The following is a 144,179-nucleotide window of genomic DNA, read 5'->3' as shown; positions in this document are numbered from 1 at the left end:
CTTCTTGATATGTCATTCTATCTTGATAGTTTGAGGAGTGGTAATTCAAACCAATGCATTACAAGATATGGTCAGATTCATTTCTTCTTTATATAGGGTTTTTTCCTGGGGTATATCCTCTTCTTTTGACATTTCTTGTTCCTTTTCTTCCTCCTCTTCAAAATCTATGTAGAATAATTTCTTCTCATCACACTTATGACCTTTAGTGTATTTTCTATAAAAACTGTAGCAAAGCCCTTTTGCTCTTTTTTCTTCCAATTGTTGTGGTGTCAACCTTGTAGTTTGTGGAAGGCTATGGGCAACAACACTTCCATATTTATAGTTGTGAGTGGTAGGCTTCCTCGTTGCCATAATTTTTCTTTCCATTTTTCTTGTTAACCTGAATGCCTCCTCTAGTGAATCAGGTTTCCAAAGGCAAACCTCATGTTAGATATTATCCTTTAAAGTCCCTATTAACACATCAATCCTATGCTCCTCTGAAATATCTTTTACCCTTACGTTCAATTTTTGGAAGTCCTCAATGTGCTCCATCATTGTACCCTTTTGTTTGAGATTTATCAATTGGCTAAAAAAGGTGTTGCTTTTCGTATCCTCATAATGTGCTATCATTTCTTCCATAAAAATTGCCAGAGTGACAATTTGTTTACGAGAGCAAGGCCATTGATACCATACAAACTGATTTGATTCCAAATATAAAGTTTCAATACATACCTTTAGTGTGTTTTTTACATTACGGAGATCGAAAAATTGCTCTATCTGTAGTATCCATGTTCCGGGATCCTTGCCATCAAAATTCCTCATATCAATTTTTGGAACATGGTGGGTCTTCAATCCAATATTAGAGTCTATGAAATCATGATTAAAATTTCCTTTGTTCTCATCATGAGATTCCTTTACTACCCTTTCACCATTAGTGACCATTTCTTGTAGCAACTTATTCAAATTCATCCTCAATTCTTCCATCTTATCCTCCATGCCATTCATCTTAGCTTCTACGCCTTTCTTTAAACCATCCTTCTTAGCTTCCACGCCATCTATCTCAACTTGCATGTCATTCATATTAGCTTCCACGCCATTCATCTTAGCTTCATTTAACTTTAGTGAGAGTGAAATTTGTTGTACTTGATCTTGTAATTTTGATATATCATGTTGCATTTCTTCCTCTTCTTCACGAGTCATGCTAGAGCTTTTAGGCTGCTTACTAGGTGTTTCCATTTTCTTTCTCTGAGGCATTAATTAATGCTAATAATTCTTCATTATTCCCTTTAAATTCCTTCAAACTATTTTTTCAAACCAATCTTATGCAAAATTAAAAAAAAATACACACCTTGTTTTTCACTTTGTAAGAGCTCGATATTGAATCTGTTGTATATCTGTAACTACAGATCTTGAATATCTAAAATATTGTCTTACAGTAGCCCTTTGAGTCCTCTTTCTAACCCTGCAAGTCTGATCATGATTGGATTCTCCAATGAAAATTTATGCCAAATCTCCCACGGTGGCCTCATTATACAATAGTTCAATAGAGCGAACTTGTACGATGTGCCACGTGTCACTGTTTCGACCTTAGTACCTCAAACTGATGCAAAAAATCCTACAAGCCATCTTCTTTCTGAAATTTTTCATGAAATTTCAATCTAATGCTCAAAACAAAAGTTATGACAATTTTCCTCAAGTCACCTGTTTGGAATGTAATTCGGGAGTCTGCAAAAATGCCAACTTCCTCAAATCATATCTCCGCAAATATAGCGAGACAAGCTCTTAAATTAGGACACCAAGTTCAGAACAATTTCGGCCCAAATGGGTTTTTTTTAGCCTTCTGAAACGTCGTAGAAAAAATTTTATAGTGAAAATGCGACGATGACCTGTTTGGAGCAGCGAAACCCTAGAATCCAAAGCTTTGACACCAAATGTTAGGAAACCAGCTCATAAAAAGATAGAAAAGATAGATCAACACCTTAGAATTCAGCCTCTTCGATGGGCAAACCTCCTATACATTACACAAATGAACAATTCATTGATGATATAAATGACTAAACCTCCCTTCTATATATGAGAGTCTAAGGGGTCACAATGTAATCAAGCCGACATAACAATAATGACATAAGGGCACAAAAATAACAATAATGGATTTCTATGGGGCATACTAATAACAATATGGGGACAATAGGGGCACAATAATTACAATAAGGGATACGATGACAATAGTAATGGGGGAATGACTAGTATTATAGGGGCCTAAGAAATGGTCCTTTGCTAATTTTCCATCCTCCTTTTCCAAAGCATGTGGAATAGCATGCATCAGCCAGTCGTCCCATAGAGATCAAACCCATGCGCATTTCTGGTACATTCCTGACCTGTTTTAACAATATATCTTATCCATCCTTCATATTGATCTAGACATCTCCCACTCCAACAATACTGCAAAAATGATTATCCCTAAATGCACTCTACCATAATCAGCAAGATTATATGCAACAAAACTATCTTTGCATGGGGTTACATGGCGAGATGCACTAGAGTCAAGGAACCAATAAAAGGTACTACTAGATGTATATACACATGCATCCTCTACTGAAATAGTAAACAAGATATCACCATATGTGGCTACAGTAGTAGTCTCACCTTAATTTGTGTCAGTTGACTTGTGATTTGTACTCGCGGGTCTCTGATCCTTTTGTCCTTTCTTCTAGAATCGACATTCTCTGTTCATGTGCTCAGGTTTTCCACAATGAAAGTAGATGATCCTGGCTCTCCTCAATTTTGATCGCCCTTGCCGGCCTTGACCCATTCTCCTACCACAATCAGTTGTAGCTAGAGCTCCCCCTCACTAGTTTTCCCCATTTGACTTCCATCGCAACTCCTCATTCATTAAATTATTGTTGACATCATCAAACTTTAGGGTCCCTATAGTTTCTGAAGTGCTCATAGCTACAAATAAATTTTCCCAGCTATCTAGCATAGAACACATTAGCAAAATGGCTCTAATGTCATCATCTAAAACGATTTTAACAGAGGCAAACTGATTAGTAATAATATTAAATGCATTTAAGTTCTCAGCGACTGAAGCACCCTCCTTCGTCTTGAGGTTATAAAGCTTCTTCAATAACGCTTTGTTTGATGCCGTGTTCTTCTCATATAGATCATGGAGCTTCTTCCATAATCCTTCTGTTGTCTTATCTCTGGAGACAATTGAAATACACATTCTTTGCTAGATATTGGTGGATTGTTACAATCGCCTTTCTATCTAGCTTATTCTACTCTTCATTTATCATCGATGAGGGTTTATTTTTCATTCCCTCAATCGACGAATACCAATCCTTTAAAATCAGTATATCCTCCATGAACTCCACGTAAAACACTTACGATATGCATGTTTCAACTCCAGTGACACGTTTCAACATAGGTCCACGACCTTGCTTTTCTTGCAGCAACTGTGTTTTAGTTTCCACATTCCTAGAGGTGGATCATCGCTCCCTTCTTTTTAGAAAACAATATTTCTGATGGTTTCTATAGTATCCAATTTTGTGCTCTCCTGCATCAAGGCTTTCCACAACCACTCTGCTACTCTTTCTCCACAAAAAAAAATCATAGGCTTCATACAACATCGTTTTTTCAAGAGAGCTCACAACGAACTTTCCTCATGCAACAGCGTTTCTCCAGAGAGTTACAGGACTGTGAATTTATTGCAGAGTTTGGGGTATGGATAACCAAAGAGTTGTTTTCTCATTGGCTCTAATACCCATTGTTAGATCAGAGCATACAGAGCACACAACAGATTTATACTCGAAGTAGAGAATAATTCACAGACAAAAAAATGGAGAAAAAACATAGATATATTAAATGGAGAATGAAATCACTTCACTTTACAACCAAATACTCTAAGATGACTTACTACAGGCTTGAAGCCAAACAATGCTTCAAAAGGAGTTTTATAATCAATACTTTTAGTGGGACTCCTATTCTTCAAATATATTGTAGTATTGACAGCGTCTACCCAAAAACCATTAGTTAGATTCTTACCTTTCAAAATACTGCGACCACACTCCACCAGTATTCTATTTTTCCTCTTAGCTACACCATTCTGCTGAGGAGTGTAAGGTGTTGTAAACTACTCTTGTATCCCATGCTCTTTGCAGTATTTGATGAAATCCCCTTTCTTGAATTCTCCTTGATCTGATCGTAGAAGCCTGATGAAATTTCCTGTCTACTTTTCGATCATGTTCCTGAACTGCTTGAAATAATCAAAGGCGTGACTCTTCTGTCTAAGGAAATACACCCATGTGAATCTTGTACAATCTTCAACAAATATTAGAAAGTAGTAGGCCCCACCTAACGATCTTGTCTGTGCAGGCCCACATAAATTAGTGTGTACAAGTTCGACTGTATCGCTTTATTTCCTATGTTTAATAGTAGGAAATTCATCTCTATGTTGTTTATTGAATGCACATGCTTCACAATCAATATGCAACTTTTTCAGAACATCAAGAACATCTACCATACCTTTTCTCTGCAACAGAAGAAGGTCACTGAAATTGATGTTCCCAAGTCAATGATACCACAAATTTTTAGCAGACTTATCCGATGACATCAATGCTTGCTATGATGTACACTTCACATCCAATTTGTAGAGTCCTCCAATACGAAAACTTGTAGCAATAGGCTTCATCTGGTCCAACAAGTCTTTAGTAATACAATAAGATTTAAAGAATTCTACCTTGAGATCCTGATCTGTAATTTTTGATACAGAAATTAGGTTCTTCTTACTACCATGTACATACCACACATCAGATATATTCTTGATCTTTCCATCACGTAGAGTCACAAGGATATGTCCATGTCCCTTGATCTCGTACCCTCTATTATCTTCAAGGTATACTTTTACTCCAGTGTTGGATTCTCTAAAATTTATGAACCATTTCTTTTTATGTGTCATATGTGGTGAGGCTCCAGAATCTATGAACAAAATATCTGATTCATCCTCCTCAGTGGCTAGTGCAGTCTCAGCCATAAATAATCTAGCATCTTGATTCTGATTTTCATCATCCAGATGACCTAGTTGTCTTTATTTCTTGTACCTCTCCCCATCTATCTTTTTATTATGTCAAAATTTAGCAATATGGCCTATCTCTCCAGAATAAAAACATTTAGGAGTACAGTCATGTTTATGCGAGGTCATATCTTGTGCTGTCCTTTCTCGTGATACGTTGCCCTCCCTGTGATCAACCACTTGGTCATCAATGCAAGCTCTGGATTTTGAGGTTTGAGAGACAACCTCCTTTCCTCTTCTTGTAGCAAGATCCCCGTAAGCTCTTCAAAGCCTGGAGGCTTTTCTGTTGCATTCAATGTTGTTATAAACATCTGATAATCATACGTCATGTCGTTCATGGTAATTTTCATGAGATCATCATTCACCACAGTCTTACTGATGTTAGTTATTTTATCTTTAACCTCCTTTATCTGAGATATGAATGAAGAAATAGACTCATTCTCCTCCATATTGATGGAGAGAATATTATTCCTGAGGTACAAAGTTTGACTGGTGTTCTTGATCTCATACATTTATTTGAGAATCGTCCATATATCATTTGTTGTCTTGCACTCCTGAATGTGAGGGATGATGCAATATTCGACTCATAACTTTAGGATAACCTTTGACTTAATCTCCCTTTTCTCTCAGTCTTGAATTTTTGTATTCGATCCACCAGTTGCAGTAGTCAGCTTGACCTCATCACCGATGGCAATGCCATAGGCATTCTATCCCTCAAACAGAGTCTGGAGCTTAAAATTCCAATTAGTGTAATTGGAACCATCAATTTTATTACTCTCATTGAGATAAGCTTCAACAATTTGATTATTCATCTTGAATGAATAAAACCTTCAATAATTAAAATAAACCCCAGATCTTTTTTTAAAAAAAATGCTGACCCCAAACTACCTTTTTTTTTTAAACACCCCCTTAATATCAAATAAAAATCCTTCAAATAATAAGAGCCCTTCAATTAAAATAACTCAAAAATTTTTAATTAAAGCTTTGAAAATAAAACTTCAATTAAAAAGAAACTTAATTACTTGAGCGATAATTATTCAAACTTTTCTTTTTTTCCTTCCTAGCAGATTCATCCTGTCTCTCAATCAAGCACTACTGGATTGATTTCAAGCTGAAATTGAAGTCCTTTTTCACAACCCCAATGGGGCCAAGTTGTAACAGATTCTTGTGGGTGTATGTCTTCGTCCATGTCCTTGACGCCGTCTTTGCTCGATAATCAAAGTTCTGTGCGAACACTTCACCCCTCAACTCCTCTAGTAACAACTCCATGTCTTGCTTTAGGACCTCCTCGAGGGTTGAACCCACACGTGAGAGTTGATCTCCTGCACGTGAATTTCTTCTTGGTGGTCAACCTTACCACAGCTTAAGCATATCACAGATTTTTTTCAAGGCTGCAACAAGAACGCTCAAGATCAACCTTCAATCATCGATTTCAACTCAGTCGCACGCTTTCAAGAGCAAGGATATTTTCGCCTTCAACGCAGTGTTCTACAGACATCGATTCACGCAATCATTTGGTGCCAGACTCCTCCACGTGGCCTCCGTGGCAGTCCTCACCAGCATATGCACACAACCACATGCAGCTAGCTTCTTCCGCGATCTTGGCCTCCTCACCTCCTCAGCGGTTCTATTTGGTGACCTAGACGTCCTTCATGTCACCTCGGCATCCAATAGCCACAACACCACCGACTCCTCCTCGCCGACACGCATATGCAACTGACCATAAAATATATACACAGCTATAGGGTCGCACAACCACCACGCAACTACCATGCAGCCGACTTTCTCTTCTAATTCATGGTAATCCCTAGGTGATCCGGCCTCCATGCAACCCCTCTATTGTTTACACCGTCAGCACTTTTATACACCATGGTCTCACGAAGATCTTCGCAGCTATGCAAAGCTTTGTCGCAAAGGTCTACGCACCACTCGCTCCGAGTTTTTAAAATCAAGACTGTGTGAAGGGTCACAGTGCGATCATCACACTTTTCCACCCAAACCTCGCGATGAATTCACTTCAGTCGTGCTCTTCACTCAACATATAGGATTAACAGTCCTACAGCTCTGATACCATGTCAAGAGTAGCACAGGCAAGACATAAAATGACAAACCAATACAATAGGAGCTCAGAGGTCCAGATCACCATGAGATACCTCAAGAAAAATGTCGCACGGGCTTCACATTAATCTCCAATATTAAATAGATACAATTTGTTAGGGACAACAAATCATATCCCTGAAGAATAGGAACTGAATAACTATGAAAAGGAAAATCACAACTACGTAACAATAAGAGCCTATTCTCCATTAATTCTAAGATTTGCTACACCTCTTTGCACTCTTTCTCATCCCAGTCGTAGATTTCAGTTATTACAAGAAGAATATTCACTAAACAATCGATCCTTACCCTCGATAAAATTCTTCAATTCCTCATCCACCAGAAACTGAAATATATATGCATATCCGAAACATATTTTGGATTTTGTTTCAATAATATCTTTGAACATAAAAATTTTAAAAAATGAATATTATTAAGTTATTTTTGTTAGTTCAGAGCATATAAAGCACACAACAGATTTATACTTAGAGTAGAGAATAATTCAATCGACAAATGGAGAAACAGAAGCATAACACAGATATATTAAATGGAGAATGAAATCACTTCACATTACATAGAGGCCTTGGCTTTTGGCTTGCCTTCCTTGGCCAGAGAAATTACAAATTTATAGAGGCTGAAGGAGGATCTAGAATCCTACAGGTGATTCAAATGGAGATCTAGAAACTAATGTCGATGTGGTAGGCTCAGCGTAGGTGTGGTGGTGACGGCTAGGACAACAGAGTGTCAGGGAGTCAACTCCATTCGCACAGTGTGTGTCAGTTTGGCTTCACACTTTAAAATTCTCCCACTTGAAGGCAAATAAGAGTCATGAATCAAGTAACACCGAGTCCTACCATGCCTCTACATAACTCATGTTTATTTCTTGGTAGAATCTTCGTGAGAATATCAGCAGGGTTCCTATATGTATGGATCTTTTCCAAGGATAATTGTTCTTCCTCCAACACGTGCGGGATGCAATGGTACCTTAAGTCAATGTGCTTGGTTTTTGAATGAAATTTTGGGTTTTTTGCCAAATGGATGGCACTCTGACTGTCACAATATAGCACATACTTGTTCTACTTTATTCCTATCCCTCATAGGAATTGCTGCATCAACAACATCTCTCTACAAGCTTCTGTTGCAACTATGTACTTTACTTCTGTTGTAGAGAGAGCTACTATTCTTTGAAGCCTTGACACCCAAGATATTATTGCACTTGCAAATATATACATGTAATCTGTAGTGGATTTTCTAGTGTCCATATCTCCATCCATATCTGCATCTATAAATCCTTCAAGTAGAGTCTCATTATGACAAAAAAATAAACAATAATTACTAGTACCCTTGAGATACCTCAAAATCCATTTTACTTCTTTCCAATATTGTTTTCCTGGATTGACAAGGAACCTGCCCACTACTCCCACTGAATATGCAATGTCTTTTCATGCGCATACCATAGCATACATCAAGCTTCCAGCTATTGAAGCATAAGGAATCTTTCTCATCTCTTCCTTCTCCTAGTCTTCAGTACTCAGCTTCAACTGGTCTGCAAGGGGTGTACCAACTGGCTTGGAATCCTTCATATTAAACCTGTCAAGCACCTTCTTGATACATTTTCCTTGTGACAGCCACAAACTTTTGTTTTTCCCATCACGCATAATCCTCATGCCCAATATCTGTTGTTCTTGTCCCAAATCCTTCATTGCAAATTTACTGCCCAAATCTTTCTTCAACCTATTGATATTTTTCTTATCATTCCCAACAATCAACATGTCATCCCCATATAAAAATAATATGATATATTATCCTTGATCATACCTCTTGATATAGACACAATGGTTATCTTTCAACCTGTGAAAACCATGTTCCAACATGAATGAATTAAATTTCTCGTACCATTGTCGAGTTGCCTCTTTTAACCCATAGAGACTCTTCTTCAACCTCCAAACAAGGTCTTCTTTGCCTCTTTCTATGAAGCATTCTGGTTGCTCCATATAAATTTCTTCCTCCAATTCACCATGAAGGAAAACAATTTTTACATCTAATTGTTCACATGCTAGGTCTAAAGAAGAAACTAGACCAAGAATGACTCCAATGGATGACATTTTAACAACAGGTGAGAAAATTTCAGTTAAGTCAATACCTTCTTTTTGGGCAAACCCTTTCACCACCAGCCTTGCTTTATACCTCTCATTCTTTTCGTCACCTTCATGCTTAATCATGTACACCCATTTGTTTTGTAGAGCCTTTCTTTCTTTTGGGAGGTTTACCAACTCCAAAATTTTATTTTCCTGCAAAGAGTTCATTTCTTCTTCCATTGCATTCTTCCATTCTTTATTGTGCTCTACTTTACAAGCTTCTTGAAAATAATTAGCCTCACCTTCATCAATCAACAAAATATAGTTTGAAGGAGGACACCTTTGTGGAGGCTTATGAGGCCTAGAAGATTTGCGAATCAGTTGTGGTGGTGCATTATCAAGTTGAATCTCCTATAAGGGTTCCTGCAAGATTCCTTCTTCATCGTGTTCTTCCTTTTCCACTTGTTGTTCTTCCTGCTCCTGAATTTGATGTTCATTTTCTTGCATTGGTGGGATGTTTTCATGTTGCTCTTCAAACCTGTCAGTAACTTTCTTGACCTCCAAATCACCTACAGCCCTCTTGAACATTTCTGACTCATTAAATATAACATCCCTACTTCTAATAATTTTATGTTTGACTGGATCCCATAGACGATAACCAAATTCTTCATCCGCATATCCCAAAAAAATGCATTTCATAGATTTATCATCTAGCTTGGTTCCATTTTCTTTGGGAATATGTACAAATGTTTCACATCCAAATATTTTCAAGTGAGAATAATTTAACTTCTTCAGGGATACCACCATCCAAGGCCATAGTTGGAGATTGATTTATGAGGTAGTAAGTAATCCTGACTACTTCAGCGAAAAACTTCTTCTACAAACCAAAATTGGACAACATACTTCGCACCTTTTCCATAATGGTGCGATTCATCCTTTTTGCAACACTATTCTGTTGAGGAGTACCACGCACAATTTTCTCATGCTTTATGCCAAACCTATTACAATATTCCTTGAATGCATTTGAGCAATATTCTCCATCATTATCTATTCTTAAACACATGAGCATTTTTCTAGTCTCTCTTTCAACAACAACATGAAAATTTTGAAATATTCAAAATACTTCATTTTTACCTTTCATAGGATATGCCCAAACCTTCCTAGATGCATCATCTATAAATGTTACAAAATATGATGTTCCTCCTAATTATTTGATGTTAATAGGCCCAAACACATCCGAGTGTGCTAATTCTAACACTTTTTTCTTTCTTTCACGGCCACCCCTAAGGAATGAAACCCTTCTTTGTCTACCATATATACAATGCTCGCACAAATCAATATTGTAGGATTTCAAACCCGGCAATAAATTTTTACCAACAAGGATTTTTAAGCTCTTCTTGCTCATGCTACCTAAGCGCTTATGCCACAGATTTAGTGAATTTCCTTCTTTTGTGACAATAGCCAAATCTAATTTTCCTATCAGTCCCTTTAGTGTGTACAATGTTCTTGCCTTGGGTCCTTTGGCCACGACCAATGTTATTAGGAAACAACTCACAAAATGATAGAAAATATAGATCAATGCCTTAGAATTTAGCCTCTTGAAGAGGCAACCTCCTTTACATTACACAAATGAACAATTCGTGGATGGTACAAATGACTTAACCTCCCTTCTATATATAGGAGTCTAAGGGGTCACAATGTAATCAAGACGACTTAACAGTAATAACATAAGGGCACAAAAATAACAATAGTGTGTTTCTATGGGGCACACTAATAACAATATGGGGACAATAGGGGCACAATAATAATAATAAGGGATACAATGACAATAGTAACGGCGGAATGAATAGTATTATAGAGGCCCAACATGCCCCTCTCCTTCCAAAAAGCATTGTCCTCAACGCTTGAGTAGTTCTGGATGCTTCTGTATAAAATTCTCATCCTCCCATGTGGAATCTTCAGCAGAGTAGTTCTTCCACTTGTTGAGATACTCTGAAATTGATCGATTTCGTGTTGTTGAGTTCTTGTTTATGTGACCTCTTCGAGTTCTAATATGGTTTTTCCTTCCTTGTCAAGTTATGGAAATATTGTTTGAACTAGGAGCTTGTCACCTATAACCTTCTTTAAACATGAAACATGGAAAACTGGGTGCACTCAGGAAGCTGCAGGCAGCTCCAATTTGTATGCCATAGTACCAATCTTTTGCAACACCTTGTACGGACCATAATACTTTGGTGATAATTTGTTATTCTTCTCAGCTTGCTTGAGGGACATTTGTTTATATGGTTGTAGCCATAGGAATACCCGAACACCTACATCAAAACTTCTTTCGTTGCAATGTTGATCTGCCTGTTGTTTCATTCTATTCTGCACCAACGTGAGGTTATCCTTTAAGAGTTGCACAACTTGTTCTTCATGCTCGATGTGATGCTCCACTGCTTGAACCTTAGAATTTTCTCTTAAATATGATGCGATCGATGGTGGATGATATCCATAAAGCGCCATAAATGGGGTCATTTTTGGTGCAGCATGGAAGGAAGTTTTATACCACCATTCAGCTAGAGACAACCATTTGACCCATCATATATGTTTATCAAATACAAAGCAACGAAGATATCCTTCCAAACATTTGTTTACTATATCAGTTTGCCCATTAGATTGATGATGATAAGATGAGCTATGAGCTAACTGAGTACCGAGACAAGAAAATAATTCTATCCAAAAATTTCCAGTGAAAATGGGATCTCTGTCACTTACAATAACCTTTGGGTTTCCTTGTACCTTTCGAATTGTTTCCATAAATGCAGTAGAAAATGTATTGGCTTTAAATGGATGTGATAATGCACAAAAATGTGCATACTTGGTAAGTCTGTCAACTACCACCATGATGACACTCTTTCCTTCGGACTTGTGTAAACCTATATAAAATCCATTGAAACCTCCTCCCAACATTGGCTTGGAATGGATAAAGGTTGTAATAGACCCGTGGTCTTATTTGTTTCAACTTTATTTTGTTGGAAAACCAAACATTCCACTACAAACTTTTGAATATCTAATTTAAGGCCATCCCAAAAAATTCCTTCTTAACCCTATGGTAAGTTTTTAAAAATCCTAAGTGCTCTCCCAAGGGAGAAGTGTGCAATTCCATAAGAATCTTTTGTTTGAGTTGGGAATTCTTACATAGGTATAAGCGATTTTTGTACCATAACGAATCATTTTTCCAGCTAAATGTATCAGATGTACTGTGATCTTGTTATAACTTTCAAATGAGTGCTCACACTTCTTCATCATTCTTCCATTCCTTCCTTTCTTCATTTATCCAATCTATTTGGATAATAGAAATTTTGCACAACAATGCCTCCACATCCTCATCCTTTCTTGAGAGTGCATCTGCCACAACATTTTGCTTCCCCTTTTTATAGATGATTTCAAAGTCATAACACAACATCTTTGTGACCCATTTTTTTGGCTCTTGAGAGGATAATCTTTGTTCTAAAAAGTATTTAAGACTATCATGATCCATTTTTACCTTGAAGTGTCTTCCCATTAGGTAGGGTCGCCATTTTTTAAGTGCATGTAGTATTGCCAACATTTCATTCTCATAAATCACTTTGTGTAAATACATTCCCTTGATTGAACGAATTTCGAAAGCAATGGGTCTTTCCTCTTGCATTAAAATATCACCAATTCCATTTCCTGAAGCATCACACTCCACAATAAAGGTTTTTGTGAAGATCGACGTAGCTAAGACTGGTGCTTGGCACATTGTCTCTTTAAGATCTTCAAAGGCCTTTGTTGCTTCTGGAGTTCATGAAAATGCATCTTTCTTCAGTAATGTTGTTAGAGGTGTTGCTATTCTCCCATAATTCTCAACAAACTTGCAATAATACCATGTCAACCTGAGAAATCCTCGCAGATGCTTTATGGATGTGGATATTTTCCATTCCTTAATGGCTTTAATTTTGCTACGGTCTACCTTAACACCTTCATGAGATACAATATGACCCAGATATTCCACCTCTTATACTCTAAAGAAACATTTGAAACTTTTTGCATATAATTGTTTCTCCTTCAATAGTTTAAGCACCCTGTCAACATGTTCAACATGATCCTTCCAAGACTTGTTGTAGATTAGTATATCATCAAAAAATACTAACACAAATTTTCTAAGGGTTTGAAAATGGAATTCATCAAGCCTTGAAATGTAGAAGGTGCGTTGGTAAGGCCAAAAGGCATGACCAAAAATTCATAATGACCCTCATGAGTTCTAAAATTTTTTTTGGAATGTCTTCAATGTCCATTCTGATTTGATGATATCTTGAATGAAGATCCAACTTGGTGAAGTACATTGATCCATGCAGTTCATCCAATAATTCATCAATGACATGAATGGGAAATTTATTTTTAATGGTGAGCTTGTTGATCTCCCTATAATTTGGACACATGCACCATGATCCATCCTTCTTGTCCACCAATACTACTGGAGTAGAGAAAGAATTTTGACTAGGTTGAATTATACCGGCCTCTAGCATTTCTGCAACCATACGTTCAATTTCACTCTTTTGGGAATAGGGATATCTGTATGGCCTGATGTTTGGAGGAACACTTCTTGGAATCAAATGAATAGCATGATCATGATCACGAATAGGTGGGAGACCTTTGAGAGTCTCAAATACCTTGGAATGATTGTCCAAGACTTTTTGGATATCTGGATAAATAGATGATTTCGATGTGGGAACCTCTAGCAAACACAATTGTGCAATTACACCTCGTTGTTCCTTCTTTAGAAGCTTTGTCATATCGTTAGAGATGATTATCTTTCCGGTTTCCTTGCAATACCCCTTAATTCAACTTGCTTTCCTTCTCGACAAAATTTCATGAAAAGTTCTTGAAAATTAAAATCTATAATACCCAAGGATTGTAGCCATTAGACTCCTAGTACAACATCAACACAACCCATTGGAATGGAAAACATTGGGCTATTCAATACATATTATCCCATGGACAGCTTAATATTATGGTACTTTTCAGAGAAATTTATGATTCCTCCACTTGCAACCATCACTTGACACTATGGTGTTGGATATAGGAAACAATTCAATTCGTTTGCCATCTTATAATGAATAAAATTATTGGTACTCCCTGAATCAATCAACACTATTACCTTTTTCTTCTTAATATGTCAATCAACACTATTATCTTATAATTATCATTTCTTCTATTGAAACAAACGAAATATTTAGTTGACATATCATTGAATGTTTTGGCGATTTCTAATGAGACTTCGAAGCAAATCTTTTTTCTTGGAGTCTCATAATTAATTTTAATGTGTGACCTAAAATTATAATATTAGAAATCAAACGTAGCAGTCAGTAAATCAAATGAATATCCAATCAAAGCTGAGCCCCGACTTACGGGGACCAATGAAACCGAACGACTTAAAACCTAGGAGCACAATTTGGTAGTTAAATGAAATGATGCAAGACGTTTCCAAATCGAGTTTATTTTGACGACGTCATTGCTGCTTGTAACCTAGCCTGTAGAAAATATTGTCCAGACTGCACAACGTGAAATAGTTGGAGGATTTCCAAAATTGTGGCTCTGTAAGCCTTCTAATTTTCCAAGCAAAACAATAGTGTTAAGAAAAAGTTAGAGTAAAGTATACTCTCACTGCATTTTTTAAATTTACAGTACGCCATTTATCTAGACTAGCACACGTTTTGAACAAAGGAGTCGGAATATATCAAAATCGTTTCTCATAACTAAAAGACCTCGAAACACATCCTGAATACATTTATCAAGCCCAACGCTTATATGGATTTTTTCCTACCTAATTATTTGCTGTAAAAGCCGTTGGGTTTATTAAGCTAGTATCCGTTCACTGCCTAATTGAAGAAGATAACTCATCTAGCGGAACAGTCACAAGTTGGTGCCACCTGTTTACAGACCATGCTATCCTTAATAATACCGATGGAATTTTATTTACAATCCATTACTCATATGGTGTTGACCATCGGGGCCCCCAGGAATCGTTCGTTTGGATTCGAATTCATCCTCAGCATTTGTATTACCAGAGGACATTATCGATTCTTCATTTTCACTTTCGGTTTCATCTACCTTCACTTGCTGCACAGTACAATGGTGGTAACTACTCTCAGTCGGCGTCGTAATTTTCATGTAATAACTTGGCTGGACAAGACGAACCACGAACTGAGAATCATAATCATAATAGTTCGTTCAAATACCTCATGTGGAATTTGGTTGTGAGTCGAGTATTTAAGAAAAGCTCCATCTTGCCGGTCATGTTTTGCAGCTACCAATTCCTGCTCTCTGATTCCTGTTTCCATACCTCATTGTGCTCAACATTTAGAAATTTTGGATGCAAATGTATTAGAATTTAGAACTGACTACGTAAAATCTAAAAATTTTGAATTGAATTGTGCTATCTATGTTGCCCAATATTGATCTGGAAAGCCTTACCTTTTCTATAGATGGGCATGAAGCTCCTACAACGGCCAGGTAGCATTGGGAGCTGAATGAATATGAGACCGACAATTGCAACCCATCTCAAGCTGTTCACCATATCTGATGTTGTAATAAAAAATTCTGTTGTTTAGCTAAAGGAGAAAGAATGTAGCCGGAGTGGAAAGAATGTAGATACGCTGATTCGATTTGATGAATTTGATAAACTAAGTTTCGAAACGCTAAATCATAGCAAAAGCAGCAAGCCTGCCACTTTAAATAACAAATTTGGAATTCAGATCGTCAAAAACGGCACGGAAATCAATGATTTTAAGCTATGTACAGAAATCAGCGAAAACAAAAAAAGATCGCGCCTTCACCCGTGCAAATAAACAAATCAAAATATTTTAGTATCTATTGATTCTTATCCGGTTTTTTTAATGCATAAATTGGCGTTTTTTTAAAGTCTATGTAACCGTCTTCAACTGTCAGCAGTAAATACGAAGTGGCGTCAAGCTAATCTTATTTAACATTATTCAAATATCTGGGTGAATCATGAGGATATGAAAAGGCAGAAGCAGTAAATGTCAGCGCACGCTGACCACCGGCCATATAATGTATTCCATGAAATTGGTATAAAATAGAACCAATCTCAGGAAGCGCAGTGCCATAATCAACAAAATAACAGAGCTAAATCGAGATATGTATATTGTTTTGCTTGTCAAATTTCAATATTTTTTCCTTCGAATTAGCTGTGATGGCGTCTGTCCAAAAACTCCCGTCGTCATCTTCGAGGATATCTATCCTCCTATTTGCCATCAGTCCCTGTAGAATTTATTGGTTGTCATTAATGGATATCCAGGGCGCCATGCCACTAATTACCGTGATTCAGCCCACGGCAGGAGGCAGGCCACTCCGGATCACCCCACTAATAATGTCCACCTCCCATTTTGAAGGCTTCACGGCTCCTCAAATGCCATTTTTCCTGCAAGTTTTCCATGCCTTAGATGTGCCGGGCAGCATAAAGAAAACGGTGGAATTGTCCAATACAAACCCATAGAGTATAATAAATTAACTTCAACACATTAAGCACCGTCGTTTAATTATTTACAGCTTTGCGTGCACCAACGTTCCTTCTTAATGGTTAAATGCCTTTAAACTAAATGTTGAACCAGGTAAATGAAGCATCAGTTGTTTTTTAAAGCCGAGAAGCCTTATAGCGTATAACGAAACGTTATAGTGCCATATCGATTCATGTACACGGTTTTGAATATTGTAAGTGTCTTTGTCACTCGATGTTGATCAAATGAGAAATTAGTACGTGTATAAAAATGAAATTAATGGTTTTCTCATGGATGTGATTAAGTTCTTTTTATTTAAATATTTTTAATTAATCCAAATAAGTTGATGCATTACTGGATGTGATGCACATTCGCATTCATTAAAAATTGCACTTGTGACCCAGTTAACATGTTCGCGTCGGTCTTTAACGAAATTGTTTTTATTATTACTTCCAATTAATACTATACAATATGTTAACTTGTATTTTACAATTTTATAGTGATAAACCTTTTAAATAAAAAATAACGTCTATTCTTAGTGGTGTATTTTTATTAATCCTCAAAAGCCTCCAACAGTTCAAAAAAAATCAATGTTAGAAAGAGTTAAAAAGGTAAAAATCAATGTTAGAAAGGGAAAATTCTTAGTGCTGTATTGTTATTAATCCTGAAAAACGTCTAACAGTTAAAAAATAAATAAAAATCAATGTTAGAAAGAGTTTAAAAAGGTAAAAAATCAATGTTAAAAAAGAAAAAAAAAAGGGCGAAAGACTAATAGAAAAATAAAGAAGTCGAATAAACCTAACTAAGAAAAGGAAAAACATTATGTGAATAACTAAATTCAATTTTAGGGGGTTGTATTTTGCTTCATTCCCAAAAGAGTCTAGTAGTTACAAAATAAATGTTAGAAAGGAAATATAATAGAAAAGAAGAAATAAGTGAAATACTCGTGGAAATCTAAGGAGATTAAAGAAACATACCTTAAAACACAAAGATGATATACTATTGATTTAAGACACAAAATTTTATTTTTTTTTATCGGTGCTTCATAACATAGAATCCCTTTCATGTTTTGTACATATAAGTAATTTGTCAAGTTGATACAAATTATACTTGAAGAAGTAGAACTATCATATAAGTAAATGAAAAATGTCATGGTATATAGATTAAGTGGACCCTTACTATTTGGTGTGTTGCTTATAATAGAAGTGTTGGTAATTCTCTTTGGAGTGGGATTAATAGATCAACGAGAAATTGTAAAGAAAAAATGTATGTTTCAATTTGCCAACATCACAAAAGGAAGAATCCAAGCTAAAGGCATAGAAACATACTGAGGTTAAGTTTCATGAATTAGAGAGTTGGTGCAAATTATATTGCTCACGTGTCTGAGAGAAAGGAACACACGAACTCATAGAAACTAAGTAGAACAAGTAGAGTTTCTGTGATATTTTAGAATTAATTTTGAACCAATTAATAAACTTTGACAAAGAGATAAATATGGCTATTTATAACTGAAGAAACCACATAAACATATTGGGCGTATGCAAAGAAAAATAATTATTGAGGAAAATACGTTCCCTCATGTTGCTATCTTTTTCATTTGAGTTTGCTCTTTTATTCTCCGAACCCAATCCATTATTTTTTTTAACTATAAAGGGGATTTAAAGAGTTCACTCGTCCATATGAGATAGATGCATATGTGGTTCATGAAAACTACAGATGGATTATTATTGAAAACTACAGATGGCTTATTATTGATAGATAAACAAGTAATATTGGTTATTCTGCTTGTTAATCGTCATGTGTTCCTATATATAATATGAAGACAGTGAATACAGTGAGAAACTTGCAAATACATCTTTTACTAGGTAATTAGATCAAATTAATTGTGCATGTCAATGTCGATCTAAAGTAAGTAATCTATGTCTAACTAAGAAACCCGAAAAATGATACACCGGATTAAAGAGTAGTTTAGCAAAAGAGATAACGGTGTCATTTCTTTGGAAGTAGAAATCAATTGGAAAAACAAAATCACATGCGTAGGTGCATATAGACCAAACCAAGTGTGCACTTCAATGTCAATCTATGGTACTAATACAATATACAAACAAAGAACCCCAAAAAGTATACAAAAGACCAAGTAACTGTTTAAGAAAACAAATCAAAGGGAATCTCCAAAGCACTTAAAAAAATAATAGAAAACACATCCACATGCCTAACCCTAACTACGGGACTTGGCCAAAGATAAATATGTATCCAAGTAATTAATCATGAGTTGATGCAAATCTTCAAGGTTAAATTTGGGCATTGAGTGTAAAAATTCACTAGGTGAGAAATACATGCGTATTTCTACTATAATAGAAGGTGTTTTTGATGAGAAAGATAATATTAAAGTGTGGAAAAAACTAAGATAAAAACAAAAACAAACGTGAAACAAATTATATAATATTAACTTTGACCAGTTTTATTGTGATAAATATTTTAAATAAAAATCGAAATTATCATAAAAATTTAAATACAAAAAGCTATATCTATATTAATATTTATATTTTCAACCTAAAAGTTTATTTTAGATTTCCTTTTTATAGATATTTAAAGTTTGAAAATAGTTTATTATTTGAAGTAACGTTTTGATGAAAAATTTTGTATAAAGATTGGGTTGAGTGGTTTCAATGGGATGATATTATTTTTTGTTTGGTTTGAGTAGTTTTAATCGGATGTTATTATTATGTTTTTTTTTAGGGTTTAGTGGTTTCTATGGGATTTTATTAACATTTTTATATATTTTTAGAAATTTTTTTATATATTTTTGGAAATTTTTATCGGGATTATTATAATTGGAAGTAGCCTAACTATAACTATAAGTTGAAACAAAGGAAATGGATTTACACTTTATTTGTAAAATAAAGTGAGTTCACTTTAATTTTTAGTTATTAAAATTTTAGTTCTAAAAAATATATTTAAGTTTTGGCTAATTTTAGGGGTAAATTTTTTATGCAGGAGCATTCAACCCAAGAAAAGTTATTGTATTTTAGTAGACATAGGGGGGTCATGTGTTTTATGGAAGTTGGTTTCCTAAGTCTCAAATTAATGTAATATTTAGGCTTTTTAGTAATTAGAATAGGAATTAACTAGATGTGTGAGGATGTTTGTAAATGTTCTCGAATAAAGGAGAACATGAGTAGTTAATAATGGCAAGAGAGTTAGAAGTCAATTATAACTCTAAAGGTAGTTTCATGATTCGAGGAACTAGAAAGAGTTATTACGAATTAATTGAAGTTAGAAGTGGATATAGAGGACATTTAGGAGTCAATTCAGTAGATCTAGGATTTGCACCAGAATTAGTTCAACATAAACTTTCTGGTATAAATGTAAGCCTACGGGCAGAGTAAAAGAAAAAGTGGCCACTGATACTGAAGATCAGGCTTGAGAGATAGAGAGTCTCGAATATGTAATCAATTGTTCATATTTATATATACAAAGGTATATTCCATAACTTTGTAAGTGTGTGGAACGTATATTGAATGATTGAATTATATGTGAATTCGTAGATTCTGTAATAGGGGTTGCAAGCAGAATTATGAAGGACACGCAGAGGAGCAAAATGATTCAGAGGAATCATAAAGGGATCTTTGAATCCAGTTGAAGATCGGAGTGGAGATCTGAGGAAGTATCGAAGTGAGAATTGGCAAAGGTTAAGCTCAAATAAAAGGTTGAGAAATGGAAAGGCGGAAGCCAAAACCTTGAAGGAAAACCCAAAACCACAAGGGAAAACAATGAATGACGAATTAAAGTTAAAGAAAAGGAACAAGTAGGATAAGTGAAGAGGTAGTGCATAGGAATCGTTAGATCTCAAAGATCAATGGTCATCACATGAAAGAGTGCGCGGAAGATAACTCGCGAAGAAGCGGTTTTTATATAGGAAAGTGGATTTTAGATGGAAGAATGACCGTAAGTAATATTCTTCCATTTGCCTCCGATTCCGTTCATAACGCGACATGTAGTAGAGTAGTCGAGAGCGGAAAGTGCTTTATTGGGCGGTTAACCCCCATGCTTGTTATCTACCCGAAAGCGGGGTGAACCGTCAAATCTATTAAGGATAGATCAATGACGGAGCATATAACGCAAGTTGTTTGATCACTAATCAGAGTTTGAATGGAGAGCGCAATGGAAAGGCGATGGATGAGTGTAGACTTGACGTCAATTATGAACGCGAGTTTATAATGTTTTAAGTCTGGCCTATGTGTTTCAATCGGGTTATTCCTTTGTATTCCAATATAATTGTAGTCGCAGGTTTAAAGGTAAGTTTATACAATAAATGCTATGTAACCAATGTTTAAAGAGGGAAGGTTATATATATGTGGTTAAAGGGTTAATGAAAGCTTAAACTAATGTTTATGGGAGTGAGTGAGTCCCGATAGAAGGGTTTAATGAAAGGCTTTGATAAAGTCATAAATGAAGGATAGAGGGTTGATTAAAATCCCTATAAGTGGTTATTGCCTAAGGGTTGGGCCATGTTTGCTTTAAATAAATTATTCTGCAAAGTTTAAGAAAGGGGTCCTTAACCATTCATGGTTGAGATTTTGTATCATCAGAGAGTTAAAATTCCTCGGACAAATGTATTTATGCATTGTAGATGCATAATGTGGGTGTAAGCGGGGGTAACCCTGACATCATTTGGTATCAGAGCTTAATTGTAATTGAAACAATTGGTGTTAAAACAGAACACATAAATTCTATGTGAAATAATTGAGAACAAAGTTATGTGTCAAAGATGTTTATGTAGGCAAGGAAGGATCAGATTCTAATCTGATAGAAAGTAGGCACACAGAGGTGATGTGTAGCAGAACTTGCAAATGCAAGAAATAGAGGACAATCCATTCAAGGTATAGGTGGAATGGTGGAACAAGATCATGCAGAGATATTGAAGGTGAGATGATATGTTCTATTTTGATTACATTGGAGAATGTGTGTTTGTACATTCATGCACATATAACAACAAAATAAGGTGAGAAGGTTGCAACATCTAGAGCAAAGAGTGCTTGAATTGGTTCCAGAGGAAAGAACCAGATAAATGCTAAGAGACTGAGCTTAGAGGAGAGAAGCTTAGTGAGGCATATGTAGAAAGAAGGAGACTTGTTACTGCAGAGATAATGTTGCAGATCACAAAGGCAATTCCACAAAGGATGTGGATAGAATTGCAAGGTAATGAAGGAAGCTGGTAAGACTTTCTAAGGGACATAGATTCCTCAAATTGTTGAAATAAATAAGTAGGAGTAAAAAAGTAAATATACTGATTTATCAAGGTTAGCCTCCACCAAAATTTGTGCAAAATTTCTGCAAGTAAGTGCACACAATTTAGGTAGAACTATTCATGTTGTTAATTTTTCAGCAACTTTAAAATTGAAAGATGAAGATTAAAATAGATGATAACTATAAAATGCATACCCACCATTAAATTTGAAACCTCCCTTCCAATTCCAAAATCCACATACTTAATTACAATGTTTCTATCTTATGCACTGCCAAAACTATTGCCTAAACTACACACACAAAGATAGATATATATATATATATATATATATATATATATATATATATATATATTGACGAGGTAAAGCTATTTATTATTATTTTTTGAAAAATATTAAATGTTCTTTTACAATCACAATATATCATCGAAATAAGTAAAGGTCCGAACCTACTACTCAAAGGAAATGAATTTTTCATTGTTCAAATTCTTACTGTGAGAAAAAGTTGAAGCATGTGTTACACGATTTGAATGGTCAGACTTGAACTAGATAATCCATTACACCTCCTTTCTTGTGCAAATGCATGTGAGGTTTATCACTGCTTTAAAGATAAAGTAAATTTATTGATAAAGTTAGACTATGCCTATCTCATTTCATATGCTTCCGAATAGTAACCTTAATCATCTTTGAAGTGGTGTAATTATAACATCGAAAATTTTCTATTCCATCCAAACTTACCAACTAAAAATGCATTCGTTTAAACCCTGACCACATTTTTATATCCAGGTTATGGGCTTTAGAATCAAAGGCTCCAGTCATAGATAAACACTAAGCAGTGGTTCACTATAAAATATTGTATTTTGAAATAAAAAATATGGGTACACTTGCAGGACAAATCTTACGAGAGTACAAAGTATAGAAATGCAAATGCTTGTGAGAACATTGGATATTGAAGTGCAGGGAGCATGAGTCGACAGTAAGCACTTCCGACCCCATAATAGATCGGTTAAAACAATTGCAACTCTTTGCATTAGATCTGTTACAGAGAAACTTAGACAAAAACTATAAATATTGTAGATTTGTTCATTCAATATAATTTACCCAAAAAGAACTATGGCAAATAATTCCAATCCCGTGAACCAAAACAACAAACAGAATCCACCTTGAAAGCTTGGATCTTAATCTACTAATAAACATTCCAACTTTAAAACAAAGGCCATGAGGCACTGTACAATTATGAAGGGATAGAGATTCCTCAAATTGTTGAAATAAACAAGGGGTAGTTTATCTATGCATGTTTAGAAGTTTTTTTCTATCATGCCAACTCCAAGAAGACGCATAGAAAGACAAAAATATTAACATATGTAACACAATAACAAAATGTGTGTATAGCTATCACTACGGATCTTCATGATGCCTATGGCAAAAATTACATGCTCAACAAGTTGCCACAGCCGGTAACCTCGGGGAAGCGTGAGGGTTAGGTTGGAACCTTACAGGATTTTTGAAAATTCTGCACGGTTCGGACCTGTCCCTACTAATTCAGTGTTGATGATTGGCAACCTCTTGGTTGGTTGAAATGATGAAATTCCAGTTAAGAAGTATTGAAATTTCATTAACCTGATTTACCGCAAAATCCTCCCTGAAAATGATTAGAGATTAGCCTAAGCTCTGTCATTTTTCTGAAATCCGTAGATTGCACTGTGATTCACCTTCCCAACATTCCATGCAGCTCCAAATTTTTGATATCAATATTGAATTTCTCATACATTTCATAACGATGAAAGCCTAATTTTCTCATACACGTCGATTTAGTTGCATTCATAATGATGAAACCTTTGCTTCTACTCTAGAATAATACGAGATTCTGATAGGGCAGAACTTTGCTTTTGAGGTTAAAGAGATTTAAGAGGATGATTGTATGTTCTATCTTAGGTAAATGAATATAATGATGAAGGAGCAACAACACAACTTATACTTACCCATGAAAACACATTAAAAATGTGTAAGAAGAAACAAATTAAACAATGCATCTACGGGTGGCCTACCACATAGGATCTCCAGCAAAACCACTACGAAACTTTACACATCACTCTTATCAATCAACCTTTCTATGCTAAAATATCTGTTAAGCCAGGACAGAACAAAGGGTTAGATAAGAATTCTAACAGTTCCTTTAGAATCAAGAATATCGCAAAGCCAGTGTAAGTTATGTCACACCCATTATATAAACCATTTCTTGGTAAAAAAATCCTTATTATTAATTTGGGTTACTTGATCATCATGTCACATGGTATACTGAAACCATTGGGCATCAGCTATTTGTGAACCAAAGTATCATAGCTAAAAGCATCATGTCACATGGTATACTGAAACCATTGGGCATAAGCTATTTGCAAACAAAAACTATAAAATAAGGACTGAAAATAGCTTGCCTTAGGATGACATAGGAGGCCAAAAAGAGGGTACACAACGTGACCAAAGTTCCTAAACATCCACCGTAAAAATTTCTCAATGCGTCTCTATAAGCACCGTTGAATACATAGCCCATCTCAGCAACCACGATAGATGCAACACCGGCTTAGCTGTAAGCAGACCAAATCCCGCCCTGAATATCAAGAATTTATACAACCATTAGTAGTCTAATAGGGTAAAAAACTTAATACCAGATTTAATCGGATTAATAAAGATTCAGGTAAAAATAATACTAGGAGAGAAGGTAAAAACATAATACAAGGATCAATAGGCTCCAATATAACCATGAAGTGAATCTTGGAGGAAGCTTGACAGAACTAATTCTAAAAATGACATAACTTGTGGGGAAATCTATACAGAACATGATTTTGGAAATGAAGTGCCTTCCTCGGTGTTGGAAGCCCTTGACTTGCAGAACAACCCGAGGACCTGCAGGGAGAACAAGAAACAAAGAATTAGGCAGATGGATAGTCAAAGTCAAGAATCAGGGAATGGTTCATTGCAACATCATGGCCAAGAGGCGAGAACTAGCCACCCAGGAGGCAACCCTAATTGAGTAAGTGTTTCGTAGTTAGATGTACCCAACTGATGCACCAGACCTAGTTGAAAGAATTGAAAGAATTGCAAATGGGACTAGGGTTATAATAGTGCAAATTTAGTTGACTTGAGAGTTAGTATCTAATGGTGTAAAAACACTTAATCATCTAACCATGGATCTGACCATCAAGATTATCATAGAAAGGCAGTTGGGAGAGTTGATTTCAGAGGGAACGCCTTACGAGTAAATATAAATTTGATGAGTTTTCCATGATATACTAAATTTCGCATAAAGATTTTATTTTTATGTAATGTTATAAAAAACGAATGCTTTTAGTTTAAAGAGGAAATTTTTAATATTTAATTTTTATTGAATAAGTTATTTTTAAGGTATATAAATATGTCAATTTATTTTCTTTGAAAATAAGTGATTACTCTTGAGATAAGAGGTGGATAATTTATTGAAAAACCAATTAAAAAAAAAAAAATGTAAAATCTATCTTACAATCATTTCATTTATTACAAATATATAATTATTAATAATATAACGGGTATTTATAAAGAAAATAAAACTTTACACTTGTTAAATATCTCTCATTTTTTAGATATTTAATTGATTTATTTACCTAAATTTTAACCCATTTGAAATTATATTCTAAAATAATTTGCAAATTCATTTATATTTGTGACCACATTCTATTTAAAATTTTATAAAATCTATTTTATTATTAACCCACTTTAAATTATATTCTAAAATGATTTGCAAATTCATTTATAGTTGGTATAACATTTTATTTAAAAATTTATAAAATTTATTCTTAATAAATAGGTGTTGTATTTTTATTTATACTTACGGTTTTAAATTAAGCAGGATTGTTAAGTGATGACAATTGAATTGGAAATAGGAAAAATATTTATAAATGTATTTTAAAAATTAAAGATTTATATTAAAAGCAGTAAATTTAAGATAAAAAGAAAAATCAAAGAAAAAAATATATTGTGATGTTCCTTGTAAATGTAAATATTTTTTATTATTGTATTTGAACAAACTAAAACACTATTAAATTTATAGAGTTAATTAATTTTTATTAAAAGTATATGGAAAGTAAAAATTTCTAGAATGATGCGAGTAAGTATTTTGATTAAAGTTACATGAAAAGTGAAATGTCACATAGAGAAGGTTTTATATATGATGGGTAGTTAGGACGGGTGGTTACCTAACCCTAACTACTTCTTTGGAGATTTAATCCCAAAAGAAGGGATCAAATGGATAGAGGTATATGAGATCAAGAAAGAATTAAAGAATGGGAAATGAGAAAGTCTGTGCTGTAAAGATAGACAAATTGAAGGAGCTAAGTTTGGTTGGGACCAAATAGATGCTTATAGACTATAAAGTCTTAAAGGAGAAATCCTGTGGAAGGATTGCTCAGGGGCAGGCTCAGGCTGGATAGCAAGGCTAGAGTAGAAATTCTCAAGGGTGGGAGGATTAAATAAGAAATATAAGTATACAAGTTCGGAAACAACGACAGTATTTAACAACAGGTAGATAAGTACTCTCTTGATTTTTAATTAGAGAGATCATTTAAAAATTTATACATTCAAATAGAATAGTTGTAATCTCTTATAAACAAATGTTTATGTAGTAAATTATGTTAAAGATTAAGGGTTATACATCTAGAAAAGTGAAATCAGTAACCTGTGATTTCTAGATACAGAGAAAGACATAAAATGTATGCATGAAATAAATCTAATTTAAAGAATCATTACTATTGTATTTCAAGAAATTACAAACCAATGGATTTATAGAATTCCTAAAACCTGCAAGTAGAAAACTGCATATACCAAAGACCTTGTAGACGAACCGAATAGAAAAACTCCAGAAAGAATAGCAAAAACCATATGAATAATATACAAAGAAAGAAACATATTTTTGTGCTCGGAAGAACTACAAGGAATAGTCGACCCTGACTATCCATTACGTGTAGAGTCTATTCATAAGACAACCTACTGAAATTACGGCATGGGAGCGATAAACCTGTTATCACTCAAGTTGTTCCCCACAAGTTGTTAGAAAACGGAATACGGCTGATGTAACCACTGACCAATCTTTTAGATGCAGGTTCTAGCCAAACTGCATCCAAAGAGGGCTCTCTATTTATAATTTATCTTTTTTTTAAAGGTATATTAGGTTAGTTATGAAGTACAGGGGTTTGTTTGATTTTTGGATGGTGAGATTCGAAAGAACAGGGATGTAAATATGAGAAGTTCAGTCCATTGGGCTAATGGAGTATATGAAGATGAACTGTTGGATATGGTTTCTTTGACAGAGGGAGGTACTACAAAGCAAGGTAATCAACCATGGAACAATTTTTAAGCTGGAATCAGGTGAGATGGAGTCAGGGGGTGAAGGGAAACTAAGAATCCTTCATCAAGCTGATAGAGGGACAGTGAATGAATATTGCTAGGGAACAGTTAAGAATTCTTCAGCTATATTCAGTATGTAAGGACCAGGGGAAACATGAGTAGTTAAGAATTCTTGCTTATGCTAATTCTGAAGAAAACATAAAAAATAACAGAGATTGAACACGGAGTATAGTTAAGCAAGATCTGGGTTATTCTTTTTCCCTGTTATTCAGATCATGAACATAGATGATATATAAAAACACAAAAACTGTAAAAATGAGTTAAAAAGACTTATTAATCCATGAAATAATTCGAGAATTCTACAACATTTTCCTCTGCCATCAATTCCATAACCAGAGAGTTCAACAACAACGCATTCCAGCAACCTTTTATTCAGAAGAGTTTTCAGACTTACAGCGTAGTTCCAGAAATGTATCACCAACCCCTAATACTTTGCTTGGGGAGGTATTTGTACAAAAATGTTTACAAAATATCTCAATGAGATAATATCTAGCAATAACTTCTTCTACCTATTCTACAGGAGAAGTAAATGATCTTCGGAACAGGAAGAAATAAATGTAGAAGTAAGTGATGCTGTGCTGGTCGCTCAGTTGGTGAGATGCATTGAATGTTTGCTCAGCGAGTCAGTAGGTGGCTGCTTCCTTTAATATTCCATGTTGCTAGCGTTGCTTTCTCAGGTGCTTTTAATTGTGCATTAATAAACCACTACCCAGCGTGATTTTTTTCCTCTCTTTTTCTGCTTCATGATATGTTATATTCTAAAAAAATCAAAATTTTGAAATCCGCCTACAAAATTTCCAGCATACTCTACCACCACTGCTCTTCTAGAAACTGATGTCTTTCCAACTTTATCAAAGTCTCGTCAACATCTGTATACTTGTAGAAGCTTGGCTGGGCTGTAAAAGGATGCTGTACTTCATGCTCAATATAAAACAGATTTTCTAAGTTGTTGTACAGAGATTGGTCAGATGGAAGGGTATTCTCTGCTGGAGTACTTGATGAGGATGCATTTTTTTGATCAGCAGCATATTTATTCAATCTGATCTGGTACTCAGCTTGTCTCAACAGGCGTTCATTGCTTCCCACCAGACTTGGCAAGCCCCTTTCCTGCAAAACTGCAAATCTTTTCTTAAAAGAGTCTACCTCCACCTGCATATCCTGGCTCTTTCTCTCCAAATTCTGCATTAGAGTTCTCATGGTCAGCACCCTTTTGATTGTTAGGATGGTGCCTATCCTATCTTTGATGTCCAATGCTGCTAGTTCTTCCTTGGTTTTATTGTTCAAAAAATGGATTAGCCTGTTGGCCTGTTCGGGCTTATGTCCGAATAAATTTCTGGCCCTTTGAATTTCTACCTCGGCTCCTGCTATTAATTCAATCTGTTCATATATAATTTGAATGGATCTCCATATATTACTGATTGATTCACTGATATTAGCCCATAAAATGCCCCTGATTTCTCCCAGGGGCTTGTCTAGAGAGAGGTCCTTTTCCAATGCTTTCACTTTGTTCTCCAATGCCTTTACCTTTCTGGTATTTTCTGCCACAATCATCTTAGATTTGTCATAACTTATTTCTAACTTTGCCAATTTTTCTTTGGCCTCTTTCAATTCTGATACTTGGAGTCTTAAATCCTCCATAGCCTTTATCAATTCTTCAGTAGTTATGGTAGTGCTGCTGCCTGCTGCTGTTGTTATTGAAGTACCTGCTGATGATGCTAGGACAGTGGGAGGGACTGCTGTTGTGGCTGTAGGAGGAGCAATTGTAACTGTTGGAGCTGTTTGAGATGGCTGGGAGGTCGACACTCCCTGCTTTTCCTGCAATGCCTTTTCCAATTCCTGCTCTGTCTCATTTAACCTTTGATTCATTTTCATTAGCAAGTCCATCATGTCTTCTTCTGCTTTTTCTTGCACAACCTCTGTAGTTTGTGGATGCATAGTAATTGGTAGCTTTAATTGCTTCTTGAGGGCAGCTATGTCATCCTCCTTTTTCTTCATTAATGCTTTTATTCCCTTGGCATCCTTGGGATCATGTCCCAGCTCAATGATAATTTCTTCCAAGGATTTTATCCTGTTGTCCTTGGCCAAAGAAGATGCCTTTTCCAAATCCAGTTGGGTAGATGTGTTGTTCAATGAGTTCTGCAATTGTTGAGCTAGCATTTCTTTGTCTGCTAATGTGGAATAGACCATCTCTCCGGTTTGCTTGTGCAACTCAATCTGGTCCATAGGGTGAATGTCTTTGGTAAGAGCCTCCAGATTTGTTCTAATATAATCAACAACTGACTGTGGCTGCTGCACTTTAGGCTTGAAGTGGCTCAATATCATCTTTCCTTCCTTAATATCATATGGAGACATTAACCTTTGTTGTTTGGCGGGGGTCATCTTGAGAAATTGGTCATAAAGCTACAGTCTTATTGGCTCATTCTGGGCCTTGATGTCCGTGAATGTTCTTTTGATGTCGGCACCCTGCTTGCTTTACAGCCTTGAGGAGGAAACTTCCACACTATGTTGTTTCTCCAATTGCTGCCTATCAGAACTGGTGGATGTTTCTACCACTGGATATGTCTGTGGGTTGGTTTCCCTCTCACCCCTTGGAATTTCTATGATTTCCTCACTGATTTCTTCTTCAGGTAGAGGATCTATTCTTTGCCTTTTCGCCCCTGGTTTTTCTGCTGGCCCACTTACAGGTTTGGTCTCTTCTCGGTCCCTTTTTTTGCCCTTTTGCTCATTTAAAGGAGTCTGCAATGCTGCTACCTCTGGTGCTTTTGTCTGGCCAGGAGGAACTTGCCCTTGGCCTTGCTTATTTGATGATGTTGGTTGGTCTGTCATTTCGCGTTGCTCTGTATGCATCACTCCTTTGCCTTTAGATGTTCCTGCAGCTGGTGTAGTGCTTTCTTGGGCAGGTTGTTGTGAAGTTGCAGCAGCTGATGTGCCCACTTCGGTTTGCTGAGGGAATTTGAAAGAGACCTGTCCAAAAGAGTCCAAGTCAAGAGTCTTTTCAAGATTTTTCATTGCTTGTTCCATTTTTTCTTCCTCAGTAAGCTGCTCTATCAATGTGCCCTCTACCCACTTATCTTGATTAGCATACTACTCTATTTCAGGGATCCTACAATGATTATAGGCTGATAGCCTATTTTTCACCTTTCTATCACAGATGAATCCATTTGGGTCGTAGGGTACCCACCAAAAACACCTTTTCAATTTGAGTTGTTCACCCAATATATTTTCAGCATCTTGCCATCCTTCCTTTTTGTTAATGACGAAGGGGCCTAATTGTTGGCATTATGTTACTGGTATGGCTATATGTTACAGATGTTGTACTTGATGGCAACTCCCGTGGCAAGGCTCTCAATTTATTGAAAATTAAGAAGTACGCAGGAAATCAGTTCAGAAGGTGCGTACCCGCAGGTACACCATGCAGGGACCGCGTCCAGATACGAAGGCCAGCCGTTCAGGAGGTGCGTCCCCCCAGCGCACACATTTCAAGGCAGAGAAAAGCACACGTGGGGTTTCTTATGTTTTACTCCTGGTATTTAGCCGACGGTATTGGGTTATTATGGTGTCGGCTCGTGGTATTGTTCCATGATTTTAGGAGGAGCTTGCCTATATAAAGCAAAGGAGATCACTTGGCTAAGCATCTTTTGCAATTGAATATCTTTAGATCTGAAATATTGGGTTATGGTCTTAAAAGATTGATCTATATAAAAGGGAAGTTGAAGGCGAATCTGTGAAGGGTGATCTCTCGAGCGCATGATCAGATCTGAGCAACTGTGCCACTCTGGTGGACTGCCTACTTTGCCCTAATCAGAAGGCCGCAGGTGTTTAACAGAAGAACTGCGTGGGTACGTAGTACAGAAACAGGAGATCTGCGTCGGTACGCAGAGAAGAAACAGGAGACCTACGTCGGTACGCAGAGCAGAAGAAGAAGACCCGCGTCGGTACGCAGAGCAGAAGAAGGATAGCTGCGCCGGTACGCAGAGCGACTAAGGTTCAGGTGTGCCCGCATAGTAAAAGTACGCGGCGCGATAGTATTCTTGGGTGCGTCCCTGCAGTAACAATACACGGCGCGATAATGTTTTTGGGTGCGTCCCTGCAGTAATAGTACGCAGTGCGGTTGAAGGAACAGTGCGTGGGCACGCAGTGCAGCAGAAGGATCTCTGCGAGTATACGCAGGGAAGCAGAAGGTGAACTACGTAGCGACGCAGGCCACAGAAGGGAAAACTGCGTATCTGTTCTGTTGATTGAATTTTTCTGTTGATAAGGTGTTCTGGGTTAGTTCTGTTATTGTTGATCTGATAACTGTAGTGGACTGTAACTTTTATGTACTTGATGATCATTTGATGCTTTATGAAAAGAAGTAGGGGGTTGTAGCTCCCTTCCAGGAGAGACTGGAAAACAAGAGAGAGAGAGAGTTGTAGCTCTCTGCAGGTTGCAGCCTGCGTACTGGTAAAGGACTGCACCAGTATAAAACCACTGTAAAAGAAGTTTCTAATTTGAAAGAAGATAGAGACATATTGCAGCAGGTGGTTTTCACCCACATTGGGTTTCCACCTTACATCTTGTGTTCTTTGGTGTGACTATCTGTTTTTCTTTGTTCATGCTCATTATTTTATGGTACTGACATGCAAAAATAATTCAAAGAACAAATAAGGAAGATTTATCAAAAGAATTAGATAATACTGATTCACCCCCCCTCTTAGTATTATTGTCAACACTAATTGGTTTCTTAATTTCATCTGGGTCTTTTTCTTGGCAACATAAAAATGAGTCAAATTTGAGCTGATAAATTCCCTGAAGTATTCAAGAGAAAAAATTATCATAGGCACATATTTTGGCAATTTATAGGGGCACAGCTCACAGCCATATATCCTGATCTCAGCGTGATTCTGGTAGAAGTACCAGTCACCTATTTTGTAGTTTTTGGAGAGCTATAAGATTTTCTGCATGTCACCAGAGAGTCTAGGAGGAGTTCTCATCAGTAGAGAGGATACTTGATGTATAAAGAGATCAATGAATTCACAGTAAGTGTAAGGAGAGTTGTGGACTTCATGGAAGACTGAGGTCCAAAATATCACAGACCTCCTTTCTCCTTTAGTATCCAATTTTCTGATAGGAAACTGAAGACTATCTGTTTGATAGAACAAAAACATATGATATATATATGATGTGTACTTGAAGACTCCTTCTCTGTCCAGCTTTATGAATTGTTCATGGATTTTATTGCTAATGAAGGTAGCAAAGTCAAATTTGACAGCAGGATAATGTCCTGGAATAAACATGGACGTCAAAGCTAAAATGGTCTCATCAATATATTCACTTGTTTTAAATTCCAAGACATAGGATATCATGTCAGTAATGAATTTTCCAGCTTCATTGAACCAGACCTAGTTAAAAGGAGGTGGCTCTCTGGGCTGGCAATCTAGTCTCATGAATAACTTGGAAATTCGGCCTATTTCTGCAGTGGATAATTTAGAGCCTTCATCCACCAAATGTCCCATGGAAAGAGGATCCAGAGGCTGACTAGGTTTGAAGTGTAGCATTTCATTGATTGAGTCAAGAGTTATATGGAAAAGGACAGTCCCAGTTGGAGACATAACTTCTCTTTGAGTAGCCTCATAATTGGCACAGCACAGGCGAATGACATCTGGAAACACATTTACTGAGGGGAGATAGTATCTAGGCAGGTTGGATTCCCATATTCCAAAGAGATCAGCTTTGTTTAGGTGACCATTTGGAGGTGGTTTTTGTCACCAATTAATTCTTCAATTTGAAAATCCCTGTCAGCTAGGGGCAACCACTCCAAGTCCTTATGAGGAGCATTAAGGGGAGCAATATTCAAGGCCACTGGAGCTTCCATTGCTCACTTCTCTGTGATTTTTCAATTGAAATTTGGGCTTTTGCAATAAAATAGGTAAAATGAAAACTGTGGGGGCCTTTTCCAGGAATTGCAGACCAAAGTGAGTTCGATTTTTAGCTTGCTGGGTGAATTTTGCAGAGAAAAAACAAAGTTTGTGGGATTTCTTGGTAAAATGGGAAAAAATAGTGGTTATGGTGCGCCTTTTTGTAGGTAATTTAATGAATTTAACTCAAATTTGGGTTCTTCGAGCACTTTTGCAGAGAAATTGAAAAAACACAGGGTTCAGGAACAAAATGTAAGTAAATACCTGTTTTAGCCAGTGGACTGTGCGATTTGCAGGCGGCAGACCGAGCTGGAAGACCGGACTGTGGAGTATTTTGGCTTGGAAGCGGACTGTGTGGTCGAATGACTGCTCTTGGACGTAAATTGGCATGCATAGGTCACACAGAGAAAACAAACAGAAATGAATGAAAATGACCTTTTCATGCCTTTCTAATAAAATATTTGATTTTGGTGAGTTTTGGCGCGTTTCGGTCGGGTGATGTTAGCATGACGCTGTATTTTGTCATGTAGCAGGGTGACGTGCCGTTGACGTAGTGCTTATGTGGTTGTGATTTCATTGAATGACGCGAAGGTGATGTCAGCGGGGAGGGAGCATGGGCGGTAAGCAGTTTGGCCCCCCACCGCTTTTGGACAGAAGTGGTATTGGAGGGGGGGCAACGAGCAGTGCAGGAGGCTGCCACCTATGCCATGGTACGGCAGCAAAAACAACATCCCCCAGGCGCTAATCATCGGACAAAGGATGGCTCGCGATATGGATTGGAGCTGTTGGATGGGTGGGCCCCGACCCAACGATTGGCAGTGAACGGGAAACAGTGGGGGCTACGGCGCGGGGACCCACCACATAAATCAATGTTTTATAATGTTCTTTGGGTATAACCTTTGGTTATCTGGGTTTGGGGTCTGGTTATTTATTTAGCCAAATGTTAAATAAATCCCATGGTATGCGGACGCAGGGTTATTAATGGCCCCGAATGGACCACTAACTCCCGTAAACATTGGTATATGGCTATATTTAGCCGAGGGTCGAGATATTAAAGTTTTGTTGGGGTTTTCATATATAAATATAGTACGGTGGGGGGAATTTTATGTAGGAACTATATCATAGAGTTAATATGTTAAAATGAGAAATATATTCAAACAAAAGCACTAAGTCAAAAAGTGAAACTTGGGCTTAAGGAAATGGAAAAGGGATCCAAGTCATGAATTTTGGAAACTTAGCATAATGGAAGAAAAACATTTTTACACAAGAAATGTGGCTTTATTATCCTAAGTAAAAATAGAGTTTTACTTAGTCTTTTTCATGAAATGAAGTGTTTAGAACACTGAGCATATCTCAATGTCTTTATGGGGAGGTTAGTAATTGTTTTTTGGAGAAATGAGGATGGAAGCGAGTCACGCTTCATCTGCTTTGTGACTGCATAGCTTCCATGATATTTATGATTTCTATGAGATGAATCATCTTCAAAAGACAAAATTGCTCACAAACCTGCTTCTACAACATCGAAACTGTCTACCCAACCTATTACACCTAACATTTTTTCTTCCTTTTTGATTGGGTGCATTTGAACTAGCAAACCCTTACTCTCTTATTTTCTTTTAGCTGCAATCCTATCTAAGTCTGCCCTTATTTCTTCCAGGGGCTCAGATTTTGTTGTTGAGCACCTTTGTTTCTCTATCTAACTACTGATCTGCCAAACTTGAACTGTTTGGACAGATTTTATTCTCTATCTCTTTAAACAAGAAATTTAAACATTGACTGGCCAAGATTGAGTTGTTTGGCTATCCATCAACTGTGACTGAAGTCACGTGAGCGCACACATTGAACTTCTTTTCAAAAATAGGATAGTACTGGCATTTTGGACTAGCACACTTTCCTGGTCTTTTCTTTGGGGTTCATTTTCTTTCTTTTTGACCAATTCATTCTTTTTGCGCTTTGATCTTTCTTTCAGGACATACCCTCTTTCCATTTTTTTTTATTTTTTTGGATTTTTTGAAAATATGGAACCTTTGCAGCATGGAAAGGATGAACATATTTGGAATTTTACCAGTCAATCATGAAATATGACACCTATTGGTATAGGAGCATAAAAAAACCCAAATAGTAATGGAAATGCGTAACCAAGAATATATATGCACTTTGCATCCAAAGTAAAACCCTCAAGGGTTCTTCGCCCTCAAAATAGTAAGAAGAATTCCAAACTCAGATGGAACCAAATAGTTCTTAAATTTTAACCATCTTAGTTCAAATAAAAAACACAGAATAATGAAGCCATAAAACCTTTGAAAAATATGGTTAAGCATATACAAGTGGACTAGTTTCTTAAAAAAAAGGAATACAAAGTTCCCGAGTAGATGACCATAAATAGAACAAAGTTGTTGTCAAACCTTTTGTAGTGTATCAAAACCAATAGACATGGGTTTAAGTAGTAAAACGCATTTTCCCTGACACTTGGAACTAGAAACTACAAAAATTACAGTAGTTGCGAGTCAATATTAACATGCAGAGATTGTTCAGCTAATCGAAAACCCTGAATACATGAATTTACAGTCCAGCTTAAATAGGAATGGAGTAAAAGTATATAAACATCTTAAACCTTGAAATTGTTCCCATAATCCTTGCATACCTAGTGAATTCCTGCCCGAAGACTGTAGAGTCTAGGAGGTAGAGCTGTAGCACCCCATCAGCGGCAAATGTTTCCAATTCTTACGGAAAGCTTTGGTTAATTCTAGTGAAACCTGTCATAGAAATAGAGGGAGGTGAGAGTGTATCAACACTTGAGATGAATAGAGTCACAATGATTCAAATTGAGACCCAAAGCCTTACCTGAGTGAGTTTTGAATGCCATCCTTGAATGCTGGAAGCAAACCACCATATGATGGGGAAATCTATACACCCAAGCGCACAAATGAGTACTGTTACAAATAATACTGGGTGTGAAGGAGCTAGGCAAGGGAGAAAAGCGAGGACAACTTACCTGAGGCATAGTTCGACAACATACCGGAACCATGACCTCTGCAATGAAGGAAAAACAAAATGACCGCTTCCAAACCCTAGAGGAGCTTAACTGGACATAGATTCACTTCTACCATCTGATTTGAAGAACAAACGAGTGTCGTCGATGGATTATGCATTCCCAAGTGTGAAGGGCCAGCTGGAAGACACCTCAAAGGCTCTAAGCACAACAGTCTAGTCCAACCAACCACCCAATAATTAATGTGCATTAAAGAAGATACAACACTTAGCAGACATGTAGGGTGAAGTTTATAGTCTCGACCACCTCCCACAGATGCTTTACTTAGCATTTAAATCATACAGTGAATTAATAAAAACACATAACATGGTGTAGGACCCGAAGGTAATGGATAATTTTAATATCCTTTCTAATTATAAGATTATATATGTGTAAAACAAATAAGAAATACATAATTTATTTATTGTACAATGATTTTTATATGCCATAGTAATTTTATATTTTTGCTATTAGAAAATAAAATAAAGTAAATTTTTATTTATTTTTTAATATGTGGGTATGTGACATATATATAATTAGTAAAAAAGTAAAAATAATATAATAAAAAAAAATAATTTTCTCTATGTATTAATATAAAATCATAAACTTTTATGGACTCTAGAATAAATGGCAATGGGATATATTGTTAAAAAAAATACAAAAATATTTTAAAATATCTTTATATTACACATTTAATCTATTTAAAATATAATTCTTAATCAATTAAAAATAATTTAAAATCATATTTTAAAATTATTTATATAAAAAATATAATTTTTCCTATGTATAAAATAATATAGAAAATATGATGATGATGATGGTTAACGTCCACTGAGACTAAACTTTGGTCTATCTTGTTGGCATTTTGGCACAGGTGTCGCGCTACAGTGCAGGTGTTGTCCTTGATGGCAACTCTCTTTGATGACAGATCTCAGTCCAGACTACAAGAATGAAGAGAAATTTCATATACGCAGGTTCATTAAGCCCAAGTTTCGTATACACGCTGGTACGCTATATACTAAGTCGCGGATACGCGAGCTCGCTATATACGAAGTCGCGTATACACGCAGTTTCATGAACAGAAAAGAGCGTACATGTCGAGAAGCTTCCCTTTGGTCCGTGGTAGTTAGTCCTCGGTACTTGAGCCTATGTTTTTTACCAAGGTATCTCGACAGACGTGTTGATCCCTAGTTTTGAAGTTGATGGTATTGTGTTACTATGGTTTTGGACCGTGGTATTGTGAAGGGCCTAAGGCTATATAAGGAGAAGAAGATCATTAGGAAATTGTACTGAAAAAGTCTTAAATATCTGAAAAAGAAAGAGATCTAGTATGCAGGTTCTGGGTTGCTTGATCTAAGCTAAGGAGAGATCACACCAGTTGATGGAAGACTAGATCTAAGGATAGATCGGGATCAAATGGTTTGAAATGAACTATCGGTATATGGTTGATTACGCATATTTTTAGATCTGCACACTGACGCAATGTTATGTTCTGAGTATGACTGATGTCTGGTACAGCTGCAAGTTATGATAAATTATTTTTAGATCTGTACGTAGGTTGTCTTTGGTAAAAGTGCGTGTATACGTGGGTTGGTTTCATTGAAGTAGCGTATATCTTTTGAAGCTTAATTTTTGGGGTTGCAGTTGGGTCTGACTGTTATTGCAGAAGTTCTGTAGTCTGCTCTGTGTTCTGGTGACTGGGTGTTGACAGGGTTTCAGTGGTTCAGTAATTCAAAGATTGATGATGCTGGTATGATCTGTTATGAAAATTGATGAATTGTGGTCTTCAGATTGTAATGTTGTGCTTCAGGAATATCCAGTCTGAAAATGTATGAAAAGTGGTTCCTGGAGGAAAGAAGATTGTAGGCCAGCACCTACGTACTAGTATCTTAGCTAGTACAAGAGCAAAGGGGGTTGGAGCTCCCTTCCAGGAGAGTCTGGAAAATGAGAGAAGGTTGTTGCCTTCTGCAGGTTGTAGCCTGCGTACTAGTATAAGGCTGCACCAGTACAAAAGATTGTAAACTGAAGTTTCTTATTAAAGAAAGATAGAGATGACTTGCAGCAGGTGGTTTTCACCCACATTGGGTTTCCACCTTATATCATGGTGTTCATGTGTGTGGCTTTTGTTTGATGATCTGTTCTGTTATACTGCACCTGTTTACTTTTAATATGGTTAATAATGTCCTTATGCATTTACTGAAGATAAACTAACTGAATCATAAGATTTATGGTTATACGTTGGTTGCTTTAGACACAGTAGCGTGTACACGCTGGTTCACTTAACTGAAGTAGCGTTTATGTTTCTGAGTATGAAATTGAAAAAGTTTTATTGATCTGATAATACTGATTCACCCCCCCCCCCCCCCCCCTCTCAGTATTATTTCCAACAATTGGTATCAGAGCAGGTCCTTCAGAGAAGCTTGATCGCTTGAAGGTAGATCATTCATCATGAGCAACTACGAGAGAGAAGCATCAATCAGGCCACTGGTTTTTGATGGGACAAACTTCAATTATTGGAAGGTAAGAGTTACTGCCTATCTTCAATCTCTTGGTACAGAAGTTTGGGACATCCTAGAGACTGGCTACACTTTTCCTTCAGCTACTCCTACAGATCCAGCCGAGAAAAAGAAATATGAAACAAATGCGAAAGCAGTCAGTACTCTATTAGGATGTATACCCCAATCGGAATTCATGAAGGTAATGCACTATAAATCCGCAAAAGAAATATGGGACAAAATTGTCACGAGCTATGAAGGAGACGAACAGGTAAAGCGTGCTAAACTTCAAACTCTCAGGATTAAGTATGAGACTCTCAGAATGTATAATGATAAAAGTGTGGCTAACTATTTCCTTAGGGTAGATGAGATTGTTAATTGCATGAGAAACTTGGGTGAAGAAATAAAAGAGGCTATTGTGGTTGAAAAGGTTCTAAGATCATTGTCCCCCAAATTTGAATCTAAAGTGTCTGCAATAGAAGAAAAGGAAAATCTACGAACTCTTACTATGTCTCAGCTTCACGGAATTCTAACTGCTTATGAAATGAGAAAAGGAGGTCCATCAGACAGGAGAGAAGCTGCTTTCAAGGCTTCAGGCAAAGAAGATTATTATGAAGCAAGTCACGTGCCAGAAGATGAAGAAGAAGAATCAAATTTTGTCAGAAATCTTCAAAGGGGTTCTGGAAGGTTCAGAGGTAAGTTACCTTTTAAATGCTTTGCTTGTGGAAGAGTAGGTCATTATGCGGCCAAATGTCCTCACAAATATAAGAATGACAAGGGAAAGGAACCTGTTAAATGGAACAAGAAACAAAATGAAAAGAAGAAAAGCTATTACACTCATGAAGATAGTGATGGTCTTTCAAATAGTGACGAAGATGAACAGGGTAATAGATATAAACTTTTAATGGCTTTTGAAGATGATGACTACATGGATGCTATATATGTAGAAGGCTTTTGTGAAGAAATGAATAATCTCAATGTTTGCTTAGAAGAGAAAAGTGCTATTATTGATTCTCTACAATGTCAACTAGCGGAAAAGGAAAAACATCTTGAAAAATTGGAATGTGAGATTGTTTGTCTTAGAAAGGAGATTGAGAAAACAAAAGCGACTAATCTTAAATTTGTTAAAGGATCTGAAACCTTGGATGAGATTATCAATGTGCAGCATTCTCCTCTGATCAAGACAGGTCTGGGATATAATGGAGAAACATCTCAAGCTTCTACCTCTAAAAGTTATCTTGATGCAGCAAGGAGGAGTGAGCAAAGACCAAATAAAAGTCATCAGGTGAATCAGGGACAGTTTACCTCAAGAACAAATAAAGACTATCAAGAAATTCGGGGACAAACTGCCTTAAGGACAAACAGAAGGTACAAGCAGCCACAGGTAAAATCTTCCAAATTTGCCCCAAGAATGGATGTCAATAGAAGCTACAATCGGTTGGATGATAGATCTGATTATCACAGAAATTTCTTTAATGGCGAATGTTTTTCTTGCCATAACTTCGGTCACAAAGTAGCTCAATGTGTTGCCTACAAGACAATCATGACTAGAGAAGCTCAAAAGCAAAGAAGTATGACTGGAACCATGAAAAGGACTTATAACAATGTTTCGGTTCTTGAAAATGAAGTTGAATGCTCTATTTGTAATAACTTTGGTCATGAAGACTCTGAATGCAGGAGCAGGTTCTGGAAGACAACTCAGAAGGAACAAACCTCAAATGTCAGAACATGGAGAATAAAGGAACCGCAACAAGAAAGATGTGGGATAGCCTTTTATGCAGAAGGTCAAGAAAGTCTATGGTACATTGACAGTGGATGTTCGAAGCATATGACAGGGGACAAAGAAAAACTTGAATCATATACCGCATTACAAAAGGGAAAGAAAGTTTCTTTTGGAAACGATATCTCTGCAGCCATAAAAGGAAAAGGCGTTGCTCCGTTGAAAGAGAAGGTCAAAGCTGGAAATGTTTTGTATGTTGATGGATTGAAGCATAATCTTCTGAGTGTTAGTCAGATGTGCGATCAAGGAACAGAGGTAATATTTAGATCAAATGGATGTTGTGTTCGTGATCTTGATACAGGTGAAACAGTAATCAAAGGAAGAAGGACTCCAAATAATCTATACATATTTGAAGAAAGACAACAACAATGCTATTTGAGCAAGGATGATGAACACTAGCTATGGCATCAGAGGTTGGGGCATCTAAGCTTTCCACAAATAAGGAAAGCATGCAAATATCAGGCAGTTCGTGATCTTCCAGATATCAAAATTCCAGACAACACCATATGCAAATCATGTCAGTTTGGAAAGCAAACCAGAACTAACTTTCCTGAGAAGGAAGGATCAGCTAGCATGCCTCTTGAGCTAGTACATACAGATCCATGTGGTCCATTCAGAAAAAGAACACCTCGAGGAGAAGAATATTTGATATTATTCATTGATGATTTCTCTAGGTTTGTCTGGTTAGGACTTATGAAGCACAAAGATGAAGCATTCGAAAAATTCAAATCCTTCAAAGCCTTGGCTGAAAATGAATCAGGGCACAAAATTAAGTGCCTCAGATCTGACAGAGGTGGGGAGTTTACCTCGAATGAATTTTTCGATTTCTGTGAAGAACATGGGATAAGAAGAGAATTCTCTACAGCTAGAACTCCTCAGCAAAATGGAGTTGTGGAAAGAATGAACAGAACAGTCCAACAAATGGCTCATGCTATGCTTGATGAATCAGGTACTCCCGCAAATTTCTGGGGTGAAGCTACACATGCTACGGTTATTATTCTCAACAAAACAAATGTCTGAGTAAACAGCACTCAAACTCCTCATGAGCTCTAGGGTGGTAAGACTCCTTCGGTGAAGCAATTCAAAATCTTTGGGAGCAAATGTTATATTAAGAATACTGATGAGCAACTTGGAAAACTTGAACCAAGAGCAGATGAAGGCATTCTTCTTGGTTATTCTCCACATAGCAAAGCATACAAGTGCTACAATAAAAGACTTGGCAGAATTGTTGACAACATTGATGTTGTGGTTGATGAGAAGGGATACATTCCTAGGCAAGTTCATCATGAAGACATTGAAGAAGATGAAGGCTACCCTCAAAGAAAGAATGATGAAGAAGAACCTCAAGAAGAACCAGAGGAGCAGACAAGAATAAAAGAGAAGACTCCATCCAGATATGTTCAGAAGAATCATCCAGAATCTCAGATTGTGGGGCAGAAAGAAGCAGGAGTACAAACAAGAAGAACAATTGCAGAAGCTTCAAGCTATTTGGCATTACTCTCTTCCACTAAACCACAAAATGTGAAAGAGGCATGCAAAGATGAATGTTGGGTCAAAGCAATGGATGAAGAACTTGAGCAGATCGAAAAGAACAACACTTGGGAATTGGTTCCTAGACCAAAAGATAAGAATGTCATAGGAACAAAATGGGTCTTCAAAAATAAATTGAATGAAAATGGACAAGTAATTAGAAACAAGGCCAGACTTGTTTGTAAAGGGTATGCGCAACAAGAAGGAATAGATTTTGAAGAGACCTTTGCTCCTGTTGCAAGACTTGAGGCCATCCGAATGTTCCTTGCTCTCTCAAGTTTTCAAAAATTCAAGCTATTTCAAATGGACGTGAAATCAGCCTTTCTGAATGGAGACTTAGAAGAAGAAGTATATATTGAGCAGCCAGATGGTTTCATTCTTGGGAATGATCCAAACCTTGTATGCAGATTGAAAAAGGCTCTTTATGGTCTCAAACAAGCTCCAAGGGATTGGTACTATCGTTTGGACAAATATCTTCACCAACAAGGTTTTTCAAAAGGATCAGCAGATAACAATCTCTATATGAAAGTTGAAAATAACAAATTGCTAATACTTGTTGTGTATGTAGATGATATTATCTTTGGCAGCAATGAAGAGGGTATGAGTCAAAACTTTGCCTTGGTTATGCAGAAAGAATTTGAAATGTCATTACTTGGAGAATTGACATACTTTCTTGGATTGCAAATCCAACAAAATGAAGGAGGTATTTTCTTGTCTCAAACCAAGTACCTCAAGAAGATCTTGAAGAAGTATGGCATGGAAGATTCAAAGCCAGTATGTACCCCCATGGTTACAGGATGCAGCCTCAGTAGAAATGATGAATCAGCAACAGTTCATCAACCAACTTATAGATCCATGATTGGGAGTTTGCTTTATTTGACAGGTACCCGACCAGACATTATGCATGCAGTAGGAATTGTTGGAAGATTTCAAGCCAACCCGAAGGAAACTCATCTTCAGGCAGTCAAGAGAATCTTCAAGTATCTTCAAGGGACTCAAAACTATGGCTTATGGTATCCTAGAGATACAGATCTCACTCTTCATGCTTACACAGATGCAAATTGGGCCGGAAGTGTGGATGACAGGAAAAGCACAAGTGGTGGTGCATTCTTCATGGGTTCTAGATTAGTATCTTGGTTCAGCAAGAAACAGAGTTCGATTGCTTTATCTACAGCTGAAGCAGAATATGTGGCTGCGGTATCTTGTTGCACACAACTTCTCTGGATGATGCAGACCTTGCAGGATTTTCAAATCACTTGCACTCCACCTGTCTCTATCTTATGTGATAATACAAGTGCAATCAGCATTTCAAAGAATCCAGTCATGCATTCAAAGACCAAGCACATACCAATCAAGTATCACTTCCTCCGAGAACAAGTGCTTGAACAAAAGGTCAAGTTGGAGTATGTTTCTTCTAAAGAACAAGTTGCTGATATTCTCACAAAACCACTGCCCAGGGAGACTTTTGAATATCTCAGACAAAAGCTGGGAGTAGTTGATGCTTCATCCTGCTGTTGAAGCTTGTCTGTTCTAAAGAAAAGTTGGTGTACGCGTGTTGTATAAGGGATATCCGCGTACATACACTGATTTTTGCAGGTGAAGTCGCGTATATGGAGTTCTGAACAACAAGGGCAGACTCTAGTTGGAGAAGGTCTGAGATGGGTATGTCAGAGTCCTTCAGGCACAGTTTCAGGGGGTGCAGCAGGCACAGTTTCAGGGGGAGCAACTTAAAGTCTAATAAAGCATTGCTGGCATTTGAATGTTTTTGGTTCTAGTTCACAACTGTTGATGGTTTCAGGAGAAGGAGCACAGAAGGAAATCTTGGTTGCTGATCAAAAAGATGATTATTAGATGCTGCTGGTGACTTTCATAAGTCTTGATCTAGATCTTTCGTCTCTATGTCATGTATCTCTTTTGTGATATCTCTTTTATGATGTCAAGGTCATGTAACGGCCTATGTTGGTTTCCCCACTATGCCTGGGATGAATGATGTAATGTAATTGGTTGTTATATGTAAATTTCTGATGTATCCCCTCTTGGTTGGGAGTATGGATGTATGTATTGAGTCTTTTGGTGATAGGAAGGTCCTTTATGATGTATAAGTCTTGGTTCTTTTGAAGAACATCTTTTGTAGATCTTGCCTACAGTCAGGGGGAGCATGTTCAGCACAGCAGAGCAGAGATATCAGCATGTTCTCAGGGGGAGCACAGCCCTTTGCCCTTGATGACAAAGGGGGAGAATGATTCTAAGGATCTTGGGGTTGCCATCAAGTCCAAAGGGGGAGATTGTTGGCATTCTGGCACAGGTGTGGCGCTACGGTGCAGGTGTTGTCCTTGATGGCAACTCTCTTTGATGACAGATTTTAGTCCAGACTACAAGAATGAAGAGAAATTTCATATACGCAGGTTCATTAAGCCCAAGTTGCGTATACACGCTGGTACGCTATATACTAAGTCGCGGATACACGCAGTTTCATGAACAGAAAAGAGCGCACTTGTCGAGAAGCTTCCCTTTGGTCTGTGGTGGTTAGTCCTCGATACTTGAGCCTATGTTTTTGACCAAGGTATCTCGACAGACGTGTTGATCCCTAGTTTTGAAGTTGATGGTATTGTGTTACTATGGTTTTGGACCGTGGTATTGTGAAGGGCCTAAGGCTATATAAGGAGAAGAAGATCATTAGGAAATTGTACTGAAAAAGTCTTAAATATCTGAAAAAGAAAGAGATCTAGTATGCAGGTTCTGGGTTGCTTGATCTAAGCTAAGGAGAGATCACACCGGTTGATGGAAGACTAGATCTAAGGATAGATCGGGATCAAATGGTTTGAAATGAAATATCGGTATATGTTTGATTACACATATTTTTAGATCTGCATATTGACGCAATGTTATGTTCTGAGTATGACTGATGTCTGGTACAACTGCAAGTTATGAGAAATTATTTTTAGATCTGTACGCAGGTTGTCTTTGGTAAAAGTGCGTGTATACGTGGGTTGGTTTCATTGAAGTAGCGTATATCTTTTGAAGCTTAATTTTTGGGGTTGCAGTTGGGTCTGACTATTATTGCAGAAGTTCTGTAGTCTGCTCTGTGTTCTGGTGACTGGGTGTTGATAGGGTTTCAGTGGTTCAGTAATTCAAAGATTGATGATGCTAGTATGATCTGTTATGAAAATTGATGAATTGTGGTCTTCAGATTGTAATGTTGTGCTTCAGGAATATCCAGTCTGAAAATGTATGAAAAGTGGTTCCTGGAGGAAAGAAGATTGTAGGCCAGCACCTACGTACTAGTATCTTAGCTAGTACAAGAGCAAAGGGGGTCGGAGCTCCCTTCCAGGAGAGTCTGGAAAACGAGAGAAGGTTGTAGCCTTCTGCAGGTTGTAGCCTACATACTGGTATAAGGCTGCACCAGTACAAAAGATTGTAAACTGAAGTTTCTTATTAAAGAAAGATAGAGACGACTTGCAGCAGGTGGTTTTCACCCACATTGGGTTTCCACCTTATATCATGGTGTTCATGTGTGTGGCTTTTGTGTGATGATCTGTTCTGTTATACTGCACCTGTTTACTTTTAATATGGTTAATAATGTCCTGATGCATTTACTGAAGATAAACTAACTGAATCATAAGATTTCTGGTTATACGCTGGTTGCTTTAGACACAGTAGCGTGTACACGCTGGTTCACTTAACTGAAGTAGCGTATATGTTTCTGAGTATGAAATTGAAAAAGTTTTATTGATCTGATAATACTGATTCACCCCCCCCTCTCAGTATTATTTCCAACATATCTAACGTAAAGAAATGAATTATTTAGTTTGATTTAGATTTTATTCCTATGCCTAAAAATCTTGGAGAGAAGCCTCCCAAGCTCACTATAATTTTGACATCGTAAAAGGCAAGGAAGGTCGGTATTGCATCAAATATTATGAAATTGAGATCTAATGTGGTTGTACACGGGGCACTCTAAGAGGAAGTGATTTTCATCCTTGATGTTCATATTCTCACAGAGATGGCAGATCCTTTCCATCCATGGTGTTTTAGGACCTCCCCAATGACCCATTTCACTGTGGAGCTCATGAGAGTTTGTTCTAATCTTGGCTATATTAATTTTCTTCTTTGAGATAGTTAAAACAGAGAGATACTTTTTGATCATCTAGGATGGGGTTGATGACCTCCTTATAATACCTTAATTTTCTTTTAGCTGCTAAATCTTTCTCACACCACATTTTTTCTTTGAACTTAGAAGTAACAATAGCTTTAATGTTATTAATGTTTCGTAATGCAACATTCTCGTCAATCTCCCAATGGTTTAACCAGGCTCTTATCTCTTTATACCAACCTCATTTGAGCCTTAGGTGATTTTGGCTAGAATTTAAAGCTAGCTTAGGAATTCTATGGTCTCCTATGTTATTGAGTTTGTGCTTGTACAACAAAAGCCTAGTCATAGCTAGGCTCTCGATAGGGGAAAGACCCACTTCTATAAGGAGAATAGGATAGGGTGTATTGTTTTTAATTTTGAGGTTATATGTTATAAAATGCTTCTGGATTTGCTCAATCTTTCTTCAGGATTCTCTAGAGATGTTGTAACCCCAAACCTCACATCCATATAAGATAATAGGAGTGACTAAAGTTTCAAAGAGTAACTTCTTTCTATCCCACATTACGAGGTTTGTTGTTTTACAATTATTTTCAAGACCAAAATAAGCTTTCCACCCCCTATTAATCTTTTTCTCAATGCTATAGTTCTAGTTGAGCTTGTGATGAATATTAATTCCTAGGTACTTGTGAGAAGACACTTCCTCCAAGTTAGAGGAGTCATACATAAAATTAGCCTAAGTGTATTTCTTGGATTTGATAATCATAACTTTTGTTTTGTTGGTGTTAATAGTCTATTGTTTTATTCAACAACCCCCCATTTGTTAATAATAGTAGTTAATGTTACATTAACTAAATGGGGACCCTTTAAAACTTTTCATTTAGAAAACGAAACTTAGCGTTTAGTCATTCTTTTATTTTTTGAATAAAGCAAAGATAACAATCAAAAACCTTTTTTGTGAACTACTAAAGACTTACCTTTTCATACATAGAATGTCTAAAACCCACTAATAGGCCTTTCTAAAAAACCTCCAAAATCAAACAAAGTGTTTAAGATAAGGGCTTCATGGTCTAAATTATCATAAAAGCCGATGAAAATGTAACTCCTTAAGATTTTCAAGCTTAATCTCGCATCGCATATCACGAACCATAAAGAGCTCTCTCTTAAATACGATATAGCAAGATTTGCGAGTTCCGAAACCGTGATGGCACTTTGACTTTTATCACATCACATTTTGGGTATTCAAGAAAACATTTTGCACATACCATAAGCCAATATTGCGAAAAGTGATTCGCACTCGGACCCACAACTTAGAGTATTAAAAGAAAATATTTCGAGTCCATCAAGTCTATTGCATAGGATGAACATGACAGTTAACCATATGTGAAACAACTAATGGATGGCTCGCATCTCGCATCTCGTAGACACACAACAAAGGTAAGAATGCTAAAAGGCACATCTTACGAAATTGTGATCTATGATATTGCCCTGCAAATCACACAATCGCTATCATCGCAGTATAATGGCTCACCACCCTAGAAGCTTTCATCCCATTTTTCGATGCAAACATTTATGAGCAATAAAGCTAATGGATAAAAAATCATTAGTTGGCATTAGTGGGAAATAACTGCATTTATGTGTTAAAAGACATTTAGCTTGATACAATATCTTGTTGCATGCATTCAAATAATGCTTCTTTTACCACTTTTACAAGGTATCTGCATTATTTCATTTTTATGTTCATCTTTGAGTGTCCGATAGATTTTGTTCTTCATTTCAGGAAAAACCAATAGAGAAAAGCATTGTGAACAATGGGGAGGAAAGGAAAGGTTGTAGCCTCTGAAAAGACAGAGATGACTCACTTGTTCACAGACAACACATGCAGCAGAGAGGGAGGAACCTCTACATGGGAGACTATGTACAACATATTGGAGGAGGAACAACCGAGGATTATGGAAACAAATGTTATAGTTGACGGGCGAGATTCCTCAGATGCTTCCATGTTAGAGATGACTTGATCTTTTTTGCACCGCATAGCCGCTCGGCTGAAGATAATCCCTTATACCGACATGGTAAAATGGGTTATCATTAAGAAGACATCTCAGCTAGGGAATTCAAGACGAGAATCCAAGGGGTCATCAGATCTTTTACCCCCGAAAATTTATGGCTTATGTACCACCTACCAAAGCCACAGGTAATCTACAACAGACAATTCGTAGAAAAGTTTGCTAAAGAGAACAACAACCCAGCGGATTGCACCCGTGCTTAGTCGAATAATGAAGAGAAAATCAAGAAAGACAAAAATGGTATGTACACTACTGCATCTATTTGTCCCCCTTATAGTTTTGTTGCGGCTATGTTGTGTAGACTATTTGGCAGACCTGATAGTACCAAGTTCTACCTGTTATCACTCAAATTTTCCTTGAAGTTGTTAGAAGAAGGAAAGGGATCCAATGTACCCATAAACCAACCTTTTAAGTACAGAGTCTAGCCAATCTATACTCAGAGAGGGCTCTCTCTTTATGATTTAGCTTTTTTTATGGTATATTAGGCTAGTTATGAAAGTTTGGCAGGGTTTTGATTTTGTTTGGTGGTGGAATTCAGGAAAATATGGATAGAACAAGGTATTTCAGGCCATTGGGCTATGGAGTCAACTAAAGATGGCTTAGCTGGATCAAGTTGATTTAACAAAGGAGGGTTCTATAGGGCAATATAGCTAAACAAAAGACAAATGATAGCTTAAAAGGGTGAATGGTCTTGAAAGGGAGGAAGGAAAACCAAGTATCCTTCAACAAAGTTCAAGATGTGCGAAAGTGGGTGCTCATTAACAAAAAGGAATTAAGAATTCCTTGTTAAATGGTCACAGTGATAAGGTATGAAAGCGTGGAGCAATTAAGAATTCCCTACCTATAATAGCTTGGAAGAAAACATTAAGAAAATAAATGATTTTAAAGAGAGAATGCGGTAAAGCTCTTTCTGAAATATACCTTTTCATTTATCATTCAGATATGAAACACATATGAATATTTAGTAAACCAGAAAAACTATAAAAACATAAGATATAGAATACTTATTTGTTTCTCATTTGACATAGGTATCCTGTAACAGTCCTTTGCTTTATTACCTTGTCCAGCCAACCATACAATAGTTATTCAACAACACTTCTATTCCAAAATAAAGTGTCTACAGAAATGTCTAAGAATCCACACACAGTACTTCGAATAAGGAAGTACTTATACAAAATTTACATCAAAATATCTCCTAACTAAGAGAGATATATTCTAGGAAAACTAAATATCTTTTACATGAATGTAGAGATAGATGGTCTCGAAAGTAGAAACTGAATGTGAACTGCTTGTATTATGTCCCTATTTTTGTTGAAGGAGCTAGAGGCAGGTCCTATGAATATGCATCTTGCTGTCTTGCTTGTAATTTTGTGCTGGCTTATTTATTTTGGATTTTTACTGATACTCTTTTACCTGTGACTGATACTCTTTACCTATTTGACCATCATTCATCCTTTTCTACCAAATTTGACTATGGTAAATACTTCAATTTACTTCACTTTTTACCATGGTAAATCATACGATGTCTATCATGTTGGTCCACCAATCATCTCTTGATATTCTTGTCCTTGTCAGTTTTTTGTAGATTTCATCTGCTCCTGTGTATTTTACAAAATTTGGTTGCACTGGAAGTAAGTGCCTCACTTCATGCTTAATGTAAAAAAGGTTCTCCAAACTTGGAAGTCCTCTACTTTGCAAGATGCCAAATTTCTCCATAAACTCATCTATGTCTTCGTGCATATTTTGACATTTGTGTTCCAGGCCTTGTATTAGACTCCTTTTGGTCAATACTTTCTTTATTTCAAGGATAGTAGTAGTCCTATCCTCAATGTTTAATTGTTCCAACTGATTCCTGATTGTACTGTTTAGAAATTTTATTAATCTGATAGCTTCTTTATGGTTCCCTCCTACTTCTTCCTTGGTTTTTTCAATCTCTTGAAGAGCAGCTTTCACTAAGTCAATCTATTCAAAAATTAGTTGAATTGATGACCAAATATCATTGATTGAATTGATTATATTGGTCCACAATATCTTTTTGATATCAGTCAAAGGCTTTTCAAATGTAAAATATTTTTCTAGTTTTTTAACCTGTTGAGTCAAGCCTTTGTTTTTTCTCACCTCTTCAGCAAAATTAAATTTTGATACATTATATTTTTGCTCTATGGTAATGAATTTCTCCTTTACTTTTTGCAGTTCAGTGACTTGGAGCTTCATTTCCTCCATGGACTTGATCAACTCTTCTATGCTACGATTTGGGGTTCCTGCTTGTGTTGTACCTATACCTGTTACTTCTATAGTTGTAGTTGTTGCCAAATGGACATATGGTGCAAAATCAGTTGCCAATGTAGAGGGGACTACTATGGAAACCACTGGCGCTACATTTTGAGGCTGGGTAGTCGACTCACTGTGCCTGTTTTGTAGTGTTTTCTATAATTCTTGCTCTATCTCTTTTACTTGTTCATTTAGCTTAAGAACCAAGTCCATAAGCTCCTCTTCATTTTTCTTCTCAATCACTTTAGCAGTCTGAGGGTGAATGAGTGGTGGCAATTTCAACTGCTTTCTCAGTGTAGCTATATCTTCATCCTTTTTCTTTATTAGGCTCTCTGCAGCCTTGATATCCTTTGGGTTGTGGCCCAATTCAATAATCAAATCCTCCAATGATTTGATTATGTTGTACTTCGCCTATGAGGAGGCCTTTTCTAGTTGCAATTGGGTAGCATACTTGTTGTTTAGTGAATTTTGCAACCTATGTGCCATCATTTCCTTTCTTGTCAGTGTAGAATAAACCATTTTCCCTGTTTGTTTATGCAGTTCTATCTGGTCCATGGCGTGGATATATTTAACTAAGACCTCAAAATCATTCTTGAGGTAGTCTGCAAGTGACATAGGCTGTTGTACTATGGGCTTTATCAAGCTCATCTGCATTTTTCCTTCTTTGATGTCATAAGTTGACATCAATCTGGTTTGACTTGTAGGGGCCATCTTCAAGTATTGAGTCTAGCCTTGGGCCTGCAACTGCTCATTCATGGCCTTTATCTCCTTGAATTTTCCTTTTATGTCTATGAATTTTTCATATGAAGATCTGAAAGATGAAACTTCGGCACTCTGTTGTCTTTCAAGCTCTTGCCTTTGTGAAGTGGAAGGTGTCCCACCTGTTGGGAATGTATGTAGACAGTCTCCACCTTCTTTCCTCAATCTCCCTATTGTTTCCTCAGAGAATTATTCCTCTGAATATGGATTTAGCCTGTGCCTCTTAGCACCAAGCTGGTCTAAAGGGCCACTAGCAGGGGTAGCTAATTCCTTGTTTCTTTTCAAGTTCTTTTTCTCATTCAGAGGAGTTTTCACAACCAGGGGATTTCCCATATTAACTTGAGCTTGATGAGGCTATGGTGGGGCTTGTTCTTCAGAGATTTCAGGCTGCTCTGAAATCTCTGGTTGTTCTCATGTTGGAGTACTTTTTCCCTAGTCTTTTTCTTATGGTGGTTCTGCTGGGGGTGCACTAGTTTCCTATGTGTGCTTTTGAGAAGTCTTTGCTGTAGAGGCATTGGCCTCTGGTGTTGGCCTTTTAGTGGGTCCAACTGGTACCTGTTCAAAAGAGTCTAGGTCAAGCCTCTTTTCTAAGTCTTTCATCACATTTTCTACCTCAACTTGATCACTATCCATTTCAACTAGAGTTCCTTCCCTCCATTCATCCATGTTTGCATACTGCTCTATTTCAGGGATTCTGTGATGGATATATGGTGATATCTTATGTTTCATTCTCCTATCAGAAATGAAACCTTGTGGATCATATCTCCAAGCAAAGCCTTTGTTTAGTCTCATTTTTTCTAGGATTTCTTCTGCTCTTTTCCCTGCTTCTCTATTGTTCCAAACAAATGGGCCTAAGTGATCTTTATTCCTCAATTGTGCTTTCTTCTTTCCCTTATTAAAATGAATTTTATTAGAGTTTAACATTTTCTTATAATATCCCAAGGCAAATAATCTCATAGGAACATACTTAGGCAATTTGACCGGAGGGAGTTCACAACCATAAATTCATATTTTTGTGTGATTCTGGTATAAGTACCAGTCACCTATCTTGTACTATTTTGACAGATCAAGGATTCTTTTGATTTCATCACTTATCCTAGGAGGAGGATTTCCTGTCAGCATGGTGGTCGCAGGGTGGACAAACTGGTCAATGAATTCATTGTATGAATAGGGACAAGTATGTAAATAATGGAAGATTGAAGTCCAAAAAATGACTGATCTGGGATTACCCTTTCTATCAAGTTTATTTACAGAGAATGGGAACTTGTTAGACTAATAGTAAAGGAAAAGGTGATATATGACTGTAGAATACTTGAAAAGCTTTTCATTTTCTAGCCTCATGAACTAGTGATGGATTTTCTCAGCAATGAGAGCAGCATAGTTATATTTGATAGCAAAAGATTGACCAGGGATAAAAATGGACATTAAAACTAGAGTCAATTCATCCACATACTAACTAGTATTGAAACCCATGACTATAGCTATCATATTGACAATATTTTTTCCTATCTCTGTGAAGAAAGATGCAAGATAGGGAGGAGGATCATTGGGTTGATGCTGTTTATTCATAAAATTCTGGCAAAGGAAACTGAGTTCAGATTGGGACAATTTAGATGATTTCTCTAGCAATTCTCCAAGGGAAATGGGGGTGAGGTCTTGACTAGGCTGAAACTATAGCATCTCATTGATTAAATCTGTAGTAATTATGAAGAGAACAGTTTAATTTGGGGACATTATTGCTCTGAGGGTGGGATTATAATTGGCGTGACATTGATGGATAATGTCAGGGAAAATGCACACAGAGGGGAGCATGTACGTTGGGAGATTTTATTCTTAAAGTCCTATGGTATCAGAGCCATTCATTTAATTGTCCCGGCATCGAAAAAATACTTTCAGGGAGATTTCCTTAGTTACTAGGTCTTTTATTTGAAAATATTTATCTACTAAGGGCGGATAATCCAAATCTCTATGGGGGGTAGTGATGGGAATTATATTGAGGGCCGGGGGGGTCTCCATTTTTGGTTCTTGTGGATTCAGATAGGAAAATGGGGTTCTCAAGTAGAATTGGTGAAAACAGAGGGTCCTAGGAGTCTTCAATTCTTATTTCCGCAACTGAATTATAGTGAATTTTGGTTTTTTCAAAGTAATCACAGAGGAAATCAAGTATTTACAGGGTTTCTGGAAGGAAACTAGTAAATACCTATTTTTAAGTGTCAGGCAATGCAGTGTAGGTTCACTAGGTACAAATGGTGGACTGGAGTAGCATCGAACTACAAGTTGGTGTATGAGCTGGTCGACTTCAACGTTCAGGTTGCATGCATGAAATTTTAGAATAAGGATGAAAAATTGTTTTAAATTTGTTTTTATGCAAAGTCAAAGCTTTTGGTGGGTTCGTGATATGGATAGGTGGCGTCAACAGGGAGGTGACTTGACATTTTGTTTTTTATCAGGTGTTGGTAAGCGGGTTTTAGTGCATCGCTAGTGGAGGATAAGTGGTATTTGGGTGAGGCCACACGATTGCATACATCTCTTAACATGTAGCATAGGTACTATTCATGAAACTGCTCACCATTTGAAGGTAAAAGTAGACTACAGAGGCCCATGAGATATGCACGATGATCATCGGATCTGTGGGATCCGATCGAACGGTTGTCGAGGATATGAAGTGATTGGCAGATATGGAGGGAGGGCCCGATATAAATTAAAGAGATTAATCATATCGGGGGATATTCGATTGGTTATCGAGTTATTAATTAGTCCAAATGACATAACTAATCCTCACTAAACGGTGGCAGGGTTTGGTTCTTAATTAACTACAGATTAGTTAATTAATCCCGATTATTGTTTGATTTATGTTTATACTTAACCATCGGGGCGAGATATGTAAAAATTAGGGGTTTTTGTATAATATAATAATATGGGTGTCAATAATTTTGTTTTATAGGGGAGTTATATAATAAACATTAGTGGTTAATATGAATTTATGGATTATGAAATGCACGCTAAGTTTAAAACATTTTCATCATACACATTTAAAACTTAGTCTAAGTGAATATGAGGGTTTATATGGACATTGTTTTATTTTTCCCAAGTAAAATAGGATTTTACTTAGGAAAAGCATTATTAGGGAAATGAATAACTTATGAAGGGGGGTGATTGTTGATGAAGGGGCTTAAGCACTTAGGCATTATAAATTATTGGGCTGAGGGTTTGGTCCCTCCAAAAGTTATAGAAATGCTCTGAGCCCCTCTAGCTTTGGTAATTACCTTTAGTACTAAGGGAATTAGTGAAGATTTTTAGGGGAATGAGTAGGGAAGAGTTACACTAAAATTTGTCACCATGACTATTTGCAGTTAGTATGGCTCCATCAACTGTCATACTATCCTCCTTAGCAAGTCTCATACCTCTGCTCTCCATGTCAAACTCCAAGAAAGAGAGAAAGTATTTAAAAATCTATATATCTTTGGGTACGCAGTTTCTCTTAGCCTTACCTGCGTTTACGCACCCCAAGTTCACAATACCTGCGTACTTGTACGCTCTGTCTGTAAATGGGAGGGTGTGTACTCCTGTAAAGGTCAAAAGGCGCAAGTTTCACTCCAAAAAAGTTACTTGTGGTAATTTCTAGAGCATTCTAGAAGCTTGTTTGACGTGTATGGAGCGCCTCCAGATGTTTCATGTATCCCTATCATAGAGGAACTTATCCCATCAAGAGGGGAGCTATCCCATCCAAAGAGGGGCTTATCCCATTGATGGTGGACCTGAATAACTTCCTCTAGAGCACTATAAATACAGGCATTGGGCCAGAGGGAGGAGAGGTTGAAAGCTGAACATTCCTAAGGGTAGATGCTACTGGAATTAGGACTCCCTTGTAAAGCTTGAGAGGAGAGATTCCCATCCTTTCCTAGCCTTATTTGGAAGTGGGTGAGCTGATCAAAGTAAAAGAAAGCTCTTGCTGGACCCTAGGAGGGACCTGCACAACACCAAGGCTCAGGTTGTAATGGTTTCTTTTGTTTCCACTTAATACAAATGAACTCATTTTTCTCAACAGATTGCTATTCATGATTTGTTTCATATACTCCTTGGTCTGTATGATGGATATGTGTTATTTTATAAGTTTATCAGGTGCTATTTAATCTTTTGTCTTGTTAGTGAATGCAGGTTTCGAAGAGAAGGAGGAGCTCATCCGGATCGGCGAGGCTGGACTACTACAAAGCGTTGGACTAAAGGTATGTTATAATCACCTGATTACTTGTATTCTAAATGCATGTTTAGAGAAAGGTAGTGTTTATTTGTCTTGTTTGTCACTAGAAAGCCTTTGCTTCTAGGGAGGTCGGTTTTGTTCGCAAAATCGACTCTTTCCGCATGACAAGCAAAAGATAATGCGCACTGGCAAAATCGACTCTTTCCGGCTTTTGAAACTACAAATCCCAGCAATCGTCCGACTTCTATGCAGAAGACACATTTGTGTGGGTTCAACCTTATACGATAATGCCTACACCTCATAAAAATTGCTCGTAAATGGACAAGGCGATTAGCTTGATGTAAGGAGTGAGTGGGCAAATCATCGAGATACGGTTGCACAATGTGCTTGATGTCATGAAATGCATAAGACATCGCCCTTTGAAAAGTGGCTCCGGCATTCTTAAGCCCAAAAGGTAATTTGCAATAAGCAAATGTCCCCCATGGACAAATGAAAGCCATTTTTGGTTGATCGACAGGTAGAATATTGATTTGGTTGTAACCGGAAAAACCGTCCATAAAGGAAAATATTTCACTGCCGGCACAATCATCAATTATTTGATCGATATAGGGTGTTGGATAGTTGTCCTTGGGACAAGCACGATTGATATCCCTATAGTCGATACATATTCTTATTGTTCCCTGTTTTTTGTTAACCGGAACAATATTCGACACCCAATCCGTTAATGGGATCGGATAAATGAAACCTGCTTTCAACAGCTTCTCAACTTCAGCTTTAATCGCAGCCGCTTTTCGTGGGTGAATCTGACGCAGACTTTGCTGGACGGGTTTAGCATCCGGGTAAGTCTTGATTTCATGGACAACAATGGCGGGATCAATTCCTGGCATCTACTCGTAAGACCAGGCAAACACGTCATAGAATTCTTGAAATAGGACCTTGTATGTTTGAATTTCGTCATCTGAACATGAGGCACTTATATGAATGTGTTCAACAATTCTGGGCTTGACTGAAATGTCAATGGGAATAGTACGAGAAATGTTTCCCAAATTCAGCTCTGAATCAGGATGTTTCATTGGACTCTGAGCTTCTTTCACATATTCAGCTGTAAAGATTGATGAGAAATCATTTTCAAAACGATCATCCTCAGGTAAAAACGAAGATCTATGATGGAGATCTTCCCATGGTAAATCATCTACGCATAGGACTTCACAAAGTTGTTCGTCAGATGACACAACTTCAGGAAACGTTATTAACTCCAAGGTTGACGCGAAAAGGGATTCCTCACGGACCACATTCATTTGGTCGATTTTGGTTGAACTTCGGTCGGAAAAAGACCGCACGGCTTCATAGGCTATTTCATATGGACTCAAAGGCATTGCGTCACCGAATGAGTCTATCTCAGATTCAAAAGGAACGATCCAAGGATTGTCGTAAATAATGGTGTCTGAAGTAATCATATGAATAGCTGCAAATGAAGAGACGACGTTGATTGGAGGAAAAGGAAAAGTTCCCAGTAAACCGGCATCTTTAACTAATCGTATGCCAACATCCTTGTAAGGGATAGTCATTTTACCGACATGCTGGATACTCTCTGAAGAGGCTAGGTCGGATGAAAAGTAAGCCAGCTGGTCTATGGTTACGATCTTGCCATTATGTGGAAACTTTATTACTCTGAAGACCGATGAAATGACCGCTGTCATAGCGTAAGACCAACTTCGACCCAAAAGAAGGTTGTAGTCTAGAGGGGCATCAACCACCTCCACATCTAGACTAACGGTTTTTCCTTCAACCCCTATAGGCAAATCCTGTAGAATGCTAAACGGATGGAACCCACGGCCATCAAAGGCCTTAAGAATTTTCGGGGATTGATTTAGTGAAGGAGAACCAAGCGATCTCCAACACTGTATCGACATAATACACGTGGAAGATCCCTCATCAATTACAGTCCGATGAATAGGCCTGTTTTTTACTATCACTGGGATCTGGAAAGCCATCTGATGAGGCAAACGCGGTGTACTATTTTCTAGATCAAAGATTATTAGGTTCGGGTCCTGAACATCAACAACTCCTATAGCCGACAAAAGTAATTTTCTCTGTGCTGGGCATGATTACAGCACTTCTAAAGCCGACATTGCCGAGGGTGAAACAGCTAAATCCTCAACAATGTTGTAATTCTGGGCCGCTCTGGCATGTTGATTGAAAGCGGACCTTCGAAGTACACCCTTGGCGGGCGGTTTGATTACTAAGTCAGGGTTAGGTTTCTCGATCTGTAGTGGATCGGAACCGAGAGCTGAGTTTGATGGATTTGAATGAGAAGATTCTACTTCTTTCGATCCATCAACAGGACTTTTACTACCATAATCTTGCGATCGAGTCACAATCCTTACATGAGACATCATCAATATGGGTTCTTCACTGGCACCTGAGGAAGAACCTATCATCTTACTCTCCTGCTTTGGAAATGGATCTTTCAAAACAGCAGGAGTTGGGGAACCTTTGACGATTTTCACAACCTCGGCCCGATGAGGGCAATCTCTTGTAAAATGATCCTCTTCACAAATAAGACAAGGATATCGAGGTTTGCGCTTTTCGTCATTGGTTTTCGACTTTTCTGTTTTCTCCTTTGGAGTCTTGTCTGCTTTACTCTTCTTCTTACCTTTCTTCTTCCCACCGTTTTTTGATTTAGCCGTAGATGACTCTACAGCGTGGATATTGGCGGAAATTTCAGGAGAAGATTCACCTGTCAGGGAATCTGGTAAGGTTATAATAGGCGAAGAATTCTTTGAAGACTTCTTCTTGCTTTTAGTATTTACCGTACCAATCATGCCATCAGCAGCATGAGATCCCGAAGGAGCAGCAGCGATTTGATTTGACTTTGGGAGATATGGGATCTTTTCGTGTAACGTACCTGACTAAGTGTAAACTAAATCAAGGTACTGCGCTTGAGCAATCACTTGGTCCTCAGTAACTACTCCGGCCTTAGCTACGTCTTCAGTAATATTCGGTAATAATGATTTAACAAACCATTCAGCTAAGATTTAGTCCGGGATAAAAACTTTCACTAATCGCCGTCGACATCTCCATTCATGTATATGATCAGAAATATAAGTGGGCGTCGACTGTTTTAATGAAGTTAGTAGCTCCGTGCCATTATCATATCTGACCGGCAACTGAAAATGAGTTAGGAACGAGGTAGCTAACTGACTAAAATTGTAAAAAGAGCCCCGTGGTAACTCAATGTACAACTTGGCCGCGAGACCAATGAGCGTACGCTGGAAAAGACGTAAGCGGATCGAATCATCCGAGATGGAATTTGAAGCACACCAGAGGTGGTAAGTCATCACATGATTTGATGGATCCTCTCCAAACTTACCTTCGAACTTGGGTATATCACTGGGCAACTTATTTGGCATTGGCGGCCAGAACGGAAGATAATTTATTGGATCGTTCGTTAGGCGTGACAAGTCCTGTAAATCCAAAGTTGCGATAAATGGTAACTGCCGATTAGGATCCCTAAAACTCTGGGTCACAAGACCAGTCCCAGGAGGATAATATCCAGGATAACTTGGAATGGGAATCGCATTCGAGATATTATATCCTCCTGGAAAACCAGGATTAACCGGACTGTACTAGGGTTGCTGAGGTTGTTGATAAGTGTACCCAGGATACGGTTGATACTGGTAAACTGGCTGTTGGACAGCAGGTCCGTATTGGTACTGTCCCTGGTACGCTTGATAAGTGAATTGTGGTTGACTAGTGACAACCGTACTTAAACCAGGTTGTCCTACAGGCATCTGAACTGTAGTTTGAATCGTAGATCCATACAATGGTAAAGATGTCTGAGGAGTAGCTGCAAAGACAGTAGAAACCAGAGTTGTCGATACTCCAGAAGCAAGTGTGGTGGAAGGAACAGATGTTGCGGTAGTTGCAGCAGTCGTTTGAGATGGATTACTAGGTGCAATGGGCGACTGAGTAACTACCGAAGGTACAGAAGTTTGAACATTAGACTGGACTGGTTGCTGGGGTGAACCAGCAACTAAGGTTTGTCCAGCTGAGATGACAACTGTACGCTTGGCTGCAATACCTGTTGAACTTGCGATGGATCCCACACTATGTTCATTCCGGGGTATTGACCCATGACAGGTTGAGGATATTGAGATCCATAACCGGATTGAGGGTAGGATTGATAATTGAAAGGTACATTTCCCATACCTTGAACATAAGATTGACCTTGGGGTGGTTGATAACCTTGACTCGAGTACTGACCTTGAGGTAGATACCCTTGAGGTAAGTACTGATACTAGGGTTGACCTTGAGCTATGAATTGATACTGAGGTTGACCTTGGGGTACATATTGAGGCTGGGGTTGACCTTGAGGTATGTATTGTACTATGGGTACATACTGTCCTTGAGGTTGCCCCCCAGGCGTTAATTAAGGCTGCCACCCAGGCAGTAATTGGCCACCTTGAGGTTGAGAACCGAGAACTGAACCTGACATCATGTAAATGTCTCCTACACCCAACGGTTTATTACCATTGTTTCCAGCTAATAACCCATGTTCAATGGGTTGAGGAGATGCTCCCGCAAAAGTACCAGAAAGTGACTGATACCCAGAGGGAACAGAAAGACCACCGTAAAAGAAAGATTTAGGAGATTGAGTGAACACGGACGACTGACCAGACATATTTACAGGAGTATAAATACCTCCAGGTGGATAAGGAGTACGAGGTGGAGAAAAACTTATCCCTGAGTTGTCTAAATAATTGGTTAACGAAAGGTACCAAGTAGTACTTCCAGGAGGACTGTAAAAGATGGATTCACGCTCCCTTAGATCAATAGTATGTTGATCTTCAAGGATAGAGACGCCAAATTCTTCCTCTGGAGCAAGTTCTTCAATAGCTATCAAACCAGCAGGAAGATTTTCGGTGATGACTCTTTCTACCCTAGGTGAATCAGGAGCACTAGAAGTTGGAGTAACAGGTTCAGATATTTCAGGTTCTTCACCTATATCACTAGTAGATGAAAAACTACCAGTAAGCTCGGAAACTGCAACAGCTTCGGGATTATAACCTGTTTTTAGACCTTGGTAATCTGGATGGACTACCAACGACGACTCTCCTTCTTCAGGTGAACCTACTTTACTGCCACTAGGAGTTACAAGGACTTTCAAACCTTCGTAATGACCCGGGACCTCTTCAGGAGGTTCGCCCCGAAGTCTACGGGACTTCCTCAACAAATCGCCACGGTAACAATCTCAGGAGACTTGTCCCGAAGTCTACGGGACTGTCTCGGTAATTTAGCCACAGTTAAAAACTTTTAACTACTGCACACGCAAACAAAGTAAAATCTCAAAGAAAACCACCTAAAGTCTCTAAAGAACCAAACAAATTCGAATCACACGCCTAAAGAATCTAGGGCGTCAAACCATACACAAACAGTAGCCTTCCGGACCGAAAACACTAGTTGGAGATGAAACCCAACATCGCCGAATTAAGTACAGAAGTGGTGGGTGGAACAGTTACCCCGACAACCTGCTTAATGAATAGACAGGCACAAGTTCCTCCACTTTAACCGTCTCGAGTGAAGTGAACCCCTCGGAAAATCCAAGTGAGTCTAGCCGACGTCTGCTCCAGGTACAGTGGGATCTTCCCTCCACCGTCACCTCGATAGAATCCTAAAGATAATGGTCACTAAGGTTACCAACAGCAACAAATATACCTGGGGGAACAGTCTACGACCTGATAGCACGCAAGGGCAGAGTAACAAGCTCAATCCCCTTGCTGGCTCCTTGACAATAATCCAAGGTTTACCGACAAGTGACCCCAGGCTCCTCGACAATAATCCGAGGTTTACCGTTTGTAGTACGTGCGTGTCTGGCGTCTTTCCCAATGAAGGAGGATTGATCCCCTCACTAGTTCGGACACGGTCTCGTGCTTCTCCTTTAAGAGGAGCTTTCCCAGAGTACAAATGAAACAGTTGGATTTATCCTACCACAAGATGAGCTACTTGTTTGGTTTTACTGTCTTGGAGAGTTAATTACTCTCCTACTCCAAGAGACTAGCCTGATCTATATTGGTGTTTCAGAGCCCTAGTAAATAAAAAGTTACTAAGTTGATTTTACTTTAAGCGTTAATTTTATGGCTTTTCTTTAAGACAAAAGGTAGTGGAGATGAAACTGATGGTGTGTAGACTCGACTGAAATCCACTAAAAAGATGCACTTAGGATGATTTATACTAATTTTCCTTTTTCGATGAATTCCCTAGCTAAGAGTGTTGGAGAATGCAAAATTGATATAAAGACAACTTTCTTGGCAATGAAAATCAAAGAAACAAACTCTTTATCTTTTCCAAAACATACAACACATGACCACTAATTACTTCACGAAAATTCCTTTTCCTTTCAAAGACTCAAATGCTACCAAAGAAAACTTTCCTTCAAAAGAGTGTTTTTTGTATTTTTCCCTAATTAACAAAGCATGTAAAACTTACTTTAACAGAAATCAAAGTTAAAAAATCTATGGCAATCAAATCAACTCAATTTCTCACAAAAGCAAATCCAAGAGAAATGCACCTAAAAGTAAATCTAATGAGGCAAAAGCCTACCAAGTATGATTCCCGGATGTTTTACTCGGTCAAAATGTAACTAAGGACTAGTTAATGCAGAATCAAAAACCAGTCAAAAACAAAAATCAAAATCTTTTGTTCTTTTTCTCAAGAATAAAATTCAAAGTTCAATCAACAAACTTTTTTGAGATTCGCAAAGAGAAGACACAAAGGTAGGTTTCTCACAAGGGTGGATTCTATGAAAGGCCTGACTCCTAAGAAGACTGAACAAAACCAGGGAGATCCAAGGTTTGACAACTTCTAAAGTCAAAGTCACTACAGGACCAGTGCAAAAATCAAACCCTAGGGCAAAATCTCTATGAATTTCACTAAAACTCTTGACACTGACGAAACAAGCTTAGGTGAAGACTGATGGCAGATAACCAGTGGATCTGGGCAGAAAAAAAAAAATTAGAAACAAAATCTAAAAGGTAAAAAAGGAGAAAATTGAAATTTTCTCAATTTTGACAGGGTACGCAGGAAACCTTTTTGCACAGGTGCGTGTACACTCTGTGCACAAAGTTGTAGTGCGTACAGGTACGCACTGTGCTCAACGCAGAGGCTGCGTACTTCTAGCAAAACTAAGAAAAAGTAAAATCTAATTTAACCCTAAGCTAGCCCACCCAAATACACAGTCAAACAACCAAAAACCAGAAAACAAACGACTTTTCTCAGATCAAAGTTTCACACAAAGGAAAAATCATTCACATCAATGGATTCCCCAGTGGAGTCGCCATTTTGTCATGCGGAAAGAGTCGATTTTGCGGACAAAACCGACCTCCCTAGAAGCAAAGGCTTTCTAGTGACAAATAAGACAAATAAACACTACCTTTCTCTAAACATGCATTTAGAAAACAAGTAATCAGGTGATTATAACATACCTTTAGTCCAACACTTTGTAGTAGTCCAGCCTTACCGATCCGGATGAGCTCCTCCTTCTCTTCGAAACCTGCATTTACTAACAAGCCAAAAGATTAAATAGCACCTGATAAACTTATAAAATAACACATATCCATCATAGAGACCAAGCAGTATATGAAACAAATCATGAATAACAATCTGTTGAGAAAAATGAGTTCATTTGTATTAAGTGGAAACAAAAGAAACCATTACAACCTGAGCCTTGGTGTTGTGCAGGTCCCTCCTAGGGTCCAGCAAGAGTTTTCCTTTACTTTGATCAGCTCACCCACTTCCAAATAAGGCTAGGAAAGGATGGGAATATCTCCTCTCAAGCTTTACAAGGGAGTCCTAATTCCAGCAGCATCTACCCTTAGGAATGTTCAGCTTTCAACCTCTCCTCCCTCTGGCCCAATGCCTATATTTATAGTGCTCTAAAGGAAGTTATTCAGGTCCACCATCAATGGGATAAGCCCCTCTTTGGATGGGATAACTCCCCTCTTGATGGGATAAGTTCCTCTTTGATAGGGATACATGAACCATCTGGAGGCGCTCCATACACGTCAAACAAGCTTCTAGAATGCTCTAGAAATGACCACAAGTAACTTTGCGCGCTCGCTACTTCTGGTCGTCCTTGTTTAAAGACTGTATTATTGCGGTCCGGAAATGCCACAACTGTCATGTGTTTGATCGCAAGATGCGCGCACCACCTGCTCCTCTCAACCCTATAATTGCCGTTGGTCCTTTTGCTAAATAGGGTATCGAATTTATTACATGTAGCCCTCACTCGGCCGGGGGGCATGCGTATATCATCCTTGCGGTTGATTATTTTACTAAGTGGGCCGAGGCGATGCCTACATTCGAGGCAGACGGCAAGACAGCTGCGATTTTCGTATTCAATCATATTATTGCTAGGTTTGGTGTCCCACAAGCGATAATCACTCACCATGGGCGCCATTTTCGAAACATTATGATGACAGAACTTACAGGCCAGCTTGGTTTGCGTCACGATAGCTCAACTCCTTATTATCCACAAGCCAATGTCCTGGTTGAGTCTATCAACAAAGTTTTAGTTATCATGATCTGAAGAATCATTGGTATTCATCGGTCGAATTGGCACAACATGTTATTTTTCGCGCTTTGGGCATACCGAACCTCAGTCAAAACATCTACAGGGTTCACTCCTTTCCAACTAGTTTATGGTTTGGAAGCAGTGCTGCCCATTGAATGCGAAATCCCGTCACTTCAAATGGCTGTCGAATTACTTCCAGCTACTTCCGAAGAGGAGAAGCGTCTATTATACTTAGCTCAATTAGATGAGACTCGACGTGACACTGCATTGGCAATCGAGACTCACGCAAACCGGATGAAAGCTCAGTATGATCGCAACGTGACCCCTCGAAATTTTTCGGAAGGAGACCTAGTGCTATTATATGATCAAGCTAACGATAAATTAGGTGCTGGAAAATTCGTTCCTATGTGGCATGGGCCCTACATTGTCAAGCGAAAGCTAGCAAAAGGGGCCTATGAGCTGGTAGATTTTGATGGGGACTCTTTGGGTAAACCCAGAAATGGACTTTACCTAAAGAGGTATTATGCTTAAATGATGGGTATGGAGATTTACTTAGGTTAGATTTTTCTTTCTAGTTGGTGTGTTTGTTAGTATAGACAATGTGCTTAGAGAGTGTGTTTTTCGTCGTTATTCTGGCTTATCTTGGTTTTACTCTTGATATTGCAGATGTCGACGCCTCTCCAAACATACATTGGATTCGTTGATGGTGCTTGTCGTAGTACATGGAATATCTCTTCCGTAGCTTGGGTTATCTATTTGCCCTCTGACGAGTTAGTTTCTATGCATGGAGTGAGCCTCGGTCAAACAACAAACAACATTGCAGAATACAGTGCAGTGATTGAGTTATTGTCTAAATCTATTTCGTTTGGGATTCGGAGTTTGATAGTGAGGTTAGATTCTGAACTTGTTGTATTACAGCTTAATAGAGTATATGCCATTAGAAATCCAGTGTTATTAAGGTTATTTTTGAGAGTGTGCCTCTTGGAATGTGAATTTGATTACATTGAATATCAGCATATTCCAAGGTCATTAAATACATTAGCAGATGCAATTGCTTCTCGAATGTTAGACAGACATTTGCGATAATCATACATGTAAATTTAAAAACATTTCATCACACATGTTTAACAAGATAAGCCGGTAATAATGATATATATAGATAGGAGTGTGTAAAAAAATACATCGTCTTCGATCATAGGTTGAAAAACACCTTATGATCGGCAAAAATGATAAGTACAAAAACCAAAATGTCACATGTGTCTACAAAAAGTGACCAGCCAATCACTGGTGGTGCTCTCTATACGACACCACTGCACCCGCTACCCTACACAAGAACCTCCTAAAAGGTCCTGGGACTGCGACCACATAGCGCTGAAGTCTGATAGGGATATCATCTATAGTCATTTCTGGTATGTCTGCCGTGAGACGCTCTAGGTCTTGTTCTAGCTTAGCTAAGGTCTCTACGGCCACGTCCTGTGGGGCCAGTGCTAGTGTAACTGGTACTCTCCTCTCGAAAGGCTGGAGATTGGCCAGACGTTGTGGGCCTACATCTGCATTTTGAAAATTGTCACTGTCAGTTTTGAGATGATATAAAAACAAAAAAAAAGTAAATAATTTAAAAAACTTGTGGAAAATGAAGTACCTGTGTCATCCCATTGTTCTCCTGGTGGAAGAATCATGTCCGGATCTCCGCGAAAATCAACTCCGGCATACGGAAAATCCTGTATCGAGAAGACCTGGTTCTCTAACCAGTGAAAATACTCCAGTCTAAATCGGACAACCTCCGTGCCCTCGTCAGGATGACGGGCCATCACCGCAACCCATCGCATCAACTTAGGCTCTCGGGGAGGCCTAACCTCAACAGTGAGCTGTTGTGGGATCAGCATTGGAACCCTCTCTAGGGAAAAACTCACAACTAAAGGCCCATATCCAAAAGTCTTCAGCTGTCCATTTTTGGTCCTAGTCAGTTGGCCCTTTAAGTTGGCCAACACAGCATCGCACCAGTTGAAAATGGTGCCCTGATAGAAATCAATCACCATCCGCATCTGGGATCCAGTGGCAATGTACAAAGCGGCAGCCCTGCAAAGTCTGGTAACTGTAAAGGCAATTACCATAAGTTCAGGTCGGGATATCTTTTTGATTTCTATCCCCTTATCCTGGTTTTGGTTATTACACCACTCTAGCCGGAGACTAGCAATGGACTGGCCACCCGGCCTGGTCCCGGACAGAGTCAATTGTTCGCCCCTCTTGGGAAAACCAGAGAGAAAATAAATATCAGAGGGCTCTATCTCGAGTTGGTGCCCTCCAATGTAGAAACACTGATCCTGAACATTCCACCTTTTGACCAGCCACTCTAGAAAGTGCACCTGGGCCGTCATGCCAGGTATGGCCCAGTATTTGTAAAGACCGCATGCCTTCAAAGCATCAATGGAAGGTTGATGATTAATCACGGCCAAATCAACATCTTCGTGCTCTCTCTCGCGCCAATCAAGCATGGTGGGCAATCTACACACCATAAAACATCTGTTAGAGTCCATAAAATTGAAAGTTTTTGGTTGATTTTGGAGAAATTGGAGTTTAAAAATCAACTCCGCGGTGTACGCAGCCAGCCCTTTAGAGACAGGGCGTATGCACGCAGGGTCTCTTAAGGCAAGCTGCGTACGCCCGGTATTTTCCCAATGGAGAAAATGTCGGGGTACGCAGGTCACCCATGGGGCAACTGCGTACCCCGAAAAGCAGACCTTGAAACCCCCAAGGCCTCCAAAAAATAAAACTAAAGCCTAAAAACAAATTCTAAACGGATGGAAATGCAAGGCAGGATGTTGTAGAATACCTGATGAGACGGCGTTTGTTTTCGACGGTCGGATTCTCCGCAATCTCCACAGGAAGTTTCTTGCCAAAATCCCTTTTTCTCTCCTCAACAATAAAATGGTAAAAATGAAATGGTAAAAGCCCTTTTTATAGGTTTTTTGAGTAAATGAATGTTAAATTTGTTTATTTTCCACCATGAAAAGGTATTTTTCAAGTATTTTTATCTATCTTTAAACAGGTATGAGTAATGTGTTGGTTTTTGCGCAGGATGAAAGGATTTTTAGGGAAAATGTCATTTTTTCACAAACAAAAATATCAGTCACCTTTTAAGCCCTTTTCTGACTCCTAAAATATGAAAAGATTGCCGAGCGTTTCTTTTACACTCGTTAAAACGGAAATCAAATACGGTCCCCTTATAGCCCTTCTTCTGACCGTAAAAACAGGAAAAGATTGCCGGATTTTTTTCGTTTCAAATTCGATACTGGAAATAAAACGACGTGTCCTTGATCGCTTTTTACTTTTCATGTCAAAGACACTAATCATGAAAGTACTCCTTGGTCGCAAGATCAAGCGGTTCTCTCAAGTATTATTTTATACTTTTTTGGGCTTGGGAGACACAACTTTACGAAAAAGTTCAACCTAGAGTCTTCTTAAGTTTTTTCAGACTCTCTAAAAATGAAAAACGCCGAGTTTCTCCTATACTGGACTCGTTAAAATTTCACAGTAAAGGACCTATTCGATTACAAACAGGAACGGACCACTCCTTCTTAGGGTTCGAATCAAAACTAAGTTGGACTCATCCGAAGGATGAGCTTATAATCAAGCATATGTTATCCTCCTCAAGCTTGTAAAAAATAAAGAGGTACTTGCCAGAAATGGTGGGGGAAAAGAGAGAAAAATGAGCCTGTTTGTTATCCTTTGTCTCAGAAGAAGCCTTATCACCACTCTTGAACATGACACTTTGCATTCACCTGGGTTGGGAAATCCTTTGCCTCACAGTTGATCAAACTACATTGAAAGTCTTCAGCCGGGTATTAACTTTGGGTCAAATGTCACCAAGCCATCTGTTGTGTCGTTATGTGTTCAAGAGGTCTCTGCAATAAAACATTCATCTGCAAAATACCCGTCATCCATCTCGACCATCCCTGAGTCAGTCCTTACAGCTACATTTATTCAACTCGATCTATGATTTCGTGTCGTGGGCTTGCCTGCAACGGGTCACTTTCTATCGACATCAGCACATTATCTAGAAAGATGACCTAGAAATCGTCAGTACCTTGAAGTCTGCATGCATCAATGGCAGGTTTCTCGCCTTTGACGATGGTTTACATCATTGACTTTCGATCGAAGGATTCCGTGAAATGTTCGACATCAACTCATTCATTCACATCTCATGGATTGTACTGGATACTTTGAGAACCATTGACATCACTAGTGGTCTCTCTCACGCTTGTTAATAGTTTACATCATTGACTCGTAATCAAGTGGTTTCTACCATGTTCGACATCAACTCATTTATTCGCATGGATAGAATCGTACCTGTTCGGGAAGTAGAAATGAAGACCCTGGATCTAGTTTCCACCATCCAGGCTGCGAGGAGTTTTGTATTCATTATACAGTAGACTAATCATAAACAGATGGCTGCGCCCATACTGTGTCTACAAAGTCTATGATTATGATGTATTGCAAAATCATTCCTGTATCAGAGCAGTAGTTAGTCTGTCAGTTAAAGTTTTTGATCTGAGTATGGGAATGCCTACCTCAGCGATGATATGATCTTATATATGTATTTTGTGTTGAATACTTGCAGGTTCCAACTGGGCTCTTCACAAGATAATCCTTGAATGATAAAGTACTTCACCCTTCCTAGATGATATGAAACCCTAATCTACTATAGGCTTTGCACTTTAGGGGCCAATCTCTTACACTAAAATTTGTCACCATGACTATTCGCAGTTAGTATGGCTCCATCAACTGTCATACTATCCTCCTTAGCAAGTCTCATACCTCTGCTCTCCATGTCAAACTCCAAGAAAGAGAGAAAGTCTTTAAAAATCTATATATCTCTGGGTACGCAGTTTCTCTTAGCCTTACCTGCGTGTACGCACCCCAAGTTCACAATACCTGCGTACTTGTACGCTCTGTCTGTAAGGGGGAGGGTGCGTACTCCTGTAAAGGTCAAAAGGCGCAAGTTTCACTCCAAAAAAGTTACTTGTGGTCATTTCTAGAGCATTCTAGAAGCTTGTTTGACGTGTATGGAGTGCCTCCAGATGGTTCATGTATCCCTATCAAAGAGGAACTTATCCCATCAAGAGGGTAGCTATCCCATCCAAAGAGGGGATTATCCCATTGATGGTGGACCTGAATAACTTCCTCTAGAGCACTATAAATACAGGCATTGGGCCAGAGGGAGGAGAGGTTGAAAGCTGAACATTCCTAAGGGTAGATGCTGCTGGAATTAGGACTCCCTGGTAAAGCTTGAGAGGAGAGATTCCCATCCTTTCCTAGCCTTATTTGGAAGTGGGTGAGCTGATCAAAGTAAAGGAAAACTCTTGCTGGACCCTAGGAGGGACCTGCACAACACCAAGGCTCAGGTTGTAATGGATTCTTTTGTTTCCACTTAATACAAATGAATTCATTTTTCTCAACAGATTGTTATTCATGATTTGTTTCATATACTCCTTGGTCTGTATGATGGATATGTGTTATTTTATAAGTTTATCAGGTGCTATTTAATCTTTTGGCTTGTTAGTGAATGCAGGTTTCGAAGAGAAGGAGGAGCTCATCCGGATCGGCGAGGCTGGACTACTACAAAGCGTTGGACTAAAGGTATGTTATAATCACCTGATTACTTGTATTCTAAATGCATGTTTAGAGAAAGGTAGTGTTTATTTGTCTTGTTTGTCACTAGAAAGCCTTTGCTTCTAGGGAGGTCGGTTTTGTCCGCAAAATCGACTCTTTCCGCATGACAGGAAGTTAATTATTTTTAATTTTAATGTTGAAGTGCCTTTCCATGTGATACATGCCTTTTCTTAGTGTTGAAAGTAAAAGATTGAAACATTTAAACTTATCATCCACCACACATTTATTCTGAAACAATCATCTACTTAGCCTACCTAGTTTACCCTAGCATTTTCACTTCTTTATTAGGATGCACTTAGACTGGCAAACCCTTATGAAACTTTCTTTTTCTTTTACATAGTGATACCTATCTAAATCTACACTTATTACATCCAAGGGCTCAGATTAAACTGTTGAGCTCCTTTTATTCACTCTACCTATCTACTTATTTTCCAAGATTAAACTATTTGGTCAGATCTTTATTCTCTATTTCTACAACATGAAATTGAAAATATGAACTACTCAAGCTTAAACTATTTGAGTATTCATGAATTGTGGCATAGGTGACAAGTTGCACACAATTTTTATTACACAAAAGTAAAAAGTAGTGCCATTTAGACTTGCACACTTTCCAAGCCTTTTATTTTTGTTGGGGTTCATTTTCTTCCAATTTTTGACCTCTTTTTATTCTTTTCACCCTTTTATTCTTTTTCTAGGGTATACCCTCTTTACATTATTTATTTATTTTATACAAATGTGGAAAACCTTTGCAACAAGTAAAGGTATGAACATATTTCAGAGTTAAACGAAGTCAATCATGATATATGACATCTATTGGTATAAGGGCATAACAATGGCTCCACTTGGGGATGACTTTCCCTGGTGGAAAGTCAAGAATAGGATATTAGTGGCCTCTGAATGACTTTGATTGTGCTCTGTAATCTTCCTCTTGCCTACTGCTTTATGTATATGTATGACAGTAATACTTTTGAAGCTTAGGGCCTTCTCTTCGGGCTTCAACTCCAAAATCTTACTATCCAATCAACACTATGACATTACAAAGGATATAATATGTACTATGAGGAACATGGTAACATTAGTAAGTAGGATCAAAGTAATGCTTCAACATCCGACGATTGACTGGTCCCTCTTCTACTTCTGTACCATCTAACTCTTTAAGAAAATATGCATTGTTTCGTTTGAAAGGATAGATGATGTATGGTCCTTTCCATAGGAAGTCAAACTTCCCATGTTTCCCCTTGTCCTCTCTTCTTGAATCCCATCTTAACAATTTATCTCCAAGGTAGAAATATTCTGCCTTGGTTCTTTTGTCAAATATCTTCTTAAGTTTCTCCTGCAACACTTGGGATCTTTGGTACACCTCCTCCCTGGTTTGTTGCAAATTGATAGTTTGGCTTATCCTTATTTGAATATCATTAGGTTCCACTTGAGCTTCTTGGAGTATTTTCATGACAGGAACTCCTAATGATGAAGGAAAAACAACCTCCATGCCATATACTAACTCATAGGGATTGGTTCCAATGGATTTTTTCGTTATAAGCTTGTCTGCCCACAAAGCATTGATCAATTTTTTGTTCCAAGTTTTCTTATTTTCTTCCAACAGTTTTTTAATGATACTAATTATACTCTTGTTGGAAGATTCTGCCAGTCCATTCCCTTGAGGGTAGTAGGTTGTGGAATGGCCCAGGGTAATGTGATACTTATTACAGAAATTAATCGTTTTCTTTGAATTGAAGGCTGCATCATTATCAATGATGATTTTAGTGGGACAACCAAATCTGGGCAAAATATTGGTCTCTAGGAAACCTATGATCATAGTGTCATTGGCCTATCTAGAAGGAATGGCCTCTATCCATTTAGTAAAATAGTCAGTGGTAGTGAGTATCCATTTGTGTTGGCCAGAAGAGGGTGGATGAATTTCTTCAATGAAGTCAAGACCCCAATGTTGAAAAGGTTTCTCGGTGGAAATGGGTTTTAAGGGTAAAGGTAACAATTTTCTTTTGCCTTCAAAGATTTGACATTTATGGCAAGAAGTTACAAACCTCTTCACATCTGCAAACAAGGTTGGCCAATAGAATCCAGCCCTTAGGATCTTTTTTGCAGTTGAATTCGAATAGAGATGTCCACCACAGTCTCTTACATGAAATTCTTAGACAGACTTGTCAAATTCATCTTTTAATAAACAATTTAACAAAATTCCTTCATGATTTTTCCAAAAAAGAGTATTATCTAAGATGCAAAACTTTGAAGCTTTCATTTCCAAAAACCTATTCTTGGTTCTGGATAACCATGGAGGAGCCCGCAGGTTTTGTAAAACATAAATTATATCAGCATACCAAGGTGAGCCTGAAAAGGCCTGGCTGATTTGTGGAGTTGCCATCTCCTACTCGTTATCCAGTTCATTTATGTCTAGGGATTGACAATTAGTTTTTTCCGTGAGTTTAGCCAATCCCTGACCTTTTATTAGCTTGGTAGGTTTTATCTCTATATCATACTCTAAGATGGTAGCTATCCATTTTCCTCTTTTACCATCAACTCCATCCTGAGTTAGGATGTCTTTGACTACTGCATTAGGAACATAAGCTATTACATGAGAGTATAATATGTAGACTCTGAAATCTTTTATAGCTTTTACCAGTGCAAAAGCTTATTTCTCCATTATTTTGTATTTTAATGATGCATCTCTGAGTTCTTTACTAAAAAAGGCTATAGGTTTTTCACATCCCTGATCATCCTTTTGTAATAAAACTGCAGCTATGGTGTGTTCTGATGCAAAATAAAAAATGATGAAGTCTCTATCAAATTGTGGACTTGTGAGGACTGGTGTTCTGGTTAAGGCCATTTTGATTTCTTCAAATGATTGCTTGGCCTCTATTGTCCATTTGATACTTGAATCCTTTCTCATCATTTTGTTTAGTAATCTAATGAGTTCAGCTAAGTTAGAAATAAATCGTCTTAAAAAATTATCTTCCCCAGGAAAGCTTGAAGTTCTTTAATACTTTTTGGATGAGGTATCTATAAAATAGCTTCAATCCTAGAAGGGTCAATTCAAATGCCATCTTTGGAAATAATGTGACCTAAAAGTTTACCCTCCTCCAGACTGAACAAGGACTTCTTTGGATTCAAAGAAATGCCATATTTTCTACATTTTAAAAAGACTTGCCTGAGATGGTCCAAGTGTTGTTGATCTGATTTAGAAAAAACAGTTAGATCATCTAGATATATAACAAGAAAATCATGAATTTCTTTGGAAAAGGCAATGTCCATTGCTCTTTGGAAGGTTTCTCATGTGTTTTTTAGTCCAAATGGCATTTTTATGTATATGAAAGTACCCCATGGTGTTGTAAAAGCAGTTTTTTCTTAGTCATCAGGATGAACCAAGATTTGGTTATATCCTGAAAACCCATCTAAAAGTGAAATTCTAGAAGAACCCACTACCCTTTGCAAAATATAATCCATTTTGGTTAAAGGATAGTTATCTTTAAGGGAGACCTTATTTACATTTCTCAGATCAACACATAGCCTTATTTCCCTAGTTTTCTTCCTACTAGTGACTAAGTTAGACACCGACTCTGAAAATATAATAGGGGCAATAATCCCTGCTTCATACATGCGTTTGATTTCTTTCTCAATTGATGGTAATAGCACATGGTTAATTCTTCTGAGCTTCTATTTAAAGGGCTTTTGATTTTCTTTTAGAGCTATAGTGTGCTGAATAATATAGGTGTCATAGGACTTCAAATCTTTGTAACTCCAATCAAAGACATCCTGGAATTCCCTCATAAGTTCAACATACTTTAGCTTCTGATCAGGGGGTAAGGATTTTGACAATTTTATCAGTTTTGGATTATCCTGTGTTCCTAAGTTGTACTCTTCGATATCTGCTTTTAATGGCTCCATTTTAGGTTTCTTGGGAATGTCACTGGAATCAAACAGATCTTCTAGAGGAGTTAACCCTTTGGGTAAATGATTGTCCTTTAGGTTGATAACCTCTGTTTCTTCTTCAGTTATTTCATCTAGATCCATTTGTTTCAAGTCTTGAATTATTACATTGCAATGATCATAATTTTATTATTGTTTTATATGTTGATGACATAATTATCAATGTAATTAACATTTAACATGTTCTTAGATTGAAGAGTTTTCTTATTAACACTTTTGAGATGACCGACCTTAGCCTTCCACATTTCTTTATTGGTCTTCAGGTTTACCATTGTCTAATCACATTTTTCTCTTTCAATAAAAATAGATATTGTACTTGTTAAACTGGCATAATATGGACAATCATAAACCATGTGCTACACCTTTTCTATTAGGTACCAAGTTGACTAACTAATGTCAATCCAGAAAATTCGATGATACCCTTTATCAACATTTGGTCTATATCCCAATTTATTTAACTCACAGTTGACCTAATATCTCTTTGTTTATTAGTGTGGTTTCCCAATTTATGCAAGATCTACGAAAATTCCATTGGAATATTGAAAAGAGAATTATTAACTACATTAAGGTTACATCTCACATTGGTATAAAATATTTCCTAAGTATACATTCATTTTTCAGCTTCACTAACTTCAAGTAGGTAGCTGAAAATGATAAAAAAATACCCATTTATGGATATGCGTTTCTCTTTACTCTTGGACCCATGATTTTTTCATGAAAGAAGAAATGTGCAATGTCCCTATCAAATATGCAAGCTAAATATCATGGAATTGTTATCACAAGAATGGAGGAATTTTGGATTTATCAACCCTCGGGAGAGTTTACGTTTCAAGTTGAAGATGTGATTTCTATTTGTTGTCAAAAATAAAGTGAAATAAATTTTCTTTGAAATATTGTTGCACAGTATAGAACAAATCATGTTGAACTTCATGCTCACGACATCATACTATTGATTGAAGACAATGTTTTCACCCTTTTATATTGCAAGACAATTGATAGACTTTCTAGTATCTTTAGAAAGCCATTGGATGAAGCTAGGTTTGTTAAGATAAGAGAAATTATTGGGCTACGAGAAGCTACAATTATTGTGGGGGTGTTCTCTAGAGACATATTTTAACTTCTTACACATTTAAGATGTTGTGCTAATGGGGGGTGTTGGAACCTAATGTTGTATTAGTTCATCACACCTTGGATATTCTCGAGATAGTTAGATAACGGATGAACTAACAAAATATAGTTAGTGAAATTATCAATGACAATTGAGTGGTCAACTAACAAAGTAGTTAAATATATTATTGATTGAATGGATGGGATCAACTAAACATTCAAGTCAATTTATAAAGTTAACTAGTTGAGTCAATTAGAGTAATCAATTGGCCAATGTAATAGAGTGGATTTCAAGGAAAGAGTTGGAATTATTGATGCTCATTTTCTGTCAAATCATCCCCAATTCAATGGATTTGGTTGGATTGAGGAACTATTTATAAAGAACTCTATGGGTCAAATATTAATCTCAAGTGTTATGTCGATCATTATGGTTTGTATCAATAATGCACTGTGATGTTTTTTTCACAATTAATTATGCTTAAGTGTTGTAGCCATCTCAACGGACACCACCTGTCACCTCGGTGCATGAATACCCTTCTGTTTATTTATTTTATATTATGTTATATGTTCTATATTCAATTTCATTCCATAACAAGCTACGCACATCCTTTTACCATGTAACAAATATCACACTTCTCACATCTAATCTCAAAATAAAATTAAATTCCTCTTCTTTTCGATTTGTAGCAATGCTCTAAAGTCGCAAAGTGTACTTCCCACACATGGGGTATCTAACAAAGTTTTGATTTTCTTAAACTATGCAAGTCCCTTTTTCATGGCCTGCAATCTCCTTAGATACTTCATATCAGTGTTTTTGCTAGTTGTGGACTACCTCAAATTGGTAATTTTACCTAAGATCAAGATTCTCCTCTTGAGTTGCCACCTCTAGTTTTCCATTTTCTAAGAGTATATATTTGTACTACAGGCTTCTATGATATTGAATATTTCTATATTTCCTTGAATTTCTTATGGAGGTTTCCACCCCTTTCTTATTTTAACACTAGGGATTTCTTTCTTTATCCTTGTTGTTACCTTGCAGTTTGAAATTGCATGCTTATTGCCTTTACTAGTGATGTACCTACATCAAACTCCTAAACTTGAAATTGTGTACCTCTTATGAAAACTATTTATTATGCATCGTCCTCACATCAGAGACTTTCACTATACTATGTTACCAAATTGATACAAACTATTAACACCATGCTTTCACCATGTAGTCTGGTTCATTGCACAATTGCTATCTCTTTTCCACATGTGATAACTTGTGGGGTCTATTGAGAAATCTACAACATTAACATTAGGTGATTTCTATTCAATTAGTGATTGCTTGTGAATGATTCTTACTTATTTAGATTAGGGTCTTATTCTTGTTAAATTGTTAATGTTCTTTTTCATAAAACAGTAACCAATGCATGAACATAAATAACCAAGAGACACAACATGTAGGCTATGAGCCAGGGCCCAAACCTATCACTCTCTGAGATGAAAACCCACACAAATTCTTCTTATAGAGATTCCAATTGATGAATAACAAAAACAAGACCCTTGACCTATTAGCCACTCAGGGAAAATTTTAAGAACCCCCCCCCTAAATTTATATGTATAATAAATGGGTGAATCTTCACGGTATATAGGAAAAATGGAAGGCGATTTTATCAATAATATAATATGTATATATAATTTTTTGGTGAATCTCTTACTAGGCATGGCGAATATTTTACTCAATTATAAAATCTTGTAAGATCTTGGCGAGTCTTTCACTAAATAATAAAACTTTGTAAAGTCCTAGTGAATCTTAGCATTGTTAACTCTTAGAGAATTTTTTGAAAAAGTATAAAACCATATATGAGAAGAGCCACATGGTGGCAATATCACTATTTTTTTTCACATTTCCATGACATGGAACTTGTTTATAAAACTATAAAAAAGCCAACCAAGTCCCTTATAATATGCAGGTAAGCTTATAATAAAGTCTAATACCTCTACTATGCTTGACTTCATTCAAGTGTCATAGCTGCTATACTTAACACTGTGAATCACAACGCTCTCAGAACTCAACTCTATAGTGTAATTAAAACCTTTGGAAAATGAATCTGACAACTTTATAAAAATGATTAGCGAAATAGAATATTTTGTGAATGACCCCACTAACTATCACTGCTAAACAATCAATCTAGACTATGAAGTCTTCCATCTTGATCACAATCATGCTCACGATCTAGGGAGTGCAACCACCTGGCCTAACATAACATCCATCATAGCTTCCAATAACCAACAACCACCTTGCAAGGACATCCTAGCTCATGTCTCATGAATTTTATTCATCAATCTTAACTGATATAAATCTTATAAAGATAATATTAGTATCCTCTCCAGATTCACTGTTAATACAAGGGTAAATGAAATTTTCTAGCTCAAGGCACTAGCCAATACCAACTTTGGTATTTGTGACCCATTCGTGGGGATGCACCTACCCTACCCCATTGGGTTTCTGCCTTGTAACATAGTTCAAGGATCACAAGACTTTCCAATCTTCCTACTCCATTGACACACTTTATATGCTATACATAGTGAATGGAAAAGAAGCATTATAGAACACACAATTTCACAGAAGGAAGAAAAACCTTAGCCAGTTCAATATCAAAATCTTAACCACTAATTAATAAAGAATAACAAGTAGTGGAATGAATTGTTCCGAGTTATTTATTAACAAGTTGTAAAGAATGTAGAGGAATGGAAAATATTACTTAGGAAACCCTTCAATATTTTCTACAAATATGTCTGTGCATGTACATATGAAATTAAGAGAATTGTTGAATACAAAGTTTCCTTTTCTCTTGCCTCCATTTTGACAAATCTATGTGAAATCAGTGTCACTTTGAATCTCCTTTCCTGTGTGGATGTTTTGACAAATCAATGTGAAATCAAAGTCACTTTGAATTTCCTTTCATGCGAGGGATCACATCCACAGTTGATTAGTAAAATATAATCTACTATATATTATGTTCAAGAAACTGACTGCAATCTACAGTGGAAACAAGACCTCAATTCTTATTCTGAATTTGAATATCTCAGGACAACATAAGAGATAAAAATGCATATGGCCTTAGTAGCTAGAAAACAATCACTCCATCATTACAAGACCACCTAGATTTTGGCACTTAATCTAAATAATGGCACTAGTTGCAGTGCTTATTTGTATTAACGCCATGGAAAAGCAACAACAATGTTTCAAAGCACACTTACAATGAAAGTTGTAACATTCCGAGAATATTTAATGATAGCATCTGAACCTTGTAGCTATGGTGGGTAAACTAGGGAACCCAAATCTTGGAAGATATCTCATACCAAATCTAAGAAAAAAATAAAAAAGGGAAAAAATCAAAATCTATAAATCAAGCAATGAATTGTTTACAAATCAAATACAATTCCTTTAACTAACAGTTAAATTGTTCTGATATATTTAAATATTTAGTAAGACGGGAACTTCAAAGCATGGAATATTACCTTTGTCATTACTGTCATCCCTCAGTGACTGAGATTACAAATCAATACGTATGGAAAGATTGTAAGAAATTCTGTGAAATAGTAAAGCATAACCTCTATTTTCAAGCAACAAAATCAAGACATTGTTACATCAACAGCCATAATTGATACATAGTCAATGAATCAAGTCCTTGTATGGCACAGGCTTGTTTCACAACCTCTATTTTCTCAATAACAAAATCAAGACATTGTATGTGGTTATTTCCAAAAGGAAACTGCGCTCTAATTTGGAAGAGGATCTTATCAAAAGACATGGATTTATTCAAAGATACAAAGCCTAATGGGTTACTGAAAAATAAGTTGGAATATGGGATCATGATACTTAAATTGCAAAAATATGCTTTCCTTTTAGAAACATTACAGTTATACAATGTTTTTTGAAAGGATTAGAATTTGAAATTGGGCCTTTCTATCAAGACAAATTTTCATTAACAGAATGTCCTTTCCTACCTAAAATGTTGTAGATATCAAAGAAAAACTTGAAAAGCATAAGAGAACTTAGCATAATGTACTTTCTTTCCTTCCTTAAAATTCTTAAGGAGTTGAGGTTCCCCAAGTCATCAGGTAACTTTCGAAGGAAATGACAGTTAGTAATAGTTCAATTCACAACTGAAAATGTGTCACAAATACGATGGGGAATCTCCTCCAAATCACAAAAGTGCTCCAGGTTAAAATCTAGCATTATTGGAAGCTTAATGCTCGGCTGGGTGTTATTGAACCCAGACATTTTTCCAATCTTCACTAAAAACTTAAAGATAGCTTCTCTAAGTTCTACATGACTTTACTATGCTCTTGAAGTGGGCGCACATGTAGCCTCTCTAAGTGAATAGTCTTAAACTAAGTGAAGATAAGACCGATAGATCATTTATTGTGGATCTCTTTAACCCATAATTGAATACTATGTCTCTCTTGAACCCATAATTGAATACTATTAGGACTTTAAAAAATTTCATGGAACTCAAAAATGTTGGAAGAAAGTATTTTCTTCCAGAAAAGAGTAAAAATAAAGCCTCTGCTTGAGGACAATTGATGTCACACCACTAATACTTCTCCATGGAATCTATATAGGTAAACTAGAAATGCAGAATTCCATTAGAATATTGTGTTTATTGAATACAAAAATGAAATCATTGCATTTCTTTAAATATCTTTTGATATCAAAATTACTGAAATTACATATCGATAACCTAGTGGGTCTAGGATAAAATTCACCTGTGTCATTCATAGAAAGAATGAGAAAAAACCTAATACTATATATAAAACCAAGAAAAATTCAAATTCATCACTTCTAGGGACCTCGTAACCACCTTGCCAATACACAAGTATGTTCCTATTTGCAGTTAGAAAAATTACCCAAATTACAATCTGTTTACTCTAGCCTATGTTGGAAAGTTATAGAAGGATGACTAGTGCAATCAATCCATTCCTTTTAGCCCTGGATTTGTTTCATTTTAAAACAGAACTATACAAATATACTTGTTCAATGTCTATGCTTTAACCATTCACCTTAAGATGTTTTTACAATATAATTTTCCTAAGTCTATTTAATATGTTCATTGTGATAAAAAACAACCTATATCCATCATGACTCCACATATACCACTCTTAGGGGGATGAAATCTATTTATCCCTCTGAGCACTTAGTAGACCCAAAATTAAGATGGATCTAAGATGATAGAATTTCCCCTTTAAATAGTATATTCTCACATGAATACTATGGTATTACCATGGGTCAATACCATGGTTTATCATAAACCTGGAGCTTAAAAATTACTATTAGTAATTTATAAAAATTAATAAAATTAATAGTTGATTTTTTTTTATTTTTTTTATTTTAACCAAGCTAAAATGTTTAACATACATTAAATTACAACATCCATTTTTACTCTTGATCCACCAAGCCCCGAGAGGGATCAAATATTTTTTCACTCTATGCTAGTTTGCGTATCACGGTATTTGATACCTCTCGGGGGTTAGTAGATCTAGAGTAAAGATGGATCTATGCTGGTTTAATTCCCCCATTTAAATAGGCTACATTCCAGGTCAATACCATGGGTCAATACCATGTGCCATTTTGGTGAATACCATGGGTCAATACGATGTGCCATTTTTATTTTTATTAATACTAATATTAGGGTTAATAAAGTTTTTTTGCATGGTATTAACAATAATCTAGCCCATGGTATTTGTCCCATAGTATTTTGCCCATAGGTTTCACCTAAATATGACACATTCTTTGAGTGTTCGTAAATATAAGGTGACTTATGGAGTAAATATAAAAAAAAGTTTTATTTGTTTACCATACCTCTCGTTTATTTATATTTTTATTAATTTACCATACCAATTTTACAAATATGGTATTCCCATAGGATTCACTTAAATACAATCTCTTTTTTGAGCCTTCATAAATAGAATGAGGGTTATGGACTAAATATAAAAAGAGGTTTTATTTGTTTACCATACTTCTAGTTTATTTATTTTTATTTATTTACCATACCTTTTGAGTAAGTATAAAAAGACGTTTTATTTATTTACCATACCTCCACTTTACTTATATTTTTATTTGTTTACACCCTTTGCATGTATATATGGAGACTTATGGAGTAAATATAAAAAATGTTTTATTTATTTACCATACCTCTCATTTGTTTATATTTCTATTAATTTACCATACCTCTTTTATAAATCTGATATTTGGCCCATAGGATTCACTTAAATAAAACCTATTCTTGAAAATTAGGGCAAATGGAAGGTTGTAACTCCTTATTTCAAGGGCTAAATTTACCCTTTTTACCCTCTCCCTTAAAACAAGGTGGGCTATTTTGAGGTGATTTGTAAAAATGTACTATCATACGAAATATTTGCCCACTAAAAATTTAAAACCCCTTAATTTCGCCAAAGGGTGAACATTCGCCCATAAAATTTTCCATGTAGCCACTCCAAGAGCAAGACACACATTCTCTAGTCAATCCTCTTCTTAACAACTCTTCCACTGCAATCTTCATTTTTTCCTTGATACCAAGATCTTCATCACTTCCTTGAAAACATTATTTCCTTCATGAGTCCTTATCAAAGAGATGATACCTTACCACAACAGTATCATGAACAATATGTAGTTAAAATAAACTTTTATTTCATCAATAATTCCTTAATGCACTTTTGGTGTGACATCGAGACATAGGTACACTTCACTGCAGGGTAACATCTAGTTGCCCCTTGATCTTCTTTCGACTAATTCATTTGAACTTCTTAACTGCGATTATATATGCTGCCACTATGACCCAAGCTTTAGTCTTATTTTCACTGTGATTTAAGATTTAGAGGGATATGATTTCCCTTCAACACTTTATCATCCCATATATGTCTTCTCATATGTTATTGTCTATCTGAAATATAGAGAGACATACAAACGATCTTCTTTGTGGAGATTTGAACTGCCTTTCTCTCTTATCCAGCGAAAACCTCAGAGGTATATCAAACTTGTGAACTATACTAATGTGAGCACCCTTCACTCCTATTTATAGGTGTTGGTGCATATAAATAAGTTGACATATCATTTCGAATAGGTGTGTCTTAATAGGGTGAGCCGACATGAGTTCCTTTATTCATATTGAGGCCAACATAGGAAGAGGGGGATTGTGCTTGTCTTTTGGAGTGCTTCTAGACGCCTTTATAGACTTATATACATTTGACACATGCCCAAGAAGGGATTTTCATACATGGGATTGACTCTTTGAATCTAATGATAAATCCTAAGGCTCTCAATGGGAGCCACTAACATACAAAATATATTGCTAACGAAACCCAAGAGGAAAGGCATTATAAAAATAAATTTATTTTCTTATTTTCATCATTTACAAGGATCATAGTTACATCTCATTATGAATACCGAACCTAGTTACATTTCACAACACCCGCGCTTAACTAGGGATGTATTCATAATGGTACTTTGGCATTGTTAGTCTCAAGAATTTCTCATAAGAAGAATCGGATTAATAACCCATGTGTATAACATCATATCAACCAACATTGTAAAATAGCAAGTCCTTGACTAACAACTCTATCCACATGATCAGAGAACAATGCTAGCAAGAGCAATGATTTGTAGACAACATAATCACTATCTCTTAAGTTACATACTCCACCCAGGTGTTCACAGAGTATGACCTACTTTGCACTATTCTTATCTTAGATATCCAATCCTAAAAAAATATCAGTCCACGAATACTCTTATCTTGGATGCGTTATGTGATCCTCAAAGAGTATCAGATACCAGATGATTACCCAATCCTCCATTCTATCTTCCTAGGTGAGTACCATAATGATGTGTCTATCTGTCCTTTTAAATTAGGGAGGACATATCAATTCAATTATGGAATGTAATCATTCCTACAGAAGGAATGTACCTAAGCTCCTTCTTGGTTTAATAATTTCCATGTTTCTTCCAAGAAAGAAACTTATTTTTAGTCTCCCTCTTAATTAGGGACGTACAACATCTCCTCAACGAGCTTCATGAAGAGCTCCTTCCTTCGATGTCATGATTTTTTTTGTTAAGAAGTATTCATCCTTTTGAGGCTTGTTCACATGGCATAAACCATCCATTACATTCATCCATGGGTCAGTCATGTCATTATTCCTTTCACCAGAAAGTGATCTATTAGTCTTCATCTGATCTTGCTTCGTGTCATGTTTCCTTCTGCATGCCATATGTTCCGAAAGGAACTTACATCCTTCTATATGGTCCTCTTGGAAGTCATCCATAGTTATTCCCTTTGGCAATCATGCATAAGCCCATCCAGATATTTGTTCAAAATAAGAAATGAACATAGAAATACAAATTACCTTTATGATGGTCTTTCATCAACATCTTGCGTACATGTTGACATATCTCCCAAATATATACATTGTCAAGGGTCTCCATCTTTCTCAGACTTTCGTTTGAGTCTTCATATGTTTCTGGGAGATTTCCTAGTCAAATATTTTATTCCTTGGATGTTGATTTCCCTTTCCATGGTTCTATAGTCCATAATCTCTTCCTTCCTTCCTTCACACGTAATATTCCCAGGAACTTCCAATCAGAGTTCCTCTTGTTGCTGTCAACCAACTAATTTCATATCAGAACATATTATGTTGATTTCATCTGGTGTCACCTATGTCATCCTACATCCTTTTAGAGGAGGAGATGATTTTCCTTTGATCATGCTTCTCAATATAGAGCAATGATCCACATACATCATGACTCTATAATATTTAATACAAGCATACATACTTGATTTACCTTTCTGTCATCTAGGCATCTTTCAATAGCTTCCTCAATTGAAAATATCTTCAACCCCTTGATTTGCTTCATCTCTTATACCATCATACCTTCATCCCAAGAACTCCAGAAGTTGTAGTTCCTGATGAAACACTTGCTTCCACTCTGAATCGATGAATCCTTCGATGAGGATTCCTTCAGAGAATGTTGAGGATCTTGCAGTAGATGTTACCTTTTGACTTGATGAAACTTCTCCTGGATGACTTCTTCCCTTTCTTAAGTTTCCAATGAGGTTCTTAAGAGCTATAACCTTCATAGTTCACTATTATACATATTACATGTTTCCTAATATCACGATCTCTTACCTCTAATGCTTTTCCTCTTCCTTGGACTCCCTTCTTTCAGCTTCCTCCACTTCTTCATTGAAATGGAATTATTTTCTATATTCCTTGTTATTTCCATTTTTAAGTTTAGGATGATACTTCCTGTATATCATTGATTCTTAGCTATGTTATTCTTCCCTTTTGGAAAATGTCTGAATACTTTTTCCCTCAACCTATCTTCTGCTATCTTGCATAGGAACCACAAGTTGTTGAATGGGATAGTCTTCCTATCCTCGTAGACATTTTTTGCGTTTTTCATTAGTTAGTGGAAGAATCTCATCTCATCTTAGTTCTTTCGATGTTGATCTTATGAGGATAAACTTTTATCCTTTGATAGCTTCAATTTGTGTAGATCAGATCTAAGTGATGTGACCTTCTTTATCGCAACTTCACAGGATAGTTCTACCAACTTCTCATATATATCTCTTTGATGTCTCCAATACTGCTATATGAGGGGACATTTCATAACAATCCCTTTCCAAGTATTCATACGAGAAATTTTCATTGATATGTTCAATGACTTCAATTTCTTCGAGGACTATGTCTATCATTCTTTTTCATGCAAGGAATCTTGATTACCCAACAAACTTATAAATCTCCTTTCAAAATGAAGTCATTTTACCAAATTTGATTATAGAATGAAAGATACTTACTTAACAAGTGAAGGTGAAATATTCAACTTGATCACTTTGATGGAGGTTGAAGAAGATTTAATAGTTCCCCTTTTGGATGATATTGTTTCAAATGAAAATCCCTTCTTCAATAAAGGAGATTTCTCCTTTTATGATGTCAATACCTATAGATCTAGCTTCCTTTGTCGATGGTGATTGATAATGATGTTTTTTGTGCTTCATTGGATGATCTTATTCAAGGATAAGGAGGGGATCCTTGTTGCATTGATAGGGAGGTTTACTTATAGATTTTTAAGATGATAATGCCTTCTCACCTTCAAGATAGTTCAACTTCTTTGGTAGTGAATGAGTGCAAATCAGAAATGTTTCTAGGATTTCAACTTTCTCTGAGATGATGTGATCTTTGTCTTTATATTACATCGAGCTACGTTGCTTTGTAGATAACTTGATTAGGGTCTCTATGGTCCTTTTATGATGACTATAAGATCCAACACTTTTTTTGGTGTAGGCTTCTAACTATTTTGATTTGTACATCTATTTTCCTTGAGTAGAAATAAGGATTTTGGCCTTGATTGACGATCCCAAGACTTATTCTAAAGTATACTTTCTTCTTTGATCTAGGACTTGATTCTTCAATGTATATCTTTAAACTTTCTCTTTGGTGTTCATCAACTTGTTTTGATGCCATTATTGAAACTTTATCCTTGAGTATCTCTTTGATTGCATGCTCTTTTGACTTTGACACCTTAGTTGTGATACCATGTTCAGATATATAGGGCATTAACATTAAGTGATTTCTCTTCTATTAGTGAGTGCTTGTGAATGATTTTTACTTCTTTAGATTGGGATCTTCTTCCAGTTATATTATTAGAGTTATCCTTCATCAAATAGTAACCAATGCATGAACATAAATAGACGAGAGACACAACATGTAGGATATGAACTAGGGCCAACACCTCTCACTCTTTGAGAGGAAAACCTGCCTAAATTCTTATTATAGTGATTCCAATTGACAAATACCAAGACCAAGATACTTGACCTATTAGCCAATCCAAGAACAAGACACACCTTCTCTAGTCAATCCTCTTCTTGACTCCTCTTCCATATAGATATTCATTATGTTCTTGATACTGAGATATTCATCACTGCCTTGACAACATTGTTTCGTTCAAGACCCCTTATCATAGAGATGATACCTTACCAAAATAGTATCACCAATAAATTGTAGTTCGAATGAACTGTTAATCATCGATGATTCCTTACTGCACTTTTTATTTGACACCGAGACCAAGGTACACTTCACTATAGGGTAGCATTTAATTGCCTCTTCATCTTCCTTCAACTAATTCATCTAAACTTCTTAATTGTGATTATATTCACTACCAATCTGATCAAAGATTTAGAAGGATTTGATTTCCATTCAAAACTTTTTCATCCCATATATGTCTTCTCATACGTTACTAACCATCTAAAATATAGAGAGACATCTGAACTCTCTTCTCTATGTATATTTCAACTGCCTTTTTGTCTTGTCCGCCAAAAATGTCAGAGGTATAGCGAAATTCTAAACTATACTAATGTGAGGACCCTTCACACCTATATATAGTTGTTGGTGAATATAAATAAGTCAAAATATAATTTTGAATAGGTGTGGCTTCATAAGGTGAGCCGACATGAGTTCCTTTATTCATCTTGAGGCAGATGTAGGAAGAGGAGGACTACACTTGTCCTTTGGAGGGCTTCTAGACACCTTTATAGACTTATATACATTTGACATATGCCCAATAAGGGCTCTTGATACATGAAATTGAGTCTTTGAATCTAATGATAAATGCCAAGGCTCTCAATCGGAGCCACTAACAAATAAAATCTCTTTCTCATGAAACCCATGAAGCAAGGCATTATAAAAATAATGTTATTCTCTTCTTTTCATCATTTAAAAAGATCATAATTACATGTAATTATGAAAACTGAACCTAGTTACATTTTACAATAGGGTCTCATTATCTTCATGTGGTGTAGGTAAATTCTCAGTGCGGACACCAAAAATTCCTCTAGCCTGAGAGAGCAGGTCTAGCCACAAAAAAAAAATCGATGGAAAATATCCTTAAGATAGAATCAATTAACAGGGCCTAACTCTAAGAACATTATTGCTCTTGGTGATGATCCTGCTTCCTCACTCTAATTATCTTTGGTTTCCTTCCTTCGAATACCTGAAACAAGCAAACAACAAAAAGCATGATAGCATACAATATTGTATTCAGCCTACTTAATAAGTCAAGGAACATTAAGACATAAAGATGTGAAATCACACTTCATGTAGGAAATCAATCGATAGTTGCATTAATATAAATGAGAAATAGATTACAACCGATGCCTTGACATTGTTGGTCTCCTCCGATGTATCTGGGTTCCCACACTTATGCTAACACTTCATGGATAGCCCCAACAATGGAAGTTTTAAGGCCTTTTTCCTTTTAGTCTCAAACCAAACCAAAATCAAATTATTATCCCTCAAACATACACTAGAAAGCTACAAGCTATATATGACTTCCTAGTTATTCAAACATGCTCCAAAACTCCAACTAGCTTTTGCTTGGGAAAAATAGAGGTTTATATAGCTTGGATGGATGGGAGATGGTTCCTCTCATCATGGGAGAATTTATTATCTATTGAGGATATTCCAACCTAATAGGGGAAAGGAGCCCAAACTAATTTCCTTGGCTCTATATGGCCCAACCATCTACTAGAATTTGGTTACGAAGCTTCTAGAGATGGAAGCTTTAGCTCCTTATTTAAAAAACCTTCCAAAAGAGTATCAACACGACTGAAAAAGGGCTCAGTTGCTCTGATCAGTGTGAAGACTAGTTTTAACCTCTATAAATCGGCGCGAGGAGAAAACTGGTCAGTAGTGCCAGTCTTGTAAACTGGGATATAAGAAAGTTTCATGGGAAATGGCGGAAAGGGTAATTACTCTACTCATGAAGAGGGATATACTGAGAGTTTCTTCATGATGAGAAATCATGTCGGGTACACTTTAGAGGTCATCTAGGATTGTAGATGGGGAGTACAGGGTTAGTGACAAAATGTTATGTAAAAGATTCCCCCTAAAGCATGGAGGTCGAACTAGAGTGAGGCGTGAAATGCTTTACAAGTGGAAGCAAGGAAACAAAGTCTGTCATTAGAAAACCTGCAAGCAAGCATAGATACATATACATCACTGAAAACTCTTAATAATGATACATGAATCATGGTATGGACACAACCATCCAGAGAATGATCATCTAAATAGATCCAAGGCATGGGCATAACCATCTAGTAGTAAGGATCATAACAAAACCAAGGTATGGTCGCACCCATCCAATAATGACAAGGATCACATTTAACATCTCACGGTATGGTCGCAACCATCCATCTGAAAGAGACATGTATATCAACATGACCATGTCACATCACCTTGCAACCTAGACTTATGTAATCTTAGCCTAGGGTTTTGCACTCCAAACAACTTGATCAAAGTACAAATCCTAACACGTGAATGAATGTGTTGAAGTCAAACATGTTGGGAAGTTGCTTGATTACTGGTCAATGATGTGAACCGTTAATAAGAATGAGAGAAACCACCAATAATGACAATGGCTCTCAAGGTACTGGCAACACAGTTCACAGAATGTGAATAAATAAACTGATGTTGAACACCCATGAAATCACCTGATCAAAAGCCAATGATGTGAACTTGTCGCTGAGTGCGAAGAACATGCCATTAGGGTATGCAAGCTCTAAGGTACTAGAAGGGAGTCTCTCAGTCAACTTCTTGGATAATGAGCTAAAGTCAACAAGAAGTGACCATGTCGACGGAGGGCCATGATGTATCCCACATCATCGACGTGAGACAGAGGAATGCAAAAGATTTCAGATGATACAGAAAATCAAGAGTAGGTGTCACTACAAAAGCACTGACTCTTGAACTTATTGGTGACACGATTCCAGAGTTTGGCAGCTTTTGGATCCATAGGATTGGTGGTCATGATGACGTGGCAAAGATCAAATGGAAGGAAAAACTAAGCAGCCAAACCCATGAAGGTCAAATGAAAAGGAGGATATCCCAATCTGACATGAAGCAGAAAGTGTCATGTTCAAGAGCAATCTACCGACATGACTGATAGAATTTCCAAATTTCCCCCACCATTTTTGGCAGGTACACCAATTATTTTTTATCGCAAGCTTGAAGGGGATAACATATGCTTGTGCTTTAAGTTCATCCTTTGGACAAATCCAACCTAGTAAGTGTAATGAGCCCTAGGATGAAGAAGCTCACGTTCTTCATGGTGATGAATCCAATGTCCTTAAATGTTTTAATGATTTCGACAAAGGGGCAACTCAGTATCTTTTTCATGTTTAGAGAGTTTGAAAAAGACATGGAAAAGAAAAATCCACATGGTCTTTCTTCGTACATTTGAGTCTCTCGAGCCCAAAAAGGTAGAAAACGATACTTCAGAGAACCACTTGACCATTTCAGTCAAGCAGTACCCTTTTCATAAATAGTGCATCCCAGACTAGAAAAGAGGTAAATGTATATGGGGTGCAAAACGTTTTGTAGCATTTAATGAGTTCAAAAAGACAAGGGCTGGGCAATCTTTTCATGTTTAAAGAGTCAGAAAAGAGATTTAAATAATACCCCCCATTTTATTCTATTTTATGAGTCAAAAGGGAAAAAATACTCGGCGATCTTTTATTTTGAGTTTTACGAGTTAAGAAAAGAGCTTAAAGGTGACTCGTCCTCAAGGAACGAGTGTTATAAGTCGTAGCAACTAGTTCTGGGAATGGTGGAACTGCTCAAAACATGTCATGGTCAAGAGGTTGGCTAATAAAACAACTCGTTGTTGGGTTCCTTAGGAAAGGAAAAACAACCAAGTGAAAGCATATGATTGGCTAAAGAGATGGTGGCGATTGAATGAAACAGCCAAGGCTCATCTAGCAGAAATTAGTTGATAAAAATGACAATCACGAGATGTAAATTGGGCATGGGTTCATTTTTACACAAGCTTGAACCAAGGAGAACTCTTCTTGGATTCCGTTTCATGTTTAATCAAAGACTCGATTTGGACTAGGGATTTGTTTCATTTTTTTAATGAGGTTGACACAGTAAAAGAACTATCCTCGAGACCCATGTTTCATTTCTTAACAAGATTGACACAAAACAAAGAACTATGGTCATGACCCTTGTTTCATTTTTTAATGAGCTTGACACAAGACAATGAACTATGCTCACACATGTATTTAAGAACCATACGAGAACATGTCTCCCAAGAGATCTTCACTAGACAGAAGAACCACACTCTGGGAGGAATACATGTCATTTGGAACCAAAGACAGATCGGGTTCCAAAGCCCCTAGTACATAATGTACTATACCATATGCGTGATCATCAGAAGATGTAGAGGTGAAACGAGTAGCCACAGAATTGACCTGTGGCTGGGAAGGTACTACTTGCAAGAAATAGACGATAGTGGATGATGGTTGCAAAGGAGGCACTTAGTGACAAATGAACGGAAATTTATCAATGGTCACTATTTTCCCTTCATACAGAAAACAAACCACACGGAAAAGTGAAGAAACAAGAGCTCCCATGACATAAACATAGTCACATCGAAGGACGAGAAGATTGAAATATAATGGACCTTGGACTACCATCATGTCTATATAGATGGTCTTTCCTCCCAAAGTAATAGGGAATTTCAGAAAGATCCCTAATGGCTGACTAGTTCCTCCATTGAAGGCCAACATATTCTGGGTGACAGGCACAAGTTGTGGGGAACCCAAAGCTTGCCAAGTAGTATAAGACATGATGCTAATAGACACACGTTCATATAATATAGTTCCATGTACTACCATATTATAGGCTTATACTGTGATATGGAAAGGCACATAATATGGAAGGCAGAATGCAATCAATTGGATCCAATCAAAAGAAATGACATAAACACTTGGTCGGGGTATCATATGATTAACCCCGTGCCCTGTAGGAGAAGGAGAAGGACTCTCCTGAACAACTGGGATGATAGGGTCACTCCTCAATTCATAAGAATCTGAGGAGACGAGAAGAACTTGAGCAGTATGATCACCACACTCTTCGAGAACATAGTGAATAACTGAAGCCGGAGCTAAATCGACACTCTTTTAGACCAGTGGTTGGTCAAGAACAGGCACAAGAGGGTCATGCTCAGGAAGAGCAGGATGGGAAAGAGATGAATCCAAGTCAATCTCTTTACCAACTAGGACAGGGTTAGAAGAAAGCCTTTGATAACCAACAGGAAGTTGGGGTTAAAGAGCTGCAAGGTTTTCCAAAACTTTCGAAGCTTTATCCATAAGAGGACATAGGTGAAGAAGATGCTCTCCTTCACATAACATACATGGGAATCCAATCTTCCCTTTCTTCTTACCATCACTGACCGAGGGTACAACATCGACATGATCTCAAGAGGTTGATGGGGATCGATGACCAAGATTTTGAGACCATACCTCTAAGACTCTGGGAATGCCAGGACAGTCTCGAAGGAGATGGTCACCCTTACACAACTTACAAGGGAATTGGACTTCTCACAGAGGATTAGAAGGTTTGTTGACGGGAAGCTAATTTAGAGTAGTAGCTGCATGGTTGGTCTCTCACTTATCTCACTTTTTCTTCTTCGCCTTCTTCTTCTTCTTCTTAGCCTCCTAGTTATTAGATTGAAACTTTCACTGAGCGAAGTAGAAGAGGAGGGTGAAGAAATGGGGGAAGAAGGTGAGGGGTTAACATTAGAATCATCATGATGTGATTTGAATGAAGGACATGTTTGGACAGGAGTCAGGACACTCGGGACCACCGACGTCGAAAACAACCAGACAAGTAGACCAATGGCTAAGCCAGGAAGGGGAAACCTCACCATATAAGGAGCACCACTGTTTCCAAAAGAAGGAAAAGGAAAAGGATTCCCATCTGAGGGGAATCCTTGACTGGTAGATTCTCGAAATGTTTCCATTGGAATCGACCCTAAATAATTACTAAGAAATATAACTTTAACCAGGAATATTTCGTGGGAAGTTAATTTTAGAACACTGAAACAAAAGTTTTCCTTTTCATGCTTTAAGAGTCAAGAAAAGGACAAAATGTGACTCTAGTCGCTTTCGGAATTAACGAGATCAAAAGGACAATTGCTCGATGATATTTTCAAATTTAAAGAGTTAGTAAAAATCAAAAATGACTACTCAAGGTACTCTAGGTAGAAGGGATTACCAGGTAACTGTGAACTGTGGAATACCTCCTGGCAAACTGAGAAGTACGAGCATGCTATCTCCCATAATGCTATGTTCAGTGTATCATGTTTACAAGGCGACAAACTCAGCTTCGTATGGATAAAGGATTACAAACCTAGTGGGGTATCCCTTTATATACGCAATGGTACAGGGAGCACAATTCCGTACTAGCGATGTCTAGTGCCAAAGCAAATGACTACTGCTAGGTTTTAAGACACCGGAACACATGTCTAGCCTAGACCTTCTAAGATGTTATCATTAGATTTCAAATGCACCTTAGGTTAATTAAGTACATTTTAGAGTTTATCTTGAAATTATGTCTCGGTTTTCAAGCCTTATCAATGTGACTCAAAAAAACCTATATGCAGCTAAATGAGACAAGACCTTTGAACTCGATGAATTGTCTACACTAATGAGAGTAAGAAACACACTCAAATACAAGAAAACAAGAAATTGAAAACAAAATGAATTTTTCACTATTTCTCCTTTTGAAAACAAAAATGATGAATTTTTTTTTCCAATTCCTAACTTTCCTATGAAATGCACTTCATGTAGCCCTTTCACTAGTAAAGAGAATTCATTTCTTTTCCAGTGAAAGTGGTGATGCAACTCTAGCCTTCAATGGTAGTAACTAAAGTAACATATTGAGTCAAGAAACTAGAATTATGTATTTTTCAATGAAATGACGGAATGAATATTTCACAAACACTTCAATGAAATATTAATAATACAATCAATCACAAGCAACACACAAAGCACAAAAGAGAATTCCTTCCAAAACTAATGAAGCAAAGACTGAACCAAAAACAAGATGGAAAATGTGATTTATGCCCAAAAAGAGACATTCAAACACTAAACAAAACTTTTCAAACTTGTTAAATGGAAATCAAAGCAACAAAAAGACTAATCAGACGAAATGCAAGGAGCAAGTTTGACTATTGACTTGACTTTCTGAGCGGGCGAGCAAGTGAATGGGTGATGACCTAGATGTCGTAGGGTTATACACCATCGAAGAACTCAAGAAACCAAGTGAAGAAAATGCAAATCAATCAATCATAAAAACGAAGCTAAAAGAGCTTTCCAGCCAAGGAGAACACAGTCAAAACAAGCTGAGAGACAGAAATCAGAAGGGCAAGACACATTGGCTATGTTCTAGGGTAAACCATGAACTTCACCTAGAAGAATTAGCATGACTGCCTAACTAACAACACATGCCAAAAGGGGGTTGGCGGGAATGTTTTTTAGAAACTCACGTTGATCAGCACAAAATTCAGAAAAATAAATGTGCTAACTGAGGATTCAAGGAAAAAAAAAATTCAAAGGTTAAAACCAGACTTGGCACTGTAAATTTCAGGCTCAGAGCAGTAAACTAGGCAAAGCAGAGAACATTGAAGGGAAGTGGTGATACTAGAAAAGGTCACACAAAACCATAAAATGACAATCAATGAAACAGAAGGATTGGCTCCCCGGCGGATTAGCTAATATGTGGTGCAGGTAAATTCTTAGTGTGGACACAAGCAATTCCTCTAGCCCAAAAGAGTGGGTCTAGTCACAAACAAACAATCTATGGAAAATCTCCTTAAGCTAGAATCAATTGAGATGGCCTACCTCTTAGGATGGTATTTCGGTTGGTGATGATAATGCTTCCTCATTCTAGCTATCTTCTATTTCCTTTCTTCGAATACTTGAAACAAGAAAACAACAACAACAAACATGATAGCATACAATATTGTATTCAACCTACTTAATAGCTCAAGGATCATTAAGCCATAAATATGTAAAATGACACTTCATGTAGGAAATCAATCAATAGTCTCATTCATATAAATGAGAAAGAGAATACAATCATTGCCTTCACGTTGCTGGTCTCCTCTGATGTATCTGGGTTCCCAAACTTTTGCTAGCATTTCATGGATAGCCCCAACAATGGAATTTTTAAGGATTTTTTCCCTCCAGTCTCAAACCAAACCAAAATCACACTGTTCTCCCTCAAACATACACTAGAAAGCTACAAGCTATAGATGACTTGCTGGTTATTCAAACTTGCTCCAAAACTACAGCTAGCTTTTTCTTGGGAAAAAGAGAGGTTTATATAACTTGGATGGATGGGAGATGTTTCCTCTCATCATGGGAGAAGGTATTATCTCTTGAGATTGTTCTATACTAATAGGGGAAAGGAGCCCAAACTGTTTCTTCGACTCTATCTGGCCCAACCATATACCAGACTTCCGTTATGAAGCTTCTAAACATGGAAGCTTCAACTCCTTATTTAAAAGAACTTCCAAAAGAGGATCGACGTGATTAGAAAAGGGCTCAATCGCTCTCATCAGTGCGAGGGCTAGTTTTAACCTCTGTAAATTGGTGCGAGGAGAAAATTGGTTAGTATCACCAGTCTTGTAAACTGGTATAGAAGAAAGATTCTTTCAAAATGGTGGAAAGGGGAATTATTCTGCTCATGAAGAGGGACATACTCGGAGTTTCTTCATGATGGGAAATCATGTCAGGTACACCATAGAGGTCCTTTAGGATCGTAGACAGGGAGTACAGGGTCAATGAAAAACTGTTGTGTAACACTTCAAAACATAGAATCTGTTTAATTATGACACATAGAAAACCCAAAAATATTCCAAAACCAACTAAATTAACAATAGTCGATAGTGAGTCCTCTTCTTTAATTATCTACCACAATTCTCATAGATGTTTCTCATCACAAACAACAAAACAAATACCCCAAGCATAGTGACAAGTGGTTTGAATATTCACAAAATGATAGGATTCAACTACAAATTAATTCTATAACTAAATTCATTGTACACAAATTTCTTATCATTCAAAAAGGTCATAAATATCCTCTATGTGATAATTCATGTCATTGCTAGATGCACGCCTTTTTTAACCATTTAAAAAATATCACACTTAAGAAATTTGATGTCAAAATATAACTAAATTTCTCTAATTTTCCATGGGTAGTGATTCTCCATGGTGGAGGGGTAACCTCCCTTATGCATTGTCTCCCAAAAAAATATTTAGTAAACCATGCAGGTTCCTTTCCATCATTTTTAATCCCCATATCTATCTTAGATTCACATTTCTTCAAGCAAATATTAAGGTTTTTCAATTTGAATGTGTATGTGTGAATATTTCCATTGCATTTTCTATTGGAGTTAAACTATATCTTTTGAAATGTGAAGGGTCAGTGAAGTATCCATATTCAATACAAAGCGTGGACATAGGTTCTATGGAAATATTGTAAAGGAAATTGAATGCATGGTATTTATAACTAAAACTATGCTAAAACCTAGCATTCCTCTACCACATCCAACTGGATGTTTTTCATACAAAATAGGGTGTAATGAAATCATATCATATTTTCCTAGAGTTATATTTGGAACCTTATTGTCAATATTACCCCATAAATATTCCCAATGAATGGAAAATATTCACATGTACAAGACTTTAACTTATAGAGGAATGCATAGGAACAATCATGTTTATTGTTAAAGCGATGATATTTGATTTCCAACGCGATTAAAATTTTATTGGTGACAAATAGATGAAATGACCTTTCGTAGGAAAATTTTAAAAGATGAAAATTTACATTAAAGTTTAGAAGCGTCAACCAAACTTGCTATTCCCTAATATGAAAAAAGTAAAATATTTGGCTATATTTTTATAGAAATATTCAAATTTATAATGGTTTTATATATGTTCTATAAAAGTTCAGTGATTTACAAGGTAACAAAATTTTATACTCTATTATTTGGGTGAATTATTTTTAGAAAAAAATGAAAGTTTACATTTTTTTTTCTTTTGGAAAAATCATGAATTAGTCGACTTATCAATATTAGCCTCTAAAATTTTCCATGAACTTTGATGTTTTCCTAGAAGAGATGTGTAGAAACTGTAAATATGTTAGATCATGTCTAATTTCATGCATTCTTTTGTTAGATTATTTGGTGAATAATAAATATCAGATCTTAATTGTCAAGAAAATTTTAAAGGGCATGCAAAAATATATAGTGATAGGGCATGTTATAGATGACGTAAAGTCTTCAACCCAATATGATGGGTGTATTTATAAAAATAATATAGCCTAAAATGGTATGAAGGTATTGATGCCATATAGAATTGATAAATTGGTTGTAGTTAGAAAAGATAAATAAATATTATTTCTGATAGTAAAGTGTTGTAAGAAGTTATTTCTTCAATGTGTGGAAAGGAAGGTGTTGTCACCTTCTTAAAATAGACTTCTAGTTGTACGAAGAGGGTAAAAGAGGAGAGAGGAGGAAGAACAATGACCCATTTTTAACTCTAGCGATGTTTCCCATTCCGCTTTGAAATGTTTTTAAACATTCAAAAATCATGTCGAAACCTATTAAGACACGAGACCCACAAACCATAATCGCAATTGGCCCTTTCCATTTTTTGTGATACTTATCTTCTCATCACCATTCCTTTTCAATTCCGGTGGAATCCTTCCTCCGCTGATATCACATATCACAGTGTTTCCCCATTGTTCACCAAATCCTCCAGTCACCACTCCTTCTCGCCAATTACAATAATTCCCCCTGCCCGCCGCCCCCCCAGCCCATTTGTGATATCACAATCAGGGATCTCATATGATAAAGTCCCTCCTTCGCTAAGGTCCCTTCTAGCTTGTGATTGCGATATGTGATAACCCTCTGAATGCGATATTTTATGTATCATTCCCTATTGAAGTTTCACATCGAGACAATTGGCAAGCACTATGAAATGTGGTAAAAGGGCCCTCTCCTTTATTGTGAGTGTAATATCCACAGGACTGGACCAATGACCCAATTTGAATTAGCCTGGATCAATGTCCCACGTCAGCCAGCATTAAGACGTCTATTTCACTTTCGCTCAATGATATGGCGAGGGTAATTTTCAGTGTATATCTGGCAGAACAGTCATCAGACAGAGAAAATGAAGCTAATACTAGGTAATGGCTGATTTCAATATCCTTGGTGGGCCCGACCCCCACATATTGGCGATCGCAAGTGTTAAGGGGAGGCTCAACCACTTAATTGAAAACCCTAATGTGATAACTCTGCGATAAAGTAACAGAAAGCTTTAAAGGCATGATGGGTCGATAGCTGATGCATTGAAATAAAGGAAGTTCAACATTCAAAACTGACATGGGTTGAACCAAAAAGGCCCTATGTGACATGAAACCAGGGTCGATGAATACAGAGTAAATGAAGACATGGAAGGTCAGGAGGACTTGATTATCCAACATGGTGCTCCATGTATAGGGAAGATGAAGTACCACCCAAGCGACCTCTGTTTCTGTACTATGGCATTAAAATGATAGTTGATCGCTCAAAATTTTGAAGAACGAGCAATCCGAGCAGTGAAGGAAGAAGTGACGGGAATCGATTGAGCGATGCAAGTGTGTAGACTATGGGCAAGCAACAACCTGATCAAAGTAAATCCCAGGGATGGGCATGGAGAGCTTTTGTTGGCATTTCCATCTAATTGTTGATTGGTTTTCTTATCATGTAATGTTTCGATCATTTAATGAAGAAATTAATCCTTTGTATCCATTTTTAGGCCACAGAGCCATCCCAAGATGAGACAGCTATTCGATCTCACAACTAAGATTCGACTGAAGATATTTTTTTGTAATTACTATTTAATGCTCCCCTCTATGGATAAATAAGCAGAAGTAACACTTTACAAAGGTTCATAATTCTAAAGAAAGAACCACATGTTATTTTCAGACTGTATGACTTTATGATATGTATATTTCGAAATATTAAGGAAATGGTGGCGATTCCTCTTTCAAGTACTACAATATGTGATCCCTCTATTAGATTCCATTATGTTCATGTTTCTTCTCTGAATTTATGTAATCGTAGCTGCTAGAAATTTTTCACACTTTCATACAGATTCTTTTGTATTGATTTCTTAATGCATGTGCTTCTATGGATTACTGACATTATGTATTCAAAATTTATCTCCATGAATCATCACACCCATCTCTATCTCATTCATCACATTTGCTTGTAACTCAGATACGCATAGAAATCCTTGACGTTTCAAGCTCTATGTGAGAAGTATAGAATTCTTTATGCTTCAAGCCCTATGTGATGAGTTACTCCTTCTCCTTATCCTCTCTGATTTCTCTATCAGAGCTCATTAAACTGTAGGTCCTTGAACTGCTTGGCCTCCACTATTTTATGAAAATATATCCATAAGTTGTATATGGGAAGAAGTACTAGAAATACATGGCTTACGCCTTTAGATGATTGAACCAACCGATGTTGTTATATATATATATGTGTGTGTGTATGTATGTATGTATGTATGTATGTGTGTGTGTGTGTGTGATGTCTCTAGTTTCCTGAGAATCATATGAGACACACATAATATAGATGTGCCTAGCCACTGTTCTTGTAAGCAATGTGAGGCTACCTTTGGGAGAGACAACATCTTCTGGTGCCATTCCTGAGGAATGTATTTTAGGATTTTTCCCTTGGGATACGACAAGTTAGGCACTCTTTGTGTAGGTGAGAAAATACTTTCAGATGGCATCCTCATCACCTTGGAGACTCCACAAATCCCATTATCATTTATCATCTTGACTCTTAGAAAGTCTCACACTCGCTCAGATACCTCTCAGAAAAAAAACCCATTCCTATCTAACCCAGAGAAATTAATTTTCAGGCAAGTCTAGAAAGAGAAAACTCCTACTGCCTATGCTACAGTCTCATCATTCTTTGAAGCTTCCTCATGCATTTCTGAACCCCCTATCACTCACTACTCAGAATTTACTCCTAAGATCCTTACATACCTTTCTCTCAGTCCAACCACTTCAACCACTATAGTTTTGTCCCAGGTTCCTCATGTAAATCTGAACCCCTCTCCATTAATTCAGATGGTTGTTCCGAGTTTCTTATTAAATAAGTATGCCCCTCTTAATTTACCGCAACCTCTAAGTGCTATTCCTCAGGACTACCTAAATATTTTGCCTAGGTTCAATGGGGAAGATTAAAACACCGCACAAAGACACATGAAACCTTATGTGCTTTTCTTGAGATTCTAAATGTAGAACAACTAGATGTGGCGTTGAGAATTTTTGTACAATCCCCTGATGGAGAGGTCAAAAAATGATTTAAATCTCTACCTAATGAATCCATCACTACCTAGGAGGAACTCAAAAAAAATTCTCACAAAAATAGGGTGAAAAGGGAAGTCATGAGTATGTCCTCATAGAGTTCAATGTTATAAGGAAGAAGCCTGAAGCGGATATTTCACAATTCATAAAAAGATCTAATAAGAAATATAACCTACCGGTTGAAATAAAGCCTCCTCAAGTTGCTGCTCATGTAATATTTGTGGGATCCTTTGAATCCGACCTTGGTTTTACCCTAAGAGAAAGGAAGTCTCGCACATGGAATCATCTCCAATTTGATGCCCTTGAGGTAGAAGCAAATTTCACCTTGGCGGGGAGTCAAGAGGTAAGGATGAGCCTACAGAGAAGAAAAGGGGGGGAAGAATAAAAATCCTCCTCTGCTAAAACTAAAGAATCACTAGATACAAAGTGGGAAGAAATGGATAAACTCATCAAAAGTTTATCACAGAAGGTGGTGAAGCTTCAGATGGAAAACAAGGGTCTCTGGAAATTGTATGCTCAAGGCAACAACCAAGGTTATAACCCATAGTACAGAAGACCACCATTGTAGATACTTCCAAGGGAAGGAAAACATCAACTCAATTATATCCCTCCCCCTTTATATTTAGAAGATGATCCCGATGAACAATCATCAGATACTCATGCGATGAAGGGAATCTTGTATTCCTCTTTCTCTGAATAAGAACATGAAAACATGGCTCACCAGGAGACAGACAAGGAAAGAGAGGAAACAACAAATGAGAAGGATAGGTGATTATTTTAAACAATTAATGATTTCATTCAAGCACAAATACACCAAAGGTATGATCTAATATCTTCAAGAAAGAGGTAAAGGGAACCATAACAGCAAGAGGGAACTTTTCCCTTAGATATTCCACTAGTGCCAGATAAAGGGAAAGGTAAGCTGAATCCTGACTCATCCAAGGTAAAAGTTTCCTCAAATAAGTAATGCAATAGCTCTGAGGAACACACAAAAAACATGGCACCTTCTCTGATAAAAAAATACCAATGATAATGAAAGAGAAGCAGAGCTAGGAGGTGTAGAAAAGGGCCAATCTACATTCAATCTTCAGAAGGAACTTGAAAATTAAAGATTCATGTTCCTCTTATTGGACATCTAAAGCAGCCCACTTATAAAGCTCAATTCTCTCAATTCATGCTTCCATCCACCTCAACACCAACCCACGATTGTTTAAACCTTCAGGAAGAAAGACAAATGGTTGTTTTCGGGCATCATGTTGAAGAACTTGATCCTTCCACTGCACCCTTATATGTAACCCTGGTAACCCATGACCTCTTATTGTATAACCTCATGTTGGAGTCTAGAGCCTTGCATAACCTCATGCCCTTAGCCGTGATGGAAGAAGTTGGCTTGTATATCACCAGCCCCTACAAGGACCTATACTCCTTCGACGCTACAGGGTCAAATGCTTGGGAATGATAAAAGATATAGTGGGAAACCTAGCCCAGATCCCTGTGAAGAGTGTAGTGATGAACATCATAATGGAAGATATTCCCCCTTGATTCGTCATGATCCTATCTAGGTATTGGGGTTACAAGGTGGGGGGCTCTCTCAAATTATATCTAACTTATGTCGTTATTCCCACTTTTTGAGGTGAAGAAAGGAGGTTTTACAGAGAATCTAGATTTATCAAAATTGTGACCCCAGTTGAAGGTTCTAAAAATTCTCTAGTGTATGGAAAAGAAGGTGACCTCTCCTCGCTATTCCTAGAGGAATATGACACCATCTTAGAAGAAACACCAGTACATCTAATGATGCAGTTGGAACACCTGGACACAGATGAAAAAAAAGTGTGGAAATTATACTTTGACGAAGCAAATTCCAAAGAGGGAAATGGAGCAGGAGTATTGTTGGTATCTCCAGAGAATAGGCTAATACCCCTCTCATTCAAGCTGGAGTTTGAGGCAACCAACAACATGGAAGAGTACGAAGCATTTCTCCTTGGGTTGCAAACAACATGGAATATGAATATTGAATTCTTAACTGTGTATGGATATTTCGATCTAATTGTAAAGAAGATTAGAAGTCAATACCAAGCTAAACACCCTAGATTGAGGGCTTACTGTAATGAAGTATGGCATTTAATTGATAACTTCTTCCTAGCCTTTAATATCTAACTCTTGCCTAGAGAAGGAAACATAATGGTTGATTCTCTTGTTGTAATATCAAGCAATTTTAAACGCCCACAAAATCCACTCCTCATGTATGAGATGGAGGTCAGATATAGACCCTCTATACCTGATAATGTCAAGCACTAGCAGGTGTTCGAGGATGATGAGAAAATAAAACGGTTTATAAAAGTAGTTGGGGAGTTCCTTAACTTAACCGTTGATCAAGGAGAAGAAAAAGAGGTACACCAAGAACAACCTTTGTGGGAAGACACAATGGTTGGACATAAAATGCTACAACTGAAAGGGAATAGTATTCCTTGTGGGCTAGTGCCACTAGAAAGATTATTCAACAAGGATGATATCGCCTCCAAACCAATGGCTTCAGAGATAGATGGACAAGTAGAAGAATGAAATATCAACTCAGAGATTGAACCCCATATGGTCAGACTGTCAAAAGGAACCCCCTTGCAATATAAACAAAAGTATTTAGACTTATTCAAAATCTACAAAGATGTTTTCGCTTGGTTTTATGACGATTCAAAATCATTTGATACTAACATCATACACAATAATATTACCTTAAAGAGTGGAATAAAACCATGGAATAAGAATCTCAAGCAGATTAATCCACTCTTACTCCCCTCCATTGAAAAAGAAGTGGGGAACCTCTACAGGTTAAAATCATAGTTCCTTTAAGGTACTCAGAGTCGGTAGCCAACATAGTCCCAGTCCAGAAAAAGAATGGAGAAATAAGGCTATGTGTAGATTTTCATAACCTTAAAAGGGATTTGTTGAAAGACAACTACCCTCTCCCTAAGATGGATTACATATTGCAGAAGGTGGTTGGCTTGTCCATGGTGGCTGGGTTCTCTGGTTACAACCAAGTGGCTATCCACGTTGATGATTGGAAAAAGTCTACTTTCACCACCCCGTGGGGAACATTCATGTATGCTCACACTCCTTTCAGTATTATTAATACAGGGTCCATGTTTCAGAGAGATATGGATATAGATTTTGTAGGGGAGAAAGGCAATTTCATAGTGGTATATTTGGATGATATCACAGTCTTCTTAAAGACCAATGAATAACACATCCTCCACTTGAAGCTCACCTTTGAGAAATGCAGGAGGTATGGGATTTCCTTGAATCCCAAGAAATCTTAGTTCGCCCTTAGGGATGGGAAGTTACTAGGACACATAGTAGCGCAAGAAGGAGTGAAAAATGATCCTAAGCACGTCGAAGCTATCAGTGATATTCCTCTACTCAAAAATAAGAAAGAAGTCCAAGCCTTTTTGGGGAGAATCAATTTTATAGGTCCCTAGACTACTAGTGTAACCCCTTATTGTTATTAGTACAACCCCCCTTATTATATTGTTGTTCCCATGTAGTCCCCATATTTTTATTATTGTGCCCCATAGAAGCCCACTATCATTATTATTGTGCCCTTACATTATTATTGTTATGTCGCCTCTGATTTATTATGACCCCTTAGACTCCTATATATAGAAAGGAGGTCTTGTCATTTGTATCATCCAAGAATTGTTCATTTGTGTAATGTAAAGGAGGTTTCCCCCTCGAAGAGGCTTATTTCTAAGGCGTTCATCTATCTTTACTATCTTTTTGTGAGCTGGATTCATACATTTGGTATAAGAGCTTTGGATTCTACGGTTTTCACTGCTCCAAATAGGTCATCGTGGAATTTTTTCTATATCCTTTTTTCTGGGATGTTTCAGAAGATAAAAACAAAAACCCATTTGAGACAAAATCTTACTAAAGCTCGCATCCAAATTTCAGAGGTTGGCTCGCTATATCTTCGGAGATATGATCTGAGGAAGTTAGGGTTTTTTCACACTCCCGAATTACATTCCAAGCATGTGACTTGGGGAAAATCATTATAACTTTTGTTCTCAGAATTGGATTTAAATTTCATAAGAAGTTTCAGAAAAAGGACAGATTGTAGTTTCCTGTGTGTATTTTTCAGATCCGAAGGTAAAAAAGGTGACACGTGGCACTTCCTACAAGCATGCTCTTCTGAAAAGCTGTATAATCAGGTCACGTGGGAGATTAGACATAACTCTTTCTTGTAGAATTCAATTGAAATTAGAATTGTCGAGTTAGAAAGAGGACTGAAAGGGATATTACAGGCTGAAATTACAGAACCTAAAGATCTGAAATTACAGAGTTACAGTCATTTTAAGATCGAGCTCCTAAAATCAACAAAAATCAAGATGAGGAAGTTTGATCGCAAGGATCCAGTAAATTGGATACTACAGATGGAGAAATACTTTGATCTACATGGTGTACCATTGTTACAAAAGGTATGTATTGCATGTTCATATTTAGAACCTGATCAACTTTTATGGTATAAAGGGATTTGTTCTCGTAAACCACTTGTTACGTGGTCAATTTTCACAGAGGAAATGATAGCACATTATGAGGATACAAAGAGAAACGCCTTATTTAGCCAATCGATAAATGTCAAACAAAAGGATTCAATGGAAGAGAACAGTGAGGACTTTCAAAAATTGAATATAAGGGTAAATGATATTCTAGAGAAGCAAAAGATAAATAGTTTTCTCTATGCCATGAAAGTTGCTATCGATGGTATGAAAGCATATTGGAATAAAGGCATGGAAGGTTTGAAGGGAGGTGGGACAAAGAAGCTACAAGAAAGTCATCCTAATGATGAAAATGATCAAGAAACATCGAAAGAAGAGGATATACACTGGGAACCAACCCTAGAGAAAGAACAAATGAGTCTGGCCATATCTTGTACTGCAATGGTAGGAATTACCACTCCTCAAAGTCTAAAGATAGAAGGAAATATCAAGAAGAAAAAGGTTCAAGAAGTGAAATATCACATTGAGAAAGAAGAAATGAATCCGACCATATCCTGTGATTCATTGGCCAAAATTACCACTCCTCAAACTATCAAGATAGAAGGACATATCAAGAAGAAAAATGTTAAAGAAGTGAAAGATTACTTCGAGCATTAAGAAATGAATCTGACCATATCTTGTAATGCATTGGAAGAAATTATCACTCCTCAACCTCTCAAGATAGAAGGACATATCAAGAAGAAAAATATTCAAGCAGTGAAAGATCACATCGAGCATCAACAACAAGTTCTCCAAGTTTTAAAGGATAATGCCACTTTGTTGCAGAATCAAATGAAACAACAAGCAAATCAACATCACAGTGAAAGAAGTTTTGATGTAGGTGATTGGGTATTTTTATGGCTACATGTCAAGCAAGCTATTTATGAGAATGAAATGTTTGAAATACTACATGCACTTAAGAAATGGCGACCTTACATAATGGGAAGACACTTGAAGGTAAAAATGGATCATGATAGTTTTAAATACTTTTTAGAACAAAGATTATCTTTAGAAGAATAGAAAAAGTGGGTCACAAATATGTTGGGTTATGACTTTGAAATCATCTATAAAAAAGGGAAGAAAAATTTTGTTTCATATGCACTCTCAAGAAAGGATGAGGATGTGGAAGCATTGCTTTGTGCTATTTCTATTATCCATCCGGATTGGATAAACAAAGGAAGGGATGAATGGAAGAAGTACGAAGAAGTGTGGCCACTCCAGGGAAAATTTTAAGAACCCCCCCTCAATTTATAAATATAATAAATGGGCGAATCTCCATGGTATATAGGAAAAATGGAAGGCGATTTTATCAATAATATAATATGTATATATAATTTTTTGGCGAATCTCTCACAAGGCATGGCGAATATTTTACTCAATTATAAAATCTTGTAAGATCTTGGCGAGTCTTTCACCAAATAATAAAAAAATTTAAAGTCCTAGTGAATCCTAGCATTGTGAACTCTTAGAGAATTTTTTGAAAAAGTATAAAACCATATATGACAAGAGCCACATGGTGGCAATATCACTATTTTTTTTTTCATGTTTCCACAACATGGAACTTGTTTATAAAGTTATAAAAAAGCCAACCAAGTACCTTATAATATGTAGGTAAGCTTATAATAGAGTCTGATACCTCTACTATGCTTGTCTTCATTCAAGTGTCATATCTGCTATACTTAACACTGTGAATCACAACTCTCTCAAAACTCAACTCTATAGTGTAATTAAAACCTTTGGAAATTGAATCTGACAACTCTATAAAAAGGATTAGTGAAATAGAAGCTTTTGTGAATGAGCCCACTAACTATCACTGCTAAACAATCAATCTAGACTATGAAGTCTTCCATCTTGATCACAATCGTGCTCACGATCAAGGGAGTGCGACCACCTGGTAGACCCAAAATTAAGATGGATCTAAGATGATAGAATTTCCCCTTTAAATAGGCTATGCTCACATGAATACCATGGTATTACCATGGGTCAATACCATGGGTTATCATAAACCTGGAGCTTAAAAATTACTATTAGTAATTTATAAAAATTAATAAAATTAATAGTTGATTTTTATTTTATTTTTTATTTTAACCAAGCTAAAATGTTTAACCTACATTAAATTACAACATCCATTTTTACTCTTGACCAAGCCCCAAGAGGATCAAATATTTTTCCACTCTATGCTAGTTTGCATATCACGATATTTGATACCTCTCGGGGGAGTAGATGAGTAAACATGGATCTATGCTGGTTTAATTCCCCCATTTAAATAGGCTACATTCCAGGTGAATACCATGTGCCATTTTGGTGAATACCATGGGTCAATACCATGTGCCATTTTTATTTTTATTAATTCTAATATTAGGGCTAATAATGGTTTTCTGCATGGTATTAATAACAATCTAGTCCATGGTATTTGTCCCATAGTATTTTTCCCATAGGTTTCACCTAAATATAACCCATTTTGTGAGTGTTCGTAAATATAAGGTGACTTATGGAGTAAATATAAAAAAATGTTTTATTTGTTTACCATACCTCTCGTTTATTTATACTTTTATTAATTTACCATACGTCTGTTACAAATATGGTATTTGGCCCATAGGATTCACTTAAATAAAACCTCTTTCTTGAGCCTTCATAAATAGAACGAGGGTTATGGACTAAATATAAAAAGAGGTTTTATTTATTTACCATATGTCTAGTTTATTTATATTTTTATTTATTTACCATACCTTTTGAGTAAGTATAAAAAGACGTTTTATTTATTTACCATACCTCCACTTTACTTATATTTTTATTTGTTTACACCAGGTGACTTATGGAGTAAATATAAAAAATGTTTTATTTATTTACCATACCTCTCATTTATTTATATTTTTATTAATTTACCATACCTCTTTTATAAATATGGTATTTGGCCCATAGGATTCACTTAAATAAAACCTATTCTTTAGAATGGGCGAATGGATTCACTTAAATAAAACCTATTCTTGAAAATGGGCGAATGGAAGGTTGTAACTCCTAATTTCAAGGGCTAAATTTACCTTTTTTACCCTCTCCCTTAAAATAAGGTGGGCTATTTGAGGTGATTTGTAAAAATGTACTATGATACAAAATATTCGCCCACTAAAAATTTAAAACCCCTTAATTTCGCCAAAGGGCGAACATTCGTCCCTAAAATTATCCTTGGGCCACTCATTCAAAAGTTGTAGAATATCCCAGTTCAAACGATATTGTTAGAACTTGATGAGGAAGGAAAAAAAATATTGGAACTTGGAGCAGGCCCAAAAAAAAGAACCCGAAAACTATGGAATTGATCAATTTCAGAGTATCTCATCAAGTGGAAGAACTTACCCGCTGAAGATTCCACATGGGAGGACATGAATTTTATACAGAATCATTAAGAACTACTAAAGTGTTGAGGACAACACTTTTTGAAGGAGAGGGGCATGTTAAGTCCCTAGACTACTAGTGTAACCCCTTATTGTTATTAGCACAACCCCCCTTATTATATTGTTGTGCCCATGTAGTCCCCATATTGTTATTATTGTGCCCCATAGAAGCCCACTATCATTATTATTGTGCCCTTACATTATTATTGTTATGTCAGCTCTGATTTATTATGACCCGTTAGACTCCTATATATAGAAGGGAGGTCTTCTCATTTGTATCATCCAAGAATTGTTCATTTGTGTAGTGTAAAGGAAGTTGCCCCCTCGAAGAGGCTTATTTCTAAGGCGTTCATCTATCTTTTCTATATTTTTGTTAGCTGGTTTCATAACAATCACTTTCTTGAGGAGGTGCATACCCAACTATGCAAAAATAGTGAAGGGCATTACATATATGCTAAGAAAGGAAAATGAAGTCAAGTGGAGCCCTATCCCCTGAGATTATTTTACTATAATTAAAGAAGCTTTGGCTGAAGCCCCAGTTCTAGTCATCCCTGACTACTTTGTGCCTTTCTATATCTGTTCTTTTTCTTCTCCACGTACTATTGCCATAGTTTGCCTACAAAAGTATAAAGATGTCTATGAACAACCCATCACCTTATTCAACCAAGTCTTCAGGGATGTTGAGATAAAATCCAACATCTTTGAGGAACAAGCCTATGCACTAGTCAAGTCTTTGAAGGCATTTCGAGTGTAGTGCTACAATCGGAAATCACAACATTTGTCCCAACAATAGCAGGCAAAGACATCCTTGTTCAAGGAGACAGTGAAGGAAAAAGGGGTAGGTGGATAGCAAAAATAATGGAATATTAGTTAGACATAAATCCAACTAAGCTGATAAATGAATAGGGGTTGGCCAAGGTTTTATCAGAACCTAATTATCGAGCTTTAGGGGAAAAATTGATCACAGAGGAAGGCAGACCAGAGGTTTAGCACAACGGGATTAAAACATTAGAGAAAAAGATCTATGCTAAATATGAGGGATCACCTTGGTATAAGAATAGATAAATCCCAATAGAGAACTCTAAGACTGCAAGATCAAAAGTATACCATATCCAATGGTCAACTCTACTGGAAGGACCCACTAGGAGTTTTTCTGTTATGCTTGGTAGAGGGAAAAAGTCATAAAGTGATTGAGGAATTTCATAGAGGAGTTTGTGGAGGTCATTACGACTAGAAGGCCACAACTCACAAATTCCTCAAGGCAGGATTGTACTGGCCTACACTATTTGGAAATGTTCATTCCCAGGTCAATTCATGTTAGAAGTGTCAAGTGTTTGTTGAGAGACAACAAATTTCTCCTCTGCCCCTAATTCCAGTGCATGTTGAAGAACCTTTCATACAGTGGGGACTAAACTTTATAGGAGAAATAAACCCACCTTCCAATGGCCAACACAAGTGGATATTAAGGGCCACAGATTATTTCACCAAGTGGGTAGAGGCCATCCCATCCAGAAACACTACAACATCAGTGGTAATCAAGTTTATGGAGGGAAACATATTATCTCACTTTGGTCATGGTATCAAAATTATCACTGACAATGCTCAAGTTTTCAAATCTGTAAAATTCACCAAATTCTACCAGAAATTCAATATCATCATCAGACACTCCAATACTAACTATCCTCAAGGTAACATCTTGGCATAGTCCTCAAACAAAACTATGGTGAGAGTTTTGAAGAAGACCATCACTAAGAATTAGAGGAACTGGGACTCCCAATTGAAGTTTTCCCTCTGGGCTAACCAAGTAACTCCTAAACGATCCACTGGAAGATCGCCTTTCGAGCTAGTGTATGGTAAGGATGTAGTCTTCCCAATCCAATTAGAAATTCCAATGGTGAAGTTACTACAAGAAGATGAGGAAGAGCTAAGTATCTTGACACGAAGGATAAATCAACTAGTCAAACTTCATGAAAATGAAGAACATGTGGGGGCTAAATTGGCAAATTACCAACAGAAGATGAAATCCATGTTTGACAAGAAGGCTAAGGATCGACCTCTCCAATTGGGATATTTAGTCCTTCGATGGGATGTCCGACAGGAAGAAAAGGAAAACATGGAAAATTCGATCGACTCTCGTTCGACCCTTTCAAAATTTCAGAAGAGAAAGGAAATAACACATACCTGCTTGAAAATATGCATGGCGAATCTTTGGAGATGCCAGTAAATGGTCAGTTCCCGAAAGTCTATTTCCAAAATTAGAGGTACATGTCTTGCACTAATTGTAAATATCGATATGTGTATTTTAATTATTATGTGAAATTTCTAGTTTTTGTTGAAAATTCCACTTTCAAAAAACTATCATTTATTTAGAAAAGACATCATGCCCAAAAGAGAAGTTCAGAGTCTGTAGGTTCTTGACGTATTACAAGCCAATGCTCTATCCCCAAAGGGATCCAATGTTTCCACCTTATGAAAATAGATCTCCAGTTGTACGAGGTAGGAAAAAGAACAGAGAGGAGGAAGAACACTGACCGATTTTTAACTCTAGTTGTCTTTCCCATTCCCCTTTGAAATGTTTTTAAACATTCAAAAATCATGTAAAAACCCTTGTTAAGAGTCAGGACCCACAAACCATAATCGCAATCGGCCCTTTCCCTTTTTGTGATACTTATCTTCCCATCACCACTCCTTCTTGCTGATTGTGATGGAATCCCTCCTCTGTCAATATCACATATCGCAATGTTTTCCCACAATTCGGCATATCCACCCATCACCAATCCTTCTCGTTGATTGTGATAATCCCCCCCCACCCCACTGATTGCGATATTGCAATTGGGGATCACATTCGATAAAGTCCCTCGTCTGCTGAAGTCCCTTCCAGCTTGCGATTGTGATGTGCGAGAACCCCCTAGTTGCGATATTTTATGTATCATGCCCTATTGAGGTTTCGCATCCAAACAATCGGTGGGAACTATGAAATGTGGTAAAAGGGCCCTCTCTTGTATTGTGATTGTGATACTGATAGGCCCAAATCAATGACCCGGTTTGAATCTGCCTAGATCAACGACCCAGGTCAGCGAGCATTAAGAAGTCTATTTCACTTTAGCTCAGTGAGACAGAGAGGCTATTTTTCGGCATATATTTAGTAGCACGCTCATAAGACAGAGAAAATAGAGGTAATACTAGGTAATGTCTGATTGCGATATCCCTGGTGGGCCCAACCCTCAGATATCGATGATTGCAGGTGTTAAGGGAAGGCTCATCCTGTTAATTGAAAACCCCAATGTGACAACCCTACGATAAAGTAACACAAAACTTTAATGTTGTGGTGGGTTAGAAAATGAGGCATTTAGAAAAGGAAGTGTAGCATTCAAAATCGGCATGGGTTTACCCATAAAGGCCCATTGTGACACGAAACAAAGGTTGACGAAGATAGAGTAAATGAAGACATGGAAGGTAAGGAGGACGTGATGATCCAGCATGGTTCTCCACGTAGAGGGAAGACAAAGTACCACCCAGGCAACCTATGTTTACATATTATGGCATTAAATTGATAGTTGACATCTCCTAGTTTTGAAGAACGAGTGATCCGAGCAGTGAAGGCAAAAGAAATTAGAATCGGTTGAGTGACATAGGTGGGAACATTGTGCGCAAGCAACAACCTGAGCAGAGTAAATCCCAGGGATGGGCACGGAGAGATTTTGTTGGCGTTTCCATCTAATTGTTGACTTGTTTTAATATCCTGTAATGTGTCAATAATTTATTGAAACAACTAATCCTTTGCATCCATTTTTGGGCCACAGAGCCATCCCAAGTCGAGACAACTAGTCGATCTGACAACTGAGGCTTGACTGAAGATATTTTGTTGTAATTACTATTCAATTCTCCCCTCTTCGGATAAATAGGGGGAGGCAGCACTTTACAAAGGTTCAGAATTCTAAAGAAAGAACCGCATGTTATTTTCAAAGCGTAGGACTTTATGATATACATCATTTGGAATATTAAGGAAATGGTGGTGATTCCTCCTTCGAGTACTACAATATGTTATCCCTCCGTTTAATTCCATTATTTTCATGTTTCCTCTCTGAATTCATGTAATTGTAGCTTCTAGAAATGTTTCACACTTTCTTACAGATTCATTTGTATTGATTTTTTAATGCATGTTCCTATGTGGATTATTGAGATTATATCTTTAAAATTGTGCTCCATGAATCATCGCACCCATATGTCTTTCATTCATCATGTATACTTGTAACTTAGATAATCGTTGAAATCCTTAATGTTTCAAGATCTATGTGATAAGTGTAGAATTCTTGATGCTCCAATCCCTGTGTGATGAGTTACTCCTTCTCCTTATATTCTCTCATTTCTCTGTCAAGTCTTATAAAAAATGCAGGTCCTTGAACTACTCGTCCTCCAGTATTTTATGCAGATATCTCCATAAGTTGTATATGTGAAGAAGTACCAAAAATACATGGCTTACACCTTTAGAAGAATGAACCAACGCATTTTGTTTAATATATATATGTGTCTGTGTGTGTGCGTGTGATGCCTCTAGTTTCCTGGGAATCATAAGAGAGACACAAAATCTAGATGTGCCGAGGCACTGGTCTTGTAAGCAATCCGAGGTTGTCTCTGGGAGCGACAACAGAAGATAATCATAAATGCTAAAAATTTTATGGAAACAAGAAATATGAATGATTTTAGTGAATTTGGATTGAAATAACTTCTTCCAAATTCCACCATGTAAAAAATTCATGTGCATCACCTATCTCCTAGTGCTATGAGAGAAAAGGACACCAAAATTGGTGAAAAGGTTATTTCTGAGAAAGAAGGATATGAGATACACAATATTCCTTAAAAAAACATTTTATAACTAGTAGCATGGTTTTGATTAAGGAAATAGGGAAATTATTTATGGTAAAACATTTATTTCATTAAATTTGGATTACATAGGAAAAATCTATACTACACCATTATAAATTTGAATTCAAAAAGTGCCAATATCACCTTTTTTAAAGTAACAAATTTTGGTGGAGAGAGTGATATTCTTTTTCAAAATTCTTTGAAAGTGTAATTATAATAGTTTTGAATTAAAAAATATGTAATTATATTACAAAAGTGTAATTTTTTATTCCAAGAGTGCATTATTTGATTCCAAACACAATACTTCCATTAGGAAACTATGGATTTTGAAATCAAATCCACCAATTTCATTTCCAAATGTGTGAATTATGGTCCATGACTGCAAATATCTCATTTCTACAATTTGAATTTTTCTAAATATCTAAATCAAGATTTATTTATAGTTGTGAACACACAATTTTTAGATTTACATGTAGAGTATGCAAATATATAATTTCTACAATTTGAATAATTGTTTTCTTCTAAATAGCTAAATTGATATTAATTTATATTTGTGAACATATCATTTTTTAATCTACATGTAAAATATCATAATGACACACATTACTAAATATACCAAGATTGAATAAATGCGATAAACTAAAACTAGTGACAATCATCATTATATTATAGAGTTCTACTTCTCGGAAAATATTTAAAGAAAATATACTCAAATAAAGTCCCATTAATAAAAACCACTCCAACTCTCGACATTATGTTCCATATGTTCTGGTTTCCCTTACTTGTTACGAACCCTTATTAATTACATTAAATTTTTCTTTGACCAAGCCCATATGATGTTATTAACATCATTGAACATATTTTATTGTGAACAAACAACCTATTGGCATTTCGTATCTAAATATTCAAATAACATCAATGAAAATATTTTATTGTGAACCAACAACCTATTGACATTTCGTATCTAAATATTTTTTATACAGTTATTTATTAGTCTTTTATGTTCCAATTGGATTCCATCATTGAACCTCTATTTTTTGCTACGTAATCGTAAAATCTAAATCTATATAAACACTTTTCCATGCCCAACCATTAAACACAAACTTGATCTAGTCGTTGTAATAGTAAAATTTTTCCCTATATAACAATATATTTTGAAGGGAATGCATCCCTAGAGTTGCTTCATAAAACTCTAATGTGGAAATTCTCAATTTTGACGACAATTTCCATCATTTATACTTCCATAACTTCATGGAATGACATTATAGGAGTATTGTTCCTAATTTCCTCCACTAACAATGGGATGAAATTAGTTGTTGAGTGCTCAATGGGATGAAATTAGTTGTTGAGTGCTCAATTATTTGAGAGGGAGTGTATAAATATTCATATATAGTTTCTTAATAAATTATCTTGCAATTTAAAAATAGTCTCATAATAAATTATCTGGGGAAATATGACTCTCGTGGGGTGAGATTGAGACATGGCTAGTAATGAGGAATAAAAAATAAAAGTAGCTAGAAGATTACAATGTGTTTTCTTGAGAAACAGTGTGCAGGTATATATCACTCTTGCGTGTTCATCTATTGTTTTTTTATAAATTGGTTAAGTATTATTAGTAGGGTTATGAAATTTCAATTTAGAATATCTTGCGATAATTTTATCAACGTGAACATCTCCCCATCCATTGATATGAATAAAGAGTATCGAGTCATTTTAATTAAAACCACCATAAGAAACCAAGCAAACTATATTGATCTCATCAATTCTAAAGTGATATTGCAAACCAGATAGAAATGATAACAAAAGACACCAGGAATTCAAATTATCACCCAACCATAAGTGGATAGTTTTAGGAAACTAAGAAAGCTAACTTATATTAACATTAAAGTAGATGGAGACTTTGGGTCCCTTCCTACTTCCATTTATTTCCATATCACCATCCTTATTTTGTTATTCCTTCGTGACACCTTAGAATGCACTACTTTGAAAAGTCATCTTACAATTCAAATAAAAGTGGTGATGTGATTTAAAAATAAGTGTGATATCACTAGCATACTAAAACAACATCATATTAAGAGAATTATGCTTGATGCTAACTAATGCAACAATTTAATATTTATGACTAATTCCAATGATATGTAGTCAAGGGAATGAGTAAGGGAATGAGTAAGGGAAAACACGCTACCACGCAAAGGAGAAAAAATATATTTGTGAATGGATTATGGAATGCAACAATTTAATATTTATGACTAATTCCAATGATATGTAGTCAAGGGAATGAGTAAGGGAAAACATGCTACCATGCAAAGGAGAAAAAATATATTAGTGAATGGATTATGGAATGAACTATTAAGAGGGATGTTTATTTTTTTATTAATGACAAGTTGTAAGCTCTTGATAGCTTAATCATGGAAGTTGTACCGTTTATGCGTATAAATTTTATCATTATGGAATATAGAAAAATACAACATTACATATGTGGAAAACTACCATAACTATGAAAAACACTAAATTAATTTGGATATGAAATAAAATTTGAAACATTATGCTTATGTTTGTGCCATATTTATATTATTTTTGGTAGAAAAAGTGAGGTATGATTCTCACAACAACAAATGTTATCATATGTATGGAATACATGAAGTAAAAAAGGTATGGAATTTCTCTTATATGTAGAAGGTGAAGAGAGGGTTAATATTACTAGAATAGGCCAAAGACAAATAATTCATTCCTAATAAATAATTTACAATTAATATCAATCAAATCAAATATATGGCATACATGGAGACTGACATTTATGGAATGCCACTTATAATGTAAAAGGTGAAGCAAACGGCTGAAATTATGAGGATGGTTCAATGCTCCTAAGCGTAAGCTTACAATCAGGAAAAATGCAATGAGGTGGGTAATGCTAGGTTCAAATCTTATAAAGTTTGGGTTAGTTGAATACTATAAACAGGTCAAAATTACCTATGCCTACAACCAATGCTAGGTTCAGACCTTATAAAGTTTGGGCTAGTTGAATACTTTAAACAGGTCAAAATCACCTATTCCTATAACCAATGAACAAGTTCCATATGAGCCCACTAATTTCTAGTGAAAAAATTGTAAGTGAAGCAAAGATTAAGGCCATGTGACCCAATGCAAATTACATTAAGTCAATGTAAGCGTTAATGAAAATATTGGGCCATAATATAATGAGAGAGGTCTTGTGACCACAATTATTATGCCCATAAGAAATAAGAGAGTTAGAATATCCAAATGAATATGTGGTTAATCCAAAACTAAAATGACTCTAGCATCCACAGGCACATGACATGCAAGGTTGAAGTGTCATGGATTAGTAAGGTCAACAAAGAGTCAAAACGGGAGTATGGATACAAACTATTCATGGAAAATTTAATTCTAGATAACTAAGTATGTGTTAGTGTGTTATGGAATTTTAATATGTTAACATATATCTATTTTTCCAACCATGGAACTTAGGCCAAAACTACCTCCATTAAATTAAGCAGAAAATTTTAAAATAAAGAAAGCTTCAAATAATATAGCCAGGATAAAAAGTAATCTTCCCATAAAATTAAAAATTGAAATATATAGTTTGTGGTTTAGCCACAAATTAAATTTTCAACGCAAACAAAAAATATACCATATAAATATTAAGGAAAAACAACGCATAGAGTTATGGAAACCATATATATTTATCTTGAGGAAAATAAGGGATACTATGTGAAAATAACTATGAAATTCAAAATTATCAAAATACGAAATAAACCACCTTTTCAAACCAACAAACAAAAACTCAACGATGCAATTGCAAAGATACTTATACTTAATCATCCGCGGAAGTGGAAAACACTTAAAACTTCACCAAATACCAACGCAAAAAACGCTACCTATGGTGTTCTATTAAAGGCCAATGTATTCATTAAATAATATCTGACGACGATTATAAGAGAGTGAATATGAAAACCTTAACAAAAAGATCACAAGAATATAAGCATACAAAGAGCTAAAACGGGTGAATGAAAGTTAAAGGGAACAATGGTTAAGATCCCTTGGATGAAAATTATAATACCAAGGTGGACAAGGATTTATTTCCATTCATTTTACAACGCGCAATAGGAAAACTATGCACAAATTTTTTAGGTGTTGAGTGCATCATTGGTCCATTTGCTTCCAGATCCTACCGCTCACTAAAAACCATCATATCATATCCACAATGAAATGTAAGAGCGTAATATCATGCGTGGTGCTATTAAATTTCTAATGCATGGAATGTTGGCATCAATTCAAAACCATATATTATACAACATATTGACAATCAACACCAATTCCCAATAACATAACATATGCTAATTATTATGTGAGAATCACATATACTAAGTTTCATTCCATAATTGAAGTTGACAATTATTATCACTCAACACAAAGTGTTGCTTTGTGTCAACCTTCAACCTAGACTAACTATTTCAAACCACTTCGACTAGAAGTTAGACCTTCCAATCTGAGAGGGCTCTCTCAAAACACTTATCAAATTCACTTTAATCAACTCAAAACTAAAGATGGCTAACTCTGATTTATTTTTATGTAGTTTTAAAGGTGAAGGAGAATGTGATGGCTGCCACCATTGGGCATGGAGTCACATAAAATAAAATCATTGGCAAACAACAATGTTTAATGGAAACTGAGGCATTTGTAGTTTCAAAACTAATGCCAAATAAAAATTCACAGTCATACATAGAAAACCAAGGAAGTTGGAGCACTTTGACATGAATTACAAGTAATGAAAATACTTTGAACACTGATAGCAAAATAGAAAACGTGATAAGAACTCATAAATCCATAACATGAGTATGAGGTATAAAAACAGAGTTGCTACAATATATATTAGCTGGATCAAAAGTTTACATATATTCTGCTTCTCACATTATCGATCCACCTTCTTAGAGTCAAAAATTTTCACTTATATAGAGTAAGACCACCATCATATCATTAATTACAAAAATATTCCACTTGGGGCTAGATTCAATCAATAAGTTTAGAGACCTTATCCTACTTGACACCTACTGAGAAACCTTACGGATTTTTGTTTTTGCAAAATTTGAATACAAGTAGGACTCTTCCAACATTAATGAAATGAACCAAATTTTGTTGATAGAGCTTATCGAACCCAACTAATTTTCTGATTACGCTAGAGTTGATGATGGGTTTCATGCCACGTGGATATTCACTTGGTTGACTTTGCTGATCTAGACCTCAACTAAGTTGAATTTCAAAAATGCTGCAACAAATTTGGCTCGAAAAAATTCTTTAAAATATGCCTCCAAGATAACAACATATCTTCCAAACCCTAATGTATGTGTAAAAATGGAGAGAGGCTTTTGTAGATGAGCTCATGTTGAAAAAAAATCCTTTAGATTTCCAAAATTCCCTTCCATTTGGTCAGAAATTGAGCTCAAAGTTGAGTACTAAAACAGTCATTTCCAGAATTTCTGTAGCAAATTTTGGTAGAAAATTTAAAAACAACACCTATTTGCTAGCTTTTTGACATTTCTCATAGTCCTGAAATCTTCATTGATGTTTATTACTAAACACATGCCTTTAGAACTACCTTAGCTGATATTTTTACTTGCATTCTCCTCCATGAAAATCTATGGCAATTTCGTAGCAAATATCTAGCTTAACTATGGGGAGTTGCTACGAAACTGTGAAATTTCTTTGCTTTTTATTTTTTCGTCATTTCTTGTGCCTTCTTATTACTCCTAATATACTTTTCAACTATGCACAATGCTGAAACTATTAGTTAAACATAGTTTATGAAAAAATGAGGGTTTTACCATATTCAAGGAGTGCCATCTACTATAGAAAAATTCTTAAGATTTATCTTTAAGAGCTCAACTTTGATCATTTGAATTTGATTTTCTAATGCTTTGACTTGTCCCTGAGAAATTGATAGCAAAGCCTTTGTCAATTTGACCATGGTAACCCTGCAGCTATTGACATAAATGAAGGCAGAACATGTTGGCAAATTCTTGAGTGAAGGCAAGGTCTTGCACCAATAGTTTCCTATCCATTTGTTTATATATCACAATTGAACCTCCGTTATATTATTTTTTATGTGCTACCATAGCTTCAACACATTGAGAGCTACTTCTCACCTACAAATTACCCTAAATACAACTAGACCTACTTTGACAATAATGGACTCTTTCCTAAAGACAACAAGACCAACTCATATGACAACAAAACTAATCTAAAGTGAAAAGAAAATGAGGTAGGAATGAAGCTATATGGTGTGAATGTTTAGGGGATAAAGGCAAACAACATGTATTCATGACCCACCGTGACTTTGACCCACAACGTGTTTAAAAAAAGAGTATCATTACCACAACAACACAATTCCATAGTGGGATAGGTGTTCGAAGAGACATATCTTCTACGGAAGTGTCAGGAACTTTTGTAGAAAACCCTTAGTTTCCCTAACTGGGTTGGTATGAATTTCTACAAAACTGTCAAAATGCTAATCATGAACAAATAAGCCCAACACACATGGAAGTTTGGATTTTAACCTTTATGATTGACCCTATTTAAACTCATATTGACCCTACATAATGACAATATGACCAAATGACACTTTGTACATGAACTTTTATTTTGAGAAAATTTAAAACCCTAGCTAATTTGACCAATTGACTCAAAAAATATTTCTAAGTGTTATCATGGATAATAGTGGCTCCATTGGGGTTGATGTGCCCTTGTGGTGCAATAAAGAACCAACAGCTCTAGTGCCTAACCATTTGGCTGATCCTAATTTGAAGACTACATTCCAACACACTCACCAAACTAAAAATAAAACTGCAAACCAACTGGAAACCCATTACTACTACTGTAATGTGATACCAAATTGTTGTACAAACTAAAACTGACAACTACAAAATGTAGCCTAAAGCTAAGGGAAATGCCTGCCCAACAAGCTTATTTATATACCAATAACCCTACTTGAACATCTGAAAATCCACCTTCTTAATTCAACCAATACAAAACCTCTAGTATAACTAGTCAAAGAGTTGATGCAACAGCTCATCTCCTTGACTGTTCTTAAATGGACCATATATTGGCAACTCAAAATAAAAACTACATCCATAACCTAAACTTATGAATGAAAGAAACTCCACCTTCACTAATGGCTAGAATAAACTTACCAAACGATCTTTATAATCATGAAAAATCACCTTTTCTTAATGAGTAAAAACATGAGGAATGAATTCATTCATAACTGATGGCTTCTTTCATCCTATGTACTCAATTCCAATAACATCATTAAATAAAAAGGAAACAATAGATTTTTCTTCCCTTCCATGTAAATCAACAAAAACATCCATACATTCTTGAACATCTTCAAACATGACATCCATATTGTGTGCATCAAAACTAATCTTTTTCTTATAAACCAATTATGAATTCACCTTTGGTAAATTTTCTTGAGGACTGTCATCTTGATTCTGAACAGTAACAACTACTCTATAAACAACTTTATGCATATCATCCATGTCATTTTGATGATCCTCAAATAGAATAGGTAAAACCTGCATATTTAGCTCTTCATGTAACTCGGGTTTACCTAAAAGTGAAATTTCATGTACTTTAACGGGGACAACATCATCATGATTTTCAATGGAAAAAGGTTCTTGTCTAGGTAGACAACTTTCATCACCTGTTACCTAACTATTATGAATTTTCATGCATGTATTTCCAACAACCTTATCTTGAGGAGTTTCTTGACATTAAATATCATAGCAAGAATGGGATGAGAAACAATTTGAATGATTTGCCTCATACCCTTGACTGTATATACAATGACAAGGCTACAAATTATCATAAATTTCATGTAATATGACTTGCTTGTGAAATTGTTGATCCAATTCATCTTCAACTAAAGAAGAGACATCTGCTTGTTTGAAAACTTCTTGATCATCATGACAACTAGCTTGAGAAAAAAATTGATAAAGTGCCTCTAATATCTCCTCATCATCCATACATTCTACATCATCATCAATACTTTCAAGATATTGAATGAAACGCTTACAAAAATTACAATAATATTGAAACAATGGTAAGGAAGGATGATACTTCCCATAATGTCCAAATAATATTCTATGAAAATATTGAAGAGAACACAAGCATCCTGATTGCAACCCTTCATGCCATACTCTAGCTTTGTCTTCTAGTGTAGCCAAAAACTTCTTCATGAGACAATCCTAAGGAAACTCAACGCTCAGTATACATACATGTATATAAAATCTAACCAACTGCAGAAAAACATCATCTTTCATTTCATCTTTGCACATGGGAGGATGTGTTAACCAATCAACATGAGGCATAGGATTTGGAAAACCATAAGTATGATATCAATCCATAGGAGAAGACCTCGCATATATTCTTGGAGTAGAACTCATCCTAAAACTCCTTCAAGCTACTGATCTTCAAGCAGTGGAGTCACCTTGAAGCTTTTATCTTCTAGATATTTTGAGCTTGGAGTTGCCATGGTAATGTCACAACTGTCAGAAACTTTGGTTTCCTGTTACCCTCAGGAATCAGAATGAAGAGACTCAAAGAAAATCCAAGAAATTGATCTTTTCAACTCCCGGAAGATGCACCAAAATGTTATCACTGAGCTAAAAAGGGTTGGGTTGTGTCAACCTTCAACCCAACATAACTATTTCAAACCACTTTGACTAGAATTTAGCCCTTCAAATATGAGAGGGCTCTCTCAAAACACTTATCAAATTCACTTTAAGTTAGAGAAATATTTCGGTGAAAATCACATGGAATCTCATTTGTCGACGTGTTTCGAACCAACCAGTGTGGTTCATCGTCAGGACAAGTTGAAGAAACAGATCTAGCTTAGCATGTTAAATAGACCGAGCAGAGCCTCCAACGGCTCTGCTCGGTCTATTTAACATGCTAAGTTGGATCTGTTTCTTCAACTTGTCCTGACGATGAACCACACTGGTTGGTTCAAAACACGTCGACAAATGAGATTCCATGTGATTTTCACCGAAATCTTTCTCTAACTTGATATGGATCACATAAGCATAAACTCGATTAAATTCACTTTAGTCAACTCAAAACTACAAATGGCTAACTCTGATTTCTCTTTATGTAGTTTTAAAGGTGAAGGAGAATGTCATGGTTTCCACCATTGGGCATGGAGTAAAATAAAAGAAAATCATTGGAAAACAACAGTGTTTAATGGAAACTGAGGCATTTCTGATTTTAAAACTGATGTTAGATAAACATTCATAGTCATACATAGAAAATGAAGCAAGTTGGAGCACTTTGACATGAATTCCAAGTAATTAAAATACTATGAACAGTGATAACAACATAGAAAACATGATAAAACACATAAATCCATAACATGAGTCTCAGGTATAATAATAGAGTTGCTATAGTATATATTAGCTTGATCAAAAGTTTACATAGAGTTAGCTTCTCTCATTATCAATCCACCCTCTTAGTGTTGGAAAATTACACCTCTCTAGAGTAAGACCGCCATCATATCATTAATTAAAAAAATCTTCCACTTGGGGCTAGATTCGATCAATAAGTTTAGAGACCTTATCCTACTTGACACCTATTGAGAAATCCTAGGGATTTTAGTTTTTCACAATTCGAATACAAGTAGGACTCTTCCAACGTTAATGAACTCAACCGAATTTTGTTGATAGAGCTTATTGAACTCAACTTATTGTTTGAATGCGCTGGAGATTATGATGTGTCTCACGCCACGTGGATGTTGAGTTGGTTTACTTTGCTGACCTGGACCTCCACCAAGTCGAACTTTAAAATTTCTGCAACAGATCTGGCTTAGAAACATTAAATAAAATAGGCATCTAAGATAACTTCATACCTTCCAAACCCTGATGTCTGTGTAATACTTGAGAGAGGCATTTGTAGACGAGCTCATTTTGAACAAAGACCTCCATACTTTTAACAATCTATTCCATTTGGTTAGAAAGAGAGCTCGAACTTGACTACGAAAAGAATCATTTCCAGAATTTCCATAGCAAATTTTGGTAGCGAATTTTTAAAAAGCACTTATCTTCTAGCTATTTCACCTTTCTCATAGTGATGAAATATTCATTGATGTTTATTGTCTAAACACATTCCATTAGAATGCACTTAGCTGAGATTTTTACTCGCATTCTCCTTCATGAAAAGCTACAGCAATTCCGTAGAAAATATCCAGCTCAACTATGGGGAGTTTCTACGAAACTATGATTTTTTTTTTCATGATTTATTGTGCCTCCTTATTACTCCTAATATCATGTTTAACTATGCACAATTCTAAAACTATTAGTAAAACATAGTATAGGCAAAAATGAGGTTTTTACCATATTCAAGGAGTGGATCTAGTACAGCAAAAGGCTTGAGATTTCTCTTTAAGAGCTCAGCTCTAATCATTTAAATTTAGGTTTCTAATGATTTGACTTGTCCCTAAGAAATTGGTAGAAAATTCTTTGGAAATTTGACTATGGTGATCCTGTAGCTTCTAACAGAAAGGAAGATAGTCGAAATTGGGAAATTCTAGAGTGAAGGCAGGGTCTTCCTCCAGTAGTTTGATATCCATTGGTTCATATCTCACAAATGAGCCTCCTTTATATTGTTTTTTATGTGCTACCATAGCCTCAATACATTGAGAGCTACTTCTCACCTACAAATTACCCTAAAGACAGCTAGACCTGCTTCGACAACAATGGACTATTTTATAAAGACAACAAGACCAACTCATATGACAACAAAACTAATCTAAAGTGAAAATAAAACAAGGTACAAATGATGCTATACAGTGTGAATGTTTATCGGATAAAGGAAGAAAAAATGTATTCATGACCCACTGTGACTCTAACCCATAATGTATTTTAAAAAAAGTTTTGTTACCACAACAGAAAAAATTCGTAGTGGGATAGGTGTTCAAAGAGACATATCTGCTACGGCAGTGTCAGGAACTTTTGTAGCAAGCCCTCGGTTTCCCTAACTAGAGTTGCTACGAATATCTGGAAAACTGTTTAAATGCCAATCATTGATCCAAAAATGTAAAAAGGTATTATAGAATTTATGTGAAGTTTTCTTATGTTACTTACTGCAACCGATCGAAAATATTGCGAATAACATAAACACAGAAGCAAAGTGAAACATAAACATACACATCAAAACAATGACAATTTGATAACGGAGTTCACCAAACTTCCTGGCTACCTCTACGGGTCTTTAGCTTCCAGTGTGACCGCTTTACTAGTCTTAAAAATGATTTTACAGACATGAGCTCAAAAATAGAGAGTCAAATAAGAAAAAGGATCTCACCATTGTGTTCAGCTCAAAATTTCGAGTCAAACGAGTATAAACATGTCCGTATTTGGCCTATGTTCCCTCTAGACCCCATGGAATGTGAAAACCAACCTCTGCCTTATGCAAAACCACTTTCCGGTGAGAAAAACCACCCTCTGTGTTGTGGAAACAACCTTGGCGCACACACCCTCGATTTGGCAAGTTCTGCTCTACAACAAGTTAAAAGGATTTTGGTTCAGCTTTGTTTCAAGTCTGAATGTATGGGCATATTGGTTAGCCCGAAGGTGTAAAGGCATGGTATATATTACAATGTTGGAGGTCGGCGGGTCGAAACCCCCGCCCGACACTCTGGCATTTTGATATGGATTGATATACATATATAGTAACATATATCCGCATTAAACTTTGGGTGACATGTATCTCCGCGCTCCGTTGGCTTATACATTGGATATATGGTAATATATACCATATATGGTTGTCTGTTGCGGTGGATGTGGGATAATTCTGTAACCAAATAAGGGGTCCAGCAGCCGTGGGGTTGACCCTGGTTGTCGGCCCTTTTTTTCGACGCCTTCAATCCCGCAACAATAAATATAAAATCAACAAATCTGTTAACAAGCACCTCGGTAGCTTGACCGGTGAGCAGATTCTGGCGAAGTCTTGGCAGTTTCGCGAGGTCAGGGATTCGACTCCCCTTGACCCCAAATTTTTGGGATTTCATGCCAACATTAGGCAAATCTAGGTTGACATGTTTCAGCACCAGCTTGGCCCATTCTGTCCAATCACGTGTCGCCACATCATTGCTATTGCTGACATCATCCGGGACGGGTGGCGTGTTCCCGGGATGCCATGTGTCCTGTTGATGTCACCCTGTTTTCAATGTTGACTTTGACTTTGAATTTTTGACTTTTTTGCCATTTGCCTTAATTTTTTCCAAAAGCTTTGACTGGCCATAACTTCTTCATCCGAACTCGGATTTATGCGTCGTTCACACTGTTGGAATCATATCGATAGGAACTTTGATTTGGTTCAAATTTCGACTACATTTGAAGACTTTGATCTGGAGGCAAAATTGAATCCATTTTGGATCACTCCTCCCCACTAGAAGCTTTTGGACCACCAAAAGTTTGGTTTTAGCTATCGAGTAAGTGAGGATAAATTTCCTTCACTTTTCCAATCTCGATCCATCGTTCTTTACTTGGATTTGTACCTTTGAGTCCAACTCGAAGATACTCAAAATTTCCTCATCACGAAGTCCTTATCCTCCTGTCAAGAACTGTGTCCTCCTATAGCTCAATGAGATACTCGAGCAAAAAATCTTTGATGGAAGGTAATTGACTTTGCTCTTTGGGATCTTCAACCATTGAAGGCTCATACAATCTCAAGTTTTCAACATTTACGATGGAATAGATCTAGATATGCACTGGTAGATCTAGGCGGAAAGCATTTTCACCAATTTTATCAAGTATATTGAAAGGACCATATCTAATTGGTTTCAACTTCTTACCTTCCCCTTGTAGTCTTTATTTGCTCATGTACAACCAGACTTGGTCACAAACTTGAAAACTATGCTCAACTCGATGCTTGTCATGCCACGATTTATACTTTGCTTCGCTTCTTTCCAATTGTTCCTGTATTACCTAGTGAATGTCTTGTATTTTTTCAATGAAATTTGTTGCCTTGTCCACATCACTTTGTCCACCAATGGCTATGTATTTACCAAAGAAAAAATCCAAGGGAGACTTTGGTACAAAACCCAAACAAGTCTCAAAAGGAGATCTCTGAATAGAAGAATGTTTTGCATGGTTGTAAGCATGTTGCACATAACAAAAATCTTCATCCCAAAGCTTAGGATGCTTGCTTCAATATCCTCGAAGCAATTGTATCACTATCCTGTTGACCACTTTTGTCTGACCATCTGTTTTCGGATGAAATGCCATGCTCTTCTTTAACCTAGTGTCAATTAACTCCCATAGACTTGAATAAATTTCCCGAAAAATCGAGAATCTCGATCGGATACAACAGAAGTGGGAAACCAAAAATGAATCCATACATTTTCAAAGAACAAATTTGCAGTTTGTTCAGCTGTGACTTGCTTATTACATGGTATCAAAATGCACATCTTACTCAACCTATCCACCACTACATACAAATAGTCATGACCCCTTCTAGACACTGGCAATCTCCCAACAAAATCCATGGAAACACTTTCCAAGGACAAGACGGAATTGGTAATGGAGTATACAAGCCTAATTTTCTATTACTTGGATTGCTTGTAGCATACATAGTACATCCTTTAATTTATCTAGAAACTATTTCATTCATTCGTGGCCAATAGCAATACCTTTGTAATTGTGCAAATGTTTTACTTACACCAAAATGACCTGATATGAGAGAAGTATGTGCTTCTCGAATTATATTAATTCCTTCAGTTTGTGGAATGCATAACCTTCCTAAATGACATAAGATTTTGTCCTTTATGAAATAATCCAATTCTTCTACCTCCTTACCATGACTTAATGTTGCATATACATCCTTAAAATCTGTATCTTGAGCATTTTGTTCAACGTTACTCTCATGAATTACTGAATTATGCTTAAGTATAGTGGATGCATTTATGATTGGACTTGATAACATGTCTGCAACCTTATTATGTATGCCCTTCTTATATATGATAACAAGATGAAATTGTTGTAGAAACCCCATCCATCTAGTTTGTGAGTGTAAGTATTATAGTGGCTGAAGATCTATATGTATTATTGTTTCTTCACCCATTATGTAATGTTTCCACTTTTTAACACTCTGTACTAATGCATATAATTATTTATCATATGTGGGATAGTAAACTATTTCTGATGTAAATGTCTCAGAATGAAAGAATATGGGCTTTCTGTGTTGCATCAACACTACCCCCATGGAATATTCACTTGCATCTGTCTCAATATCAAATGGATGTTGAAGATCTGGCAGTGCTAGTATTGGCACGGTACTAATCCTTTCTTTAAGTGTATCAATGGCTTTCTCCAGTTTGCCTCCCCACTGAAACACCTGTTTCAGACTTGTCAAAGCGTGTAGAGGTGTTGCAATCAAAGAAAAATTAGAAATAAAGTTCCTCCAATATTGTGCCACCCCTGAGAAACTTCTAAATTTTGTAGCAGTATTGGGCTTAGGCCAATTTATAATGACTACGACCTTAGAGGGATCTGTCTTCAATTCACCACCCCCTACAATATAACCCAGATAATTCAAAGATTTCCTACCAAATTCACATTTTTATAGTTTTACATAGAGATTTTCTCTTTTCAAAACATCTAAAACCTACTTTACATGCTTTAAGTGTTCTTCCCATGTCCTACTATAAACAAGAATATCATCTAAATAGACTATTACAAATTCATCAATGAATGGTCTAAATACATCATCCATGACTCACATGAATGTAGCTGGAGCATTAGTTAAGCCAAATGGCATAACCATCCATTCAAAGAGTCCTTGCTTCGTTTTAAAAGCAGTCTTCCATACATCATGTTCTGAAACTCTGATATGATGGTAGCCACTTCGCAAGTCCAATTTAGAGAAGTAAACTGCATCTTTTAATTGATCTAATAAATCATCAATGCGAGGAAGAGGATAACAATTCTTTATTGTTATTTTATTTGGTGCTCTAAAATCAATGCACATTCTCCACAAACTGTCTTTCTTTTGCAATAACACAATCGGTGAACCACACGATGATGTGCTTGGATGAATAAATTGTTGATCGAGCAACTCCTGTACCTGCTTCTTTATCTCTTCATTCTCTAGCGTTGATAACTTGTACATTCCAATGTTAGGTATTTGAGCATCTTGCTGTAAATAAATTTCATGTTCTATCTTCCACTTGGGTGGAAGCCCTTTAGGCTCTTGAAACAGAATATGATAATTAGAAACAACTTTAACTAGATCTGCTTTCTATTTAGGATTACAGCCTTGGAAAGATTGGATTTATCAATATCCTTTTCTTTTAAAATCATAAGTAAAAAAATTTTACTTCCATTTACAATTCTTTTCATCTATCTAGAATTTATGAGAGAGAAGTTATCTTTGAGTTTATGAGCTCTTACAATATATTCAATTCCATCCTTAGTGAGTTGACACTTATTTTGAGTTTGATAGAAGATAGCATTTCTATTGTACAAGTATGGACTTCCTAACACAATTCCACATATGTCCAATGGGACTATATCTAACTCTAACTCATCTACAAACTTCGACCCAATAGCAAAACGAAGTTTACATTGTTTCGTAACTTGTAGCTTAGTTTTATCACACACCAAACCTAATGGATATGGCTTTTTATGAGGCTTAGTTTCGATACCCAATTTCTTTACAATTCCTATAGAAATAAAATTAAGTTGTGAACCACTATCAAATAAGGTATCAATTTTAGTATGCTTGGAAATGACTCTAATGTGAAATAGCTCATTTCTTTTCCTCTCATCATTATCATTATCAACAGAATGCGAAGAAGTACTTGTAGATGCTTTAGAATATTTAACTTTTCTACCTGTAGCTGTAATCATTGTCTCGTCACCTGAATCTAATCCCAAGTCCTTTTGAATAGCAGTAACATTCTTCAGCTCCTTACTCCCAAACTTCTTAGGCTTCAATTCTGGATGCAATGACCAGCAGTGTGCCTCATCATGGCCCTCATTTTTACAATGAGTACACAAATGTTTATCTTTCTTCATGGTGTTTTCTTTCTTCTCCTTCCATTTAAGTTTCTTCTTGTCTTTATTCTTGCTTTCAATAGGTTTGGATGATTTCCCAACATCATGGGTTACATTTTTTCCTCTAGCTTCTAGATGAGTTGCTTGGACCGATACATCATCTAAGCTAGTTCGATTAAGCATAAGTATAGTATGCCTCAAATAACTATGAAGACCACCTATGTATTTTAACAATGTCTCTAGTGAGTCTAATGATATGCCTAATGTTAAAGCTCTCTTACAGATTTCTTGAGTATAACTTTGAACACTTTGACCTTTTAATTGATGCAATGTTTGCCAACTCATCATTGCTTGTTGCATATAAGCCAATAGATAAAATTTCTTTTTAATAGCATAAATAAATTCATTCCAGGTGGAGATAATTTTACCATGTTTCTTAAGATATGCTTATGTCTTGCCTTCCCACCAAACAAGTGTTGTTCCTCCAAGTCGAAGGCTAGCAAGCTGGATCTTCTTCCTTTCAGAAACCACTTTCTGTACCCTGCAATAAACTTCAATTTGTCTTATCCAATTGTCAAGATTTTCAACATTAAGTTCTCCATCATAAATTGGCAAATCAAACTTTACATCTAATTTGATCAAAGAGGACTTCTTCTTCTTCTTTTTAGAAGCACTAGATTTATGAGAAGAAGATGATGATGATGGCGATGGTGGTGTCGATGGAGGAGATGGTGGAGGAGGTTTTTCTTCCTTTCCTTTATCTTATTTGGGTGATGAAGTGCCTTCATCCTTTCCCTTCTTAAACTCGCGATACATCTCTTCCACCATTGCGCGTATCATCATGAAACTATCCAGGAATTTAGATTCTGATCTAAGTGGGTTTTCATCTGTCATCCTTCTTTGTGAAAAGACCCTTCCAATCTCTAGATTTGCCTCAACAATTTCACCTTCACCTCGTTCGAGCCTCAACCTAGTAAGCATTCAAATCTTCACACAATCTTGTCAGACCTTAAAAACCTTGCTACTCTGATACCAACTTGATCCGAAAATGTAAAAAGGTATTATAGACTTTATGTGAAGCTTGCTTATGTTACTTAGTGCAATGAATCGAGAATATTGCGAATAACATAAACACAGAAGAAAAATTGAAACATACACATACACATCAACACAATGACAATTTGATAACGGATTTCACCAGACTTCTTGGCTACCTCTCCGGGTCCTTAGCTTCCAATGCGACCACTTTATTAGTCTTCAAAATGATTTTACAGACACGAGCTTAGAAACAGAGACTCAATTGAGAAAAAGGGTCTCACAATTGCGTTCAACTCAAAATTTTGAGTCAAACGAGTATAAAATTGCCCGTATTTCACCTCTGTGCCCTCGAGACCCCATAGAATGTTCAAAAGCACCTCATCCTTATGTAAAACCACTTTCTACAGACAGAAACTGCCCTTTGCACTATGGAAACCACCTCAGTCCGTGCGCCGTGGATTTTGTGTGTTGGGCTCTGTAACATCTTAAAAGGATTTTGGTTCGACTTTGTTTCAAGTCCGAATGTATGGGCATATTCTTTAGCTCGAAGGTGTAAAGGTGTGGTATATATTACAATGTTGGAGGTCGGCGGATCGAAACCCCCGCTCGACACTCTGGCGTTTTGATATGGATTGATATACATATATAGTAACATATATCTGCATTAAGCTTTGGGTCACATGTATCTCTGCGCTCCATTCGCTTATACATTGGATATATGGTAATAAGGGGTCCGGCGGCCATGGATTTGACCCTGGCTATCGACCCTCTTTTTCCGGTGCCTTCAATCCCACAACAATAAATATAAAATTAACAAATCCGTTAAAAACCACCTTGGTAGCTCGACCGATGAGTGAATTCTGGCGAAGTCTTGGCAGTTCCAGGAGGTCAGGGGCTCGACTCCCCTTGACGCCAAATTTTTTGGATTTCATGCCAACATTGGTCAAATTCGGGCTGACACGTGTCAGCGCCGGATTGGCCCATTATGTCCAATCACATGCTGCCACATCATTGCTCCTGCAGACATCATCAAGGATGGATGGCATGTTCCCAAGATACCAGATGTCCTGCTGATGTCACCCTACGTTTACCGTTGACTTTGAGTTTGACTTTTTGACTTTTTTTCCATTTGCCCTAATTTTTCCCAAAAACATTAACTGGCCATAACTTTTTCATTCGAACTCGGATTTACGCACCGTTCACACTGTTGGAATCATGTCGACGAGCGCTTCGATTTGATTCAAATTTCAACTATATTTGAAGAATTTTATATCAAGGCAACATTGAATCCATTTTGGATCAATCATGTACAAATAAAACTGACACACATGGAAGTATGGATTTTAACCATTATGATTGACCCTATTTAAACGCATATTAACCCTACATAATGACAACATGACCAAATTACACTTTGTACATTAACTTTTATTTTGAGAAAATTTAAAACCCTAGCTAATTTGACCAGTTGACTCAAAAAACATTTCTAAGTTTTATTATGGATAACAGTAACAATCAGTAGAGAAATTTAGAGGTAAAAAATAGGCCTCAAAGTAAAAATGTATAAAAAAATTCAACTTTATATGAACCAATAAACAAATAAAAATATTTCTTTTTGAAGTCATATTTTGAACTTATCTCCCTTTGCATTTACTCAAATTTCAAGTGGAAGCACTCGTTGGATGCGAAATTTAGTTTTGTATCGAAGGATTACCATGTTACATACTTTTATGGACACTACTACATGAAAAATGTGAAATACATGAAAAAACATGATTGAAATTACACTTTTCATGTATTTCACATTTTCCTTTAGTACGGTCCACCAAAGGTATGCAACATTGGTTCTTCTTGGATGAAAAATTAAATTATGTACCCAATGAGTGCTCCTAATATAATTTTGAGTAAAATCACGGGGATATAAGTTAAAAGTACAAGTTAAAAAATTATTTTTTTCTTTTACGCCTCTGGAATGTGATGAGGTAATATAATCTTATTTTATTATTTTATAATATTGCTAAAAAAATCCATTTTAAACTTCAAAATTTCTCAAAAACTTAAACATTAAAATTATTTGAAAAAAGTTATTACAATACATAAATTTCATTTCAAAAACTTTATCCTAAACTCATTCACATATATATACATTACAATAATTATGAAACAATGCCCAAATCATAAAGCAAAGTGTGTAATTCATTGAGTAATTTATCATTTCATCTACTTCTCTTCATAATATTGTTGCAACCCATATGTGCACTCCAACTAATGCCATCTCTTTTTTCATAAAGCAAAGTGTGTAATTCATTGAGTAATTTATCATTTCATCTACTTCTCTTCATAATATTGCTGCAACCCATATGTGCACTCCAACTAATGCCATCTCTTTTTTCATAAAACATCAATTTTTTTGAATATCGATTATAGAGAAGCGTAGTGAAACATACATCATAAGCTATTTTTAATCATTAAAAGAAAAAGAAATTACAATATTTTATAATTCTAATATTATCCATAAAAATTAGGGTAATACTAACTTTAAGTTAGTTTTTTAGAATACATTGTTTTCCTCGTGTTTGGTCAAATAATATCGTCATTTTGATATATCCATATATGTTTTTCATTATTACTTTTTCTGGTTGTTTATAATTGATATATAGCTAAATATTTCCCTCATTCTTTTTAATGCAAGATGAAACATGAATGATGTACTAATTATATGTAAGTTTTTGCGTTTACATTTCCCACTACATTAATTAGGGTTACTAATACTCTAATATACGTGTTGAATACTAGTGGATCCCCAGGTAAAGGGTCGATAAAAATAATATTCATTTTATAACAATTTTATATGGAAATACATTAATAACTTATAGGTTAATATAGGATGGTCTTGATGTTTTAAACTTTTATCTCCTATTGATACTAATACATGGGCTACATATTACTTTCTTTATTTTCCATTGATATTAATATATGGGTTGTATGTAACGTTTTTTTTCGTTCAAACATTTCCTCAAATATAACGCTAAAGTATAGTAGAAATAACTCATAGAATGTCGCTTATTTTCCTTGCTTGAGCAATATGGGTATTTGTTAAATAAAATCTATATTTTCCATTCTCAAACTCATATACACAACTATGTCTTTAGAATGGCTACCAAGACTTTATTTTTTTGTGTAAGTATGAGCGTAAAGTTACTCTTCTGGGTTACAGATATGGTTGTCTAAGGTTCAACCTACATACATCAACCACTTAACAACACAATAATAATTTGGCTAATAAAAAAAATACTCCATAAATAATCTTTCATTAAGAACTTACTTTTTCTTTGGTGGAACACTTTACATATTGATATCCAAGTGAATTAAATCTATTAAGATGATCAATGCTAAGACTATGATTTATTTATCATTATATGGACATAAAGGTTGTACTTAGGCTTGGGTTTAAGGATTTTTTATTATTTTGGTACCATAGGCAAACAACAGCCATTAATGGTTCCAAGTGCCTCTACTTTTGTTACTAGCAATAGATCAACCTCTATTTTGTTAAGATAATAATACATAGTATTTGGACATGTTTCCACACAAAATGAACAATGCTACCATATTATTATGTAGTTTTTAGTAACTAGTAAAGTCAATAGAATCGTCTCTCAAATGTAATTACCATATGAATGTATGTCAAATTTCAATTCAAGATTTAGTACATGCAATGCTCGTCTCTCTAAGTATGCACACTTCCCAATGCCTTTACTAACATGAATGGAGCCAAAATGAATTTACCAACGCAATAATGAGTTAGTGAAACTGGAAGAATATTTTATTAGTTAAATAAACCACGCAAACAAAAAATGTATTGATCTCATTGAGCACATATTTCTCTATCTTGCATGTGCATATAGATTAATCGTAAATTAAACCAACATTTAGGTATTTAATTGTTGTTGATATTTTCTTTCAAATTTCACAAGGATACATATATATCTTCTTTTTGTCAACCCAACAACCAATATCATATCATGCTCAATTACCTAATGATTCGTTGATGACAATTAAATTTGGCACTATTGTAACCATGTGAACATTCCAATGCATGGAATCTTTCAATTAATATGTGGATAATTGCATCAACCAGAAAAGAAATAAGTTTGAAATTATTTGAATATAAGGAAGTAGTTAATGTTTCCTTTGTTTAATTAAATAAGTTCAACTTTCAACCAAACATATAATCAAAAGAGATGATTACATATTTCTTGAATGTGTAGAGAATATATGATGGTTCTAAGAAATGATGTGTACTATATGTGGAGAGGTTTCAATTTCTCCTCGTGTATTGTGTTGATAATGCAATGCCTAGATAGTAGTTGAATCATAAAAAAAAGGCCTACGTTAGAAATGCTAAGCAATAATGGTTTTCCTTCATCCTACAACAATGAATTAAATAAAAAAAATTAATTAGAGACTAGTTCTAAAACAATGCAATAAAGGTAAAGGTATCATCTGATTGAATAATCTTGAATCTTAGAAGGAAACCAATTATGTGCATTCCATAGATGTTGAGATTATTTTATGATCAATAGGAATGAAAACATGAGAAAAAAAAACTAAAAGAATTTCCATTAAATGAATCTCCATGCCATTGAAGTTACCAAGGTGGCCATTGGAATAAAGAGTATTAATAGGAAAACAAATTTCTAAGAAAAAATAACATAAAAAAATGGAAATCCTTCATTTAAACCATGAATTCAATTGTGAGAAGCATATAATTACAAATTACCAAGAACATAATAAATCATACATGGTATCTTATCACTGTAATTTTAAATTTTTACTATTAGCAAATTTATAGAAGCACCCTAAACAAAATAAGAGCAAACATTTATATAGGAGTTACTTTACAATCATATAGAAATATATACACAAAGACACTATGTTCTTTAGGCCTGATGCTCTCTTTTTCCAACAATCAGCCAAAGACACTCTAAGACTAAAATTACAAGAATAAGCACAAAGGCCTAACCATTCATTTCCCATTCATTAACCTTTTCTCTCCTCCTCTAATTTAATGTTTGTTTTTCTATTTTTCTTCTCTTTACTTTTTATATTTGTATAATTTCCAAAATGGAGTTAGATACTCATTCTCGTTTCTATTCACTTGTTCAGATCCATTTTCAATTAAATATTGTAACCAAAAATCTTATTGTAGGAGAGAAACTTAACTTAATATGTTTTCAAGAAGTCCATTAAAATAAAAATATTGTAAGAAACAAGTACAAAAAATTCTTATATTTAACTATAAAATAAATCCATTCAATTATAATGCAAAGCTCCCCACCATTATACTAAGAAAAATCCATTCAATTATAACCAAAAAAAAACTCTCAACCATTACAGTAACCTTTCTCTTAGTACATGTGGGTAGTTTAGATTTTTTAAAACACAAGTTTAAAATTTTTTAATAATAACATAGAAACACAAGTTTCAATAATTTTAAGAACATAAATTCACAAGTTTCAATAATTATAAGACTAATACAATTATGATTATAACTTGAATCATTTAAAATGGATATAAGTTTCTTTAAAATATTACTATCCGTTGTAACTATATATGATTGGTTATTGAGAATAGAAACACTGCAACAAAAAAGATCATTGGTGAGGGTCATGCCTATGACGGACCTTTAAGGTCCATCACCAATGTCACATATGGTGACGGTCCTTAAAAAAGCATTGTTGTAAGTGTATATAGTGATGGTCCTTAAAAAAGCATTGTTGTAAGTGTATATAGTGATGGTCCTTAAAAATGCATTGTTGTAAGTGCATATAGTGATGGTCCTTTAAGGTTTGTCACCAAAGTCATTTTCAATGATACTTTTGGTGGGAGTCGTTGAAGGCCCATCACTAATTATCTCTTTAGTGACACTTCTAGTGACAATCATTCATTAATCCTCACCAATGCCCTTTTTGGTTACTTTTAGTGATGGTCAAAAAATTTTCATCATCATCGATCACTCCAATGAGTTTTTGGTGAAATTATATGATTTTTACTGTACTTTTTGTCAAAATATTACAATTTAAGACCATTGGTGTGGAGTCCTTTTCATTATGTGTCCAATGCTATATTGGTTAGAGTCAGTCAAATTGTTAAGAAGTCATTACTATGTATGATTTCCCTCAAGTAATGAGAATATAGCTTTCCTATGAGTCAACACATGATTCATCTCTATTAGGCTTATTATCTAGCAAGCTCCCTTTAGATCAACTTCCACTAATGTGTGTAGGAACTATATTATTTAATGCATAATCAATCTACGTCAATTCTATTAATCAGAGATATCTAGCATCCCTCAATAATCTTGGCACACCTTAACATGCTTTGGCACACACTAAAATTCCTTGGCACCTCACATGTCTTGGAACATACTTGTACCTAGAACATCTTGCAATGACTAGGACACTCAAGCACATGTTGGCATGCCCTAACACAACATAACACTCTCCTACCATGTGTTGGCATGTCCTGTAGTCCCTAGCATGCCATGGAACACCTTGGCGTGCATTGACATACATTAGCACCTGGAACACATTGGCACTTTGTATGTATTGGAACCTATTATTAGTGTCCCTAGCATGCGATTTTAAAAAAGATAAAGTCCTAGTTTATTAACCATATTATGCGTTCATTTACTTGTATTTTAGCTTGGTTCTTCATTTTTTTACTTTGGTACTCCTTCACACACATTAGCATACCCTAAAACCTTGCACATCCTAAAATTCCTTAGCACTTGACATGTCTTGGCATGCCTTGGCACTATTTGGCACATGTTAGCACACTTTGGCACTTCTTGAAATTCCCTAATATTCCCTAGCATGCCTTACTCATGCTTATCATACCATGTCACTCTCTTCGTGGCATGAAATATAACACTCATTGAAACTCCCTAGCACACACTCATATTCATTCACTTCCATGCATTTTGACCTATTTCTCCCTTGTGTTGTCCTAGTACTCCCTACACTCCTTATCGTGGATTGACACTCTCTAGCACACCTTAGCACTCTTCGACATGCCATTCCACTTCATATAATGCATAACACTCCCTGACACACATTAGCACTTGACACGTGTTGGAGCTTGACAAGTCTTATCATGTCTGGCATGTGATGAGATAACTTGGTATGCTTTGGTATGGTTTAATATTAAATTTATTTGAGATGAATTATTGGAAAGCGGATGAGAAGCAACAAAGGAATATTTGGCACTTAGAATGCACTAAGACTTGACACTTGGCATGTGCTGGCACCTAGGATGAAGGAAAGAACATCGAGAGAGACATAACTCATTTGATCAAGGAGGCCAAGAGGGATGTACTCCTAAAGTAGGAAGAGTTAGAGGGCTAAGTAAGGGTTCTTAAAGGGAGGACATGATAATCCACCCAGAGCAAGACCATCATGTGCGGGTTCACAATAATGTTGCATACCTTAATGGATTTGAGCTAGGAAGTAGGATGGAATATTTTTGGTTGTCATCTGGCAGATTGAGCTAAAGAGAGGTTTCTCATGAGAATTTGGGCATGTGATTTCAGTGGTGTCTCTATGTGAAGTCCACATCGAATTCTGAAATAATAGAGAAGGTTGATACCCTACCATCTGGTGGTTAGTAGGCTGCAAGGTATGTGATAAAGACCAACAAAAATGGAGGAGAGACTGCACTAGAATTTAGGTCCAAAACTCAAGTAGCCAAATGTGTAATATTTACTGACGTAACCCTAGTTTGAGGGTTGTAAAGATCTAAAGTTCATGTCAAGATTCAACCAAAGAAATGCCCAAATTTATGGATCCATATGACATAGGTCGAGTCTCTTATGGAGTCAAGAGCTGTTGTTTTTTCTATGGGTGGATCGGGTTTGTTCAAAAGAAATTATAATAGAAGTATAATTCCATAATAGGGTGATTTCCTGGCATATTTAGTCCATAAGGTATGCCCTTAAGACTGTGAGAAATATATGTAGAATAAGATGGGTTGTGACCCTTATAGCGAGGTTTATCTTTGCAATATAGACCAAAAATCTGGAAGATGGTTTGTAGAAGTATGTGTGGAGATAGAAGATCCAAAGGAGGGTGGAAGCTAAGAAGAAGAAATGTTCATATGAATAATGGACTGACATTAAGAGGAGTTTATTTTGGTGGACTGTCCATAGAGTTTTTGACAGGGAGCTAAAGTAGCCTATAAAAAATTATTCAATGGAATATTAGTGGCCAATTTGTGACCCTAATTCAGTCATCTATAGATTTTTAGAAGGATGATAAACGGAGTAGTTCATATACATTCATAGATTGGAAAACAAAGAAATTCACACACAAGAACATTGATCTTGACAGGACTCAAATCATTGTTAGGTGGCAGATTTGAAGAGCCGTAGATCAAGGTAGTGTTGTGGGCCCTAGATCAGTAAAAGAATTAACTTTGGTTGGGTATATTAATGGTATTCCAAATACAGTTGGAGGGTTGTTAGGAGACTTTCAAAGAAGATCCCTAATTCCTAAACTTGTGAAGGACAACAAGAGTGGTAGAAGGGCAGGTGTATTGAGCCTAAGGATGTGCATACCTTTAAGGACTAAATTAGTATTCAAGTGGACTATCCAGTTAGCCCTAGTTCACTATATTACATAGTATTGATTCAATGAGAAGAAGGGTTTCCTCGATATGCCTATAATTCTTATATTGGAGCAGTAGTATGGAAAAAGTGGCAAAGACAAAGACATATTCACAAATAGAGTTGTGAATAGTTGATCGAAGACCCTAAGTGTTAGATACCTTGAATGGAAATGGAGGTAGCTAGAGGGCAAAGTCTTTTGAGTTGAGTTTATTAACCTAAAGAAGTTGATCTCATTGATCGAGGTAGATTGAGGAGTTGCATAATGGGAGGCACGAGGACCTGCAATATGTCGTCAGGACATATGGACTAAAAGGGTTTTGTGTGGCCACCATTAGCAAGAAGGTCAAGTTTTGTCTTGTTAAGGATAGATTGGTTGTAAAAGGACTAACACCAAACCCTAGTTGTATACGTTGTATCATTGTGATTGTAAAGGGCCGTGATCCCTAGTATAGGAGCTCTATATTGTTGTGTTATAGTTTGTAATATAATGAAGAAGGGTTTGAATGTTGCAAATAATATTGGGGGGGGGGGTGAATTAGTATTAGTCAAGTCAATAATCGTTTTCCTGTTCATACTCAATTTCATATATGCTACTTCAATGAAGGTAACTCATGTGTGCACACAACTGTGTTTAAGGAAAAAAGCGTATATCCAGAAAACTAATGATTCAGTTAATTCATCATATGTTGATCTTTAATCTATGCATCAGTACTTTATTAAACATTAAACAATAACCATGTGCAGTTAATAACAAAAAGAATGCTAGGTCCCTATAATACTAGTGATTAGCCCATTACTATTGTAGTTGTATCCCTTATTAATATTCTTGTGCCCTTATTGTCCCCATATTGTTATTATTGTGCCCCATAGAATCCCTCTATTGTTATTTTTGTGCCTTTATATTATTATTTTTAGGTCGGTTGGGTTATATTGTGACTCCTTAGACTCCTATATATAGAAAGGAGGTTTTGTGGTTTGAATCATCAAGGAATCATTCATTTGTGTAATGTAAAGGAGGTTGCCCCCTCGAGGAGGCTGAATTCTAAGGTGTTGATCTATATTTTCTATCTTTTTGTGAGCTAGTTTCATAACATTTGGTATCAGAGCTTTTGGATTGTAGGGTGTTGCTGTTCAAAACAGGTCATTGTGGCATTTTTGCTATAACTTTTTTTTCTGCGACATTTCAGAAGCAAAAAAAAAACCCATTTGAGATGAAATCACACTGAACCTCAGATCGAAATTTCAGAGCTTTTTTCTCTATATTTGCAGAGATATGATCTGAGGAAGTTGGTCTTTTTGTAGACTCCTAAATTACATTCCAAACAGGTGACCTTGGGAAAATCGTCATAACTTTCTCTCTAAGAATTGGGTTGAAATTTAGTAAGAAGGTACAAAAAGAGGACAAAATGTAATTTCTTGTATATATTTTTCAAAGCCAAAGGTCAAAACAGGGACACGTGGCATGTCGTACAAGTTTGATCTACTGAACTAGTCTATGATCAGGTCACTGTGGGAGATTTGGCATAACTCTTCGTTGGAGAATCCAATTTGGATCAGACTGGTGGAATTGGAAAGAGGGCCCAGAGGGCTACTGCAGGTTGCAATTTCAAAACTATATGATCCGAAATTACATAGATACATCGGAGGCAATATCGAGCTCCTACAAAGTGAAAAAAGGTGTGTAGATTTTTTTAAATTATTGCTTAAGCTTGGTTTGAAAAATTATTTTGAAGGAATTCAAAGGGCATAGTAGAGAATTATTATCGATAACTGATGCCTCGAGGAAATAAAATACAAATGCCTAGTAAGCAACCTGAAATCTCTAGCATGACTCATGAAGAAGAGGAAGAAATGCTACATGATATATCAAAATTACAAGACCAAGTGCAATAAATGTCACTCTCATAAAAGCTAACAGAAGCTAAGATCAATGGCATGGAAGCTAATATGAATGGCATGCAAGCTAAGATGGACAATTTGAAGATAGATTTAAACACAAATTTGAAGACAGGCATGGTAGATTTGAAGATAGATTTGACAAATTTTCTACAAGAAATACTTACTAATGGTGAAAGGGTAGTAAAGGAAACTCATGATGTGAAGAAAAGAAATGTTAATCATGATTTCATAGACTCTAACGTTGGATGGAAGACTGACCATATTCAAAAAATTGAAATGAGGAAGTTTGATGGCAAGGATCCCGCAACATGGATATTACAGATGGAGCAATTTTTCGATCTCAATAATGTGCAAAACACACAAAAGGTACATATTGCAACTAAATATTTGGAACCAAATCAGTTTGTATGGTATCAATGCCTTTGCTCTCGTAAACAAATTATCACTTGAGCAATTTTTATAGAAGAATTGACAGCACATTATGAGGATACAAAAAGCAACACTTTTTTTTGCCAATTGATAAGTCTCAAACAAAAGGGTTCAATAATGGAGCACATTGAGGAGTTCCAAAAATTGAACATAAGGGTAAAAAAATATTCCAGAGGAGCATAGGATTGATGTGTTCATAAGCACTTTAAAGGATAATATCCAACATGATGTTCACCTTTGGGAACCTGATTCATTAGAGAAGGCATTCAGGTTAGAAAGAAAAATGGAAAGCAAAATTATGGCAACCAGGAAGCATAACACTCACAACTATAAACATGGAAGTGTTGTTGCCCCTAGTCTTCCACAACCTATAAGGTTGACACCACAACAATTGGAAGAAAAAAGAGCAAAAGGGCTTTCTTATAGTTGTGATAGCAAATACACTAAAGGTCATAAGTGTGCTGAGAAGAAATTATTCTACATAGATTGTGAAGAGGAAGAATAAAAGGAACAAGAAAGGTCAAAAGAAGAGGATATACTCCAGGAACAAAGTTTGGATAAAGAAGAAATGAGTCTGACCATATCTTGTAATGCATTAGCTGGAATTACCACTCCCCAAACCATCAAGATAGAAGGACAAATCAAGAGGAAAAGGGTAATAGTGTTGATTGATTCAGGGAGTACCCACAATTTTATTCATTGTAAGGTAGCAAAAGAATTGAATTGCTTCCTATATCCAGCACCAGAGTGTCAAGTGATGGTTGCAAATGGAGGAACAATAAATTGCTTTGGAAAGTGCCATAATATCAAGCTATCGATGGGAGAATATGTATTGACTAGACCAATGCTTTCCATTCCAATGGGAGTTGCTGATGTTGTACTAGGGGTCCAATGGCTACAATCCTTGGGTACAATAGCTTTTAATTTTCAAGAACTTTTCATGAAATTTTCTATGGAAGGAAAGAAAGTTGAATTAAGGGGTATTGCAGGGAAACCAGGAAAGATAATCAGTTCTAACGGTATGACAAAGCTTCTAGAAAAGGAACAAAGAGGTGTAATTTCACAATTATGTTTGCTAGATGTTTCCTCATCGAAATCATATATTTCTCCAAATCTCCAAAAAGTCTTGGACAATCATTCCAAGGTATTTGAGACTCCCAAAGGTCTCCCACCTATTCATGATCATGATCATGCTATTTATCTGATTCCAGGAAGTGTTCCTCCAAACATCAGGCCATACAGATATCCCTATGCCCAAAAGAGTGAAATTGAACGTACGGTTGCAGAAATGCTAGAGGCTGGTATAATTCAACCTAGTCAAATTTCTCTCTCTGCTCCAGTAGTATTGGTGCACAAGAAGGATGGATCATGGTGCATGTGTCCGGATTCTAGGGAGCTCAACAAGCTCACTATTAAAGATAAGTTTCCCATTCTTGTCATTGATGAATTACTAGATGAATTGCATGTATCAATTTACTTCACCAAGATGGATCTTCATTCAGGATATCATCAAAGTAGAATGAAGACTGAAGACATTCCGAAAACAACATTTAGAACTCATGAGGGTCATTATGAATTTGTGGTCATGCCTTTTGGCCTTACCAATGCACCCTCTACATTTCAAGGTTTGATGAATTCGATTTTCAAACCCTTCCTTAGAAAATTTGTGTTAGTATTTTTTGATGATATACAAATCTACAACAAGTCTTGGAACGATCATGTTGAACATGTTGACAGGGTGCTACAACTATTGGAGGAGAAACAATTATATGCAAAAAGATCCAAATGATTCTTTGGAGTACAAGAGGTGGAATATCTGGGTCATATTGTATCTCATGAAGGAGTTAAGGTAGACCCTAGCAAAATTAAAGCCATTAAGGAATGGAAAATCCCCACATCCATAAAGCATCTGCGAGGATTTCTCGGGTTGACAGGGTATTATCGCAAGTTTGTTAAGAATTATTGGAGAATAGCAACACCTCTAACAATATTATTGAAGAAAGATGCATTTTCATGGACTCCAGAAGTAGCAAAGGCCTTCGAACATCTTAAAGAAGCAATGTGCCAAGCACTAGTCTTAGCTAAACCAGACTTCACAAAAACCTTTATTGTGGAATGTGATGCTTCAGGAAATGGAATTGGTGCTGTTTTAATGCACGATGAAAGAACCATTGCTTCTGAAAGTCATACAATCGAGGGAAAGCTTTTACACAAAGCTATTTATGAGAAGGAGATTTTTGCAATACTACATGCACTTAAGAAATGGCGACCCTACCTAATGGGAAGACACTTCAAGGTAAAAACAGATCATGGTAGCCTTAAATACTTTTTAGAAAAAGGATTATCCTCTGAAGAGAAACAAAAGCAGGTCACAAAGATGTTGGGTTATGACTTTGAAATCATCTACAAAAAAGGGAAGCAAAATGTGGTCGCAGATGCACTCTCAAGAAAGGATGAGGATGTGTAAGCATTGTTGTGCGCCATTTCTATTATCCAACCAGATTGGATAAATAAAGCAAGGGAGGAATGGAAGAATGATGAAGAAGTGTGGTCACTTATTCGAAAGTTACAACAAGATTCCAGTACATCTGATACATTTAGCTGGCAAAATGATTCGTTATGGTACAAATATCGCTTATACCTCTGTAAGAATTCCGAACTCAAGCAAAAGATTCTTATGGAATTGCACACTTCTCCCTTAGGAGGCCACTCAGGATTTTTGAAAACTTACCACAGGGTTAAGAAGGAATTTTTTTGGGATGGCCTTAAATTGGATATTCAAAAGTTTGTGGCAGAATGTTTGGTTTTCCAACAAAATAAAGTTGAAACAATTAAGACCCCAGGTCTATTACAACCTTTATCCATTCCAAGCCAACATTGGGAGGAGGTTTCAATGGATTTTATTACAGGTTTACCAAAGTCTGAGGGAAAGAGTGTCATCATGGTGGTAGTTGATAGACTTACAAAGTATGCAAACTTTTGTGCATTACCAAATCCATTTAAATCCAGTACAGTTTCTACTGCATTTATGGAAACAATTCAAAAGCTACATGGAAACCCAAAGATTATTGTAAGTGACAGAGATCCCATTTTCACTAGAAATTTTTGGACATAATTATTTTCTTGTCTCAGTACTCAGTTAACTCATAGCTCATCTTATCATCCTCAATCTAATCGGAAAAATAAGATAGTAAACAAATGTTTGGAAGGATATCTTCGTTGCTTTGTATCTAATAAACAAACATAATGGGTTAAAGGGTTGCCTCTGGCTGAATGGTTGTATAACACTTCCTTCCATACAGCAACAAAAATGACCCAGTTCATGGAACTTTATGGATATCAGCCACGATCCATCACATCATATTTAAAAGAAAATTCTAAGGTTCAAGCAGTGGAACATCACATCGAGCATCAAGAACAAGTCCTCCAACTCTTAAAGGATAACCTCATGTTGGCGTAGAATAGAATGAAACAACAGGCAGATCAGCATCGCAGCAAAAGAAGTTTTGATGTAGGTGATTGGGTATTCCTACGGCTACAACCATATAAGGATAATAAATTATCACCAATGTATTATGGTCTGTATGAGGTGTTGCAAAATATTGATACTATGGCATACAAATTGGTGCTTCCTACAACTTCTCGAGTGCACCCAGTTTTCCATGTTTCATGTTTAAAGAAGGTTATAGGTGACAAGCTCCCAATTCAAACAATATTGCCAGAACTTGACGAGGAAGGAAAAATTATATTGGAACCAGAAGCAGTCACAGAAACAAGAACTCGACAGCTACAAAATCAATCAATTTCAGAGTATCTCATCAAGTGGAAGAACTTATCTACTGAAGATTCCACATGGGAGGATGATAATTTTATACAGAAGCATCCAGAACTACTCAAGCGTTGAGGACAACACTTTTTTGAAGGAGAGGGGCATGTTAGGTACCTATAATACTAGTGATTACCCCATTACTATTTTAGTTGTATCCCTTATTAATATTCTTGTGCCCCTATTGTCCCCATATTGTTATTATTGTGCCCCATAGAATCCATCTATTGTTATTTTTGTGCCTTTATATTATTATTGTTAGGTCGGCTGGGTTATATTGTGACTCCTTAGACTCATATATATAGAAAGGAGGTTTTGTCATTTGAATCATCAAGGAATCATTCATTTGTGTAATGTAAAGGAGGTTGCCCC

This window comes from Pinus tabuliformis, chromosome 3_2 (assembly GCF_031772625.1).
Source record: "Pinus tabuliformis cultivar Carrire ecotype Pingquan chromosome 3_2, CPIR1, whole genome shotgun sequence".
NCBI classification, from domain to species: domain Eukaryota; kingdom Viridiplantae; phylum Streptophyta; class Pinopsida; order Pinales; family Pinaceae; genus Pinus; species Pinus tabuliformis.
Note: the sequence above shows the minus strand (reverse complement) of the source record.